General features: G+C 40.4%; 1 pseudogene; it reads right to left on the bottom strand.

The window, feature by feature from the left end:
• Window positions 1-59,752: 59,752 nt before the first annotated feature.
• LOC103302621 (ATP-dependent RNA helicase DDX54-like) lies at window positions 59,753-129,966 on the bottom strand (annotated as a pseudogene).
• Between the last annotated feature and the right edge of the window lie 14,213 nt (window positions 129,967-144,179).

Genomic DNA, 144,179 nt, shown 5'->3' with positions numbered 1-144,179 from the left:
GCCATTGAAAAATTAAGACAAAAGAACATTTTTAATTCAATACTCATATTAAAATGTCTTGGGAGCTTATATTTTTTAAATTTAATGATTCAGTAGAGATGAAGGAACTGTATATGATGCAAATTCAGCAACCTATATTAACTAAATCTCAATATGAAAGCTTCTCTATGATAATATTCTATTCAATGACCCTTAATATTTATCCTTTGGAAACTATGATTACACTTAATAACCCAACTTTCTCATTATCATCTATTTCGACCTCAAGAATAAGTTTGCAGGCTGCAGGGAAAAAGTTTTCCCACTAATTAGTTCTTGGTTGTATTCCAAGAGAAATGACAAAATTCACTTTATTTATGATGCCTCTTGATACTAGTTTAAGCCAAATGAAGAAACCATGTGTATTTTTAATTTAACATATTTTTCCCCATGAAAAAGAAACCAACATTTTACTCAAACATTTCTTACTTTTTAATACCATATAACAACAAAATACTTGGAACCCTGATATTTGTTAGCATAAGGAAATATGAAGTAGTAAAATAATTTGGAAATCACATAGTAATTTCAATAAATTAATTAGAGTATTACTTTCATCCTTGACTTATTTCAAATGATTGATTTATCACTAAAGTCTAATTGTATTTCCTCTGTCAGGTTGATATACACTACTAAGACTTGTGCAATTAAGGGATATTTTAGTGCTGAAGTTAAAGAGTCTACGAATGGGTCTGTATTATGAGTGGCAATCTTCTGCCATTTGTTTATCCTTCTAGAAGGAGAAAAAGAGGTACAATTAGTAATTCTATTTTAATTCCAACTTCTCCTCTGTTTAAAAATTCTTGGAGATGATTGAGCTTTTTAGAGTCACCCATTTTCAATAGTGACATTTTTATTCGACTATTGAAAAGACACATATTTTGTGATGCCAACACTAACTTCCCATGTGCCCTTCAACATCTCAAAACAATAAAGTATATCTTCATAATTTCTTGTTTATTGGCACTTTATCAAAAGGGAGATTTAGAACACCAGGGTTCATATTTCAGTTTTGCCACTATCTCATGTGTTTTGGTTTTGTCAATATTCTTTTCAAATCCCCTTGTTAGAATAAGATATTTAATATCTCTATACCCATTTCCTAATTTATAAAATGAATATAATACATGCACTACCTTAAATTTTCCACAAACACTTTGAAAAACACAAATTTAGCCATGTTATCTCAGCTTAAAATCCACCAATGGCTTCCTGCTGTCTACAGGATGAAGTCCATAATCTTTAGCTTGGTATACTAGGTCCTCCTTGATCTGACCATATTTATCTCTGCAGTTTTGACATCTGCAAAATGAGGTGCTTCAACTGGCTCACACCACTCCATGCTAATTAACATTTATTCTCAACTCCACATTCAATGATGTAAAATCAACTATGATGGGGGTATTTACATCACAGAAATCAGCAACCAGGGAGTGGGTTTTTAAACATTTGCCAGTACATACTAGTGTTAGGCACTTTAATCAGAGCAATTCTGATAACCCTCTAATAACATTCCACTCAACTCAAAAGAAAAGCCAAAATTGTTTTAATAGCTTGGAAAATTATATGCACTTTGGCCCTCATAACTACTCTAATTTCATCACCTTCTTCTTCCCCTGCTTTACATATGTTTTAACCACATTTGTCTGTTTATTATTCCTGAAATACACCAGGCTCACTCCCAACTACAGGACAACCACATAATTGCTGGCTAGTCTTTCTACCTCAGGAACAGATCTTCAAATGTACTCCTCATCCTTTAAGTCAACTCTCAAATGTAACCTTTTCAGAATGATCTTCCATGAACAGTGCTGCAGCTTTCTAATTTGCCTTTTTGTGCAAGTGAGAACAAATACCGTATTGGGTGAGCTCATCCCTGTAGGCACAGGCCTTGGGGAGATGGCAGGACCTTTGGAGGGAAGCAAAAGGTAGCCCTAACTCAAAGAAAATGCAACCTTACCCTGGCACTCAACTTGGCAAGCAAAATTTGAGCTATGTTTTAGCCCTTACTTGCCCCCTCAGCTGACCACCTTTATTTTTCTTTAATTCTCCTTTTTTTGTCTTTATTGATTAAGGTATTACATATGTGTCCTTATCCCTCCACTTGCCCCCCAACCCTGCTCATGCCCTCACCCCCCTGGTGTCTGTATCCATTGGTTAGGCTTATATGTATGCATACAAGTCCTTTGGTTGATCTCTCCCCCTTACCCCCACCCTCCCCTACCTTCCCTCTGAGGTTTGATGGTCTGATTGATGCTTCTCTGTCTCTGGATCTGTTTTTGTTCATCAGTTTCTGTTATTCATTATATTCCACAAATGAAAGAGATCATGTGATATTTATCTTTCTCTGACTGGCTTATTTTGCTTAGCATAATGCCCTCCAGTTCCATCCATGCTGCTGCAAATGATAAGAATTCCTTCTTTTTTATTGCAGCATAGTATTCCATTGTATAGATGTACCACAGTTTTCTAATCCACTCATCTGCTGACGGGCACTTAGACTGTTTCCAAATCTTAGCTATTGTAAATTGTGCTGCTATGAACATAGGGGTACATATGTCCTTTCTGATTGGTGTTTCTAGTTTCTTGGGATATATTCCTAGAAGGGGGATCACTGGGTCAAATGGGAGCTCCATGTTTAGTTTTTTGAGGAAACTCTATACTGTTCTCCACAGTGGCTGCACCAGTCTGCATTCCCACCAGCAGTGCACGAAGGTTCCTTTTTCTCTGCATCCTCACCAGCACTTGTCATTTGTTGATTTGTTGATGATAGCCATTCTGACAGGTGTGAGATGGGACCTCTTTGTCGCTTTGATTTGCATGTCTTGTATGATTAGTGACTTTGAGCATGTTTTCATATGTCTCTTGGCCTTCTGTATGTCCTCTTTCGAAAGGTGTCTATTTACGTCCTTTGCCCATTTTTTGATTGGATAGTTTATCTTCCTTTTGTAAAGTTGTATGAGTTCACTGTAAATTTTGGAGCTTAAACCTTTATCGGGTGATAACATTGGCAAATATGTTCTCCCATGCAGTGGGCTTTATTGTTGTTTTGTGGATTTTTTTTTTCTGTGCAGAAGCTTTTTATTTTGATGTAGACTAGGAGAAGTGGAGGGCTGACCACCTTTTTGTGGTGCCAAACTACACAACCATATAAGGGGCACTGCTTCTCACCAGTCTATATAAATAGCTACAGCCTGGAGAATCCTCTATCATACTACCTTCTTTGGTTCCTTTCTATCACCTATCATAATATATAATTACTGATTTAAATCAACTGAAGAAGCTCTGTATAATGTTTAGACTAGCATATTTTCCTTCATGAGAAAGAAACCAGCACTTCATTCCAATATTCCTTCCTTTTTAAGAGCATTTAATAACACACAGCATAATACTATTGCATTTAACTGTTAACAGAATAAAATATAGGAGTATTAAGATAAATGTGAAAGCCACATATTAATTTCATAGTGTCAGAATTTCATCTTTGATTTATTTCAAATGATTGGTTTATTACTAAAGTCTACCTCCATTTCCTCTGTCAGGCTACATTGTTTGTTTATTAGTTTATTTGTTTAATAGCTCTCTCCTCCATTCACAACAAAATGTGACCTTCAGGAAAGTAAAGACCCTGTCTTGTTTACCACTGTATCCACAGAGCTTAAAACAGTGCCCAGCAAATGTTTATCAAATATTGAAAGTTGAAACAACATATTTTTATATAATATTTGATTTGAATGAAGAATATTTTTCTGCCTGAAAGTATAAAAAATTTAGATTACTTCTATATCTCTTCTGATTCAGACATTCTAAAATTTGATATTAATATCACTCAGAAAAACATTTTTTTCCAATTTTTTATTAAGGTATTATATGTGTACATATCTTACCATTGCCCCCCCACCCCACTCCCATATATGCCCTTACCCCCCAGAGTTTTGCGTCCATTGGTTATGTTTATATGCATGCATACAAGTCCTTTGGTTGATCTCTTATCTTCCCCACCTCTCCCTAACCTTTCTGCTGTAATTTGACAGACTGTTTGATGCTTTACAGCCTCTGTATCTATCTTTTTGTTCAAGTTTATAATGTTCTTTATTAGCTATAAATGAGTGAGATCATGTGGTATTTTTCTTTAATTGACTGGCTTATTTCACTCAGCATAATATTCTCCAATTCCATCCAGGTTGCTGCAAATGATAAGAATTTCTTCTTTTTTATGGCAGCATAATATTCCATTGTGTAGATGTACCATAGTTTTCTGATCCAGTCATCTGCTGATGGGCACCTAGGCTGTTTCCAGATCTTAGCTATTGTAAATTGTGCTGATATGAACATAGGGGTGCATATATCCTTTCTGATTGGTGTTCCCAGTTTCTTAGGATATATTCCTAGGAGTGGGATTACTAGGTCAAATGGGATATTGTACATAAAAAATCCGAAAGACTCCGTCAAAAAACTAATAGACTTAATAAATGAATTCGGCAATGTAGCAGGATACAAAATTAACGCCAAGAAATCTATGGCCTTTCTATACACCAATAGTGAACTTACAGAAAGAGAGACTAAAAAGGCAATCCCATTTACCATCGCACCAAAAAAAAAATTAAGATACCTCGGAATAAACTTAACTAAGGAGGTAAAAGACCTATATGCGGAAAACTACAGGACACTGAAAAAAGAGATAGAGGAAGACGTAAACAGATGGAAGAACATACCATGTTCATGGATTGGTAGAATCAACATCATTAAAATTTCCATACTACCCAAAGCAATCTATAGATTCAATACACTCTCCATTAAAATACCAACGGTATATTTCACAGACCTTGAAAGAACTCTCCAAAAATTCATCTGGAATAAAAAAAGACCCTGAATAGCCACAGCAATCCTGAGAAAGAAGAATAAAGTAGGAGGGATCTCAATAACAGATTTCAAGCTGTATTACAAAGCCACTATTCTCAAAACAGCCTGGTACTGGCACAAGAACAGACATATAGATCAATGAAACAGAATAGAGAATCCAGATATTGACCCAAACCACTGTGCTCAATTAATATTTGACAAAGGAGGCATGAACATACAATGGAATAAAGACAGTCTCTTCAATAAATGGTGTTGGGGAAATTGGACAGATACATGCAAAAAATGAAGCTAGATCACCAACTTACGCCATACACAAAAAATAAACTCAAAATGGATACAGGACTTAAACATAAGACAGGAAACCATAAAAATACTAGAGGAATCCACAGGCAGCAAAATCTCAGACATATGCCAAAAGAACTTCTTCACCGATACTGCCCCTAGGGCAATGGAAGCTAAAGAGAAAATAAACAAATGGGACTACATCAAAATAAAAAGCTTTTTTACAGCAAAAGAAACTATCAACAAAACAACAAGAAAGCCCACTGCATGGGAGAACATATTTGCAAATGGTATCACTGATAAAGGTTTAATCTCCAACATCTACAGGCAGCTTATACAACTTAATAAAAGGAAGAAAAATGATCCAATAAAAAATGGGCAATGGACCTAAATAGAATCTTTTCAAAAGAAGACAGAAGGAAGGCCAAGAGACACATGAAAACATGCTCAATGTCACTAATTATCTGAGAGATGCAAATCAAAACAACAATGCGGTACCATCTCTCACCTGTCAGAATGGCTATCATCAACAAATCAACAAACGACAAGTGTTGGCGAGGATGCGGAGAAAAAGGAACCTTCCTGCACTGCTGGTGGGAATGCAGACTGGTGCATCCACTGTGGAGAACAGTATGGAGTTTCCTCAAAAAACTGAAAATGGAACTCCCATTTGACCCAGTAATCCCACTCTGAAAAACTTTTATCACATCATATAAGATAGAAAATTTGGAATAAGGAATTTTAATGTAACAAGTTTTCAAGATCCTGGAATTCTCTTCCTCTGTGTTCTGGGGGTGTAAGGTTAGACTTTTAACCCACAGTTTGCATACCTTGAAAAAATATGTTCCTTTTTTTACTAGTATGCTTCAGTTCCCTCTTCTGCCAAATGATGACCTTGGACTAAACCAATCTTAAAAACAGAAAGCTCTACTTTATTGTTGTTGTTTTGATTCCAGGGTCCATTTTTAATTTTTTTTATTTAAATTTTATTGGGGTGATGTTAGTAAACATGCAAAAATAATTTTCAAAAAAATCTTACCAAGAATCCCAGTATGTAACATAAATTGAGGAGTTTTTGCTCTGGTTAAGGTTAGGGCAAGCAGGCCCAACCTCATCAAGTCTACAGACCACAGTTTGAAAATTCCTATACTAGATGCTCCTGAGTCTCTTCCATTTCTAATATTATAAGACTTTATGATTTTGTTATACAACAGATAAATGTGGGCATAGATAGGCAATGATGAGTTGAGAAGTCATTCATTCAATGAATATTTGAGTGTTTTCTGTATCCTATGTACTGTGTCACATAAAAGGGTGGGCAAACAACATGAAAAAAAGCATGTCATTTATAAGATCCAATCAGATGGATTCCCTAAGCCATTCTCTCAAGACTTATTATATCCCCATCTGAGAGAGAGAGAGAGAGAGAGAGAGAGAGAGAGAGAGAGAGAGAGAGAGAATCTAAGCACGTGGAAGAAAAAATAGCATGACCTTTATGTGCCTTAGAACTTAGTGCCTCAGGACCATCATTTTTCCATTTCAGGAGTAATCTCTTCTGCTTAAATAAGTTATTTGCTCAAAATTTTCGACTGTGAAGTAAGTAATCTAAATAATACTCTGAAATCATCTATGGTAGATTCCCCTGTACTTTGGTCATTGGAGTAAAGCCAATTGCAAATAAACCAAAAAGCAATAGTAAATTAACCAAGAATTTTATTGGCTTGCAGATTTCATGCAATGTACTTTCTATGAATTATTCAGTCAGTAAAAACACTAGACTAAAAATTAAGTTCCCAAACACTCAGATTACCAATTTTGAGTATTATCTTGGTTCCAGACCAAATTTACCATTCTTATTTTCTGACGAACTAGGAAACCAGACTAAAGGTAGTTGTACAATAACAACAATTGTAGGGTTAGATATGTTGATGACATGAAATGGACAGCAGTAGTCAGATATATTCTAGAAATATTTTGAACTGAGGAAGATGTTTTATTTCCTATAGATCACAGACAGAAAAAATGGGTCATAGATGATTTCTGTGTATTTACTTACATGACTGGATAGATCAGGTATTACACACTGCTGAGAAAGGAAACAGGATAAGAAGATTGTTGAGATAGATGCAAATGATGAATGTAGGTTAAACATTTCCAATTTTAATTTTCCTATTGAACTTCAAAGTGTGGTACTGTATCTCAAAGTGAGGTCTAGAGACATTCTCAGGGACCTTTTATTTTTATTTATCTTTAACATATTTTTATTGATTTCAGAGAGAGGAAGGGAGAGAGAGATAGAAACATCAATGCTGACAGAGCATCATTGATTGAGTGCCTTCTGCATGCCCCACACTGGGGATGGAGCCTGCAACCCAGGCAAGTGCCCTTAACTGGAATTGAAATAGGACCCTTCACTCGCAGGCCAATACTCCATCCACTGAACAAAAGTAGCCAGGGCAGGGACCTTTTACTTTTATCAATTTTATTTTCACTGTGATGGTAAAAATGTATAGAAATAGATAATCATTTTTATGAATAGCAGAATGGAATTCAATAATAAATGATGTACATTCAAATCAAGTAAAGGTCAGTTGAAATCATAGCAGTCTATTACATATATAAAAAAAGGTTTGACTGTGATTTTTTTTTGTTTGACCATGATTTAAAAAGAGAAATGTGTTGCCGAAACCGGTTTGGCTCAGTGGATAGAGCGTCGGCCTGCGGACTCAAGGGTCCCAGGTTCGATTCCGGTCAAGGGCATGTACCTTGGTTGCGGGCACATCCCCAGTAGGGGGTGTGCAAGAGGCAGCTGATCGATGTTTCTCTCTCATCGATGTTTCTAACTCTCTATCCCTCTCTCTTCCTCTCTGTAAAAAATCAATAAAATATATTTAAAAAAAAAAAAGAGAAATGTGGTAGCAGAATTTAGTCATCTCAGAGCACAAAGTATAGGCATGCTGAATTCAAAAGAATCTTCCCTTCAGCAGTTAGTACCACATCCCTGATGAAGGAATTGATTTAGTTTTAACAAAACAATATTATCTGTCACACTATGCTGTCATTTTTACTTTTTATACTTAACTAGAAGTGTTGACATTTTATACTTAATTATAAGGAATAGTTGCAGACAAGGGATTTACATCTTTAAAGCATGCTTACAAGAATAATCCTACCTAATAAAAGAGTAATATGGAAATTGACCACACCTTCGCTACACCCAAGCCATGCCCACCAGCCAATCAGGGCAAGTATTCAAATTAACTCAACCAAGATGGCGGTTAATTTGCATACATACCTGGGTCCAGAGAACCTCTTTGGCACCCAGGTCACTCCCAGCTGGCCATCAGGCAGAGACTTTAGGCTTGGGAAGGGGTCGAGCCTACCATCAGAGGGGCGGGGGAGTCCCCTTCCCAAGTTTAAAGCCTGGGGTGAGGCTTTAGGCTTAGGAAGGGGCCAAGCCTATTATCGGAGGTGCAAGGGGTGGGGAGGGACCCCTTCCCAAACCTAAACCTGGGGAGGAGGCTTTAGGCTTAGGAAGGGGCCAAGCCTATTATTGGAGGTGCGGGAGGTGGGGAGGGACCCCGTCCCAAGCATAAACCCTGGGGTGGAGGCTTTAGGCTTGGGGAAGTGCTGGGGGGAACCCCTTCCCAAGCCTAAACCTGGGGCGGAGGCTTTAGGCTTGGGTAGGGGCTGAGCCTGTGATCAGAGGTTCTGGGGGAGGGAACCCCTTTCCAAGCCTAAAGCCTGGGGTGGAGGCTTTAGGCTTAAGAAGGGGCAGTGCCTGAGATTGGAGGTGGGGGAGACCCCTTCCCAAGCCTAAACCTGGGGAGGAGGCTTTTGGCTTTGGAAGGGGCTGAGCTTGGGATCAGAGGTAAGGGGGAAAAATCAATGGAAACATATCCTCAGGTGAAGATAAAAAGAAAAATAAAGAAATGTCATATTCTATGAAAGAAACATCTTAAAAATGCTTAAAGAAAGTTATCATTTTTTCATGGTGAAGGGTCTGGGGTCTGTGTTGATGAAAATACCTGGGCGGCAGCAGTGACTGGCAGTGGCTGCAGCAGAGGGGTGATGGGATGGGCACCTTCTCCTGATCAGCCCGGTTGCCTCAAGCAAAGGGAAGCCAGACTGCGGCTTAAGTCTGCTCCCAATGGGGAGTGGGCTTAAGCCATCCATAGGCCCCTGATAGCTCCCAGTATGTGACAGGGGGCAGGCTGGGCTGAGGGACCCCTCCCCAGTGCACTAATTTCGTGCACCAGGCCCCTAATATAAGAATAATTAAAGTCAGTGCTTGGGCATCTGCACAAATTTTCTTTCTTTTAAAAAGAATCTTTACACACACAGCTCCTAGGGTAATGGAGACTAAGGAGAAAATAAAATGTGACATCAAAATATAAAGCTTCTGGACAGCAAAAGAAACCATCAACAAAACAACAAGAAAGCCCACTGCATGGGAGAACATATTTTTTGATGATATTTCTGATAAGGGTTTAATATACAAAATTTACAGAGAACTTATACAACTTAACAAAAGGAAGATAAACAACCCAATCAAAAAATGGGCAAAGGACCTAGACACTTTTTGAAAAAGGACATTCAGAAAGCCCAGAGACATATGAAAACATGCTCAAAGTCACTAATCATCCGAGACATGCAAATCAAAACGACAATGAGATACCATTTCACACCTGTCAGAATGGCTATCATCAACAAATCAACAAATGACAAGTGCTGGCGAGGATGTGGATATGGAGAAAAAGGAACCCTCCTGCACTGTTGCTAGGAATGCAGACTGGTGCAGCCACTGTGGAAGACATTATAGAGTTTCTTCAAAAAGTTAAAAATGGAACTTCCATTTAACCCAGTAATCCCACTTCTAGGACTCTATCCTAAGAAACCAGAAACACCAACCAGAAAGGATATAGGCATCTCTATGTTCAGCAGCACAATTTACAATAACTAAGATTTGGAAACAGCCTAAGTGACCACTAGCAGATGAGTGGATTAAAAAAGTGTGGAACATCTACATAATGGAATACTATGCCGCTATAAAAAAGAAGGAACTTTTACCATTTGCTACAGCGTGGATGGAACTGGAGGGCATTATGCTAAGTGAAATAAGCCAGTAAGAGAAAGACAAATATGACATGATCTCACTCATATGTGGGATATAATGATAATTTGATGAACAAGAATAGATCTAGAGACAAATGGTAGGGGAGGGAGGGTTAGAGAGCAACCAAGTTACTTGTATGCATGTATATTAGCGTATCCAATGACACAGGCACTGAGGCAGTGGGGCTTGCCTGGGGTGGGAATGGCTGCGGGGTGTCAATTGGGGAAAAAGAAGACAAATGTAAAACTTTAGACAATAAAAAAGAATAGATCCAGAGACAAATGGTAGGGGATAGGGGTTCATGGAGAGCAACCAAAGGACTTGTATGTATGTATATTAACATAACCAATGGACACTGACACTGGGGCAAGCCCCAGGTGGAAATGGCTAGGGGTGTCAATTGGGGAAAAAGGAGACATATGTAAAACTTTAGAGAATAAAAAAATAAAAATATGAAATACATAATAAAAGATAATCAATACATTATTCAAGCTTTCAAAGCAAATGTGAGAACTACATACTATATACTTGGGAATCACTTACCTGTCTATGCTATTGAAGCTATCAAGGCAGGTAATAAGTAGAGAACAAGAAAGAACCCATTACAGAGCTTTAAGAGTCATTAATATTTAGAAGAGAAGCAGGAAGGAAAGTTGAGCCAGTAAAGGAGATGGAGAAGGAACAGCCAAAGAGGTAAAGAAAGAAACAAAAATATTTGGTGTAAAGAAAGCAAATATAAAGGGACATTTCAAGAAAGAGATAACAGTCCACAGAAGCAAATGCTGCTGAGAGGTCATGTTAAAAAGAAAAAAAAAAGACTCAGACTTGACCATTGGTTCTGGTTCAATTATTCATGTTCATAATTCATTCATATTTATGGCGCATAGCCTATAGTTGACTAGCTAAACAAAGTAAGACTTAATAGTACTCCCACTGCAAACTTGTATGTTGGATTTTCAATGGTCTTGTTCATTTTTTGACAAAACCCAGTTCTATCTGCCCAACATGGCACCAGCTTGATGCTGACTTTTACCAATCTAAGTTCTAATATGTGACTCTTCTGAAATTCAACTTGTTTTCCAAAACTTTTGCTATGACCTAGTTTTTAAAAAATTTTTAACATTTTACTTTTGTTCTTGTTCACACTACTACATATATCCCAATTACTCCTCCCCCTTTTCCAGCCTCCACCCATCCCCATCCACCCTGACAATCACCATACTTCTGTCTGTGTCTATGGGTTATGCCTAGATGTCTTTGCTAATGCCTTCACCTACAAGTACTTTCATCCAGTCCAACCCTCCCACCTCCCAAATGACAGCTGTCTCTGTTTCTAGTTTGTTCGCCAGATTAGTTTATTCATTAGATTACACATATAAGTGAGATCATATAGTATATGTCTTTCTCTGTCTGGCTTATATCTAGTAGTTGTTTGGTGGAGTCTTTAGGGTTTTCTATGTACAATATCATGTCATTCGTCTGCGAATAATGATAATTTAGTGTCCTTCTTTCCAATTTGGATGACTTTTATGTTTTCTTCTTGTCTGATCCCTGTGGATAGGACTTCTAATCTATGTTAAATAAGAGTAATGATAGCACACATCCTGTCTTGTTTCTGTTCTTAGGGGAAATGGTTTTAGTTTTTGCCCATTTAGTATGATGTTGACTGTAGATTTGTCACTTATGGTCTTTATTATATGGGTGGGTCTTTAATATATTATTAAGGGGGTATGAGTCCTCTATTCCCATTTTGCTGAAAGTTCTTATTTTAAAAAAAGGTATTGGATTTTATTAAAAGCTTTTTATTCATCTATTGATATGATCATGTGATTTTTGTTTTTCACTTTGTTTATGTGATGTACAATGTTTATTGATTTGCGAATATTGTACCAGCCTTGCATCCCTGGAATGAGTCCCACTTAGTCTTGGTGTCTTTTTAATATATTGCTGGATTTGATTTGCTAATATTTTGTTGAGGATTTCAGCATCTATGTTCATCAGGGATACTGGCCTGTATTTCTCTTTCATTGTAGTGTCTTAGCAGTATGTTTTGAGCAAGAATAAAGCATTGTAGCAAGAAGCAAACAAGTTAAGTCAATAATATTGCCCAAGAGAGTGAGCATTGACATAGTAGTCATGCTGTGGTTGCCTTGACCTACTTCGTTGCCTATGTGACTAGTCACAGAAACAACGTAGTATCAGGAGACTGATAAGTTTTGCAGTTTGTCACAGTCAGCAAGGACATGCTGGAATGCTGAGGGTGAACTGCCTTTCCCTAAAAGGATGTGATTTTATTTGATCCTCACAAACATAAGCAGGTAGACCAGATATTGTCCAACATCCCATTTACAAAGGAAATTGCTCCTGGAAAAGGAAAAAAAAAACTCGAAATCCTATATTTGCAAAGATATATGCACCCCTAGTTCATTTCAGCATTATTCACAGTGGCCAAGACATGGTAACAACCAAAGTGTCCTGTGATAGAGGACTGGATAATAAAGATATGGAATACTACTCAGCCATAAGAAAAGATGAAATAGCACCATTTGCAACAACATAGATGCATGGATGGACTATTCAGAATATTATGCTAAGTGAAATAAGTCAGTCAGAAAAAGCTAAAAACCATATGATTTCACTCATATCTGGGATATAAAACTGAAACTCATGAACACAAATAGCAGTGTGGTGGTTGCCAAAGGGATGGGGGTCCTAATATATGGTGACAGGAGACGATTTGACTTTGGGTGGTGGGCACACAGTGCAATATACAGATCTTGTAACATAGAAACACATACCTGAAACCTATATGATCATGTTGACCATATTAAACTTCAGGCACATGTCTCATGTAAAAAGACATAAAATTTCTTTGTTGATTAAGGTATTATATATGTGTCCTTAGCCCCCCATTGCCCCCCACCCCCCACTCATGCCCTCACCTCCCTGTTGTCTGTGTCTATTGGTTAGGCTTATATGCATGAATATAAGTCCTTTGGTTGATCTCTCCCGCTTACCCCCACCCTCCCCTAGCTTTCCTCTGAGGTTTGATGGTCTGATCGATGCTTCTCTGTCTCTGGATCTGTTTTTGTTCATCAGTTTATGTTGTATTTATTTATTTTTATTGAATTTATTGGGGTGACAATGTTTAATAAAATTATATAGGTTTCAGGTATGCAATTCTACACTGTCATCTGTATATAATATTGTGTGTTTAGCAACCCAAGTCAAGTCTCTTTCCATCAACATTTAAACCCATTTTACCCTCTTCTACCTCTCCCCAGACACCCTTCCCTCTGGCAATCACTGTAAGGTCATCTGTGTCCATCCAGACCCCAATCTGATCCCCTCTGAAAGCTGTCAGTCTGTTCTTCGTATCCATGAGTCTGACTTAATTTTGTTCCTTAGATTCCACATATAAGTGAAAATCACATGGTACTTGTCTTTCTCTGACTGGCTCATTTCACTTAGCATAATGCTTTCCAGGTACATCCATGCTGTTGCAAAAGGTAAGATTTCCTTCATTGTTATATCCCTGTAGTATTCTATTGTATATATGTACCACTGCTATTTTATGCACTCATCTACTGATGGGCACTTGGGGTGCTTCCTAATTAAATATGGAATGGCCATATGACCCAGTGATTTCCCTTCTGGGAATATATCGAAAGAAATCTGACACACTAATTTGTACTATCCTTTTTATGCTCTCTTTTCAGGTTTTGACATTAAAAATATAATAGGTTCATAAAAATTTGAAAAGTTTTTATTTTATCTCTATGTTCTGTAAAATTGTAAATAAAAATAGATTTTTTTCTATCCTTTGAATATTTAGTAAAATTCACCAGTGAATCTTCCTAAACCTGGTGTTCATTAAGTGGCAGCTCTTAGGAAACTTTTATAACTTTCTTCCATAGTTTTTCATTGTCTTTGGGTGTTTTTTGTGTTTTTTTTTCCAATTGATTTCAAGAAGGCAATATACAAGAAATACTTACTGGGTTGTTTATAATGAGAAATAGTCTCCATAAAATGTTCCAGCCTAGGAGTGTTGATACTTTCTTCTTTGAAGCTTTTCCAAAATATAGTCATTATGTCCCACTCCTAAAGATGCTTATTCAGTATGGCTAGATGGAAACCTAAGGTTTTTTTTTAGTTTTATCAAGGTTCTCAGGCAATTTTGGTGCACTTGTCAAAATTCCTAATTTTTCTTTTACATCTGGTATTTTGACTTTACATCTTTTGAGGTAGCTACTTCAAAAAGAATAGAGGACCTACTGCCAAAGAGAATTTTTCATAAGTTTTTGCTCATTGATACCTTTTATAATTTGTAAATAATATATAGACATATTTATCAAAGACTTGTACTAACTTGGAATCACATCATCTATTGTCTCCTGCCTCCACCATAGACACAAACACACGCACACATGCCCATTACACAGAAAAAAGGCATACATATAAACATTTGTGAACACATTTCCATACATACATACTAATATGTACATGCACTTGAACACATACAAAACACATATGTACACACATGTGCATGCATGCCCACATGAACACTCATACATTAACAAGATATTCACATGCACACACACAAACTTATACCAACTTTCTTCTAAACTGGTATAGTGAAAAGGACAAGGGGCTTGGTGAGACAAGTCCTGGCTGTGCCAATGATGGGTCATATGATTTTTTTGACCCTCAGTTTGTTCATATTAATACAAGCTCTGCCTTACTAGATGATAGTGAGAATTGAGATATAAACCCATTTTCCCTTCTCTAAAGATGACATATAGATGGCCAATAGACACATGAAAACATGCTCAACATCACTAATTATCAGAGAGATGCAAATTAAAACCACTATGAGATATCACTTCAAACCTGCCAGAATAACTATCAGCAATAAATCAACGAACAACAAGTGTTGGTGAAGATGTGGAGAAACAGGATCCTTTATGCACTGCTGGTGGAAATGTAGATTAGTGTAGCCAGTATGGAAAACAGTATGGAGGGTCCTGAAAAAAATTTAAAATGGAACTGCTTTATGACCCAGTGATTCCACTTCTGGGTATATATCTGAAGAAACACAAAACACTAATTCAAAAGAATATATGAACCCCTATATTCATTGTAGTATTATTTATAACAGTTAAGATAAGCAAGCAACCCAGGTGCCCATCAATAGATGAGTGTATTAAAAACTGGTACATATGAAATGGAATATTACTCGGCTATAAAAAAGAATGAAATCTTACCATTTTGGACAGCATGGATGGACCTAGAGTGTATTATGCTAAGTAAAATAAGCCAGTCAGAGAAAGACAAATATCATATGATTCACTTATATGTGGAATCTAAAGAATGAATAAACAAAACAGAAATTGAGTCATAGTTACAGAGAGCAGACTGATGGTTGCCAGAGGTGAGGGGAACTGGAGGACTACATGCAAAAGGTGAGGGGATTGAAAAATAAGAGATTGGTAGTTACAAAATAGTCATGGGGATGTACTAGTAAAGTTCAGCATAAGGAATATAGTCAATAATATTATAATAACTATGTATGGTGCAAGTGAGTACTGGAAATATGGGGGAACACATTGTGAAGTATATGATTATCTAACCACTATGCTGTACACCTGAAAGTAATACAAAATAATGTTGAATGTCAACTGTAATTAAAATATCTTAAAGTGTTTTAAAATTAAAAATAAATGTTTTTAAAGTTTAAACATAAATACCACTATCACTTGGAAAAAGTTTACTTACATTGCAAGTCTAATAATACTTAAAAATGTAGGTATGTCCTCATGTGTGCCAACCTGGTAAACATAAACCTACTAGTATATTCATATATTAAGTTATTGTATTATTTTGTAATAATTTTTCATGTAATGATTCAAGAAAAAATATTTTTATTTTTAAATCTTGAAAGTTTACATAAATAGGGAAAAGCAATAAATAAAACATGATTAAAGGAAAAAAGGATATGAAGCCATCTATGAGCATTCTGTAGCCTAAAAAACTTTCCTCAGTTGTGTATTCCTGTACAACAACGTCACTTTTCAACAGACTTGTTTTTCTTTACAAAACCATTCAGTGTGATTTGGACATCTGATAGTACCTTTCTTTCATAGATGGAAAATTCAAAACACAGATAGTTTTAACTTAACTTGTGAAGCAAGCATGGTGGACTTTGTTTTCTAACCCTGTTCTCTTACCTCTGGAAGCCTTGCTCCAAACATCGTCAGCGTTATGCCGCATCTTCTGGAGCTATCATGCTAATTCCATAAGGACATTGCACTTCAGTGACCATTTAAACCTAACCAGTTTTAGCTTTTTGAAAATTGGCTTAAGACAATAAGCGGGGATAGTTATTATAGATATGATGCAGAAGACTACAGAGCCCTCTGCTATACCTCTGTTTCTTCTGAAAGCCAAAAAATAAAAATAAATAAAGAAGTGAGTATGAAAAATACAGTGGTGGAGAATATAAAAGTATACTAACCATATGTTTGAATTTTAAGGTACACTAGTTTGAGAAGGCTCATAGTTACAAAGTAAGAAATTTATTGCTTGGTTCTCTTGCCCGGAATAGTGTTCATTACATTTTAAATGTCACTGAAGTGCATCTATATCCAAAGAAAGATACCTAATCAAACTGACAATGACTCAATGATCAGCAATGAGAAGAAATTATTCCATGATGTATCTGTCATACAAATTGATGAGGAACTTAACAAAGATAATATCTTATGTCTCATCAGACATCACAATAATTTCTCAAAGACAAAAATGTGCCTTTAAAGAAAACTACAAGTTCTTTGAGGTTATATGTATGAGAGTTTCTAAATATTATATATTTTGTGTTGTGATAATTAATTTTATGTGTCAACTTAACTAGGCACAGAGTGTCCAGATATTTAGTTACACTAATTCTGGGTGTTTCTCTGAGGCTATTTCTTCTGAGATTAACATTTGAATTGGTATACTGACAAGCAGATTGCCCTCCCCCATGTGAGTGGTACTCATCCAATATATTGAAGGCCAGAAAAGGACAAAAAGCTGAGTGAGAGAGAATTCTCTATCTCTTTCTTACTGTTTTGAGCTGGGACAGATCTTCTGCCATCAGAGTCAACCTCAGAGTGGAACTTACATCATTGATTCTCTTGGGTCTCTGATTCAGACTAGAATCATATCATTAGCTCTCCATGGTCTGGATTATAACTATTGGTTCTATTTCTCTGAAGAACACTAGCACATGAATCAATACAACCCTCTCATCACCATTCAAAAAGACACACAACATAAGAAATAGCCATATGCCGAAACCGGTTTGGCTCAGTGGATAGAGCATCGGCCTGCGGACTGAAAGGTCCCAGGTTCGATTCCGGTCAAGGGCATGTACCTGGGTTGCGGGCACATCCCCAATGGGGGGTGTGCAGGAGGCAGCTGATCATTGTTTCTCTCTCATTGATGATTCTAACTATCCCTCTCCCTTTCTCTCTGTACAAAATCAATAAAATATATTTAAAAAAAAAGAAATAGCCATAGATGTTCAAGGCAAAGAGTATCAAAATGAAGTTAAATTAAAAGCTGGGCAGTTTTAAGCAATTGTGCAAATAAATTTCACACTCATTGGAAGCCAATTCATTTATAAGAAAGAAAGAAAGAAAGAAAGAAAGAAAGAAAGAAAGAAAGAAAGAAAGAAAGAACAGAAAGAAAGTATGGTTCTGCTAAAAATAAGAACATATATTTTTACAGCACTTTAAAGTTTACACAGCACTTTTCTTTACATCATCTCATTTAATCCTCAGTACAACCCTGTAAAACAAGAAAAACAGATAGAAACTGGATTCAGATTTGTTGGTTAGTCCAAGACACCAAAGAGTCTTAAAAGTAATAAATAAAGCAAGAAAGTATATAGAATGTAAAGAAATAAAGCACATTCTCTAGAATGTTTATCTACCTTCAAATCTGATTCAAAAATATTTGGAACACTGATTTTTCAAACTTAGCCAAGCATTGGAATCACCTATGGAGTTCTAAAATTTACGGATGCCTGATTTCCAATCTTAGTAATTTTTACTTGGTTGGTTTGAGCCACAGGCTGGGCATCGGACATTTTTTTAAAATCAATTTAGGCAACTGTTTACAAACCACTGGACTAGAATGCCACACCAGGTCCTAGAAATAAGACCTTTATTATCTCTGTTATTGAATTAAAATACAGCCCAGCTGGCGTGGCTCAGTGGTTGAGCATTGACCTATGAACCAGGAGGTCATGGTTGGACTCCAAGTCAGGACATACGCTGGGGTTGCGGGCTCAATCCCCAGTGTGGGGGATGCAAGAGGCAGCTGATCAATGATTCTCTATCCGTTCCTCTATGAAATCTATATATACTGTATATTTATGTATATATATTTTCTTCAATATCTTTTGAGTCATTTAACAACCTTAGATATTGTACCACACTTATGTGTGTATACTAGAGGCCCGGTGCACGAAATTCGTGCACGGAGGGGGGTTGTCCCTCAGCCCAGCCTGTACCCTCTCCAATCTGGGACCCCTCAAGGAATGTCCAACTTCCCGTTTAGGCCCAATCCCTGGGATCGGGCCTAAACGGGCAGTCGGACATCCCTCTCACAATCCAGGAATGCTGGCTCCCAACTGCTTGCCTGCCTGCCTTCCTGATTGCCCCTAACCGCTTCTGCCTGCCAGCCTGATCACCCCCTAACCACTCTGCTGCCAGCCTGTTTGCCCCCAAATTCCCTCCTCTGCCGGCCTGGTCACCCCTAACTGCCCTCTCCTGCAGGGTTGATCACCTCCAACTGCCCTCCCTTGCAGGCTTGGTCCCTCTCAACTGCCCTCCCTTGCAGGCCGGGTGCCTCCCAACTGCCCTCTCCTGCTGGCCATCTTGTGGTGGCGATCCTGTGTCCACATGGGGGCAGGATCTTTGACCACATGGGGGCAGCTATATTGTGTGTTGCAGTGATGATCAATCTGCATATTACTCTTTTATTAGATAGGATAGAGGCCTGGTGCAGGGGTGGGGGCCGTATGGTTTGCCCTGAAGGGCATCCCAGATCAGGTGGGGGTTCCCTTGGGGTGTGGGGCAGCCTGAGCGAGGGGCCTGTGGTGGTTTGCAGGCCAGCCACACCCACTGGCAACCCAAGTGGAGGCACTGGTATCTGGAATTTATTTTCCTTCTACAATTGAAACTTTGTAGCCTGGAGCAGAGCCAAGCCTGGGGCTCCCTCCGAGGCCCGAAGCCATTTGTGTTGGGGTTATAATTGAAACTTTGTTGCCTTAAGCAGGTGGGCCGGGCCAGGGTGTGTGGAAAGCTTTGCTTTCCCTGTTGCCGGCAGCAACCCTGGCCTGCTCTCTCAAGCTCCATTCTGCCGCCATTTGTTTGAATTTGTTTACCTTCTATAATTGAAACTTTGTAGCTTGAGTGGAGGCTTAGGCCTGGCCAGGGCAAGCAGAAAGCTTGGCTTCCTCTGTTACCTAGGAAACCTTGCTCTCTGTGGCTGTAGCCATCTTGGTTTGGGTTAATTTGCATGCTCGCTCTGATTGGATGGTGGGCGTGGCTTGTGGGCATGGCTTGTGGGTGTGTCGGAGGTATGGTCAATTTGCATATTTGTCTATTATTATATAGGATAATATTCTATTGCATGGCTATTCCATAATTCACTTACCAAGCTTTCTATTAGCAAGTAATAAAATGTCATATTTCTTATACTAAAACGTCCTAACAAAATTCTCTGCATGTCACCCTAACCGGTTTGGCTCAGTGGATAGAGCATTTGCCTGCAGACTCAAGGGTCCCAGATTCGATTCTGGTCAAGGGCAGGTACCTTGGTTGCGGGCACATCCCCAGTAGGGGGTGTGCAGGAGGCAGTTGATTGATGTTTCTCTCTCATCGATATTTCTAACTCCCTCTCCCTTCCTCTCTGTAAAAAATCAATAAAATATATATTTAAAAAATTCTCTGCATGTCTATGTAAATATATTCATAAGAAAAATCCCTAGAAGTGGTGCTTCCAGGTCAAAAGATTGGTGATGTTTACATTTGGTAGGTATTACCAAAGTGCAGTCACAGAAGAAAGGTATACCAATTACAATGCCTTCAACAGTTTAAGAACAAATCTGTTTCTCCATATATTCATCAGCATGTTAGATATTTATTATTTTATCTTTGGTGATCTGATAAACAAAAAGTATAATGTAGCCCTAGCTGGTTTGGCTCAGTGGATAGAGTATCGGTCTGTGGACTGAAGAGTCCCAGGTTTGATTCCAGCCAAGGGCACATGCTGGGGTTGCGGGCTCAATCCCCCCAGTAGGGGATGTGCAGGAGGCAACCAGTCAATGATTCTCATCATTGATGTTTCCCTCTCTCTATCTCACTCCCTTCCTCTCTGAAATCAATAAAAATACATTTTTTTTAAAAAAAAGTATAATGTAGTTTTTTTTCTTTCATTTTGTCTTTCTATAAATATATGGGGATTTGAACAGTATATGATACCATATACTAGTATGTGATTGGTGGTTGAGAGAGACAAGACATGGCCTTTGTCTATCCTCCCTATGTGTCTTATCACTTTACTTTTATATCATCACCTGTAAAATATTTTCCTTACAGGATTATCAACTACTTAACAAAAGTACCATTTTAGGAGAATCTACTCAGATAAATACACTGAGTGGCCAGATTATTAGGATCTCTTAAATCATAATAATCTGGCCAATCAGTGTATATCCTATATAATAAAAGGCTAATATGCAAATTATCCCCTCGACCATGAGTTCAACCAGCAGGCAGGCCGGCCAACTGCCCATGTCCCCTCCCTCTGGCCTGGCTGGCCAGATCCCACCCATGCATGAATTCATGCACTGGGCCTCTAGTATATATATATATATACTAGAGGCCCGGTGCACAAAATTTGTGCACGGGGGAGGGTGTCCCTCAGCCCAGCCTGCACGCTCTCCAATCTGGGACCCCTCGAGGGATGTCTGACTGCCCTTTTAGTGAGATCAGGCCTAAATGGGCGGTCGGACATTCCTCTCACAATCCAGGACTGCTGGCTCCCAACTGCTTGCCTGCCTGCTTTCCTGATTGCTCCTAACCGCTTCTGCCTGCCAGCCTGATCACCCCCTAACCACTCCGCTGCCAGCCTGTTTGCCCCCAACTTCCCTCCTCTGCCGGCCTGGTCACTCCTAACTGCCCTCTCCTGGTGGCCATCTTGTGTCCACATGGGGGCAGGATCTTTGACCACATGGGGCAGCTATATTGTGTGTTGCAGAAATGATCAATCTGCATATTGCTCTTTTATTGGATAGGACTAGAGGCCTGATGCACGAAATTCGTGCACGGAGGGGGGTTGTCCCTCATCCCAGCCTGTACCCTCTCTAATCTGGGACCCCTCGAGGGATGTCCAACTGCCCGTTTAGGCCCGATCCAGGTGGGATCGGGCCTAAACGGGCAGTCGAACATCCCTCTCACAATCCAGGACTGCTGGCTCCCAACTGCTTGCCTGCCTGCCTTCCTGATTGCCCCTAACCGCTTCTGCCTGCCAGCCTGATCACCTCCTAAACCACTCTGCTGCCAGCCTGTTTGCCCCCAACTTCCCTCCTCTGCCAGCCTGGTCACCCCTAACTGCCCTCTCCTGCAGGGTTGATCACCTCCAACTGCCCTCCCTTGCAGGCTTGGTCCCTCTCAACTGCCCTCCCTTGCAGGCCGGGTGCCTCCCAACTGCCCTCTCCTGCTGGCCATCTTGTGTCCACATGCGGGCAGGATCTTTGACCACATGGGGGCAGCTATATTGTGTGTTGCAGTGATGATCAATCTGCATAGTACTCTTTTATTAGATAGGATAGAGGCCTGGTACAGGGGTGGGGGCCAGCTGGTTTGCCCTGAAGGGCGTTCCGGATCAGGTGGGGGTTCCCTTGGGGTGTGGGGCAGCCTGAGCAAGGGGCCTGTGGTGGTTTGCAGGCCGGTCACGCCCCCTGGCAACCCAAGTAGAGGCCCTGGTATCTGGAATTTATTTTCCTTCTACAATTGAAACTTTGTAGCCTGGAGTGGAGCCAAGCCTGGGGCTCCCTCCGAGGCCGGCCGGCAGCCATTTGTGTTGGGGTTATAATTGAAACTTTGTTGCCTTAAGCGGGTGGGCCCGGCCAAGGTGTGCGGAAAGCTTTCTTCCCCTGTTGCCAGTGGCAACCCTGGCCTGCTCTCTCAAGCTCCATTCTGACACCATTTCTGTTTGAGTTTGTTTACCTTCTATAATTGAAACTTTGTAGCTTGAGTGGAGGCTTAGGCCTGCAACGGCTGGTGGAAAGCTTGTTTCCCTCTGCTGCCTGGGAAACCTTGCTCTCTGTGGCTGTAGCCATCTTGGATGGGTTAATTTGCATACTCGCTCTGATTGGATGGTGGGTGTGGCTTGTAGGTGTGTTGGAGGTATGGTCAATTTGCATATTTGTCTATTATTAGGTAGGATACTAGAGGCCCGATGCACGAAATTTGTGCATGGGGGAGGGTGTCCCTCAGCCCAGCCTGCACCCTCTCCAATCTGGGACCCCTGGAGGAATGTCCGACTGCCCGTCACTGGTGGAATCGAGTCTAAACGGGCAGTCGGACATCCCTCTCACAATCCAGGACTGTTGGCTCCCAACTGCTCGCCTGTCTGCCTTCTTGATTGCCCCTAACCGCTTCTGCCTGCCAGCCTGATCGCCCCCTAACCAGTCCCCTGCCAGCCTGATTGATGTCTAACTCCTCCCCTGCCAGTCTGTTTGTCCCCAACATCCCTCCTCTGCTGGCCTGGTCACCCCTAACTGCCCTCCCCTGAAGGCTTGATTGCCCTCAACTGCCCTCCCCTGCTGGCCTGATTGCCCACAACTGCCCTCCCTTGCAGGCCTGGTCCCTCCCAACTGCCCTCCCCTGCGAGCCATCTTGTGTCCACATGGGGACAGGATCTTTGACCAAATGGGGGCAGCCATTTTGTGTGTTGGAGTGATGGTTAATCTGCATATTACTCTTTTATTAGATAGGATATATATACATACACACACACACACACACACACACACACACACACACACACATACACACTGAGTGGCCAGATTATTATGCGTTCGGAGATCATAATAATCTGGCCACTTAGTATAATTGCCCACATCCTCATCCCAGTAGTCTATAACCCCCACTATGAACAAACCCTATCTAGATAGGCCTTTTGGCAATGACCAGAACTGTATTTTAGAGAAATGACTCTAATATTGAGTAAGAGGTAAAGAAGAGATTAAAGGCAGATCAGACCAGTTAGGTGGCTAGGGCAGTCATTCAAGGGAAGACAATAAGGTTTAATTATATCAAAAGTAGGTATGGATTGGAGAGATGACATTTTGAGACTTCGTACAGACAGAAAATCATCAGGAGTCAATAACTAATATAATACGAGGGCACAGAAAGAGGGAAGCTTTAGAGATTATGCTAAGATTGTTGTTTTATTTTGATGTAGTCCCATTTGTTTATTTTCTCCTTAGTTTCAATTGTCCTAGGAGCTGTATTGGTAAAGATATTGCTACGACAAATGTCTGCTATTTTGCTGTCAATGGCTTCTTCTAAGATATTTATGGTTTCCCACCTTACATTTAAGTCCTTCATTCATTTTGAGTTTATTTTTGTGTATGGTGTAAGTTGGTGGTCTAGTTTCATTTTTTTTGCATGAATCTGTCCAATTTTCCCAACACCATTTATTGAAGAGACTGTCTTGACTCCATTGTATGTTCATGCCTCCTTTGTCAAATATTAATTGAGCATACTGGCTTGGGTCTATTTTTGGGTTCTCAGTTCTATTCCGTTGGTCTTTATGACTGTTCTTGTGCCAGTACCAGGCAGTTTTGAGAACAGTGGCTTTGTAATATAGCTTGATATCTGGTATTGTGATCCCTCAAACAGTTCTTCTTTCTCAAGATTGCTGCAGCTATTTGGGGTCTTTTTTTTTTCAATTTCTTTGCAGTGGTTCTCAACTTTTCTAATGCCTCAACCTTTAATACAGTTCCTCATGTTGTGGTGACCCCCAACCATAAAATTATTTTTGTTGCTAATTCATAACTGTAATTTTGCTACTGTTATGAATCATAATGTAAATATCTGTGTTTTCTGATGATCTTAGGCGACCGTGCTAGCGGTTCTCAACCTGTGGGTCACAACCTACAGGTTGAGAACCATTGCTGTAGAGCCTAAGACCATCGAAAAATACATATATTTACATTAAGATTCATTAACAGTAGCAAAATTACAGTTATGAAGTAGCAACAAAAATAATTTTATGGTTGGGGGTCACCACAACATGAGGAACTGTATTAAAGGGTCATGGCATTAGAAAGGTTGAGAACCACTGGATTAAGGTATTACATATGTGTCCTTATCCCCCATTATCCCCCCAGCCCCCCCACTCATGCCCTCACACCCCTGTTGTCTGTGAACATTGGATAGGCTTATATGCATGCATACAAGTCTTTTGTTGATCTCTCCGCCTTACCCCACCATCCCCTACCTTCCCTCTGGGGTTTGATGGTGTGATAAATGTTTCTCTGTCTCTGGATCTGTTTCTTTTTCCATCAGTTTATGTTGTTCATTTTATCCATAAATGAGTGAGATCATGTGATATTTATCTTTCTCTAACTGGCTTATTTCACTTAGCATAATGCTCTCCAGATCTATCCATGCTGTTGAAAATGGTAAGAATTCTTTCTTTAATAGCAGCATAGTATTCCATTGTGTATATGTACCACAGTTTTTAATCCACTCTTCTGCTGCTGAGCACTTAGGCGGTTTCCAAATCTTAGCTATGGTGAATTGTGCCGCTATGAACATAGGGGTGCCTATGTCCTTTCTGATTGGTGTTTCTAGTTTCTCGGGATATATTCCTAGAAGTGGGATCACTGGGTCAAATGGGAGTTCCATTTTTAGTTTTTTGAGGAAACTCTATGCTGTTATCCACAGTGGCTGCACCAGTTTGCATTCCCACCAGCAGTAAATAAGGGTTCCTTTATCTCCACATCCTCACAAGCACTTGTCTTTGTTGATTTGTTGATGATTGCCATTCTGACAGGTGTGAGATTGTACTACATTGTCATTTTGATTTGCATCTCTTGGATACTTAGTGACTTTGAGCATGTTTTCTTATGTCTCTTGGCCTTCCTTCTGTCTTCTTTCAAAAAGTGTCTATTTAGTTCCATTGCGCATTTTTTGATTGGGTTGTTAATCTCCCTTTTGTTAAGTTGTATGAGTTCCCTCTAAATGTTGGAGATTAAACTCTTATCAGAGATAGCATTGGCAAATATGTTCTCCCATGCAGTGGTCTTTCTTGTTGTTTTGTTGATGGTTTCTTTTGCTGTGCAAACATTTTTACTTTGATGTAGTCCCATTTCTTTATTTTTCTTTAGTTTCCATTGCCCTAGGAGTGGTATCAGTGAAGAAATTGCTTGGCATATATCTGTGATTTTGCTGCCTGTGGATTCCTCTAGTATTTTTATGGTTTCCTGTCTTATGTTTAAGTCCTTTATCCAGTGTGAGTGTATTTTTTGTATGGTGTAAGTTGGTTGTCCAGTTTCATTTTTTTGCATGTATCTGTCCAATTTTCCCAAAACCATTTATTGAAGAAACTGTCTTGACTCCATTGTATGTTCATTCCTCCTTTGTCAAATATTAATTGAGTATAGCAGTATGGGTCGATTACAGAATCTCTATTCTATTCCATTGATCTATATGTCTGTTCTTGTGCCACTAACAGGCAGTTTTGGGAACAGTGGCTTTATAATACAGCTTGATGTCTGGTATTGAGATCCCACCTACTTTGTTCTTCTTTCTCAGCATCGCTTCCACTATTAGGGTCTTTTTTTTATTCCAAATGAATTTTTGGAAAGTGTATTCTAGGTGTGTGAAATATGCTGTTGGTATTTTAATGGGGAATGTATTGAATCTATAGATTGCCTTTGGTAGTATGGACATTTTAATGATTTTTATTCTACCAATTCATGAACACGGTATGTTCTTCCATCTCTTTATGTCTTCCTCTATCTCTTTTTTCAGTGTCCTGTAGTTTTCCGCATATAGGTCTTTTACCTCCTTAGTTAAGTTTATTCCTAGGCATCCTAATTTTTTTGGTACAATGGTAAATAGGATTGCTTTTTAAGTCTCTCTTTCTGTAAATGCTCTATTCGTGTATAGAAATGCCATAGATTTCTTGGCATTAATTTTGTATCCTGCTACATTGCCGAATTCATTTATTAAATCTAATAATTTGTGATGGATTCTTTAGGGTTTTCTATGTACAGTATCATGTCATCTGTGAATAAGGACAGTTTTACTTATTCTTTTCTAATTTGGATGCCTTTTATTTCTTCTTCTAGTCTGATCTAAATGGCTAGTACCTCTAGTACTATGCTGGACAGGAGTGGTGAGAGTGGGCATCCCTGTATTGTTCCTGTTCTTAGGGGAAATGGTTTTAGTTTTTGCCCATTGAGTATGATGTTGGCTGTGGGTTCGTCATATATGGCTTTCATTATGTTGAGGTATGATCCTCCTATCCCCACCTTGCTGAGAGCAGTTATCAAGAAATGGTGTTAGATTTTGTCAAATGCTTTTTCTGCATCAATTGATATGACTGTGATTTTTATCTCTCAATTTGTTTATGTGATGTATCAGGCTTATTGACTTCCAGATATTGTACCATCCTTGCATCCATGGAATAAATCCCACTTGGTCATGGTATATGATCTTTCTGATGTACTGCTGGAGCCGATTTGCTGGAATTTTGTTGAGGATTTTGGCATCTATGTTCATGAGGGATATTGGCCTCTAATTCTCTTTCATTGTGTTGACTTTATCTGGTTTTGGTATTAGGGTGATGCTGGCTTCATTGAATGAGCTTGGAAGTGCTTCTTCCTCTTGGATATTTTGGATTAGTCTGAGGACGATAGATTTTACTTCTTCCTTAAATGTTTTGTAAAACTCCCCTGTGTAGCCAGCTGGCCCCAGGCTTTTGTTTACTGGAAACTTTTTGATGACTACTTCAATTTCTTCCATAGTTATCAGCCTATTGAGCTTTTTTAGATTCTTCCTGATTGAGTTTAAGAAGGTTGTATTTTTCTAGGAATATATCCATTTCCTTCAGGTTGTCTAGTTTGTTTGAATAGAGTTGTTCATAGCATTTTTTTTTAACAATCCTTTGTATTTTTGTGTGGTCTGTAGTTATTTCTCCTCTTTCATTTCTGATTTTGTTTATTTGGGTCCTTTCTCTTTGCTTACTGGTGAGCCTGGGTAGAGGTTTATCAATCTTGTTTATCCTTTCAAGAACCAGCTCCTGGTTTCATTGATATTTTGTTTTTTGTTTTGTTTTTTTTTTGGTCTCTATGTAATTTATTTCTGCTCTGATCTTTATTATCTCCTTCCTTATCCTCACTCTGGGCTTTTCTTGTTGCTCTCTTTCTAATTCTTTGAGTTGTAGAGTAAGATGATTTACTACCATTTTTTCTTATTTTTTGAGGTAGGCCTTTAGAGCTATAAACTTCCCTCTCAGGACTGTTTTCATTGTGTCACATAGATTTTGGATTGTCCTGTTTTTATTGTCATTAGTTTACAGAATGCTTTTAATTTCTTCTTTGATCTCTTTTGTAACCCAATAATTGTTTAATAGCATGCTATTCAGCTTCCAAGTGTTTGAATGTTTTGGATTGTTCTTATTGTAGTTTATTTCTAATATTATCCCATTGTGGTCTGAGAAGATGCTTGATATGATTTCAATCTTCTTGAATTTGGGGAGACTTTTCTTGTGACCCAATATGTGGTCTGTTTTTGAAAATGTCCCATGTGCACTTGAGAAGAACGTATAGTCCGTGGCTTTGGGATGAAATGTTTTGAAGATGTCAATTAGGTCCATCTGATCAAGTGAGTCATTTAGGACTGCTGTTTCTTTGCTGAGTTTTGTCTAGAGGATTTATCCAGTGATATCAGTGGTATATTAAAGTCCCCTGTTATGATTGTATTGTTGTCAATATCTCCCTTGATATTTTCCAGGAGTTTTTTTATTTATTTGGGTTCTCCTGCATTGGGTGCATAGGTGTTTAGCAAGTTTATATACTCTTGTTGAATTGCTCCCTTTAGTATTATGTAGTGGCCTTCCTTATCTCTTGTTAGGGCCTTCAATTTGGGGTCTATTTTGTCAGATATAATATTGCTACCCAACATTTTCTTCATTTCCATTTGCCTTAAAGATATTTTTCCATCCCTTCACTTTCAGTCTGTGTCAGTCCCTTGTTCCGAGGTGGGTCTCTTATAGACAGCATATATATGGGTCATGTTTTTTATCCATTCACTCACTCGATGTCTTTTGATTGGAGCATTTAATTGGTTTATGTTTAAAGTTATTATTGAAAGTTACTTGTTTGTAGCCATTTTTATTTTTTGTGCCTGTGTTCCTACTTAATTTTACACCAGTCCCTTTAGCATTTCTTGCATTGCTGGCTTGGTAGTTAAAAACTCCCTGAGCATTTTTTTGTCTGTGAAGCTCCTTACTTCCCCCTTCAATTTTGAATGATAGCCTTGCTGGATATAGCATTCTTGAATTCAGTCCCTTACATTGCATCACTTTGTAAATTTCCTTCCATTCTTTTCTGGCCTGATGTGTTTTTGTTTAGAAATAATTTGATAATCTAATGGTAGATTCCTTGTAGGTAACTTTCTATCTCTCATTTGCAGCCTTTAAGATTCTATCTTTGTCCTGAATATTTGTCATCCTAATTATGATGTGTCTTGGCATGGGTCTTTTCAGCTTCATGTTGTTTGGGACTCTGTGCTTGTGTTACTTTTTTCTTCCCTACATCAGGGAAGATTTCTGACATTATTTCTTCAAATAGGTTTTCTAACGCTTGTTCCTCTTCCTGTTGTTCTGGCACCCCTATTATTTGTATGTTGCTTCATTTCATGTTGTCCCATAGCTCCCTTAGGCTCTCCTCCTGTCTTTTAATTTTTTTCTCCAATTGCAGTTCAGTTTGGGTGTGTTTTGCTTCCCTGCCTTGTAATTTGCTAATTCAGTCCTCCATTTGTCCTAGTCTACTGCTGTACCTTTCCATGGTGTTTTTTTTTTATTTTTTGTTATATATTTTTTTATTGAGGTATTATATGTGTACATATCTTACCATTACACCCCACCCCACACCCATACATGCCCTCACCCCCCAGAGTTTTGTGTCCATTGTTTATGCTTATATGCATGCATACAAGTCCTTCGTTTGATTTCATAACTCCCCCACCTCTCCCTAACTTTCTCCCTGTAATTTGAAAGTCTGTTTGATGCTTTACTGTCTCTGTATCTATCTTTTTGTTCATCACTTTATAATGTTCTTTACTATCCATAAATGAGTGAGATCATGGGGTATTTTTCTTTCATTGACTGACTTATTTCACTTAGCATAATGTTATCCAATTCCATCCAGGATGCTGCAAATGATGAGAATTCCTTCTTTTTTATGGCAGCATAGTATTTCATTGTGTAGATGTACCACAGTTTTCTGATCCAGTCATCTGCTGATGGGCACCTAGGCTGTTTCCAATTCTTAGCTATTGTAAATTGTGCTGCTATGAACATAGTGGTGCATATATCCTTTCTGATTGGTGTTTCTAGTTTCTTCGGATAAATTCCCAGGAGTGGGATTACTGGGTCAAATGGGAGTTCCATTTTCAGTTTTTTGAGGAAACTCCATACTGTTCTCCACAGTGGCTGCACCAGTCTGCATTCCCACCAGCAGTGCACGAGTGTTCCTTTTTCTCAGCATCCTCGCCAACACTTGTCTTTTGTAGATTTGTTGATGATAGCCATTCTGACAGGTGTGAGATGGTACCTCATTGTTGTTTTGATTTGCATCTCTCGGATAATAAGTGACTTTGAACATGTTTTCATGTGTCTCTTGGCCTTCCTACTGTCTTCTTTTGAAAATATTCTGTTTAGGTCTGTTGCCCATTTTTTTTGGATCATTTATCTTCCTTTTATTAAGTTGCATAAGCTGCCTGTAGATGTTGGAGATTAAACCTTTATTAGTGATAGCATTTGCAAATATGTTCTCCCAAGCAGTGGGCTTTCTTGTTGTTTTGTTGATTGTTTCTTTTGCTGTAAAAAAGCTTTTTATTTTGATGTAGTCCCATTTGTTAATTTTCTCTTTAGCTTCCATTGCCCTAGGGGCAGTGTCAGTGAAGAAGTTCTTTTGACATATGTCTGAGATTTTGTTGCCTGTGGATTCCTCTAGTATTTTTATGGTTTCCTGTCTTATGTTTAAGTCCTGTATCCATTTTGAGTTTATTTTTGTGTATGGTGTAAGTTGGTGATCTAGTTTCATTTTTTTGCATGTATCTGACCAATTTTTCCAACACCATTTATTGAAGAGACTGTCTTGACTCCATTGTATGTTCATGCCTCCTTTGTCAAATATTAATTGAGCATAGTGCTTTGGGTCGATATCTGGATTCTCTATTCTGTTCCATTCATCAATATGTCTGTTCTTGTGCCAGTACCAGGCTGTTTTGAGAACAGTGGCTTTGTAATACAGCTTGAAATCTGGTATTGAGATCCCACCTACTTTATTCTTCTTTCTCAGGATTGCTGTGGCTAGTCGGGGTCTTTTTTTATTCCAGATGAATTTTTGGAGAGTTCTTTCTAGGTCTGTGAAATATGCTGTTGGTATTTTGATGGGGAGTGCATTGAATCTGTAGATTGCTTTGGGTAGTATGGACATTTTAATGATGTTGATTCTACCAATCCAGGAACATGGTATGTTCTTCCATCTGTTTACGTCTTCCTCTATCTCTTTTTTCAGTGTCCTGTAGTTTTCTGCGTATAGGTCTTTTACCTCCTTAGTTAAGTTTATTCCTAGGTATCTTAATTTTTTTGGTGCGATGGTAAATGGGATTGCTTTTTTAGTCTCTCTTTCTGTAAGTTCATTATTGGTGTATAGAAAAGCCATAGATTTCTTGCCGTTAATTTTGTATCCTGCTACTTTGCCGAATTCATTTATTAAGTCTATTAGTTTTTTTATGGATTCTTTTGGGTTTTTTATGTACATTATGTCATCTGCAAATAAGGACAGCTTCACTTCTTCTTTTCCAATTTGGATGCCTCTTATTTCTTCTTCTTGCCTAATTGCGATAGCTAATACTTCCAGTACTATGTCAAACAGGAGTGGTGAGAGTGGGCATCCCTGTCTTTTTCCTGTTCTTAGGGGAAATGTCTTTAGTTTTTGCCCATTGAGTATGATGTTTGCTGTGGGTTTATCATATATAGCTTTTATTATGTTGAGGTATGATCCTTCTATTCCCACCTTGTTGAGAGTTTTTATCAAGAAAGGGTGTTGGATTTTGTCAAATGCTTTTTCTGCATCTATTTATATGACTATGTGATTTTTATCTCTCAGTTTGTTTATGTGATGTATCACGTTTATTGATTTGCGGATATTGTACCATCCTTGCATTCCTGGGATAAATCCTACTTGGTCATGGTGTATGATCTTTCTGATGTACTGCTGGAGCCGATTTGCTAGAATTTTGTTGAGGATTTTGGCATCTATGTTCATGAGGGATATTGGCCTGTAATTCTCTTTCATTGAGTTGTCTTTATCTTGTTTTGGTATTAAGGTGATGCTGGCTTCATAGAAGGAGCCTGGAAGTGTTCCTTCCTCTTGAATTTTTAGGAATAGTCTGAGGAGGATAGGTTTTAGTTCTTCCTTGAAAGTTTGGTAAAATACTCCTGTGAAGCCGTCTGGCCCCGGGCTTTTGTTTGCCGGAAGCTTTTTGATGACTGCTTCAATTTCTTCCATAGTTACTGGCATGTTGAGCTGTTTAGATTCTTCTTGATTGAGTTTTGGAAGGTTGTATTTTTCTAGGAATATGTCGATTTCCTCTAGGTTGTCCAGTTTGTTGGAATAGAGTTGTTCATAGTATTTTGTAACAATCCTTTGTATTTCCTCAGGGTCTGTTGTTATTTCACCTCTTTCATTTCTGATTTTGTTTATTTGGGTCCTCTCTCTTTGCTTCTTGGTGAGCCTGGCTAGAGGTTCATCAGTCTTGTTTATCCTTTCAAAGAACCAGCTCTTGGTTTTGTTGATCTTTTGTATTGTTTCTTTCGTCTCTATGTCGTTTATCTCTGCTCTGATCTTTATTATTTCTTTCCTTCTGCTTACACTGGGCTTATCTTGTTGCTCTCTCTCTAACTCTTTGAGTTGTTGGGTTAGGTAATTTATTACCATTGTTTCTTGTTTTTTGAAGTAGGCTTGTAGAGCTATGAACTTCCCTCTCAGGACTACTTTCGCTGTGTCCCATAGAATTTGGATTGTTTTGTTTTCATTGTCATTTGTTGCCATGATGTTTTTTATTTCTTCCTTGATGTCTTTGGTAACCCAGTCATGGTTTAATAGCATGCTGTTTAGTCTCCAATTGTTTGATTTCTTTTGGGTTGTTTTTATTGTAGTTTATTTCCAGTTTTATGCCACTGTGAACTGAGAAGATACTTGATATGATTTCTATCTTCTTGAATTTGGAGAGACTTTACCTATGTCCTGATATATGGTCTATCCTTGAAAATGACCCATGTGCACTTGAGAAGAATGTATATTCTGTGGCTTTGGGGTGAAATATTCTGAAGATGTCGATCAATTCCTTCTGGTCTAGTGAGTCATTTAGGATTGATGTTTCTTTGCTGATTTTTTGTTTAGAGGATTTGTCCAATGGTGATAGTGGGGTATTGAAGTCTCCTACTATGATTGTATTGCTGTCAATCTCTCCTTTGATATCTTCCAGGAGTTTTTTAATGTATCTTGGTGCTCCTGTATTGGGTGCATATATGTTTACCAGAGTTATTTCTTCTTGTTGGATTTCTCCCTTTAGTATTATGAAGTGGCCTGCATTATCTCTTGTTATGTCCTTCACTTTGAGATCTAATTTGTCAGATATAAGTATTGCTACCCAGCTTTTTTTTCATTTCCATTCGCCTGGAAAACCTTTTTCCAGCCCTTTACTCTCAGTCTGTATGCGTCCTTTTTTTTTGAGGTGGGTTTCCTGTAGACAGCAGATATATGGGTTTTGTTTTCTTATCCAGTCTGTTACCCTGTGTCTTTTGATTGGGGCATTCAATCCATTTACATTTAAAGTTATTATTGATAGGTACTTATTTGACGCCATTTTTATTCTATACCCCTGTGTTCCTTCTTTGCTTCCTATTTCTTTCTTTCTTTCTTTCTTTCTTTCTTTCTTTCTTTCTTTCTTTCTTTCTTTTTTTTACAGCAGACCCTTTAGCATTTCTTTCATTGCTGGTTTGGTGGTGATAAACTCCCTTAGTCCTTTTTTGTCTGTGAAGCTCCTGATTTCACCTTCAATTTTGATTGATAGCCTTGCTGGGTACAGTATTCTTGGATTTAGACCCTTCCTTTGCATGACTTTGTAATTTCATTCCATTCCCTTCTAGCCTGATGAGTTTCTGTTGAGAAATCAGTTGCTAGTCTGATGGAGGTTCCTTTGTATGTAACTGTCTGTCTCTCTCTGGCCGCTTTTAAGATTACTTTGTCGTTGGTGTTTGCCAACTTAATTATAATGTGCCTTGGCGTCGGTCTTTTGGGGTTCATTTTGCTTGGAACTCTGTGAGCTTCTTGGATTAGTGTGGGTTTTTTCTTCCCTATATCAGGGAAGTTTTCTGTCATTATTTCTTCAAACAGGTTTTCTATTCCTTGCTCAGTTTCCTTTCCTTCTGGCACCCCTGTTATCCTGATGTTGTTTTGTTTTGTGTTGTCCCGAAGTTCCCTTAGGCTCTCCTCACGCTTTCTAATTTTTGTTTCTAGAAGCTGTTGTACTTGGGTATTTTTTTCCATCTTGTCTTCTAGCTCACTTATGCGGTCCTCTGCTTCTTCTAGTCTACTCTTGATGCTTTCTATTGAGTTCTTTACAGCAGCGATGTCATTTTTCATTTCTTCTTGGTTCTTCTTCATTTCTTCTTTGTTCTTACTCATATTGTCAAATTTGTCTTCCATTCTTTTCAGCCACTTTATGACCATTTCTCTGAATTATTTCTCTGATAGGTTGTTTGCCTCTAAATCCTTTACTTAGTTTTCTGGTGATGCCTGCTTTTCTTTCCTGTGGGGGCTATTTCTTTGTCTCCTCATGGTCTCTCTTCTCCGGATGTCTGGTTATATAGATCTCTCTCTCCGGCTTTGATTTAAAGGTACAAAATACAACACAACCAGGCACAACACACAAGGCACTGAACAGAATTGTATTCACGATATTAATAACCTCCAATAAAGGTAACCACCAGAGAAAGACAAATTAGGGAATAGGTGTGGAAGAGGGAGAGTAAAAAGAAAGAAAAACAACAAAAAATAAATAAAAAGAGTGTGACTCTGAACTTGGGAAAAGAGCAGAAAGAAAGAAAAAAAAGAAAAGAAAAAGAAAAGAAAAAAAAGTAAGAGAGACAAGAACGATACTAAGAGAGAAAAGGGGAACAAACTATATATATGGGGAGTAAACTCCACTAGAACAACCACTATTCCCAGCAAATTCCAGCAACACGAGCCTGGAGATTAATATAAACTGCAACACCAGCTAATATCAAGTGAGGCAAGGGAAAGCAAAAGTAAAAAACAAACAAAAACAAAGCAAACAAAAGAACCAACCAAACAAACAAAAAGAATAATCAAAACAATCTCATAAAAAAGCATAAAATTCAATCTAATCAACATTCAAGCAAACAACAACAAAAGGCCAGAGAGAAAAATAATTTTTTTAAGGTAGCGTAGAGAGAGGTTTGTATGGATTTGGAGCAGGGGGTTGGGAATTAGATATATAAGTAGGGTGAAATTTTAGCAGGGAGTAAACTGAAAAAGTAGGTTAAATCTAAAGCCAGAAAGGGTTAAGATAAACAGGAGACCAAAAGCGGAAAGGTTAGGAGGAGAGTGATGGCTTAATGTTAGCTTTGAGATAGGGTAAAACGATTGTAGGGGAAAGATGCAAATCGAATGTAGGACACTAATCCAAAAATAAAAGAAAGAGAAAATCAAATGACATTAAAAAAAAAGTAAAATAATAGTAATAATAATGCTGATTGAAAATAAAAATGTAATAATTAAAAAGGTGAAAATCGAGTGAGGAAAAAGAAAAAAAATTAGTTTCTTAAGTAAAAGATGCAAAAAATGAAAATAAAAAAATGAGAATAAAAAATTTAAAAAATTGAAAAAATAATTTAAAATTAAAAAATAAGAAGAGTAAAATGTGAAGTACCGGCTGTCATTCACTTCCTCTATTATTCTGTTTGGTACGCCTGTTTCCCAGTCTGGGCAGTATTTCAGTTCAGCTTCATTCCAGGGCTCCTCAGTGTTGGAAGCCAGTCCTGCTTTTTAAGCCGGCCGTGTCTTAATTTCTCGTATTTATTTTTGATTACACCAGAAGCAATTAGTGTTTCAGCCCCTGGGTGGCAGTGTTTCTGAATTTACTTCCGGGCCTCTCTAGCTTTTTTTTTTTTTTTTCCCCTCTATGGCACTCACTACTGGTTTGTGGAGGTGTGCACCTCAGAGCTGCCTCTGCGATGGTCACACCCAGCTCTGCTCCCCAGGTTCCGATAAAACAACTTCCCCCTGCAGTCTTTCAGGGCCTTTCCACCTGGGTTTTTCTATGTATTGGGCTTAGCAATCAGAGTCTGAAAGAGCCCAAGTGTGCGGATAGTGGGTCTGTGCGCCAGACTAAGGATCCTGCACTCCTTTGAAAATTCTTAGTCTGACCCTCCTCGTCAGATTAAAATGAGTTGCTTTCAAGAGGTCACTTCTGTTAGCAGCTCAGAAGAGCCCCCTCCACATTCACGGATCACGGAAGTTCCCACTGCCGCCGATTTTTCTAGGCACAGACCTCCCGGTTCCTGCCGGTTCCACGGCTGCCATGCTTCCCTCACCCAGCGCTTCCCTCACCCACCGCAGGGATTAGAAACCACTCCTTATTTCAGTAGAAATCTGACCTTTCCGAGGTGCAGTGAAGAGTTCCTTTGAATCCGAATGTTTGCGCTGATAGGGGACCGGTGGTCTGGTGCTCGCAGATGTTCAGTGTTTGCAGTTGTCGCGGAAAGTCAGGTTTCCAATAAAGTCCTCCTTTCCTTGCAAGATGGCGAGGCGCCCAGTGAGCCCGCAGCTCCGGGAGGGGACCCAGCCCCTGTGGGTGCTGCACGGTCAGGGGAACACTGCCCAGCACTCCCCCGCCTTCTCCTGGAGTTTAGCTGTCCCTTGGCTTGCCCACATACACTCCCTCTGCAAGCCTCTGCATCTCCTACTCTCCGCCCAGGACCAGACTCCAAACTCGACTCTATTCCGTCGCCATTTTTTTCCCGATCTCCATGGTGTTTTTTTATTGCAGCTATATCACTCCTCATTTCTTCTTGATTCTTACATAAGTTGTTAATTTTTTTCTTCCATCCAGTTTATGAACTGTATGACCCTTATTATGAATTATTTTTCTGACATATTGCATGCCTGTGTTTCACTTAGCTGCTTTTCTGGTGATTCCTCCTTTTCTTTCCTTTGGGGGTTTCTTTTTCTACCCATTTTTTATCTCACTGACTGATCTAAAGGTCTAGTTGTGAAGAGTCTGCTCCTGGGGTGGTAGTGGCTCCTCAGGCTGTGGTTGCTCCTCAGGCAGTCATGTTAGTGGCTGTTCCTCAGTTGGCAGTGGCTCCTCTAGTGGGTGCTGTTCACAGCAATGGTGTCTCTTCTGGCTGGTGGGGCAGGCTGCTCACACAGCTGCTGTTCCTCAGATGGGGGAGGGCTTATCATGAGGCTGCTGCTCCTCAGATGAGGGCATGAGGGTGAGCTGTGCACAGCTGCTACTCCTCTGATGGAGGTGGGTTGCTCGCATGTCTGCTGCTCCCTGGATGGGGGCTGGCTTCTTATTTTTTATGCCTGTGTTCCTTATTACTTTTCTATTTCTTCTTTTTACACCAGTCCCTTTAGCATTTCTTGCATTGCTGCTGTTCCTTGGATGGGGCAGGCTGCTCATGAGGCTGCTGGTCCTTCGACAGGGACAAGTTGCTTGCAGGGCTGTTGCTCCTCATACAGGGGCGGGCTGCTCGTGCAGCTGCTGCTCCTCAGATGGGGGCTGGCTGCTCACCTGGCTGCTGCTCGTGGGATTGGTGTAGGCTGTGTGTGGCTGCTGCTCCTCAGACCAGTGCAGACTGCGCAGAGCTGCCGCTCCTCAGATGTGAGCGGTCTTCTCATGTGGCTGCTGCTCCTCGGACCAGAACGGTCTGTTTGGGCAGCTGCTGTTCCTCGAATGGGGGCGGGCTGCTCGTGGAGCTGATGTTCCTCAGATGGGGGCAGGCTGCTCACACAGCTGCTGCTCCTCAGAAAGGGGTGGGCTGCTTGGGGCTGCCACTCCTCAGGTGTGGGTGGGCTGCTCGTGCATGGTTGCTGCTCCTCAGATGGGGGCAGGCTGCTTGCATGGTTGCTGCTCCTTGGACAGGGGAGTGGGCCACTCACACAGCTGCTGCTCCTTGGACAGGGGCAGACCATGTGAGGCTCCTGCTCTTCAGCCTTGGGCAGTCTGCTCACGGGGCTGCTGCTTTTTGGACAGGAGCAGGCTGCTCACGTGTCTGCTGCTCACATGGTTGCAGTGCCCTGAGCTAAAGCATTGGCCCAGTCAGGGAGGAGCGCACTTCGGAACTCACAGGAGCCTAAGCCCGGGGTGGCTGGAGACTAGGTGACCATGGGAATGCAGGTAAGGTAGCAGGTCCCTGGCAGGGTTTGATGTAGAGTCCCAGGTGTTATATGAGGGCACCTGGGTGGAGGTGAGGCTGGGCTCCCATTTACAGCAGCTCTCCCCTTCAAAAAGGTGAGTCCTCTGAGGAAGAGCTGGCTTCCCAGTTCTGTTTGCAATGGTAGCAGATGCTGCCTAGTGATGTCAGTGGTGTATTAAAGTGGTGCCCCTGAAGGTCCTGCGGGATCTAACTGTGCCTCACACACACACACACACACACACACACACACACACACACACACACACAGACACACAACAACACAACAACAACAACCACACACTCCTCTTTTGCTCACTCATGCTTTCTCCCTCACTGCCTCCTTCTTCCTGCCTCTGTAGTTGGTCTGGGGTGTTATTGACCCGTTTGTGGATGGAGTTTACTCTCCAGGTGTCTGATTATGTGGCTTGCTCTAAAGCCCCTTGGCCAGCCAGGATAAAATTCACCTTGACAAGATACGACACAAAGGGAACAAAACACGAATGTACCCACGACACCGATAACCCCAATATAAGTGACCACTTGAGAAAAAGAGAAATAGGGGATATAAAAGAGAGCACAAATTATATCAAAGAGAGAAAAGAAGAGAGAAAAGAAAAAGGAAGAAAAAGGAGAATATATATATATATATATATATATATATATATATATATGGAGAAAACACCACAGAACAAACAGATAAACCAAAAAAATACAAACACCAAGCACCAAGCAAAGAGGGTGGGGCAAGAATCTGTAGAGCCTGAGCTTATATACAGAAAATAAGATTAGGAATTGGATGAATATGGGGTGGATCTTAATTTAGTATAGAGGAAGTAGAATGGGGATGAGTGGATAAGAAGAAAGATAATGAGAAGAAAATAATAATAATAATAAATTTACCAAAAAAATTGATTTAAAAATGATATAAAAATAGCAAATAAAAATAAAATAGAATGATGGAAAATAATGTGAAAAGAAATAGAAAATAATGGAACAAACAAAAACAGGAAAATAAAGAAAAAAAAGAGATGCAAAATAATAATAACAAAATAAAAATGAAAAAGTGAAGTGTCGTTCCTTTGGCTGGCTTAAGATCCCAGTCTTCTATACTGTACTGTTTCTGTTTCCCGTTGCTGGGACTGAAGGCCTCTGTTTAAGCCAGTCACTGTGGACTCTCAGGGACTATTCAGATTTTTTTTTAATCCTTTGTACCATTCAGGGTGGAATCTGGGTATGGCTGTATTGGTTGCCTGGAGACTGGAGGGAGGGGCTATCTCTTCAGGAGAAAATGGCTGCCCAGGTCCCGGGCTCAGGTATGACTCAGCACCAGACTCGCTGCCACTTCTGGACCCTCTCCTCCCCCCAGCCTCTCCCCAAACTCCACAAGTCCGCACCTTTTCCTCCACCTCAGCCATGGGTGAGTGTCTGTATCTCGAAGGTCCTATGTACTAGGTTCAGTGGTGAGCCCTTCAGGCTGCACCCTCTGGGCTCAGTCTTTCATGACTGTGTATCCAGATCTAGAATCCCCTGCCACCAGCAGTCCTGCGGATCTCCTTTCCACAGTCAGACACTGTGCTGCCCCAGGGACATGGCTCAGTGCCATGTGGTTTCCCTTTGACCCTCTGGGCTCAGAGGTCTGGCAGACTCTCCTGCCCAGATCCTTGATTTCACCTTTCTCCAGGGGTCTTCTGCACTTCCCAGCTGCAAATTGTCTCACCAGCTGAGTTTCCTTCACCAATTCGGAGTGGGTGTTATTTGTTTCAGCTGCTCATTCTATCTTCTCTGGGACAAGACTCAGGACACGTCCATCTATTCCGCTGCCATCGGAATTTTTTTAAAATTCCAGATGAATTTTTGGAAAGTTTGTTCTACATCTTTGAAATATGCACTTGGTATTTTAATGGGAATTGCATTAAGCTTCTGCACAGCAAAAGAACCCATCAACAAAACAACAAGAAAGCCCACTACATGGGAGAACATATTCGCCAATGTTATCTGAGATAAGGGTTTAATCTCCAAAATATGTAGAGAACTCATACAACTTAAAAAAGGAAGATAAACAACCCAATCAAAAATGGGCAAAGGACATAAATAGTCACCTTTTAGAAAAGGACATACAGAAGGCCAAGAGACAAATGAAAACATGCTCAAAGTCACTAATCATCTGAGAGATGCAAATCAAAACAACAATGAGGTACCATCTCACACCTATCAGAATGGCTGTCATCACAAATCAACAAATGACAAGTACTGGCAAGGTTGTGGAGAAAACGGAACCCTCTTGTAATGCTGGTGGGAATGCAGACTGGTTCCGTCACTGTGGAACACAGTATGGCATTTCCTCAAAAAATTAAAATTGGAACTTCCATTTGATCCAGTGATCCCACTTCTAGGAATATATCCCAAGAAAACAGAAATACCGATCAGAAAGAATATATGCACACCTATTTCATAGAAGCACAATTTGCAATAGCTAAGATTTGGAAACAGCCTAAGTGTCCATCAGCAGATAAGTGGATTAGAAAACTGTGGTACATCTACACAATGGAATACTATGCTGCTATAAAAAAAAAGAAGGAGACAGATCAAAAAAAATGGCGACGGAATAGAGTCGGGTTTGGAGTCTGTTCCTGGGGCGGAGAGTCGGAGCAGCAGAGGCTCGCAGAGGGAGTGTATGTGGGCAAGCCAAGGGACAGCTAAACTCCAGGAGAAGGCGGGGGAGTGCTGGGCAGTGTTCCTCTGACCACGCAGCACCCACAGGGGCTGGGTCCCCTCTTGGAGCTGCGGGCTCGCCGGGCGCCTTGCCATCTTGCAAGGAAAGGAGGATTTTAGGGGAAACCTGACTTTCCTCGACAACTGCAAACACTGAACTGCTGCGAGCACCAGACCACCGGTCCCCTATCAGCGCAAACATTTGGATTCAAAGAAACTCTTCACTGCACCACGGAAAGGTCAGATTTTGTCTGAAATAAGCTGCGGTTTCTAATCCCCGCGGTGGGTGAGGGAAGCGCTGGGTGAGGGAAGTGCGGCAGCCGCAGGACCGGCAGGAGCCGGGAGGTCTGTGCCTAGAAAAATCAGCAGCAGTTGGAACTGCCCTGATCCGTGAATGAGGAGGGGGGTCTTCTGAGCTGCTAACAGAAGTTAGCAACTCATTTTAATCTGACGAGGAGGGTCAGACTAAGAATTTTCAAAGGAGTGCAGGCTCCTTAGTCTGGGGCACAGACCCACGGTCCGCACACCTGGGCTCTTTCCGACTCTGATTGCTAAGCCCAATACAGAGGCAAACCCAGGTGGAAACCCTGAAAGACTGCAGGGGGAAGGTGTTTTTTCGGAACCTGGGGCCAGAGCTGCGTGTGACCATCAGAGAGGCAGCTCTGAGGCGCACACCTCTACAAACCGGTAGTGAGTGCCATAGAAGGGGAAAAAAAAAAAAGAAAAAAGAGCTAGAGAGGCCCGGAAGTCAATTCAGAAACACTGTCACCCAGGGGCTGAAACGCTAATTGTCTCTGGTGTAATAAAAAATAAATACGAGAAATTAAGACACGGCTGGCTTAAAAAGCAGGACTGGCTTCCAACACTGAGGAGCCCTGGAATGAAGCTGAACTGATATACCGCCCAGACTGGGAAAAAGGCGTACCAAACAGAATAATAGAGGAAGTGAACGACAGCCGCTACTGCACATTTTAGTCTTCCTATTTTTTAATTTTCAATTCTTTTTTCAATTTTTTAAATTTTTTATTCTCATATTTTTTATTTTCATTTTTTGCATCTTATACTTAAGAAACTAATATTTTTTTCTTTTTCCTCACTTGATTTTCACCTTTTTAATTATTACATTTTTATTTTCAATCAGCAATATTATTACTATTATTTTACTTTTTTTTTTTTAATGTCATTTGATTTTCTCTTTCTTTTATTTTTGGATTAGTGTCCTACATTCGATTTGCATCTTTCCCTTACAATCGCTTTACCCTATCTCAAAGCTAACATTATGCCATCACTCTCCTCCTAACCTTTCCCCCTTGTTCCCCAGTTTATCTTAACCCTTTCTGGCTTTAGATTTTCCCTACTTTTTCAGTTTACTCCCTGCTAAAACTTCACCCTACTTATATATCTAATCCCAACCCCCTGCTCCAAATCCATACAAACCTCTCTCTACGCTACCTTTAAAAAATTATTTTTCTCTCGGGCCTTTTGTTGTTGTTTGCTTGAATGTTGATTAGATTGAATTTTTATGCTTTTTTAGGAGATTGTTTTGATTATTCTTTTTGTTGGTTTGGTTGGTTCTTTTGTTTGCTTTGTTTTTGTTTGTTTTTTACTTTTGTTTTCCCTTGCCTCACTTGATATTAGCTGCTGTTGCAGTTTGTATTAATCTCCAGGCTCGTGTTGCTGGAATTTGCTGGGAATAGTGGTTGTTCTAGTGGAGTTTACTCCCCATATATATAGTTTGTTCCCCTTTTCTCTCTTAGTATTTCTCTCATTCTTGTCTCTCTTACTTTTTTTTCTTTTCTTTTTCTTTTCTGTTATTTCTTTTCTTTCTTTCTGCTCTTTTCCCAAGTTCAGATTCACACTCTTTGTTGTTGTTGTTGTTTTTTTTCTTCGTTGTTGTTCTTTCTTTTTACTCTCCCTCTTCCACTCCTATTCCCTAATTTGTCTTTCTCTGGTGGTTACCTTTATTGGAGGTTATTAATATCGTGAATACAATTCTGTTCAGTGCCTTGTCTGTTGTGCCTGGTTGTGTTGTATTTTATACCTTTAAATCAACGCCAGAGAGAGAAATCTATATAACCAGACATCCTGAGAAGAGAGACCATGAGGAGACAAAGAAACAGCCCCCACAGGAAAGAGAAGCAGGCATCACCAGAAAAGGAAGTAAACGATTTAGAGGCAAACAACCTATCAGAGAAAGAATTCAGAGAAATGGTCATAAAGTGGCTGAAAAGGATGGAAGACAAATTCGACAATATGAGTAAGAACCAAGAAGAAATGAAGAAGAACCAAGAAGAAATGAAAAATGACATCGCTGCTGTAAAGAACTCAATAGAAAGCATCAAGAGTAGACTAGATGAAGCAGAGGACCGCATAAGTGAGCTAGAAGACAAGATGGAAAAAAATACCCAAGTACAACAGCTTCTAGAAACAAAAATTAGAAAGATTGAGGAGAGCGTAAGGGAACTTCAGGACAATACAAAACAAAACAACATCAGGATAATAGGGGTGCCAGAAGGAACGGAAACTGAGCAAGGAATAGAAAACCTGTTTGAAGAAATAATAACAGAAAACTTCCCTGATATAGGGAAGAAAAAACCCACACAAATCCAAGAAGCTCACAGAGTTCCAAGCAAAATGAACCCCAAAAGACCGACGCCAAGGCACATTATAGTTAAGTTGGCAAACACCAACGACAAAGTAAGAATCTTACAAGCGGCCAGAGAGAGAGAGACAGTTACATACAAAGGAACCCCCATCAGACTAGCAACTGATTTCTCAACAGAAACTCATCAGGCCAGAAGGGAATGGAATGAAATATACCAAGTCATGCAAAGGAAGGGTCTAAATCCAAGAATACTGTACCCAGCAAGGCTATCAATCAAAATTGAAGGTGAAATCAGGAGCTTCAGAGACAAAAAAGGACTAAGGGGTTTATCACCAACAAACCAGCAATGAAAGAAATGCTAAAGGGTCTGCTTTAAAAAAAAAAAAAAAAAAAAAAGAAAGAAATAGGAAGCAAAAAAGGTACACAGGGGTATAGAATAAAAATGGCGTCAAATAAGTTCCTATCAATAATAACTTTAAATGTAAATGGATTGAATGCCCCAATCAAAAGACACAGGGTAACAGACTGGATAAGTAAACAAAACCCAGATATCTGCTGTCTACAGGAAACCCACCTCAAAAAAAAGGATGCATACAGACTGAGAGTAAAGGGATGGAAAAAGGTTTTCCAGGCAAATGGAAATGAAAAAAAAGCTGGGGTTGCAATACTTATATCTGACAAATTAGATCTCAAAGTGAAGGACATAACAAGAGATAATGAAGGCCACTTCATAATACTAAAGGGAGAAATCCAACAAGAAGAAATAACTCTGGTAAACATATATGCACCCAATACAGGAGCACCAAGATACATTAAAAAACTCCTGGAAGATATCAAAGGAGAGAATGACAGTAATACAATCATAGTAGGAGACTTCAATACCCCACTATCACCATTGGACAAATCCTCTAAACAAAAAATCAGCAAAGAAACATCAATCCTAAATGACTCACTAGAACAGATGGAATTAATCGACATCTTCAGAACATTTCACCCCAAAGCCACAGAATATACATTCTTCTCAAGTGCACATGGGTCATTTTCAAAGATAGACCATATGTTAGGACATAGGCAAAGTCTCTCCAAATTCAAGAAGATAGAAATCATATCAAGTATCTTCTCAGATCACAGTGGCATAAAACTGGAAATCAACTACAATAAAAACAGACCAAAGAAATCAAACACTTGGAGACTAAACAGCATGTTATTAAACCATGACTGGGTTACCAAAGACATCAAGGAAGAAATAAAAAACATCATGGCAACAAACGACAATGAAAACACAACAATCCAAAATCTATGGGACACAATGAAAGCAGTCCTGAGAGGGAAGTTCATAGCTCTACAAGCCTACTTCAAAAAACAAGAAACAATGGTAATAAATTACCTAACCCAACAACTCAAAGAGTTAGAGAGAGAGCAACAAGTTAAGCCCAGTGTAAGCAGAAGGAAAGAAATAACAAAGATCAGAGCGGAGGATAAACGACATAGAGACCAAAGAAACAATACAAAAGATCAACAAAACCAAGAGCTGGTTCTTTGAAAGGATAAACAAGATTGATGGACCTCTAGCCAGGCTCACCAAGAAGCAAAGAGAGAGGACCCAAATAAACAAAATCAGAAATGAAAGAGGTGAAATAACAACAGACCCCGACGAAATACAAAGGATTGTTACAAAATACTACGAACAACTCTATTCCAACAAACTGGACAACCTAGAGGAAATCGACATATTCCTAGAAAAATACAACCTTCCAAAACTCAATCAGGAAGATTCTAAACAGCTCAACATGCCAGTAACTATGGAAGAAATTGAAGCAGTCATCAAAAAGCTTCCGGCAAACAAAAGCCCGGGGCCTGATGGCTTCACAGGAGAGTTTTATCAAACTTTCAAGGAAGAACTAAAACCTATCCTCCTCAGACTATTCCAAAAAATTCAAGAGGAAGGAACACTTCCAGGCTCCTTCTATGAAGCCAGCATCACCCTAATACCAAAACCAGATAAAGACAACTCAATGAAAGAGAATTACAGGCCAATATCCCTCATGAACATTGATGCCAAAATCCTCAACAAAATTCTAGCAAATCGGCTCCAGCAGTACATCAGAAAGATCATACACCATGACCAAGTAGGATTTATTCCAGGAATGCAAGGATGGTACAATATCCGCAAATCAATAAACGTGATACATCACATAAACAAATTGAGAGATAAAAATCACATAGTCATATCAATAGATGCAGAAAAAGCATTTGACAAAATCCAACACCCTTTCTTGATAAAAACTCTCAACAAGGTGGGAATAGAAGGCTCATACCTCAACATAATAAAAGCTATTCATGATAAACCCACAGCAAACATCATACTCAATGGGCAAAAACTAAAACCATTTCCCCTAAGAACAGGAACAAGACAGGGATGCCCACTCTCACCACTCCTGTTTGACATAGTACTGGAAGTATTAGCTATCGCAATTAGGCAAGAAGAAGAAATAAGAGGCATCCAAACTGGAAAAGAAGAAGTGAAGCTGTCCTTATTTGCAGATGACATGATATTGTACATAAAAAACCCAAAAGATTCCATCAAAAAACTAATAGACTTAATAAATGAATTCGGCAATGTAGCGGGGTACAAAATTAACGGCAAGAAATCTATGGCTTTTCTATACACCAATAATGAACTTACAGAAAGAGAGACTAAAAAAGCAATCCCATTTACCATCGCACCAAAAAAATTAAGATACCTAGGAATAAACTTAACTAAGGAGGTAAAAGACCTAAACGCAGAAAACTACAGGACACTGAAAAAAGAGATAGAGGAAGACGTAAACAGATGGAAGAACATACCATGTTCCTGGATTGGTAGAATCAACATCATTAAAATGTCCATACTACCCAAAGCAATCTACAGATTCAATGCACTCCCCATCAAAATACCAACAGCATATTTCACAGACCTAGAAAGAACTCTCCAAAAATTCATCTGGAATAAAAAAAGACCCTGACTAGCCTCAGCAATCCTCAGAAAGAAGAATAAAGTAGGTGGGATCTCAATACCAGATTTCAAGCTGTATTACAAAGCCACTGTTCTCAAAACAGCCTGGTACTGGCACAAGAACAGACATATTGATCAATGGAACAGAATAGAGAACCCAGATATCGACCCAAACCACTATGCTCAATTAATATTTGCCAAAGAGGCATGAACATACAATGGAGTCAAGACAGTCTCTTCAATAAATGGTGTTGGGAAAACTGGACAGATACATGCAAAAAAATGAAACTAGATCACCAACTTACACCATACACAAAAATAAACTCAAAATGGATACAGGACTTAAACATAAGACGGGAAACCATAAAAATACTAGAGGAATCTACAGGCAACAAAATCTCAGACATATGCCAAAAGAACTTCTTCACTGACACTGCCCCTAGGGCAATGGAAGCTAAAGAGAAAATTAACAAATGGGACTACATCAAAATAAAAAGCTTTTTTACAGCAAAAGAAACCGTCAACAAAACAACAAGAAAGCCCACTGCATGGGAGAACATATTTGCAAATGCTATTACTGATAAAGGTTTAATCTCCAACATCTACAGGCAGCTTATGCAACTTAATAAGAGGAAGATAAATGATCCAATAAAAAAATGGGCAACAGACCTAAACAGAATATTTTCAAAAGAAGACAGTAGGAAGGCCAAGAGACACATGAAAACATGTTCAAAGTCACTTATTATCAGAGAGATGCAAATCAAAACAACAATGAGGTACCATCTCACACCTGTCAGAATGGCTATCATCAACAAATCAACAAACAACAAGTGTTGGCGAGGATGCGGAGAAAAAGGAACCCTTGTGCACTGCTGGTGGGAATGCAGACTGGTGCAGCCACTGTGGAGAACAGTATGGAGTTTCCTCAAAAAACTGAAAATGGAACTCCCATTTGACCCAGTAATCCCACTCCTGGGAATATATCCGAAGAAACTAGAAACACCAATCAGAAAGGATATATGCACCACTATGTTCATAGCAGCACAATTTACAATAGCTAAGATTTGGAAACAGCCTAGGTGCCCATCAGCAGATGACTGGATCGGAAAACTGTGGTACATCTACACAATGGAATACTATGCTGCCATAAAAAAGAAGGAATTCTCATCATTTGCAGCAACCTGGATGGAATTGGAGAACATTATGCTAAGTGAAATAAGCCAGTCAATGAAAGAAAAATACCACATGATCTCACTCATTTAGGGATAGTAAAGAACATTATAAAGTGGTGAACAAAAAGATAGATACAGAGACAGTAAAGCATCAAACAGACTTTCAAAGTACAGGGGGAAAGTTTGGGAAAGGTGGCGGAGTTATGAAATCAAACGAAGGACTTGTATGCATGCATATAAGCATAAACAATGGACGCAAAACTCTGGGGGGGAGGGCATGTGTGGGTGTGGGGTGGGGGGGGTAATGGTAAGATATGTACACATATAATACCTCAATAAAAATATTTAAAAAAAATAAAAAATAAAATAGGACAGATTCCTTTCTGCATCTAAGACCTAAGAATCCTTGCCTTCCTGCTGAAGATGAACCTGCCATTCTTCATGCTGGTCAAACATAGCTCAGATTTATTTTGGCCAAAGAAAACTTTGTTAAGGCTTTGTTATGCTGATGGAACTGTAGGATTCCAGAACTGAAAGAGAACTCAGAAATGATGCTCTGAATCCTTCTCCTTCCCCCACGTGGCAAGTGAATGAAGTCTGCATTACAGAGAAGTACATAAGGAATTTATACAACCTGACTGATGTTGGTATAGCAGTCAGGGCCCAAACTAAAGAATGGTGTTCGAGGGTGAGTCAAACTCTACATCCTTTTAGGAGAGTCAAGAGGCAGAACTACAAAGTCAACCACCGAACCAATGGGGCCAAAAGAGGTGCTGAGGATGGAGTGAAGAGAGGGGAACCAAATGAGCTGGAAGAAAAGCAAGGAGGGTCCTGGGCCATTGCTCCAGCGAGTGGGCATGGATGTGCCTTGTAGTTGGCAGGTGCCTGGGGTGTAGGAGGGTCAGGCCAGCTTGGAAATTCAAGCAGACGATAAAGTCTAATCATTGTCTTTTGAAGAGACAACCACTGCACAGAGAAGCTAAGGGATAATGCTAACATTGACCCAGCTATTTGGTGGGTATATTTCAAAATAACTAGACTTCAGAGAAGTCTGATTAAATGTGGTGAAATTTAAAAAAAAAAAAAAAAAAAAAAGAAGGAATTCTTACCATTTGCAACAGCATGGATGGAACTAGAGATCATTATGCTAAGTGAAATAAGCCAGTCAGTGAAAGAAAAATACCACATGATCTCACTCATTTATGGATAATAAATTATATTATAACCTGGTGAACAAAAAGATAGATACAGAGGCAGAGAAGCATCGAACAGACTGTCAAATTACAGCGGGAAGCCTGGGGGGAGACAGAGGTAAGGGATCAACCAAAGGACTTGTATGCATGCATATGAGCATAACTAATGGACACAGACTGGTATGGTGGTGAGGGCATATGCTGGGGGTTGGGGGCAGCCGGGGAGAGGTAAATGGGATAAAAGGGAGACTTATGTAATACATTAAACAATAAAGAATTTAAATTTTAAAAAAAAGATTGTTGTCTTATACTGCTATGTCAATTATAAAGATATTAACCAATTCAATACACATAGAAAGTGGATGAGAATTGCTTTGTTTCATGAAGGAAAATTAATCTGCATTTGAACATTCTGATTTTAAGTAGCTTATAGAATATCCAAGTGGAGAAGTTCAAGAGCCATTTAAAAATTGGTGTATGCAATGCAAGAGAAAAAAGAAGTGGTCTCTACTTAGAAGCTTATATAGGAAAAGTTTGGTTTAAAGAAATTCAGCATAACTTCTATATTTAAACATATTGATGCAAAAGAAGATATAATAGAAGTGTTGAAGAAAAATAAAATGCCTGAGGGATTAGAATCAAATAGGTTTACACATTTTTATTAAAACACTTTTTTAAGTTTTCCATCTTGCAACTGTGTCTGTAAAACAAGGACAACAAAGGAAAGCATTACTTGATTAAGCACAATAAAAAATGCCTAACATAAAGATTCCCACATTTGCAAAGCAAGTATTGGTATCTATTTTCTCCCTCTCATGCTCCTCCTGCCAAAAGGAGAAGACAACAAGTTACATTTTTATAAAATCTTGGAGTGAGACATTTATAAATCAGAATACCAAAGTAGAAACCGTCAAAGGATTACCAGATTTGACTACCTGAAAATGCACAGGTCATGCGTGACAAAATAAAAACATTTTTAAAAATAGAAGGCAAATGATTAAATGGGTCAATATTTGCAAAATACGACATATATATTGTTAGTATCTTTAATATATAACAAATTTTTACAAATGAACAAGAGAAAAATGACAATTATGTCTCAACTCATACCATCTTCCTTTACTTCCTTGCCATCCAATGTTGCTGAGATTTTAATATGCCTCATACCTAAGGCACCCAAATAATGACAATATCTGCTCTGTCTACCTCACAAAGCTGTTAAAGGAATTAAATGAAAAATAAATGTCAAAATATTTCAAAAACTGTAAAGATTTATTCAAATGTTAGTGCTTCACCTTACTGTTTACGACGTTGTTAAAGGTACTTTACACTCAAGATCCTTCAGAGAGAAGCCATATATATACTTGGAGGATGGTAAACATCATCACCTTTTTAGTACCTGCCTGGTCTGTTATATCTTTAAGAAAAAAAAATGTAATTGCTCTCCCTGTGTCCCCGCCCCCCCCAATGATTGGCACACAGTTTTATGAAAGACTCTGTAGATACATTTTCTCAGACTTCACTGAAAGATTTCGGTATGCTCTGCCCCTCCATCAAGGAGATGAAAAAGCTGAAAAATCAAAAAGTAAAGTATTGAGGTCATGATAGCAGTTCTCACATTGCTAATTTATGTACAGTCTTTCAATTTATGAAACCTGAGTGGCAAATGGAAAAGCAGAAGACAACCAGCATAGCCTAAATCAGAGAAGATTGTGGAAACAGGGGAACAAATGTAAAACCATCTATCTCTCAGCTAGAATCTTGTGATCTTACTCAGGTGCACAAAACCTTAACAATATCCCCATTTTTAATAGATCTTTCTTGACTGTATTACTAAAGTCTTTCAGCCAAAATAAAGAATTTTCACCATTCTATTGAACTGTGTCTACCAAAGATAGAGAAGAAATTTGTTTCCAGAGGAATAAGAGGACATTACAAAGACAATAAATATAAAAAAATAACTCTCTTATAGCCTCCTGACAACAGTAAAAATAACTACCCTAAATCACAAGGAAAATTATTTTCAATTTACATGTATTTCTACCCCTCCATATAACACACAGGAATTAAGGTGACAGGTTCAATCACTGCCAAGTATCCCCACCAGTGACCTTGTTTTATGGATTCTATTGTCATGCCACACTAATGAAGAGACATACTAACCTGACCCTGTCCCCTTCAACCTCGCTTTCAGCCCATATGCCAAAAAAAGTAAGACTTCATATCCCTAAATCTTCTACTCACTCTATAATGAAGTATTCACCTTATAAAAATGTAAAGATGGCAACAATAAAGAGTAGTCTCTAGAAACAAATTTCAAATAAGCAGCTTTGCAGGTATGTGCATTCCTTTTCAGCATTGTTTCCTCATTCAAGGAGTTCTTCTCTCTTTACAACACCCCCAACTTCAAGGATCCCAATTTCCTCCTACTCTCCCCTTAAACTACAGTGTACATTTAAATCAATGAGGGAGAAACCAAGATGGTGGCATAGGTAAACACCTGAAATTGCTGCCTCGCACAACCACTTCAAAACTACAACTAAAAGACAAAATGGACATCATCCAGAACCACAGGAAGGCTGACTGAGTGGAAATTCTACAACTAGAAGGGAAGAGAAAAGCACACTGAGACTCAGGAGGTGTGGAAGTAAAGTGCAGAGGTATGGAGGCGCGCGCACTGAAAGGGCTGGCAACTGAGAATGTGGTTGTCTTTTTCAATTGGAAGGGAGACACAAGCTCCCAACTGCTCTGAACTCCAGTTCCGGGTGAGACTCTGGGGACCCAGACTCATACGGGGAGAAACTGGACTGTCTGGCATTGGGTGAAACTCTAGGGAGGCTTCCTCTCAGAGTTGCTTGCAGTGATTACTGAGGGAAACTGAGACCCTGGGGCCTCTTAATTTGGGGCTGAGGATCAGCCATAGCTGTTTGCTCCACCCTGTTAATTCCATGAGACCCCGCCCCACCCAAGCTGTGCACAGAGACTTTTGCATATGAATGGCCTGGCCCTTTGCAATCTAAAATTACCTAAAAAATTGCAGCTGGGTCAGAGAGACACAGAACATCCAAAAGAAGGGCCAAGGCCCCACAGAAGCTTGCATTGCTTCACAGCTGGGCCTCATCTGGGCACCTCCAAACCCCAAACAAAGAAGAGGAATCTGCAGATCTCTCCATAGCTTCTGCTGGGTGGCCTCAGGCAGAGGCTAAATTAGCACCTCCTTAGAGATCCAAGAGCCAGTGTACCCAGTGGTCAGAGTGGGATCATCCGGATTACAACTCCTCAGATCCATAAGGGACACACTCAGGGAGCAGACTCAGTGAGCACCAAAGCCCCACTGAAACAAGTCTTTCCCCATAAGGGTGTCTCCAGCACAGAAGTTCTCCCATCGTAGACACAGCTGATTCTCACAGCCAATTGGCTTGGAGGCCAATTCCTCCCAGTGATACCAACAACAATCAAGGCTTAACTACAATAAGACTGTGCACACAGCCCACAAAGGGGTTCATCAAGAGTGTCCACCTCAGGTAACTGGGGAGGCTGCGCCACTGGGCTCTATAGGACACCTAGCACACAAAGCCACTCCATTAACACAGGGAATCAGCCAAAATGTGGAGACAAAGAAACAGGTCACAAATGACAGAAATGGAGGAAAGCAAACTACTGGATATAGAGTTCAAAACCATGATTATAAGGTTTTTCAAGAATTTTCTAGAAACCACCAATAAATTTAGTGAGATCCTCGAGGATGTGAAAAAGGACTAACTAGAAATTAAGCATACACTGACTGAAATAAAGAATAATATACAGAGATCCAACAGCAGATTAGAGGATCACAAGAATCAAGTCAAAGATTTGAAATACGAAGAAGTAAAAAACACCCAACCAAAAAGCAAAAAGAAAAAAGAATCCAAAATTATGAAGATAGTGTAAAGAGCCTCTGGGACAACTTTATGCATACCAACATCCAATTATTGGGGTGCCAGAAGAGAGAGAGCAAGATATTGAAAACCTATTTGAAGAAATAATGACAGAAAACTTCCCCTACCTGGTGAAAGAAATAGACTTAACAAGTATAGAAAGAACAGAGAACCCCAAACAAAAGAAATCCAAAGAGGACCACACCAAGACACATCATAATTAAAGTGCCAAGAGCAAAAGACAAAGAGAGAATATTAAAAGCAGCAAGAGAAGAACAGTTAGTTACCTACAAGGGAGCACACATACGACTGTCAGCTGATTTCTCAACAGAAACTATACAGGCCAGACAGGAGTGGCAAGTAATATTCAAAGTGATGAACAGCAAGAACCTACAACCAAGATGACTTTACCCAGCAAAACTATCATTCAGAATTGAAGGTCAGATAAAGAGCTGCACAGATAAGAAAAAGTTAAAGGAGTTCATCACCGCCAAAACAGTATTATATGAAATGCTGAAAGGTATTCTTTAAGAAGAGGAGGAAGAAGAAAAAGGTAAAGATAAAAATTATGAACAACAAATACATATCTATCAACAAGTGAATCTAAAAATGAAGTGAATAAAAAATCTGATGAACAGAATAAACTGGTGAATATAATAGTATCAGGGGCATAGAAATGAAGTGAACTGACAATTCTTGGGGGGAATAGAGTGTGGGGGTGTGGGAAGAGACTGGACAAAAATTGTACACCTATGGATGAGGATAGTGGAGGGGGAGATAGTGCAGAGGGTGACGTGGGAACTGGGTGGAGGGGAGCTATGGGGGAAAAAAAGAGGAACCACTGTAATAATCTGAACAATAAAGATTTATTTAAAAAAATAAATGGGTGACTTCTCCCCTGACTCCTCTTGATAGAGAGTTGAAGACTTTGTCCTCCATAAAACAAAATTCCAGATAAGGATATTCAGAATGAGAACTTAAATGTCATCACCAGATTAAACTATTTTAGCATGATATTAATCTTTTTTGCAATGGATACCAAGAATATAATAATATCTTATCACCAGAATAATAATTTCACTAATAGCTTTTAATGGGATTATGCTAACTCTAAGTGCAATTCTAATATACGTTATTAAAAAAAAAACTGCCACTTTTATATGATCACTCCCTGGGAATAGAGCAAAATAATAGCCTCAGCTCACAACTCCTGAATTTATTTTAAGTACCCTTTTGTGACTTTCATGGATATGACTAACCAAAGAGCATTAGAATTGGAAAGTTCCTTAGAATCATTTAGTCCATTTCCCTCAATCTGCAGGTCAGAAACCAGTTAATTCATAATGAAATTAAAAATTAAAAGTGATGGTCTGTAAATAAAAAATTTGTTGTAATACTATAAAGCTAACAGAAGTGTGTGTAGGTCAGTTGCTGGTGTCAATAACAGACAAAAACATCAAGGCTTTCTGTTTCATAGGAACAAGTAGACATGGGTTACAGCAAATAAAATATTGAAAAGATAATAAGAGTTAAGAGCAAACTCTCCAAAAATTTACATGGAATAAAAAAAGACCCTAAATAGCCACAGCAATCCTGAGAAAGAAGAACAAAGTTGGAGGGATCACAATACCAGATATCAAGTTATATTACAAAGTCACAGTTCTCAAAACAGCTTGGTACTGGCCCAAGCACATACATATATGTAGACCAATGGAACAGAACAGAGTACCCAGAAATTGACCCAAGCCATTATGCTCAATTAATACTTGACAAAAGAGGCAAGAGCATAAAATGGAGTCAAGACAGTCTCTTCAATAAATGGTATTGGGAAAATTGGACAGATACATGCAAAAAAATGAAACTAGACCACCAAATTACACCATACACAAAAATAAAACTCAAAATGGATAAAACAATCCTATATAATAAAGAGGTAATATGAAAATTGACTCTCATGCCGTCGCACAAGATGGCTGCCCCCATGTGGTCAAATATGGCCACCACAAGATGGCTTGTAAGAGGTTAGTTTTGGGCGATCAAGCCTGCAGTGGAGGGCAGTTGTGGAGGAGGACCAGGCCTGCAGGGGAGGACAGTTGGGGGTGGGGGACCAAGCCTGCAGGGGAGGGCAATTGGAGGCAACCAGGCATGCAGGGGAGGGCAACTAGGGGTGACCAGGCCAGCAGGGGAGGGCAGTTAGCAGTGACCAGGCCATTAGTGGAGGGCAGTTGGGGACGACCGGGTCAGCAGGGGAGGGCAGTTGGGCGTTACTGGGCCAGCAGGGGAGGGCAGTTAGGGGCAATCAGGCCAGCAGGGGAGCAGTTAGGCATCGATCAGGCTGGCAGGGGAGTGGTTAGGGGGTGATCAGGCTAGCAGGCAGGCAAGCGGTTGGGAGCCAGCAGTCCTGGATTGTGAGAAGGATGTCCGCCTGACATTTTAGGCCCAACATCCCTGAAGGGGTCCCAGATTGGAGAGGGTGAAGGTTGGGCTGAGAGACACACACCCCCAGTGCACGAATTTCATGAACCGGGCCTCTAGTTAAATGTAAGATGGGAAACCATAAAAATCTTAGAATACATAGGCAGCAAAATATCATACATGCGTTGTAGCAATATGTTTACTGATACATCTACTAGGACAATGGAAACTGAGGAGAAATTAACCAAATGGAACTACATCAAAATAAAAAGCTTCTGCACAGCAAAAGAAACCATCAACAAAAACAAAATGAGAGCCCACTGCATGGTAGGACATATTTGCCAATGTTACATCTAATAAGGTTTTAATCTCCAAAATTTATAGGGAACTCATACAACTTAACAAAAGGAAGATAAACAATTCAATTAAAAAATGGGCACAGGACTTAAATAGACATTTCTCTAAAGTGGACATACAGAAGGCCAGGATACATATGAAAAAATGCTCAAAGTCACTAATCATTAAAGAGATGCAAATCAAAATGACAATGAGGTATCATCTTATACCTGTCAGAATGGCTATCATCAACAAACCAACAAATGACAAGTGCTCGTGTGGATGTGGAGAAAAAGGAACCCTTGTACACTGCTGGTCGGAATGCAGACTGGTGCAGCCACTATGGAAAACAGTATGGAGTTTCCTCAAAAAAATTAAAAATGGAATTCAATTGCACTCAGTAATCCCACTTCCAGGAATATATCTCAAGACATCAGAAACACCAATCATAAAGAATATATGCACCCCTATGTTCATAGCAGCACAATTTACAATAGCTAATATTTGGAAACAACCTAAGTACCCATCAGCTGATGAGTGGATTAAAAACCCATGGTACATCTATACAATTGAATACTATACTGCTGTAAAAACAAATAACTCTTACCATTTGCCAAAGCATGGATGGACCTGGAGAACATTATGCTGAGCAAAATTAGCAAGTCTGAGTAAGATAATATCACATAATTTCATTCATTTGTGGAATATAATGAATAACATAAGCTAATGAACAAAAATAGATCCAGAGACATAGAAGCATCAAACAGACCATCAAACCTCAGAGGGAGGCAGGGGAGCATGGGGGTGGGTAAGAGATCAACCAAAAGACTTGTATGCATGCATATAAGCAAAACCAATGGACACAGACAATAGGGGGGTGAAGGCCTGTGCTGGGGGGGCAGGGGCAGGCTGGGAGTGGTCATGGGGGAAAAGGGAACATATATAATACTTTCAACAATAAAGAATTTTTTAAAAGGGTTAAATTGCAATATAATGGACTGGGACTGGACAAGTGGTTTCTATCACTATAGCTATATCTCTATGTATCTATTCATTTCCTTATTTAATACTCACAAGAAGTATTTTACACTATGAGGAGACTAAGGCTTTGTTGTATTAAAAATCCTGCCTATGCATATAAGCATAACCAATGGACACAGACAACAGGGGTGTGAAGGCATGAGCGGGAGGGCGGGGGGGGATGGGGGATAAGGACACATATATAATACCTTAATCAATAATGAAAAAAAATCCTGCCTGATGACATAAAACTAATGATTTGCAAGACTACGATTTGGAGCCAGTGTTCTTTTCATCACAATATGCTGCCTGGCTCACTGTCAAGAGTTCATGCAAAGGCATTGCCTTTGTGCTACTTTAGTTTTTCCCTTTATCACTCTCCCTACTCTCACCCACAAAGACAACCACAATATTTTTACATATATATATATATATATATATATATATATATATATATATATATATATACTAGTGGCCTGGCACATGAATTCATGCACATTGAAAGGAAATTAATTGGAAGAAATATTTTAATATCACTATTCACCCTTTCTCTATAATAGAAGTGTCAACCAAATTCATGATTGACAATGACAGATCAAAGCACACCCAGACGATTGGCGCCAGTGAAAGATTTATATGTATCACACATGTGGTAGTCAACTTGGCCTTTTATATATATAGAATAAACTTGCTTAATTAGACCTACTTTCTGATTTAGCTAAACTTTTTCTAGCCCAGTGAATCACCCCAACTTCTCTTTCAGGTAATTGTCAGCAACACAGCAGTAAATAGGAACATGGAGCCAGATTATTATTTTAGATCACACAGGGAGAACAAAGGGTAAAATATTTAACTGCAGCAGTGTTTGACTATATTCTGCACAGTGAGAAAACCTGAAGTCATCTTTAAGGTCCACCATTTCTTACTTCTTTTCAGTAAGGTCAAGTTTCTAAGCTTTCTAAATCTTCGTTTTTCCAGCTAATGAAAAGAAAATAGGATTCCACTGAGTCTCCTATCTACCTACTCCAGGACTTCTGTGAGGATCAAATGAGATGAGGCACAGGAAAACACTTCACAGACATTTGGTTACAGTGTAAAGTGTTTCCACCTGACTATAAAGCAAGTTGTCATAGCAACCAGTTGGAAGGTGGGAAGGACACTTAGCATATTAGCCACATACAGTATATATAATAGGGCCCAGGTGCATGAAATTCGTGCATGGGGGTGGGGGGGGATTCCCTCAACCCAGCCTGCACCCTCTCCAATCAGGGACCTAAACCAGCAGTCGGACATCCCTCTTGCAATCTGGGATTGATGACTTCTAACCACTCACCTGCCTGCCTGCCTGATCACCCCCAACTGCCTCTGCCTGCCTGATCACCCCTAACTGCCCTCCCCTGTGGGCCTGAACTCGTCCCCAATGGCCCTCACTTGCCAGCCTGATGTTGTCCCTAACTGCCCTCCTCTGCCAGCCTGATCACTCCCCTAACTGCCTCTACCTGCCTTATCACCCCTAACTGCCCTTCCCTGCCAGCCTGATCTCACCCACAACTTCCCTCCCCTGCCAACCTGATCGCCCATAATTGCCTCTGCCTTGGCCTCTACCACCATGGCTTTGTCTGGAAGGAAATTGGATGTCTGGAAGATGGCCGGTTGACCCAGTCTAATTAGCATATTGCCCTTTTAGTAGTATAGATAGATTATATAGAATAGGATTGCTTAAATAGGGGGAGAAGCCTTTTTCAGCAGGAGGAGATGCTCTTGGCAGACAAAAACACATAATCCCTATATCTGGACTGATAGCTAGCCATATGCACTATACTACCAAACTGGTCATTAAAAAATTGAACCGCTTTTTTACACCTTACACAAAACAGCTGTTGCCCTTAAAACCCCTCCTCAGCCCCCACCTTAGGTTCTGTCTTCACAGTTCACCCAGATTAGGTTCTGATTAGTCGGTTTCTATGCCAGTCAGTGTCAAAAGCTCCACCTCCTAGGCAGCCATTGGCTCCTGGCACTTCACCCAGATTTGGTTCTGATTGGTTGGTTTCTATGCCAGTCAGCATCTCTGGGCCTATCTCTGGGCCTGATCAAAGAGGCAGGGCTGATCAGCAGCCCCTGAGGAGGCCCAGAGAGAAGCAGAGGCACAGCTGCTGGCAAAGCCAGGAGAGAAAGAGAGAGGCAAGGTCTGATCAACAGCTGCCATGGAGGCTGAGGATCAGACCCTGCCTCTCTCTCTGCAGGCCTCTCTCTGGGCCCAATCCGCAGCCCCCTTGGCAGTCAGTGCTGGGTTGCTACGCAGGCACTGGCTGCAGTCTGGTGTTCAGTGGAGCCTTGGTTGTTATGGACCCTGGCTCTTTATATATATATATAGATACTAGAGACCCGTGTACGAAAATTCTGCCAAATGCAGAGAGACCATTGCCGTTTTGCGACACAAGAAAAATGAAAATATTGTGTTTCTTGAGATTGGGGACTTACGTATAGGCATGGATACATTTACTTATGCATATTGGCAGAGACTTAAGTGAAGAAAAGATGGAAATCCAGGCTTCACAATGGTGTGACTATATGAACTTAGGCACATTCCTTAGCTTATTGTATGGGGTAAGAGCATGAATCCTGAGCTAGATTGCATGAGTCCACGTGTCAGTGTCACCAATTAAGAGCTCTATGACTCTGAGGAAGCTGCTTAAATCCTAGATTCCTCAGTTTCCTCATAAAGTTAAATGATGATTGAGTTAATATTTCTAAATACTTAGAACTGTACTAGTGCATTGAAAATGCTCTGTAAGTGACTGGAGAGTAAAAAAAGAATCCTCTCTATATTCAGAGCTTCTAACCTTACACTATACTATATACCTCCCATGATTTTTCAGAGGAGATAAATAAATGCATTAAGTATAGGTGTGCCTTGGAGATATAGCAGGTTCAGTTCCAGACCATGGCAATAAAGCAAATAACACAATAAAGCAAGGCACACAACTTTTTTGTTTGTTTCCCAGTTAATATAAAAGTTATGTTTACACTATTAGGTGTATAATAGCATTATGTCTAAAAAATGCATGTTTCTTAATTTTAAAAATACTTTATTTCTAAAAATGCTAACCATCATCTGACCCATCAATAAGTCATAATGTTTTATATTTGTTTGTTTCTTTGTCGCTGGAGGATCTTGCCTCGATGTTGATGGTTGGTGAAAATGGAGTAGTTGCGGCAAATTGTTAAAATAATGCAACAATGAAGTTTGCCACATAGATTGATTATTCTTTCACAAACTATTTCTCTGTAGCATTCCCCCAGTAGAACTTCTTTCAAAGTTGGAGTCAATCCTCTCAAACCCTGCTGCTTTACTGACTAAGTATATGTAACAGCCTAAATCCTTTGTTGTCATTTCAACAATCTTCACAGCATCTTCACCAGGAGTAGAGTCCATCTCAAGAAACCACTTTCTTTGGGCATCCATATGAAGCAACTGCTCATCTGTTAAACTTTTATCGTGAGATTGCAGCAATTCAGTCTCCACTTCTAATTTTAGTTCTCTAGCTCCAGCCACCACATTTGCAGTTACTTCTATCACTGAAGTCTTGGCCCCTCAAAGTCATCCATGAGGGTTGGAATCAACTTTAAACTTTTGTTAATGTTGGTATTTTGACCTCTTCCAATGAATCACAAATATTCTTAATGGAATCTAGAATGGTGAATCATTTCCAGAAGGTTTTCAATTTACTTTGCCCAGATTTATCAGAGGAATTCCTGTCTATGACAGCTATAACTTTAAAGTTGAGATTACTTCTTGATCCATGAGCTGCAGAAGGATGTTCTGTTAGCAGGCATAAAAACAACATTAACCTCATTGTACATCTCCTTAAGAGCTCTTGGGCGACCAGGTACATTGTAAATGTACTTTAATATTTTGAAAAAAAAATTTTTTTTCTAAGCAGTAGGTCTCAACAGTGAGCTTAAAATATTCAGTAAATGATGTTATAAATAGATGTGCTATCATTCCATTTCTAGAGCACAGACAGGGTAGATTTAGCATAATTCTTAAGGGGCCCAATTTTTTTTGGAATGGTAAATAAGCATTGGCTTCAACTTAAAGTCTCCAGTTGCATTAGCCCCTTATATGAAAGTCAACTTGTCCTTTAAAGCCAGGCAATGACTTTTCTTCTCTAGCTATGACAGTCCTATATGGCATCTTCTTCCAATATAAGGCTGTTTCATCTACAATGAAAATATTTTGTTTAATGTAGTTTACCTTAATTACCTTAGCTATACCTTCTGGATAACTTGCTGCAGCTTCTATGTCAGCACTTGCTCACATACCCAGCTGGCCAACCTCCCACGTCTCTTCTGGCCCTGATCTTACACTGGTGGGGTCCCTCGGCCTGGCCTGTGCCCTCTCACAATCCAGTACCCCTCAGTGGATGTTAGAGAGCCGGTTTCGGCCCGATCCCACAGGCCAGACTGAGGGACCCCACTGGTGCATGAATTTGTGCACCAGGCCTCTAGTAACAGAGTAAAAAGAAATAGAGTAAAATCTGTCTCTACTTGAACATTAGATGTATAGCTTCCACAGGGAAGGAATTAAGTTCAGTATTCATGGGGTATAGTGAGAGTTAATTCTTCACCAAGGATGTAGGAAGTAATCAATCATGTACTTGAAAAAAGTAGACACTAAAAGACTAATAGAACCACAGATTCTTATGAAACAGGAAGTACAGCCCTTTGCTTAGTATTAGTAAAGGGGCCAATTGAGATCTAGAGGCAGGGGCTGGGTGGAGATAGGCAAATGGGGGGAAATGGAGACATCTATAATAGTGTCAACAATAAAAATAAAGTTAAAAAAAATAACACCTTGTCCAAGGTCACAAGAATCAGTTGAGGTGCTGGGACAAAGACTCAATCCAGGATTATTTCAAACACATCATACACAAATTCAAACTCCCATTTATTAGAAGTTCACACACCATATTTTTTCAAGTTATTCAAAGGAGATAAATTGGAGGAGATTGTTCATTTTGAAATAAAAAGACTTTGCATTAAAAAAAAAAACCCTCACAGCAGGGTTCCTTTAAATAGCAGCTCTCTTCCTGCATTTGAAATTAGACCTTACTCTTAGTGAAAATGAGAGGTCTCTGTAGTAGCACACAGTCCTAGTTCCCCAATCACTAAATAAAGACTATGATGAAGTTTGAAATTAATTTCATTTGCATAAATAATCATAGTCATGACTTCACAAGCATATAAATCAGAGACATTCTGGAGATGAGCATATGTTATTTTTATAGATACAGAAAAATTGCAGTCAGAGGAGCCTTGGGGAAGGACACATTTGGGTTTGACTTGGAGAGTGAATCTTTTCCTGGTTTGTTATGAATAGCCCTTTCTTGTTTGTCACTCACACAGCCATGTGTCACTCCCTCTGGGAAAACTGAAACTACTATCTTTCTCCATGATTAGACTGATTTCCTCAAGGGCAAGGACAAAGTTCTTCATGTCTTCATCTTTATGTCCCTACTGTTCAGCATGTCACACAGAAAATAAGGTATTCAATGACAGTTGGTTGAAAAAAATTGAGGTAATCAACTAATATTTCTTCAAATCAAGCAATAGATAGATAGATAGATAGATAGACCTCCACACAAGTTTTTGTGGATAGAAACTATGTAAAAATAAATTATATAGTTAATCAGATAATGACAAATCTGTGAAAAAAAGAAGGGCAGGGTTATAGAGAGTGCTGGGGAGGTGGAAGGGAGTTTGAATATTTAAACAGGGAGATCAGGAAAGCCCTTACTGTGAAAGTGGTATTTGGGCAAAGATTTGAAGGAAATAGACTAAACTCTGCTGTTGAATGGGAGAAAAGCACTCCAAGTAGAGGCAAGGATCAGTGCAAAGATCTCATTATGAGACTATTCCTGTTTGAGGAACAGCAAGAAGCCTGTGTAGCTGAAGGAGAGTGAGTAGAATGAAATGCGGTGTGACTTAAAGTCAGAATAGTAACTGTGGTACAATATCCTGAAGGATCTGGTAGGCCATTGTAAGGGAAGCCAGTGGAAGGTTCAAAGCAGGAAACTGACATGATCTGACTTATTTACCCTTTATTTAAAATAAGAACATCAATCTTATTGGAAAAGAGCTACTTTAATAATGATTACATTTTAACTTGATTATATCTGTAAAGACTATATATATATATATATATATATATATATATATATATATATATTTATGCCTAAGGGACCTGCCAACCGTTCAACTGGCCAACCGGTAGCTATGCAGACGCTCAACACAGAAACTGCAGAGCTGTGGTGACTTGGCAGCTGTGGTTCTCATGTGACACACCCAGAACCAGAGAGGAGGGAGCCCAATTCCGGAGTGTGTCACCTGAGAACCACCCTCTCGCAATCCGGGACCCCTCGAGGGATGTTGAAGGGCTGGTTTTGGCCCATTCCCTATAGGCCAGGACAAGGGACCCCACTGGTGCACAAATCCAAGCACCCGGCCTCTAGCCTTCAAATAAGGTCACATCCTGAGGTATTATGGGTTAAGACTTTAATGTAAGAATTTGTGTGTATGGGCAACTACTACTGGTTTTATTAAATAACTAGCATTCCCGTTGCAGGAAAAATCCTGCAATAGGGTTTCCTGCTGCACTCTATCCCGCCCCGCCTGCTCTCCTCCCTTGTCCCCTGCCCCGCCTTCTCCGCCAGCCCCCCTGCTTTTCTCCCTTCTCCGCCAGCCGTCCCACTCTCCTTCCTTCTCCCCCGGCCCCGCCTCCGCTCCTCCCTTCTACCCCACCCCGCCTTCTCTGCCAGCCTGCCCGCTCTCCTCCCTTCTCCCCCGGCCCCGCCTCCACTCCTCCCTTCTCCCCCACCCAGCCTTCTCCCCCAGCCCGCCCACTCTCCTCTCTCCTCCCTTCTCCCCCAGCCCCACCTGTGCTCCTCCCTTCTCCTCCACCCCACCTTCTCCGCCAGCCTGCCTGCTCTCCTTCCTTCTCCCACAGCCCTACCTCCGCTCCTCCCTTCTCCTCTCCCCCGTCTTGTTTGCTTCTCTGAAGCTTTGTTCCCTTCTGCAGCTCTTGGCTTCTTTCTACGCTGTCTTGATATGCAAATTAGCCACCATCTTTGTTGGGGTAATTTGCATATTCGCCCTGATTGGTTGGTGGGCGTGGCTCGGCTGGTGGGCGTGGCGAATGTGCGGTCAATTTGCATATTTGTCTATTATTAGGTAGGATTTTAATTTACCATTCATATGCCTCTGACCACAATATGCCAAAGAGAACAAGGGATGATGCAGGGAGACCTGTCAAGAGGCTATTTCAATAATTTAAGTGGAAGTGGATGGTGATTTGTATCAGGCAGGTAGCATAGGATATAGTGGGAAGTGGTCAGATTTGCATGCATTTTGAATATGGAACAGACAGCATTTGCTAAAAGATTAGATGTTGGATATGAGACAGAGAGAAGAGTTAACAATTACACCAGAAATTTGGGCCTAAGAAATTGAAAGGATGAAGTGTCCATTTACTGAAATGAGGAAGGCTAGGGAGAAGCAGGTATTTGTTGCAGAGATCAGAGTATGGTATGGGTGTATTAAATCTTAGATGTCTATTAGATATCCAAGAGGATTCATAAAATAGGTTGCTGGAATTAATGGCAGGGACCTAGAGTGGAGACATTATTCAGAAATCTATCAGCATATTAATGGTAAGTTAAAATTATTTTATGAAACCAATAGTAGTTTTCCCCACACACTAAAATTCTTACATTAAAGTCTTAAACCACGATACCTCAGAATGTGACATTATTTGGAGACAGGGTCTTCACAGATGTAATCAAGTTAAAATGAGGTCATTAGGATGGCTCTATTCCAATAATATTGATTTTCATATTTAAAATACAAAAAAATTGAAGATACACACAGGGAGAATTCTATGTCAACATGAAGATAGCCATCTACAAGACAAGGAGAGGCAAAGAACAGATCCTTCCCTCACAGAACTCAGAAGGAAGCAACAATGCCAGAACTTTCATTTTGGACTTCTAACCTCCAGAACTGTAAGACAATAAATTTCTGTTATTTAAGTCATACAGTCTGTGTTATTTTGTTACAATAGCTCTAACAAATGAACACATCAACATACTGAGTGAATGTGGATGGAGAAAAAAATTTCCAAAAATTGAACTGCAACCTAAGACACTACAACTTTTATAGTTAGTGAAAATGAAAAGTAATCAGCAAAAGAAATTGACGAGGAGCCGCCAGTGAGATAAGAGGAAGACTAGAGAATTATTGAAAGTGAAGTCAATAACCTGTTAAAACAAGAAGGAAGTGATGAGTTTCATCTACTCCAACTTATAGGTCAAATAAGATTAGGGCTAATAATTGACCATCAGATTTAGCAATGTGGATTTTATTGCTGATCTTGAAACAGCAATTTCAGCAAAATAGTGGGGGTGAAAGCTTGATTGATGTGGGTTCTAGAGAAAAAGAAGACAGGAATTGGAAGCAACTCTTTTGAAGAGGTTTACTGAAAGGGAGCAGAGATATCAGGTACTGTGGGAAGGATGTCTGGAGAGAGGAGTCTATTTTTAAGATTGGAGAAATTACAGTAAATTGGTATTAAAATGATCCATTTGGGTTAAAAAGGGCAATATAGCCATAGCCAGTTTTCCCCAGTGGATACCCAGTTATAGCCCAAGAATGGAAGGGTCCCAGGTTTGATTCCAGTCAAGGGCAGGTACTTTGGTTGCAGGTTCTATCCCTCACCCTGGTCTGGGCATATGCAGGAAGCAAACAATGGATGTGTTTCTCTCACATCAAAGTTTCTCTCTCTCTCTCTCCCTTCTTCCTTTCCTCCCTCCCTCCCCCTCTCTTCTACTCCTTCTAAAAGTCAATGGAAAATTATCCTCGGGTGAGGATTAACACCAAAAAAAGGCAATGTAATGGGTGGGGGAAATTGCTCAAACAATGTCTTTGAGGGGGATTTTCAATCTAGTGTAAATGGAAGTAGATGGAAAGACAAGAGAGAAGGATGAGTATAGTATAGTGTAATATGGTATGGTATGACATATTACAGAATTTGTATGAGGATTTAATTACATTAATAGTGAAAGCTCTTAACTCTAACACCAACACAATGTGATTATTCAATGAATGTTATTAGATCTATATATATATAAAAGCCTAAGTGACCAGATGACCAGACATCCAGCCAGTAGTTATGACACACACTGACCACCAGGGGGCAGACACTCAATGCAGGAGCTACCCCCTTGTGGTCAGTGCACTCCCACAACAGGGATAGCTGCTCAGCTGACAGACAGGTGCCAGACACTGGGCTCACGGTTGGCAAACATAGCTGTGGCAGCAGTGCTAGCCTCTCCCGCAGACACTCCCCTTGCGCACCGGATCTGGGGTGGTGGGAAGTGCAGTGGGGCTGGGATGAGTAGGAGCGGAGCCCAGCTGGGGCTCGGGCTCCTCCCCAGCCACCTGCCACTTTGCACACTACTTCGTGCTGTGTGGGATCGATGCAGACAGTGGGCTGGAGTTCTACGAGTTGGCGGGTAAGGCCTGAATATGGCAGTGGGGAGGTCCACTGATCCCCACAGGCCAGGCCGAGGGACCCCACCGGTGCATGAATTCATGCACTGGGCCTCTAGTATTATATAAATTCTGTTGAACTAATCCTCTCCTCTCCTTTTATTTCATTATCAGTTGTGAGTTACCTACATATAAGTGTACTAGAGGCCTGTTACAGGAAGATTCCTGCAAGAATAGGGCTTCCTGTGGCCGTCTCCACCACCCCGCCTGCTTCCCTCCCTTCTCCGCCGCCCCACCCTCTTCCCTCCCTTCTGCAGCACTTGGCTTCCTTCTACTCTGTCTTCAGTCTTCACTATGTGCTTGGATATGCAAATTAACCACCATCTTGGTTGGGTTAATTTGCATACTTGATCCTGGTTGGCTGGTGGGCATGGCTTGTGGGTGTAGTGGAGGTACGGTCAATTTGCATGTTTCTCTTTTATTAGATAGGATATGATGTGATGGGTGTAGCTGAGATCATCTTAAGAATGGATGGAGAAGGAGACTGCTGAATATTTCAGTGTTTACAAATCAGAAAAAGAGCCTGAAAGAGGTCTTGGAAAATGAACAACCTGAATGGTAGAAGAGAAACTGCAAAGAAACCAAAAGGAGAAGTATTCTTTAGACTGGATGAAAATAAAAGAGAACAGAAGTAATAAATACGTAAGTCTCTACAATGTCAGTAAACTACAGAGAATCCTGGTGCAGAGGAAGGTGGAGGTTCACTGACAAACCAAAAAGGTCATGTGCTCTCATCCTAAATAGGCAGAGAGTAAATGAGGAAAAAGTAGTCTGGGTTACTGCACAACCACCAAGCCCCATTGTAGTCAACATCAAGGGAAGGAAATCTGAGAATTCCATAAAACTTAAAAAAAAATTTTATTGTTGAAAGTATTATATATGTCCCCTTATATCCCCCATTGACCTCTTCCAGCCCACCCCTACCCTCCACCCCAGGCCTTCACCACCCTGCTGTCTGTGTCCATGGGTTATGCATATATGCATACAAGTTCTTTGGTTGATCTCTTCCAATCCACTGACCCTCCCTCCCCCACCTTCCCTCTGAGGTTCTAAAGTCTGTTTCATGCTTCTATGTCTCTGGGTCTATTTTTGTTCATCAGTTTATATTGTTCATTAGATTCCACATATGAGTGAGATCATGTGATAATTGGATTTTCAAATAATTAACAATGCTTTCCTTTCTGTAATATCATAAATCTATAGTTTGACACTTCAATCAGATTAATCTAATGCACCAGTTCATAAAACACATCTTAATTTGAGTACAATATGTCCCAGAATTTTGGCTAGCAGCTTTAATGTTCTATTCTATAAATGGGTGTTACGCCACGTGCTGAGAAAAGTTTCCAGATAAGCAAACACATCAATTCCAGAAACCTTGATAAACTCCTTATTGGCCTTAAAATTGTGATGCCCATCCAGATATACCTACCTAACTATTGGGGATCCTAGGTCCCGGGGAAAAATCTGCCCTATTATTTTGCACTTATAGCAGCTCTGATGACTTATATGATTTTATTTTATGTATTAAAATCATAATCACACCTTTCTAAATGTAAAAAATGCATTCTATCTTTCCAACTACAATAAAGTACAATGAACCCAATTGGCTGGAAGGAGGCTTATTATTATCTCTGGCAAGTCCCTTTGCCAAAGTTTCCTCAATTTTAAATTAGAAATTATAGCAGCACTTCCCACATAGGTTTGTTTTGAAGATGAAACCAGATAATGTACATAAGGCACTTCACACAGTGCCTGGCACATAGGAAATGCTCAGTCAAAGTGAGCTTTTGTGATCATTATTGTTATCGGTAGCATTATTAACACAGTGAAGGTGTTTATGAGAAAGAGCAATGCATTTTTGTGAAGGGAGCTCAATTTCCCTTTCATAAACCTACCCCTTCCTGTATTGCAGGTTCTAAACACTGACCACAAAAGCCACAGATTTGGTATCTGTTCTTCTCAAAATATCTTCAAACTTCCCTTTCATTTGTCTTTTTCCCTAATAAACCATTCACCACTAATTACTTATAATCATTTTCTGCTGCAGTTTTATATTTGTCTAGTACACTCACAGCTCTCTTGCCTAGCAAAGATAGAAATCTGTTATATCATTATGATACTCTAGTCTCCTGCTCACAGTGTCCTTGCCTTCCATTCACTTCCTCCAAAACATATTTTAGGCAGGACAGGATTTTCTTTCCTCCTCACTCCTTCCTTTCTATCCTGCACACACTTGTAAGGAAAGTGGCGTTTAGGTTAGATACAACAGACAGGAACTTCGTTAGCATATAAACCAAACTAGTTAAACCATGAGATATAATTATATTATAAAAGATGGTCAAATATTTGTCTTACAGAGAGTACACTCTGAAAAAATTGTTTATTAATTAAAATATTTATTTAACATATTCTATGTTCAAATTTCTGAGGATTTGGCTGTGAACAAAAGCAGATTAAGTCCTTCCCTTTCATAAGCAGGTCTTATAATTAGGGATACAGACAACAACTATGTATGTATCATAAAACAGTGATTAATATTAAGGAAATTAAACTAAATAAGAGAATAGAAAGTGTTTAGTGCATTGCTCGAGATAGTATGGTCAGGATAGGCTGTTTAAGAATGTTAATTTGATAACGGAATGTTCTCAGAGGACTTCAAGGATTTGGTGCTTTCCCCTTGTGGATAAAGTCAAGCCTCAGGAAAAAGGGGTGGGTGATAAAAAGACAAAACAACCATGGGGAAGGAGTAGTAAATTCCCAAATCTTTATTTAAGATTGCCTCTGCATTGAAAATGAAAGGGGAATGTTTGCACCATGCTGGACATTATAAAAAACTTGCTCAATTAATAGTAAGATTTCAGTGGTATCATATTGGACTTCCAAACATATATATCATCAGGTGCATTAGTTTTAAAGGTGGTTTGAAGGAACAGTGTGGACAATGGAAATGAGACTGTTCTATACCATCTAATCCCAGGATGCAGTGGAACAGGCCCCAGGTTATTGAGTGTACAAGGGAATGGCAGATCAGAGTTCCAGGTGGTTATTGTCAGACAGCTACCTAAAAAAGACACAAGATGTATGAAAGTGAAAGAGCAATACCAAACCTTCCAATTGCTTCTGTAGGCCAGGGAATGCTGCCCTCTGAAGATAAGTAACAGCTAGGAAGGCAGCCACAAACATTTGAGTTGTAGCACTATTCTATTATGCTTACTAATAAAGTCCATTATCATCCTAGAGGTGTTTAAGTACTTTACAGTTTAAAAATTTTTAGTTGTTTAAAGCAACTTCTAAACACATCATTTCACTTGAGCTTCTATAAGAGAAATAACTCAGGCATTATTACCCAATTTGATATATGAGAAAACTGAGGTTCTAAGTGACTAGTTCAAAGTCCTCCATGTAAATTGGGAATTGGAAGCCAGAACTTGATGCTTCCTTAAGCAAGCATTTACTGAGCTTCAACCTTCAGTCCAGCATTGCTTAGAGCACCAACGAGATACTGAAATCATCAAGAATTATATTTATATACATAATTTCTAGAAAATCACTGATAGTATAAATATGTAAACTATCACTGAAAATCATTCATTGGAATAAAAGTTAATAGAAACCCATGAGGGGGAACCCTCTACCCAAGCATCACAAATTACAAATAACCCCAATTTAAAAAATGAATCATAGACCTAAATGTGAAATACAAAACTATAAAACAGTTAGAGGCAGAATAGGAGAAAATCTTCAGGACCTATGGCTACATGAAGAATTATCAGATATGACATCAAAAGCATGATACCAAAAATAAAAAATGGAAAAATTTAACTTCACTAAAATTAAAAATACTTCTGTTCTGCAAAGAAGACTATTAAAAGGACTAAAATACAAGGTTAAAGGTCGTGAAAAATATCTACAAACCACACACCTGGATATAATACCTTTCTAGAATATATAAAGATCTCTTAAAACTCAACAGAAAAGAATCCATTTAGAAAATGAACATAAGACCAATTAAAAATGTGCAAAGTTCCTAAATAGACACTTCTCCAAAGAGGACATACAGATAGCCAAAAGACATATGAAAAAATGCTCAACATCACTAATAATTAGAGAGATGAAAATCAAAACGACAATTAGGTATCACCTCACACCCATTAGAATGGTTACTATCAACAACTGACAAGTGCTGGCGAGGATGTGGAGAAAAGGGAACCCTTGTACACTGCTGGTGGTAATGCAGACTGGTGCAGCCATTATGGAAAACAGTATGGAGTTTCCTCAAAAAGTTAAATATGGCTTTGACTGGTTTGTCTCAGTGGATAGAGAGTCAGCCAGCGGACTGAAAGGTCCTAGGTTTGATTCCGATCAAGGGCATGTACCTTGGTTGTGGGCACATCCCCAGTAGGAGGTGTGCAGGAGGCAGATGATCAATGTTTCTCTCTCATCAATGTTTCTAACTCTCTATCCCTCTCCCTTCCTCTCTGTAAAAAATCAATAAAATATTTTTTATAAAGTTAAATATGGAGTTGCTATTTGACTCAGTGTTCCCACTTCTAGAAATATATACTAAGAAACCTGAAACACCAATCAGAATGAATATATGCAGCCCTATGTTCATAGCATCCCAATTGACAATAGCTAAGATCTGAAAACAGTCCAAGTGGCCATCAGTAGATGAGTGGATAAAAAATCTGTGGTACATCTACACCATGGAATACTATGCAGCTGTAAAAAAGAAGGATCTCTTACCCTTTGAGACAGAAAGGAAGCACCTGGAGAATATTAAGCTAAGCAAAATAAGCCAGTCAGAGAAATACAAGTATCACATTATCTCACTCATATGTGGAATCTAATAAGCAAAATAAACTGATGAATAAAATAGATCCAGAGACATTGAAGCATGCAATGGACTGTTGAATTTCAGAAGGGGGTGGGGGGAAAGAGATTAACTAAAGAACTTGTATGCATATATGCATAACCCCTGATTTTGTGGTGAAGGCCTTGGGAGGGGGCAGGAGAGGGGTGGAGGAGGTCATGGAAGAAAAAGAGTGATATCTGTAATATTTTCAACAATAAAGATAATTTTTAAAAAAAGACAGGAACCAATACTTCACTGAAGAGAATATAGAGATAGCAAGTAAGCACATGAAAAGATGTTCAACATCAGAGAAATGCATATTTAAACCACCATGAGATGTCACTACATAGTTTCAGAATGGTTAAAATAAAATATAGTGACAGCACCAAATACCAGCAAGGATGTAAAGATACCAGATCACTCACCCATTGCTGGTGAGAATATAAAATGCTACAGCCACTAAGGAAAACATTTTAGCAGTCTCCTACAAAACTAATGATATATTTTCCATATGACCCAGCTATTTCAGGCCTGGAAAATTGCCACAGAGAACTGACAACTCAGGCCCACATAAAAATGTATACACAAATATTTTTAACAGCAGAAAAGTGGAATCAAAGCCCAGATGTCCTTCAACAGGTGAATGGTTAAACAAAATATGGTACACCCATACCATTAAATACTACTGAGCTACAAAATGTAACAGAATACTAATGCACACAAAATTTGGATGTACCTGAAAGATATTAGACTGAATGCAAAAGCCAATTTCAAAGGTCACATACTGTATGATTTCCTTTTACATGGCATTCTCAAAATGACAAAAGTATAGAGATGAAGAAGACATTAGTGGTTGCCAAGCAGTGGAGGGATATGGTGTAAATATAAAGGGTCAACATAAGGGAAATCTTTGTGATGATAGAACACTATATATCTTGATTGTCATGGCAGTTTCATGAATCTATACATGTGATAAAATTGCATAAAACTACATACATACATTCAAATGGATGCATGTAAAACTGGTTAAATCTGAATACGCTTTTTGAACAGTATTGATGTCAATTTTTTGGTTTTGATATTATACTATCATTATACAAGGTATTAACATTGGGAAAAGTTGAGTGAAAGATATTTACTGAGAATCCATAACCATGTCAAAATTATTTTTCAGTAAATGAATGGGACCTTTGCATACTTCTGAACAGAATTCCTTCAAAGATGAATCACTGTGGAGGAAAAAACAACAACAGAATACAACAGTATGGCACAGTGGGAAGAAGAATGGGACCAAGAATGAGAATATTTTGAGCCAATATTTAACCTCTGTGATCTCTATAGTTTTGTCTCCTCTGCAGTTCAGCTTCCATTTATAGACCTTGCTCCCCTGATCATATATGTGCCTAACTAACATAAGCCAGATTAATCACAATTCTGTATCTACCTGAGTGCAGATTTTGATCCAAGAAATTACATGTAACCCACGCCATGTCACCCAGAATCTTTCTGTGGGATTTCCAGAGTTGGTACTGAGCAGGATGTGGATACAGTTTCTCTTCTCCACTGTATTTCAACAAAGCAAAGATAGGTTCCCCATACCTGTCAGTAACCATATCTCTAGTTAATTGGAAGAACCTGAGAGAAAAATGCTAACATGCAGATCAAAGCAGGAACTGAGGAAGGAGCAAGGATGTAAAGACACCAGATGTAAAGACTACCAAAGATCAAGAGTCCAATTGCTACATGAACTCCTGGATCTACTAGATGCTGAGGCCAGCTCTTCCTACCCATTCCACCTACATGAACCAAAAAAAAAAAAAAAAATTCCTTTTTGGTAATTTTGAGATTATGCTAGACTTGCATCTAAAAGTATTCTGGGGAAAAACCAAGATGGCGGCATAGGTTAAACACCTAACCTACAGCCTGGCACAACAATTTCAAAAATACAACTAAAAGTCAAAACGGACATCATCCAGAACCACAGGAAAGCTGGCTGACTGAAATGCCCACAACTAGAAGGAAAGAGAAAACCACAAGGAAAATCAGAGGAGCCGTAAAAGCCTGAGGTATGGAGACACGGGCGGAGACACGAGCATGTGCGCATGCGGAGAGGACAGAGCCAGAGAGGACGGGGCGGCTGACTGCCTGGCCGGTGTTCTCTAGCGGGAAGGAGATAAAAGCTCCAGATTGCGCTGAACCCCAGCTCCGACTGCACTGAACCCCAGTTCCAGGCGAGACCCTGGGAAGCCATGCTCATACTGGGGGAATCTGGGCTGTAAGGCGGAAATGCAGAGAAGCGGCGAAAGGCAGAGCACCGGAGGCAAGAATGGGAATGCGCGCAGAGGATGGTCTGTTGACTGTGCCGCTGAATTGCCCTGGTGGGAAGGAGACAAAAGCGCCAGACTGCGCTGAGCCCCAGTTTCGACTACACTGAAACCCAGTTCTGGGCAAGAATCTGGGAATCCAGATTCATTGGGGGAGAGATTAGACTGATTGGCAGCGGGCGAAACTCCAGGGCGCCTTTCTCTCAGAGCTGTTTGCAGGGAGTACAGAGGGACACTGAGACCCAGGAACCTCATAGGGTGGGGCTGACGGGAAGCCAAGGCTGTAGGCTCCACCTTGAAACTCCGCCTCATCCAAGCTGAGCACAGAGGCTTTTACAATTTTGCAAGTCTAGTTGAATAAGGCTGTCTCCTGGCATAGACACAGCTGATCCTCACAGCCAATTGGACTGGAGGTCAAATCCTCCCAGTGTACCAACAGCAATCAAGGCTTAACAGCACCAAGACTTTGCACTCAGCCCACAAAGGGGGGTACCAAGAGCGACCACCTAGGGAGATTGGGGAAGCTGAGCTACCGGCACCTGTAGGTCACTGACCACACAAAGCCACTCCATCAACATAGGGAGGCAGCCAAAAGGTGGAGACACCGAAGCAGATCACGAATAGAAGGGATGAAGGAAGTAAACTAATGGACGACACAGTGTTCAGAACCGCATTTATTTATTTATTTATTTATTTATTTATTATTTTAAATATATTTTATTGATTTTCTTCAGAGAGGAAGGGAGAGGAATAGAGAGTTAGAAACATCAATGGGAGAGAAACATCAATCAGCCGCCTCCTGCACACCCACTACTGGGGATGTGCCCGCAACCAAGGTACATGCCCTTGACCGGAATTGAACCCGGGACCCTTCAGTCTGCAGGCTGACGCTCCATCCACTGAGCCAAACTGGCCTCGGCCAGAACCACATTTATAAGGTTACTTAAGAATCTTCTGGAGGACCAAGATGGCTGCATAGGGCAGACGCCTGATTGTTGCCTACCACAACAATTTTGAAACTACAACTGGAAAACAGAGCAGACACCATCCAGAACCACCAGAGGGCTGGCTGAGCGGATGCTCTACAACTAGAATAAAAGAGAGGGGGATAAAGGATGATGCTGATGCCGATGAGCCAAAGATCACACTTTAAGAACTATGGCTCTGGCAACACAATGGCGGCCTGGAACGTGCTAGGCGCGGTTCCCCCGGCAGTCTCTGGCTGAGGGGATGGCTCTGCTCGCTGCCGAGGATGGACAGACGAGCCCCTGGGGGTCATGGGGTGGGAGACTCCGCGCTTGCTGACCTCCGAGTCATTCGAGAATCTCTACGCCCCAGAAGCGGCCAGGTGCGCACGCCCGGCAACCGGCCGCCGCTCCAGAACCGAGTGCCGCCACAGCAACCTCGGACCAGCCCGCCGCTGCGCACCAGAGCTTTGCCAAGCCCACTGCCCAGCGAGTTCCGTGACAGCCGCCCCGGAGCTTTGAGAAAATGGCCGAAGGAATTGCTGAGAGGGAATTGACTGACAAGAATTGGGACCAAGAAGATGAAGCCCCGCTAGGTCCCGGGTCCGGGTGAGGCCGCACGCCCCTGGGTCAGGGTGAGGCCACGTGCCCCTGGATCCGGGTGAGGCCGCATGCCCCTGGGTCCAGGTGAGGCTGGGTCCCGGGTCCAGGCAAGGCTGCGTGCTCCTGGGTCTGTGTGAGGCCACGTGCCCCTGGGTCCAGGAGAGGCCACGTGCCCCTGGTCCAGGTGAGGCTGTGCACCCCTGGGTCCAGGTGAGGCCACGCGCTCCTGGGTCCGGGTGAGGCTGGGTCCCGGGTCCAGGTGAGGCCGCTTCCTTGGGTCCAGGAGAGGCCACACGCCCCCGGGTCAGGGCGAGGCCGTGCACCCCTGGGTCCGGGTGAGGCTGGATCCTGGGTCCGGGCGAGGTCACGCGCCCCTGGGTCCGGGTGAGGCCACATGCCCCGGGGCCCGGGTGATGCTGGGTCCCGGGTCCGGGTGAGGCCGCGCACCCCTGAGTCCAGGTGAAGCCGCACCCCTGGGTCCGGGCGAGACCAAACCAGAGGGAGTCGGACCTGCATTACCACCATTTGTCTACTATCCAGAGCTGAAAGGTCAGTGCTGACATGTACACATAAGGAACTGGTGGACATTGAAATTGGGTCTCAAAAGAACTATTGGTCCAGAAAGAAACTCACTGCAGACTGATTCATTTGCCTGTCAGCATAACTATTATTGCTCGTCTCACATTCGGTTCTTATAAGTATATTTCTAGTAACACATGATCTCACTCATCTAGGGGAAATGATGAACAACATAGACTGATGAACAAGAACAGACCCAGAAACAAGGAAGCATCAATCGGACTGGGCCTCAGAGGGAGGGGAAGGGAGGATGGGAGTAGAGGGGAGAGATCAACCAAAGGACTTGTGTGCATGCATACGAGCCTAACCAATGGTTAAGGACATCAGGGGGGTGGGGGAAGCCATGGGGAGGGGTGGGGGATGGAAATGGGGGAATGAGGACAAATATGTGACACCTTAATCAATAAAGAAATTTTAAAAAATAAAAAATAAAAGTATTCTGAACAGTGCAATCTTATAGAATCTCAATTTTCACATCTATAAAATGAAAATAAGAATATCTGATATACTAGCCTCACAATTTTACAGTAATAATAAAAAGAGACACCATACATGAATGTTGTTTATAGCACTATATAAATGTGAGGGACTGATATTTACTATTATAGACGGAAGAAAATCTAAAAAATTCAGCTCTTTCCTGGGGATTTAAAAAAATATTTTTATTGATTTAAGAGAGGAAGGAAGAGGGGGAGAGAGTTAGAAACATCAATGATGAGAGAGTATCATTGATTGGATACCTTCTGCACACCCCCTACTGGGGATCCAGCCCGAAACCAAGGCATGTGCCTGACCAGGAATCGAACCATGACCTCCTGGTTCATAGGTCGACGCTCAACCACTGAGTCACATGGGCCAAGCTGGGGATAATTGTATTCCAGTCATTTCCAAGGCAACATTGAAAGTAAAAAACAAACACAAAATGACACCATAAAAAAGAAACAGATTATGATTAATGTTCAATGATTCATTTATGACTCAGAAAAAACAACCAAAACTAGCATTCAAATATAGTATATATTTTAAAAATATTCTCTAAAATATAAAAATCTAAGAAAAGTTTAGATGTGTTTGTGAGAAGAAGCTCCTGTGTCAGAATTTTTAAAATCAAGCTACACTTCCATTTTGAAACATCCTGTTTTTATTACTGTATGAAGCCATGTTTATACATTTCACATTATGGCTAGATTGATTCTCTAATTCGTAAGTGGAGTAAAATCTCAAGTTGCTTGTTTCTTTCTTTTCACCTTAAAGGTATCAAATTTCAATTGAGTTCAAGATGGCTCCATTTTCCTAAATTAAAAAAGTCCAACCAGAGTCCTATATTTATATCAATTAAATTTGATTTAAAGCTAGACATCTATTTTAAATTGTTAAGCCCATGAGTCACCAAGTGGGTAAATCTACCCTCAACACTAGATCTACCTGGATTGCAGGAGCTACATGTAGTACAGACAAGAAGAGTATTAATCCTAAAGGCAAATCTAGCTTGTGCAAGAAGGATATGTGTACTGAGTAAATGTGGGAAATCAAGAGCACCAAAGCCTGGAAAGAAAGAGAGAAATGGCTATTAGCTACCCTTCTAGCCACTCAAATGTCTGGAAACATAAAATTCTTAGCACCCACCATGATGCTAATTAATACTTCAAAGTGTGAGGGGGAAAGGAACCAATGAAAAGGGTGGGTTTTCATTTTGATTTTTAGAATGAGTGCTCTTGTTAGATTTACTCTTAGCAAGTGGTTTATTTCCCTTCTGGCAACTGCCACTGTGTAACAAGTAAAGTACTATTTACCAAGCTACACTTCTGATATTTTCTGAAATGGAAAAGAATGGGCAAACTTTTACTTTACCACCAAACATTCATCCTGAGCCAAGCCAATTCCCCTTTACACACTGCAGAGCCAAAGCAGTGGTCCTAATGCTGACCACCATTTATAGCATTTTCATTCTCTTACAGTAAAGAATGGTGGTTGAAGGACACAGACTTACACTGAAGTGTAAACTACCTTGTTTCTAACCCCAATTCCCTGATCTACTAGCTATGTAAATATCAACATGTAATTTCCACAACTACTTCCTTGCTTCAGGGTGCCAGATATTCCAATTGATCATCCTTCCAATTCAGAGTTGTCATTTGCCTACTTGATTCTGTGGGTTTTTGGTCTCTAGGGCAACCTAAAGAAAAGATATAATCTTCCCTATTACATAGTGCTTTTTATTTTATTTTGGTCTTGAGAGGCATGCTGTTACTCTACCCTCTGGAATAATAGAGAGGGTACCAGTTCACAGGAACCATTGAAAAAAAGGTAGTCACAAATAACACAGTAGTAACATACATCTGGCACCAGACATTTGAGGGCATTATGGTTACAGAACAGAATTAAAATGATTAAAAATATTAAAATGTTAAAAATGTTGACAACCTATCTAATAAAAGAGTAATATGCAAATTGGCCATCACTCCAACACACAAGATGGCTTCCCCCATGTGGTCAAAGATGGCCACCCCCATGTGGACACAAGATGGCTGCCACAAGATGGCCAGCAGGGGAAGACAGTTAGGGGGGACCCAGGCCTGAGGGGAGGGCAGTTGGGGGGGACCAAGCTGTCAGGGAGGGCAGTTAGGGGTGACCAGGCTGTCAGAGGAGGGCAGTTAGGGTCAATCAGGCCAGCGGGGGAGCAGTTAGGCATTGATCAGGCTGAGGGGAGCGGTTATGGGGTGATCAGGCTGTTAGGCAGAAGCGGTTAGGGGTGATCAGGCAGGCAGGCAGGCGAGTGGTTGGGAGCCAGCAGTCCTGGATTGTGAGAAGGATGTCCCAGATTGGAGAGGGTGCAGGTGGGGCTGAGGCACACACACACCCCGTGCACAAATTTCGTGCATCGGGCCTCTAGTATATATATAAAAAGCCAGTGTCTATGATGACCAAGATGAACAAACAACTGGTCACCATGAGGTGCATTGAGCACCTCTTGGTCCCTCCCCCATGTCCCACAGGCTCCATTCAAAGCAAGGCAGGTGGCGGGTGGGTGGGGCTGAGAGCAGTGGTGGGCTACTGCGTGCTATTTCACGTGCTGGCCTCTAGTGTCAAAATAAAACCACTGGGGCCATCTTAGAGGTAGGCTACTTTTAAAAATCAGAATTCCAACCCCAAATTATTTTTCATATTTTTATTATCTTTAGAAGTACAGGATCTAATATCTCTTGGAAAGCAATATTTACTCGATGTTTAGCTATTTCTTCAGTAATATTGTTTATTTTTTCTCTGTTAAGTCAACTAAAATTCAATTTAATATCTATTATTAAAAACATCCAGTGAAGTATGATCCCAATTTGTAAAACTGTATTGAACTTTATAAATGCATATATCAATATATGTAATTAAATTTATTAATATGTGTGTCAAAATGAACCAGACTATTTTGTCAGCAAAGTAATGCCAAGGACACCTGTAGGAAATGCTCAAGGAAAAATCTTCACCAAGGAGACATTTCAAACTCAAATGTTCCAGTCACTGAGGCTTTCAAAGCAAGCCCTTGTCACTGCCTTTTTTTGATGGATTAAGATCCTTATATATATTTATTTTCCCTCTTTGAAAGAAATAAAGATGAAATCATTGTTAACCATTTCCAAAAAATAGTCAAAGTAATAATCCAACATTATAGAGAAGAAAGAGCACTGGACTATGAATGGGAAATATTTGCATTGTAGTTATGTGTCTACTACTAAATTGCTGTGTGATCTTGGAAAAGTCTAGATCCCTTTCTACAAAATGAGGGTCTTATATCAAGCCATCCACAGAATTAGATGATCCAGGAAACCAAAATTAAAAGATGGCACCATGATCAAGAGAGTTTGGAAAATGTCAAATACAATTATGGAGTTTCTCAGTGAGCATTATTATATTTAAGAATTGAACTACTCCTGAAGTAAGAAAAGAAAGAAAGAAAGAAAGGAAGAAAGAAAGAAAGAAAGAAAGAAAGAAAGAAAGAAAGAAAGAAAGAAAGAGGGAGGGAGGGAGGGAGGGAGGGAGGGAAGGAAGGAAGGAAGGAAGGAAGGAAGGAAGGAAGGAAGGAAGGAAGGAAGGAAGGAAGGAAGGAAAAAAGTTTAAAATTATTTGAAGTTTCTCAGGAAATAAAGCTTTTTATGTCATAGATACTGTTTTTATATCACTATTCCTGATGAAGTAAACATAATGACTTTATAGATGAGAACATATTTACTATTAATAATATCACTTTTAGCAAATAAAATAAATTATTATATTAGTTTGTGTTTCCATTTGAGAAAAGATGTAATTTGCATTTGAGTCCTAACCACAAACATGAACATGCCTTAACCATACTTCAAATATGTGACTAGAGAATAGAACACTGATGTTTACAAATTTCAAAGTGATCATATTCTGGAAAACAGGACTGACACTTTCACATGAAGTCATGATAAGAAATCAAATCATGCTTTATGCAATTGCTTTATTTTTCATTCCTCCACTAAATCCTTCCACTGTTCATAAAGTCATTTCCCAAAGCAATTATATTTTAATTGTTTAATTTTCAACTGACTGTATTTAAAAAGTGATGATATTTTTCATCTTTTGCCTCATGAATTAGGTTATTTTTTTATTTTACAAATAAAGGTGAAACAATTATAGAAAATACCCATAGACTTAGTAAGAATAACATCAAATAATTACACAATGTAATCACAAAAGGAGCCTTATCTATACTAATAAAAGGGTAATATGCAAATTGGTTATGACAACCTCACAGTAACAACTGAATAGCAGGCTGTGTGGGGCAACAAGGCCGGGGGGGGTTAGTGAGGGACGACCAAATGACTGACCAGCAGGCTGCATGGGACAACCAGGCCAGCAGAGGGGAGCAGTGAGGGGTAACCAAGCTGGCAGAGGGGAACAGTGAGGGGCAACCAGGCCAGCAGGGGTGGGGCAGTTGGGGGCAACCAGGCCAGTGGGGGGGGGAGTTGGGGGCGACCTGGCCAGCAGGGGGGATAGTGAGGAGTGACCAGTCTGGCAGAGGGGGACAGTGTGGGGCAGCTAGGCCAGCAGGGGGGCAGTTGGTGACCAGGCTGGTGGGGCAGCAGTTGGTGGCAAACAGGCTAGCAGGCAGTTAGGGGCAACCAGGCTGGCAGGGGGGTAGTGAGGGGTGACCAGGCCAGCAGGGGGGCACTTGTGGGTGACCAGGCCAGTGGGGGGGGTAGTTGAGGGTGACCAGGCCAGCAGAGGGACAGTTGGGGGCAACCAGGCTGGTGGGGAGCACTAAGGGGTGACCAGGCTGGCAAGGGGGCAGTTAGGAGCAACCAGGCCAGCAGAGGGGGGCAGTTTGGGGTGACCAGGCCAGCAGTGGGGGCAGTTAGGGGCAATCAGGCTGGCAGGAAGAGGTGGTTAGGGGTGATCAGGCTGGCAGTGGGGGGCAGTTAGGGGCGATCAGACAGGCAGGCAGGTGAGCAGTTAGGAGCCAGCGGTCCCGGATTGTGAAAGGGGTAGCCGACTGCTGGTTTCAGCCAATCCCAGGGATCAGGCCAAAACCAATAGTCATACATCCCTGAGGGGTCCCAGATTGGCGACGGTCCAGGCTGGGCTGAGGGGACCACCTCCCTGTGCATGAATTTCATGCACCGGGCCTCTAGTTATATTATAAGCAAAGAAAAATCTGCTTTATTTCAATAGGTAAGGGACACTTTTGGTTTAACCTTCAATAACTAAAGAGAAACAAGTAATAACAATAACAATTATTTACTGAATACTTACTGTATGTTAGGCACTGACCTGAGTGTTTTACATGATTAATTTAATTCTTACAACTACCCATAACTTAGTTATTATTATTAGTTATATACAAGTACAAAGGGAATATAAAACAATATTCAGAGAAGCAAAGTGACTTACCCAAGGTCAGACAGCTAGCAAGTGGTAGAACCAGAAGAAAAACAAATATCCTTCTCTTAACTTCTATGCCATACTATATACACTGAGTGGCCAGATTATTATGACCATCTGACGTTTGTAGGCAAATTAGCTGTACACTGCATCGTATGGGATATGGAAGCTGAAGGCCTGTTCGAACACCTTTGCTGTCTGCAGTTACCAAGATAAAACATCTCCAATTCACACAGGAACACAAGGATTGGACAGTCGAGCATTGGGAAAAAGTCATGTGGTCCGATGAATCACGTTTCCAGTTGAATCATGCAGATGGCAGAGTGAGAATTTTATGGAAGCAGCATGAAAGCATGCACCCCACATGCATGAGTACAACCCTTCAAGCTGGTGGGGGCAGTGTTATGGTTTGGAGCATGTTTTCCTGGCATGATTTGGGCCCTTTAATTTGTGTGGAACAATGTCTGAATAGCACAACATACCTAAGTATCGTTGCATATCAAGTTCATCCTATCATGGTGATGGCGTATCCCAATGGAGATGGCTTCTTCCAACAAGACAATGAGCCATGCCACAGTGCTCGTATTGTGCAGGAGTGGTTTCAAGAACATGAGGGAGACTTTACCTTGCTTAGGTGGCCCCCACACTCACCAGATCTCAATCCAATTGAGCATTTGTGGAACGAAGTTAAAAGAGCCATTAGGCAGCTGGTTCCACAACCATCAAATCTCACAGAACTGGACAGTGCTATTCATCAGGCATGGTGTCAGATTCCTTGCATCACCTTTCAACATCTCGTGTAGTCAATGCCAAGAAGAATTGCTGCAATATTGAAGGCAAAAGGTGGCCCAACGAAGTACTGATGGGGTGGTCATAATAATCTGGCCACTCAGTGTATAATCAATCTGTTTTTTAGAACATAACTATAATGTTTAAAAATGAAAAGAGATATTACATAATATAATTTAACTAGAGGCCCAGTGGATGAAAATACATGCACTGGAGGGGGTCCCTCAGCCTGGCCTTCCCTCTATCACAGTCTGGGAGCCCTCAAGGGTGGGAGACAACCAGGCATTCATGGGAAGGCGACGCCCCCATCACATCTCTGCTGCTGCCACTGCCAGCAGCGCAAGCCTCAGCTGGCCCTGGTTACCTGAGACTCAAGCCTCTGCTGCCACTTGCCTGCACCTCAGGCCCGCCCTGGGCATCTGGGCAGCCAACATTCGAGGTTTTCCTGCTTCTCAGGCGTTGGCTGGGCAGCCGACATCCAAGGCTTGCTTGTGCCTCGGGCCAGCCTTAGGTGGCTGGGCAGCTGACATCTGAGGCTTACCTGTACCTCGGGGCGGCCCTGGGTGGCTGAGGGTCTGAAGGGACTGGGGGACTCTGGAGGCAGGCAGGCAGAGCAGCCGGACCCGCCTGGGGGCAGGCCTGGCTGTGCAGTGCGCCTGCCGCACTGGTGGGGCTGAGGAGACTGGGTGTCGCCATCTTGTGGCTGTGGGAGCTGCCATCTTTGAGGGTGTGACAGTCAATTAGCATATTCCCTCCTTATTGGCTGTGGGCGCCATCATCTTTGTGAGGTTGTGATGGTCAATTAGCATATTCCCTCTTTATTAGATAGGATAGCACCTTGGTTAAAAAAAGCTGAAAATCCAAAATGGCCTTCATCAACAGCATACTATGTATAATGATGCATTCTGACCCTAGATGAGTTCATAGCCATCTTAAACTAAAATGTAAAAGGGCCCTTGGTAGCCATCTGGTCCCACATCCCATATGATATTCTCAACAGTCTTCTGAAAAGCCACACAGACTTAATTTGCTTGCTCCTAAAGGCATAAAATTCATTACTAACAAGGCAGGACATTTTACTTTTAGACATTTTTAGATGTATTAAAATATAAAGTCTCATTTTGAACCAAAATTGCCATTTGTTTAACTTTTACCAATTAATATTGCCAATTGACATAACCCAGTATTTGGTCCTTCTGCATGACCATGCTTCCAGTGTAATCCCCCCTCCCCATCTGTTAGTCACCTCTACTCCAGTTTGGTATTTTCTGGTTTCAGCCTTTCCTAGTTGAAGGCAGAAGCTTCCCCATCCAGCTTACCCTCCTTTGGAGGCATCCTAATTTGGCACTATTCCCTTTAAATTTGAATACAATATCCCTTACATGTTTGAATCAATACATTAGTAACCTATTTATTCTGTGATCTGGACATTATACTGCTGGTATTACAAAAATTGCATCTCTTTTTAAAAGTCACATCAAACTGTTGGCTTATAAAAAACATACAATTTATTTAACATAAACCATTTCCAAGACAGATCTCTATTATCTTGTGATAACATTCTTAAAATTAAATTTGGAATTAAATATTTTTAAAGTTTCTTCTAGATAATTTCAGCCCAGCATTCTCATTTAGGTCATATTAGAGGAGTTTGACTCTTTCCCTACTTTTGAACTCATATCTCATGCTAAACCAAACACAAAAAAACACTGCTTAAATCTGACATTTGCCTTCTCAGAGAAAAATATGAATAAATGAGTCTTTTGTACGGGAAATATGTTAAGACTTCATTAAACTATCTGTACAACTCATGTGTGTTTTTTCTTTTTCCCCCTCAGCAAATATAAGAATTCTAAAACCACATTCTCTATAGAAATACACTTTTAATCCACTATGATATCTTAGTCTGGAGTACACCCATTTAATCACCAACAAGATATAGAAAGTTCAAACTTCTCTGATTCACTAATAGTAAAAAAAGCAGTGTAAACAGTGTATAACAAACCAGTTTGAAAGTACTTAAAACAAGCTCATACTTGTGTCTTACCTGGTCATAATTTTTCTTTCTTTTTTTTTTTTTTTCAGCTTCTGACTTTAAATCCCATGTTCAACTCTATGGAAGAGATATACACCCTAATACCTGCGTACCATACTGAGGACTCAGTGGAATCACACTGTGTTAGGGATTGCATTATGTGTTGGGAAAGCAAGCCTGAAAGCAAATACACACTGCCTGTATCCAAGAAGCTCATAATCTACTGGGAAACAAGAATAACTTTTCCAGCATAAAGGGGGATGAAGAGAAAAGATCTTCAAAGGCATGCATATAGGAGAGTGTTTATGCTTGGAGACTAGTATGGCTATGGACTATGGTATAAAAAGAGCAAAAGTAGATAAAACAGGAAAGAGAGAATGATTGGGTAAAAAGGCTTTAGGTCCAGCCTATGGAGTATTAATTTGATCCTTTTTAAGCAATGAGGTAGAGGAAAGGACATAAAGGTTTTTAAATCAGAAGGTAATATGATCAGACCAATGTTTTGGAAAGATTCTCTGGTGGTCATGTGAGGAAAGGTAAAGTGTCATGGGGAAAGATTGATGGCATAGAAGGTCAGGGAGGAGACTATAATAATAATGTAAGTGATACATAATAAGGGAAATGGCAGTGAGAAAGGAGAGCAGGAATCTTTGAATGTTTGGGCCGAGGGAGAGGGCAATAATATTTCAAGTGTGGGTAACTGAGTTGATGTAGTAAGAATGGTAGGTTTAGAGATAAATATAGTGGGAATGATTGATGTGAATATGGATGTGTTGAATTTGAAATGCCTATGACACACCACGGTAGAAATATCCAGTAAAAAGTGTAAAGCATTGCTTGGGACTTCAAGAAAAGAATCATATTTGAAAATTAAAATAGCTGAAACTTTTGATGACAGATGCAGAATCCAAAACAACTTGCTGCCCAGACTGGGGTATACTTGAGTACTAATGGGGCTCTCTGTGAAGCAGACTCTGAACTAGAAATTAGCATGCAGGAGGTTTATTAGGGAGGGCTCTTAGAGTCAACACCTGTGAAAGAAAGGAAAAGACAGCATGGAGAAGCAGAGGGAGAGACTGGTTTATGATGCAGTTCCAATGAAGAATCAGCTTTTATCAGACCAGATATTACCCTGAAAAATTATACTAAAATGTGGAGGGAGAACCTGAGTTGATCAGTAAGAGATGGAGGCTGCCCCCAAAGTAACTGCGACATTGGTGCCAAGGGAGTTTTCTTTAGCTGAGGCAAGGTCCAAAGATTGTTGACAGCTAAGGATTACTGAGAACAGCATTTTCAGAGCAGAAAAAATAAGTTCTTCATTTCTGGAGAAGGATATGGCAATGTATCACAGTATCCACCATATGCACCAAAGTTATCAAGATTTAATATAAAGTTCTGCACTTGATCACACAAATACAACTGCGCCATATAGGAGAGTTGTGGCTTAAACTTGTGGAAAAAAAAACTATGGCCCTTTAGCTGACTGTAAGATCCATATGAATACTGGTGTGCCTCTGCTTTAAAAAAAAAGAAAAGAAAAACAATGAAAGTAATTTTTAATCGCTTCAATAAAGGATCAGTAATTACAACTCAAAAAGTGAGCATCCTGGTAAATTCTGTTACTGATAAAAGCAAACCTGATTTTATGAAGTTTCAGTTTCAGTTTTGAGTACCTCAAGTGGATTATTGACAAATGGGCATATGTCTAGAGCAAAATAATCAGGAGAGGACACAATGGAAACTTGAGAATCTGCCATAAAGAAATTAATTGGAAACTTATCTAGAAAATTCTATGTTAAAAAAAAAAAGAGTTTTAGTAAATGGGTATGCAGATATGGGAAAAATGGTGGTGGAGTAAGTGGAAGCTACACTGACAAACTCCCAGAACTAAACTGGAATTACAACTAAAATACAGAAAAATCATCCTGAATAATCAACTAAAAACTAGCTGGGGAGAACACTGATAACCAAAGATCCAGTTTGCTAATATTTTGTTGAGGATTTTCGTATCTATGATCATCAGGGATATTGGCTTATACTTTTCTTTCTTTGCAGTATCTTTATCTCATTTAGGAATTAGGATAATATTGCCCTCATAAAATGATCTGAGGAGTTTTCAATCCTATTAATTTTTTTGGAATAGTGTGAGGACAGGTTTTAGTTCTTCTGTGAATGTTTGGTAGAATTCACTGGAAAAAGAAAAATAAGAATAAGAAAAAAGGAGAAAATTAATAAGAAAACAGGATAAAAAAGAATAAGTTAAGAGAAAGGGAAAATAAATAAATAAATGGAAAGAATAATGAAAAAATATAAAAATAAAAAGTGGGTATTAGCCTCAGTAGAGTTTAGTGCCTGCTGTGATCTTCATTTGGATAAGTTGTTTGTGAAGTTTGTTGCATCATGATTCTATATTTACTGATTCTAGTATCTTCAGGTGTTGGTTCTAGAACTTTTGGGAGGGATTCTGGTGTAGGCCAATGTCAGATGTTGCCTGCACCTGTCCCTGGGTAACTTGTTTTAAGCAACATGGGAATTTTACACCCTGGCCAATGCTGCTGACCCCTCAGCTGGGCTTAAGATTTGTAGCATGGGGTGAGAGTGATTCCAGAGGATGAGCTAATTACCTTTCCCCAGGCTAATGCCACTCGGAGGGGATTGCTCTGCCCACAAAAGATGGTGACTGTGGTATTGGAGGATGACTCAGTACAGGGATCCTAGTGTCTATCACCCGAGCCTTCTCCCCAATGCCTCAAACCACAGACTCTCTTTAGGCAACTCTAGTCCACACCACACTCCCTTCACTCAAGTCCAGGGTGAATGGCTGTGAATGAAATTTTGTATGTAGGCCCTTTAAGCGGGTGCCTTTGTCTCTATCTCTCCTTGGCGGACAGAAACCCCGGTGCTTTTCACAGCTAGATATTATGTAAGTGCCTTTCTCTGGCTCTTATCCTCTGAGCTTGGGAGCCTGACCTGGGTTTTAGGCCCTATGCTTCCCAGGGGTAACTGTCACAGCCCAGGTATGTATCCCTCTGGAATCTCAGATGCTGACCATGGTAGCAGCACCAGCCCTTTATGTGTTTCCACCCTTCCTCCCAGTGGTGATATGAGTTCTTCTCTAAATCCTTGCTTATAAGTCTTCTCTACAGCTAGGCTTTAGTTTGTTATTCAGGATGGTTGTCTTTTAATTTTGTTGTATTTCAAATTTGGTGCTGGGAGCAGGTGACTGTATAATCTGCCTATTCTGCCACCACCTTGAAAGGAGCTATGACATCATTTTTGGATTTCCCCTACTCTGCATTAATGGATCAGTATGGTTTGTGGAATTGTGCCCATATATTTACCCACTTGTATACCAACCATATATCAATTTCAAGATATAGAACTTTGTAACTTCATTTGGTCTTTATCGATCCCTTTATGACCTCTTTTTTAATCTACCTGAATTATTCTACTGCTTGATTCCCTGTCTGATGTTACCAACATCCTATATAATAAAAGCCTAGGTGGCGCCATGCTCCATTGTCAAAAGATGGCCACCACAAGATGGCTGGCAGGGGAGGGCAGTTGTGGGCAATCAGGCCATCAGGGGAAGGCAGTCAGGGGCCATCAGGCCAGCAGGGGAGGGCAGACGGAGGCCATCAGGCCAGCAGGGGAGGGCAGTTAGGGACAACCGGGCTGGCAGGGGAGGGCAGTTGGGGGCAATTGGGCCAGCAGGGGAGGGCAGATGGGGGTGATCTGGCTGGCAGGGGAGGTGACCAGGCTGACAGGGGAGCAGTTAGAGGGCAATCAGGCTGGCAGGCAGGCAAGCAGTTAGGATCCAGCAGTCCCAGATTGTGAGAGGGCTGTCTGACTGTCAGTTTAGGCCCACCGGGATTGGGCCTAAACTGGCAGTCGGACCTCCCCCGAGGGGTCCCAGATTGGAGAGGGTGCAGGCCGGGCTGAGGTACACACACCCCCATGCACAAATTTCGTGCACAGAGCCTATAGTTATTTTATAACAATGAAAGAAGTCAATATACAAACATCTTCACTGATATTCAGCATCAAATCCTCAATTTTCTATGTTCCTTACATTTTCCTCATTAATTCATTTCTGCATAAAGACCCACTTTTTATATATTGTCCTCTCCTCTAAGCCTTTAAATATACTTTATTCCAATGCAGCTGCAAAAAGATGACTGCCAGCAAAATTGTACTTTCCTTTTAAAAACATTAAGTAGCTTTTATAAGAGGAGAAGATGACATATTTCAGTCCAGCCAATGGATTTACTGCAGAAATTGTTTTAAAAAGTCACTGTAGAATTTTAAGACTATATGTATGGCTTGCTCATTGGTTTTAGGGCACACTCTGCAGGCTTCAGCAAGGTGATTCTATAAAAATCTACACACATTAATGACTCCAAGTTTCATGAAATCGTTAACTGCATTCAGTGAGAAAATATATGGTGTTACTTTTTACAATTGTTGGAAATCACAGCAGAGGAAACTCCTGGAAATTGGAAGGGGAAGTATATACAAGGTAGCAACAGTCATTCTTTTTTGTTTCACTTCTTGTTAACCTTGAGTACTGCCCCCATAGGACTCTAAGGTAACACCACTTGTGGGAAATTTCACTGAAGTTAATTTGAAACTGTACAAAAATAATGCAAGCAATTCCCACTTAATTCCGACACACTTCAGACTGCTCCAAAGTTGTGCATACACTTGGATACCTAATTTATACTTATCATTTTAAGAACCAAGAAAAGCATATACAGAGGTTAGGAGAATGGTGTTTCAATACTGAAATTTTCATAAACTAGAGAAGGAAAAGTCAGTTTTCCTTTTTCAGGAACAATTTCCTTCTTTGTAAATGGGACATAGATCCATATTTGGCCTTATCTTCTTGTGTTTGTGAGAGTCGAATGAAATAGCATCCTATTTGGGAAAGGCAGTTCACTACCCATCCTCAGCATTCCAGCATGTCCTTGCTGACTGTGCCAAACTATGGCATATCAGTCTCTTGATACTAAGTTGTTTCTGTGGTTAGTAACATAGGCAACAAAGTAAGTCAAGGCAACCACAGCATGACTACTATGTCAATTCTCACTCTTTTGGGAAATGTTATTGGCTTGGCTTGTTTGCTTCTTGCTATAATGCTTGCTTCTTCCTCAAACATGGTGCTGAGACCTTGATCCTTGTTTCTTCAGCAATGGTGCAAAAACACATGGTGATTTTTAATCTTTTTCATCTTATGGCACACTGAAACTAATTACTAAACTTCTGAGGCAAAAAAGAAGAAAAAAAAAAACTAGATCTGGCCAAAAAATACATATAAATTTGATTCATTCACACTAGATGGTTATTGTTTTGTTGACTGTTGTCATTTTTTAACTTGACAAACTAAGGGAAAATAGGTCAGTGCTCTGGAGTATACAGTCAAGTATTGCATCTTTTAAAAATTCTTGTGGGACACCAGCTGAAAATCACTGGCCTAGCATCTATCTGGGCTGATCACATTGTCCAATGTGACTTGAAAGCAGGGAAACTGTACAACTATGCTGATGTTTACCTTGTTTGTTGTGCCATGAAAAACAAACTGTTTTGATTTAATTCATTAAACCCCATTATGTACTTCCAACACTTCTGGGGTTGTAACAGGCTTAGTACTTACCATCCTCTATGAAGTTGGGATTCTTCTCTTAAAGTTCTAGACCCTCAGGTCTTCTTTTAGTTTCAGTTATCATCTCTATGCTAATTATCCAAAATTTATGACTTTAAAAATAAAAACAATATAAAAAAGAAAAAATATGTCTTCAGTTCTTCTCTTTTATGTCTCTAGACCTTATATCCATCTGTCTATTGAATGGTTACTATGAATGTCTTACATGTCTTCAAGTCCACCTATCCACACTTGAGCTTATTATTTCCTTCAACCTCCACTCAGATCTGTTCTCTCCCTTTTGCCTTTTGTGATTAATGGAACCACTAACTGCCTAATGTTCTCAATTTGAAAACATGCATCATTTTCAATCACTCCTTTCCTCTTATCAATCCCCCAAATTACACACATTCAATTCATCAACATATTCCTTAATTTCTATCCACTTACTATGTGTTCATTCTATTCCTTCTTATCCATCCCCATTGTCACTGCTCTAATTTCAAAACCTTCTGCATACATACACCTTCTTTCTTTTCCCAAAACATGAAAATAATTATGCCTATTTTGGGAATTTATGTTTGATTATCCTTCTATACTTGTTCAAACTATATAACATTATCACCAGCACCATCTACTTATCTCACCAGCACCATATTTTGCCATCAGCCTAATACAAACACATTGTACTCCAGTATTTTAAAAAATAATAAATGATTTCTAAAATAGACAAGCTATGTTACTCTTCCTTGGCATTTATAATGCACCACACAGATCCCTTTTCCAGGAAAACCTTCTTGCCTCAGCTGCTGGGAATTTAATCAGTGGACAGCTCTTACCAGGTAGCTTCAGTTGCAGAGCTACCTTGTTTAAGGTCACACCCCTTCCCAGAGGCAACTGAATCTAATGACCAATGTAGGAGTATAAAGACATAGACATTTTGACACAAGGAGAGCCAACTCACAACCATGTGAGGCCATCTCACTTACTGAGATTCTTGTGGTAACCTCCTAAACCTGTATTACAACTAAACTTCTCCATCTGATCAGTTTTGCTTCTTCTCTTCCCTTCCTTAAGTATTAAACCAAAGGGAATTCCTTTATAAATAGTATGCAAACTAAATTCTAATTCAAAGTCCTCTTCCAAGGAAATAAAAACTATGACACCTATTTCTTCTTTGGTTCAGCCTGATCCACTACTTATCCTCGTGGTTAATACCCAATAATCCTTTAAAAATCAAATCACTTAAGTCCTGTGTGCCTTTCTTCCAGACCAGTGGTCGGCAAACTGGCTCTCGAGCCACATTCAGCTCTTTGGCCCCTTGAGTTTTTAGCAAAGGCCAGCTTAGGAGTACCCTAATTAAGTTAATAACAATGTACCTACCTATATAGTTTAAGTTTTAAAAAATTGGCTCTCAAAAGAAATTTCAATCCTTGTACTGTTGATATTTTGCTCTGTTGACTAATGAGTTTGCCAACCACTGTCGCAGACTAATCAGTTGCTAACATTTTCTAGTTTTTCTCTAATGGTATGATAAATATACTTTATGCTATTGTTAATACTGAAAAATATCAAATCAAAGTACTTTTCAAGTGACACATATTTTTTTTACTTGTGGGAAAAGTACAATGACAGAGAACCAAAAATAAGGCAATAAAAAATTTTCAGAAGTTTAAAATCTTCCTAATGAACAAAATGGATTGATCAACAAAATAAGACCTGAAGCATAGAGGCATGAAACAGACTGTGACATACGTAGATGCATGTGGGGGGGTGAGAAGAGATAAACCAAAGAACCCATATACTCGTATGCATAGCCCATGGACACGAGCAATAGGGTAGTGAAGACCTGGGGGTGAGTAGATAGATGCTGTGACACCTTTCTTGAATTTTCACCTCAACTGCCACTCCACCAATAAAGTTCATAATTACATAATCCTTTATTTGTGTTACTATTACATTTTGTAGAAAATTCTATCAATGCACTCACTCATCACAGAGTATCGTGTTATTCATTGACTTGCTTGTATCTCTTCATTAGATCTTGTACTCCTTAATGTGAGGATCTATATCTTGTCTGCCTTTATATCTCCACCACCTAGCACAGCTACTGGCACATGAATGGGGCATAATAAATACTCATAGGATTGCAATATTTCAGTGAAGGATTGGGAAATAACATTTCAGGTAAATTGGATGTGAATTTTACATGGATATCATATAGAAATTTACCAAGTAATAAAAGTAAGTCACAAGAACATAAAAATGCTAGAGGAAAACATAGGCAGTAAAATTTCAGACATTTCTCATAACAATATTTTTGGAAGTATATCTCATTGGGCAAGGGAAACAAATCCTACCTAATAATAGACAAATATGCAAATTGACCGCATCTTTGCTACACCCAAGCCACGCCCACCAACCAATCAGGACGAGTATGCAAATTACCCCAACAAAGATGGTGGCTAATTTGCATATCAAGACAGCGTAGAAAGAAGCCAAGAGCTGCAGAAGGGAGCAGAGCTGCGGAGAAGCAAGCAAGCAAGCGGGGGGGTGGGGGGGAGAAGGGAGAAGCAGAGGCGGGGCCGGGGGAGAAGGGAGAAAAGCAGGCGGGCTGGCAGAGAAGGCGGGCCGGTGGACAAGGGAGGAGCGGAGGCGGGGCTGGGGGAGAAGGGAAAAGCAGGCGGGCTGGCGGAGAAGGCGGGCCGGGGGACAAAGGAAGAGCGGAGGCGGGGCCGGGGGAGAAGAGAAAAGCAGGAAACTCTATTGCGGGATTTTTCCTGCAACAGGAACGCTAGTAAAAAATAAACAAATGAGACTACATCAAACTAAAATGCTTTTGCACAGCAAAAGAAACCATCAACAAAATGAAAAGGAAAACACTGAATGAGAGAACACATTTGCCAATGATACATATGTTAAGGGGTTAATTTCCAAAATATATAAATAACATACAAATCAACAGCAAGAAGACAAATCACCGAATTTAAAAATGAGCAAAGGACCTGAATAGACACTTCTCCAAAGAGGACATAAAGATAACCAATAGAATATGACATAATGATAAAAATCACTAATCATCAGAGCATTTCAAGTTGAAACCATAATGAGATATCACCTCATGCCTGTCAGGGTGGCTATCATCAATAAATCAACAAGTGCTGGTGAGGATGTGGGTAAAAGGGAACCCTAGTATACTGCTGGTGGGAATGCAGACTGGTGCAGCCACTGTGGAAAACAGTATGGACTTACCTCAAAATATTAAAAATGTAACTGCCTTTTGACCCAGCAATCCCACTTTGAGAATATATCTGAAGAAACCAGAAACACTAATTTGAAAGAATATATGCACCCCTATATTCATTGCAGCATTATTTGTAATAGCCATGATCTGGAAACAGATCAAGTTTCCATCAGTGGATGAATGGATAAAAAATATGTGGTACATTTACACAATAAATACTACTCTGCTTAAAATGAATAAAGGAAATATTACCCTTTGCAATAGCATGGATGAACCTGGAGATTACTGTGCTAAGTAGAATAAGACAGCCAGAGAAAGATAAGTATCATATGATCTCACTTACTAGTATACGTGGAATCTAATGAACAAAATAATATGAGGAACAAAATAAAAACAGAGACATGGATAAATGGAACAGAATGAAAGCTGTCAGAGGGGAGGGGGTTGTGGGGCTAGATAAAAGAAGGGGCTAAATATATATATATATATATATATATATATATATATATATATATCCTATATAATAAAGAGGTAATATGCAAATTGACCATCACTCCAACACACAAGATGGTCGCCCCCATGTAGTCAAATATGGCCGCCCCCATGTGGACACAAGATGGCCACCACAAGAAGGCCAGCAGGGGAGGGCAGTTGTGGGCGATCAGGTCTGCAGGGGAGGACAGTTCGGGGGGACCCAGGCCTGCAAGGGAGGACAGTTGTGGGGAACCAGGCCTGCAGGGGAGGACAGTTGGGGGCAATCAGGCTGGCAGGAGAGGGCAGTTGGGGGTGACCAGGCCAGCAGGGGAGGACAGTTGGGGGCAACCAGGCAAGCAGGGGAGGGCAGTTTGGGGTGACCAGGCCAGCAGGGGAGGATAATTAGGGGCAATTAGGCTAGCAGGGGAGCAGTTAGGCGTTGATCAGGCTGGCAGGGGAGTGGTTAAGGGGTGATCAGGCTGGCAGGCAAAAGCGGTTAGGGGCAAGCAGGCAGGCAGGCAGGCAGGCGAGCAGTTGGGAGCCAGCAGTTGGACATCCCTCAAGGGGTCCAGATTGGACAAGGTGCAGGCTGGACTGAGGGACACACACACACACACACACACACACACACACACACACACACCCATGCAGGATTTTCATGCACCGGACCTCTAGTATATATATGACTACATCAAACTATTATATGGCACATCGACACAGACAACAATGTGGTAATAACCAGAGTAAAGGGGGATAGGGTTTAGGTGGGCAAAGCATGGGAAATGGGGATGGAAGGTGACTTTGTTATGGGTGGTAAGTCCATAATGCAGTGTGCAGATGATGTTTAGTGAGTAGTCCACTTGGAACCTGCATGGTTTTGCAAACCAATGTCACCCCAATTAATTCAATTTAAAAATGTAAAAAAAAAAAAGAAATTCACCCATTCATTAGAAGTATATGATGTGTTCATATATCAGTTAACATTAATTCATTCAACAAATATTTTTTCAGTACCTACTATTTGCCAATCACCACATTTTTACAGGTACACAGAGATGGCCAAAACAGATTTTACAATTGAGCAAAGAAGACATATAGTAAGTTATTGGAAGAGTTATGAGTGTTCAAAGGAGGAGTTGGAAACATTATAGGATACTATAGCAGGATGGTCTAATCTAGCCTAAAGGGATTAAATTAAGGCTTAACAGAGGAAGTAATTTTTAAGTGAAACCTTAATAGCAATAGTTAGCTAGTGGAGGAAGGAGGGCAAGAGCAATCAAAGAAGATGAAATAGCATGTGTCAGGACCCTGATGTGGCTAAGAGTATGAAATGTTCAAAGACAGGAAAAAGACTGTAAAGAACTGCCAAGAACTGTCACTAGAGAGATAACTTAGATCCAGACTATTAAAAAATATTAACTAATGGTAACATGTTAGAATTATGTGGTATAAATCTGCATCTACTGAAAAATAATTTTGCCAAATGTCAACATGATTGTGTGGTGATAAATGATATATTAGCAGAAAGAGACCAGAGGCAGAAAGAGATTAAAATGTTTATTAATTTATTTACATTTTTAAAAATATATTTAGCTGATAAATCATGACTGTCTTAACTAAGGCAGTGGAAGAGAGAATAAAGAGAAAGTTTTACATAGTAGAGATATTTATGAAGAGGTATTGGAGGGCTTCGTGACTTGTTAAATATAGGAGGTAGAGAAGAGGAACAAATTGAAAAATGCCTTACACTGTCTTGCAGAATATCTGAGGAGGAGAAATTAAGAGTTCTTCTCTACAAGACAAGAACTAAAATACTAGAAAAAAGAAAATTGGATTTATATGGCTATGTCCAATCAGGTGTTTATTGATGATAAACATGATTTTCATTTTATATAGAAGTCAAAATACCACAGAAGTAGGACCTTATATTTCCTCTCACCAAGCTTAGGTTATTTATTCATGCAGCTAATACATATTTATTTAAGCCTTGCCTTCCATGTGCCAGGCAGTGGGCTAGGCAACAAGGATGAAAAAGACAGATTAATTCCCTATAATCAAATAATTTAATTTTACCAAATGAATAATCTGATCAATTTATATTCCAGTGGTGCCCTGTTCTATGTATTTTCTTTAATTTTGTTAAATTTCCATCAGTGCAGACTGTAAATATTTGTCATTTTGTTAAATTGTAAAACTACTAGAAGATATATAAATAAATAAATATATATTAGAGACCAGGTGAACAAAATTCATGCATGGGGGAGGAGGGGTGGTGACCCTGCACCCTCTCCAATCTGGGACCTTCCTCTCACAATCCAGGACTGCTGGCTCCCAACTGCTCACCTGCCTGCCTGCCTGATTGTCCCTAACCACTTCTGCCTGCCAGCCTGATCATCCCCTAACCACTCCCCTGCCAGCCTGATCGAGGCCTAACTGCTCCCCTGCTGGCCCGATTGCCCCCAACTGCCCTCCCCTGCCGGCCTGGTCACCCTTAACTGCCCTCCCCTGCTGACCTGGTCGCCTTTAACTGTCCTCCCCTGCAGGACTGGTCACCCCCAACTGTCCTCCCATGCTGGCCCGGTCACCCCTAACTGCCCTCCCTTGCCAGCCTGGTCACCCCTAACTGTCCTCCCCTTCTTTTTTATGGCTGCATAGTATTCCATTGCGTAAATGTAGCACAGCTTTTTTATCCATTCATCTACTGATGGGCACTGTGAAACTGTTTTTATTTTTTTGCATTCAGTCAAATACAATAATGGCAGCAATACAATGGCAACGAATAAAATGTCTGGGAGCAGGGGTTTACCTAACAATATGCACACAGAAATACACACATTTTAACTGAAAAAATATCAACATATATGGTAAAAACACACACAAAGCATGTTTACTAAAACACAAACAATGAAAAAGGATGCATGGTGAAACTTAGTTTTCTTCTTGCCCCCCCCCCCCCCGCAATCCAACTCTCCCAGTTATACTTCCCAGAGATAACTGATAAATTTCTCCTGCACCTTCCAGCAATTTTCTACACAAATCAAGGCTAAACTGAAGCATACATTACACACATTTTTCACCTTGAATTTTTCCCTTAAAATGTATCTCAGATATAATAATTCCAAATCAGAAGTCCCTATTCTCTTTTTAGTGGCTGCATGCCATTATATGGATCTACTGTCTTTGACAACTGCCCTATAAATTGACATTTAGGTTGCTTCTAGCCTCTTGCTTTTATAGACAACTAGAGGCTCGGTGCACAAAATTCGTGCACAGAGGGGGGTTGTCCCTCAGCCCAGCCTGTACCCTCTCCAATCTGGGACCCCTCGAGGGATGTCAGACATCCCTCTCACAATCCAGGACAGCTGGCTCCCAACTGCTTGCCTGACTACCTTGCCTGATTGTCCCTAACCGCTTCTGCCTGCCAGCCTGATCACCCCCTAACAACTCCGCTGCCAGCCTGTTTGCCCCCAACTTCCCTCCTCTGCCGGCCTGGTCACCCCTAACTGCCCTCTCCTGCAGGGTTGATCACCTCCAACTGCCCTCCCTTGCAGGCATGGTCCTTATCAAGTGCCCTCCCTTGCAGGCCGGGTGCCTCCCAACTGCCCTCTCCTGCTGGCTATCTTGTGTCCACATGGGGGCAGGATTTTTGACCACATGGGGGCAGCTATATTGTGTGTTGCAGTGATGATCAATCTGCATATTACTCTTTTATTAGATAGGATAGAGGCCTGGTACAGGGGTGGGGGCCAGCTTGTTTGCCCTGAAGGGTGTCCCTGATCAGGGTGGGGTTCCCTTGGGGCATGGGACGGCCTAAGCAAGGGGCCTGTGGTGGTTTGTAGGCCAGCCACGCCCCCTGGCAACTCAAGCGGAGGCCCTGGTATCTGGAATTTATTTTCCTTCTACAATTGAAATTTTGTAGCCTGGAGTGGAGCCAAGCCTGGGGCTCCCTCTGCGGTGGCAGCCATTTCTGTTGGGGTTATAATTGAAACTTTGTAGCCTTAAGCCAAGGCCTGGGCCCGGCCAGGGTGTGCAGAAAGCTTTGCTTCCCCTGTTGCCGGGGGCAACGCTGGCCTGCTCTCTCAAGCTCCATTCTGCCGCCATTTCTGTTTGAATTTGTTTACCTTCTATAATTGAAACTTTGTAGCTTGAGTGGAGGCTTAGGCCTGGCAAGGGCAGGCGGAAAGCTTGGCTTCCTCTGTTACCTAGGTAACCTTGCTCTCTGTTGCTGTAGCCATCTTGGTTGGGTTAATTTGCATACTTGCTCTGATTGGATGGTGGGCGTGGCTTGTGGGCATGGCTTGTGGGTGTGTCGGAGGTATGGTCAATTTGCATATTTGTCTATTATTAGGTAGAATGCTACAGTGCTAAGAACGTGGCAAGCATGGGATGAGAGACAGTAGGAAGAATTTACCTTGAAAGGCAGGATTTTAACACTGACACAGTTAAGAATTACCTGCACATGATGATAATAAAAAGCAGATGAATAATATTTTGTCATTTTTTTTACTGTTCTTAAGTTCACTACCAACAAGGTATTCCCTTATTGTCTCTACTTCCTTAGTAAGCAACTGTTTTAGGAGTAACCTTGCACATACTGCTTTGTGCATATAGGCAAGTTTATATGCACTACAATTTTGATAGATGTTAACAAATTGACTCCCAAAGTGGTTATAACAATATACATATTCATCTGGAAGAAATAAGAATACTGGTTTTCCTACACTTCCAACAACAATGTATAACGTGATTTGTTGTACCTTTCTATTCATATAGGTAGAAACATTCTCCTGTTATAATTTACATTTATTTAATATGCATAAGGCTTAGTATAATTTCACATGTTTATAAACTAGTCTCCCTGTGAATTGCTTTTTCATGTGTTTTGTGGCTAATTCTAGTCTTTATTTCTAGTTCAATCTTGTTAAAGATTTGTGCATTTTAATGATCTTTTCAAAGAACTGACTTTTTTTTTCATCTTATTGCTTTATTGTTTTTCTATTCTTTATTCCTAATCTTTATTATTTCATCTCTTCTGATTGCTGGGTGAACAGTTTGTTCTCTTTCTAGTTTATAACAGTTGAGCATTAAGTCATTGATTGGCGATCTTTCTTTTTTAAAATAAGGGCATTTACAAATGTAAATTTCCCTCTAAGCATTGTTTTAGCTTCACACCATAAGTTTTAGGATATGCTTCCTGTTTCATTCATCTCAAGGTACTTGCTATTTTTCTTTGTGATTTCTTCTTTGAAACATTGGCTATTTAGAAGTATGTTATTTAATTTTCACATATCTGTGAATTTCCCAGATTTCTTCTTTTTAATTTCTACCTTTATTATCCTGTTATTGGAAAACATATGTTAAACATTTCCATATTTAAATATATTAAAGTTTGTTTAGCTGCCTAATGTATAACCTATCCTAGAGAACATTTCATATGCACTTGAGAAGAATGTGTATTCTGCACTTGTTGGGTGAAGTGCTCTAGAGATATCTGTTATGTCTAGTTTGTTTACACAGGGATGTTCATATCTTCTACTTCCTTATTCAACTTTAGTTGTTTTATCCATTATTGAAAGTGAAGTATGGAAGTCTCCAATTATTATTAAATTGCCTATTTCTTCCTTGAATTCTGTCAGTTTGTAGCACATTTTGGTCTAGAAATTTTATTCTGATAATTATTGCATAATTATCCATATGAAATTTAGAATCAGTTTATCCAGTTTAAGGAAAAAATCTTGTTTCCATTTAAGATTATAATCATTTGCACATAAGTATATAGGGAATTTGCATCTTTAATATATTGTGCTTTCCTATCCAAGCTAATTATAGTCTTTTCAGTTATTCTTACCTCTATCAATACCCTCAATAGATTTTTACTGCTTTAATATTTTCTTCCTATTGAAATATGCATTTCTCCTTGTTTGACCCTATATATGTTAACCTTTAAAGTAAATAAATATATTTTTCTTTTTTAAAATATATCTTATTGATTTTTTATGGAGAGGAAGGGAGAGGGATAGAGAGTTAGAAACATCAATGAGAGAGAAACATCAATCAGCTGCCTCCGGCACACCCACTACTGGGGATGTGCCCCCAACCAAGGTACATGCCCTTGACTGGAATTGAACCTGGGACCCTTGAGTCCGCATGCCGACGCTCTATCCACTGAGCCAAACTGGTTAGGACAATAAACATATTTTTCAATTGTTCTTTCTTATGCATCCCTGTGTATATAAAGAGAAGCTGCTGTTTTGTTTCTAAAATGTTGTAACCACTCTCTTGCTAAAATCTTTGTCTAACAATTTCTTAGTCGATTCCCTTATTGCTTACAAACACACTGCCATAATGTCTTAAAATCTTAATAATTTTGACATTTGTTTTACACTTATTATAACTCTTACCTAATAATACTTACAGGCGCTTTAAAAAATTGTACAATATCTGGAGTTCCAAAATAGTGGTAGATTAAGTGGAAGCTATACTGACACTCTCCCAGGACCAAACTGGCATTCCAACTAAAATACAGAAGAACCACCCTGAATAATCAATTGAAGACTAGCTGGAGAGAATGCTGATAATCAAGGACTGAAAGTAAAGACTGCAGAGAGACTAGTAGGAAGTGCTCTTGCCTCCTTTGTCCAATATTAATTGAGCATAATAGCTTGGGTTGATTTCTGGGTTCTCCATTCTGTTCTATTAATATATATGCCTGTTCTTGTGCCAGTACCAGGGCTGTTTTGATTACAGTGGCTTTGTAGTATAACTTGATATCTTGTATTATAATTCCTCCATCTTTGTTCTCCTTTCTCAAGATTGCTGCAGCTATTCGAGGTCTTTTTTTGGTTCCATATAATTTTTGGAGTATTTGTTCTAGGTCTTTGAAATATGACATTGGTATTTCAATTGGAATTTCATTGAATCTATAGATTGCTTTGGGTAGTGTGGACATTTTAATGATGTTAATTCTACTAATCCATGGACACAGTATATTCTTCCACTTGTGTATATCTTCTTCTATATTTTTTTCAATGTCCTATAGTTCTTTGAGTACAGGTCTTTTAACTCCTTGGTTAAGTTTATTCCTAAGTATCTTAATTTTTTGTTGCAATAGTGTATAAAAATGCCATCGATTTCTGGGTACCTAAGATCTGTAAACAGCCCAAGTGCCCATCAGTAGATGAGTGGATAAAAAAGCTGTGGTACATTTACACCATAAAATACTGTGCAGCAGTAAAAAGGGATCTCTTACCCTTTGAGACAGCATGGAGGGCCCTGGATAGTATTGTGCTAAGTGAAATAATCCAGTCAGAGAAAGTCAAGTATCACATGACCTCACTCATATGTGGAATCAAATGAACAAGATAAATCCAGAGACATAGAAGTATGGAACAGACTGTCAAATCTCAGAGGGAAGGCAGGATAAGTGGGAAGAGATCAACCAAAGAACTTGTATTCATATATGCATAACCCATGGATACAAACAATAGGGTGGTGAAGACCTGGGGCGGGGGGGGGGAGGGTGGGCAGAGACAGGTTAAAAAGGGTCAATAGGGGGGAGAGGGGACATATGCAATACTTCGAATAATAATTTTTAAAGGATTAAAAAAGAGTTTTCTCTTCAAAGACTTGTGTCACTAATACAATGGAATAAAATCACATGTACTTGTGTTATCCCATAAGTAAAACAAAACAAAAAAACAGCTGAAAAACAATTCTGTCACATCAGGAGAAACTTTCTAAATATGGAAGTAAACCACCAGTGGAATGGTTAACCTTACTAAGTAGAAAGGATTTCCTGTCACTGAAACTTCTAGAAGAGGTTGAGTAGCCAGCAGTAGGGAAAGAAATGAGGAGACAAATAGCAAGGAGCAAACCAGAATTCCATTAGAGTTTATGCTAGATTTCTTCATGACCCACTGCAGGCCTCAGATATGTTGATCTTTCTTATCTGATGAGTGATTTTTTACAAAGTAATAAATGAGATATTAGTCCTCAGAACTTGGTAAATTAAAACTATCTCCTCCTTCTGTTTACACCTCTTTCTCAAGTATATATTCTCAGTGACATGAGAATGATTTGTTCAGACCAAATTATTCATTTAGTAGGAGGAAATTAAGTGTATTTAATCAAATCTATGTAAATGTCACACTGAATAAAATTTGCATATCTTCCGAAATAGCCCATGTTACAACACTTTAAGCATTAGAACAGATTTGTTGAACAAATATAATAAACAGGAATGTATAAGTAGTAAAGAAAATAGACTAATAAACTCAGAAGCACTAGCAATAGGGAAGGTTGGTTATGCAAAAAATCTCCAGCTTTTCAGTGTGCATATGAAAAGAATGTGAACCTCAGAGGGAAGGTAGAGGAGGGTGGGGGTATGGGGGAGAAATCAACCAAAGGACTTGTGTGCATGCATATAAGCCTAACCAATGGACACAAACAACAGTGGGGGGGGGGTGAGGGCATGAGTGGGGGGGGCAATGGAGGGATAAGAACACATATGTAATACCTTAATCAATAAAGAATTTTTTTAAAATTATGAACAACAAAGTGACCAAAAAAAAAAAAAAAAAAGAATGAGAGGAGCTCAACATTGCAATCAGAGTTGCTCACTCTAGAGTCCAATTCTCAAAATCTTAGCTGCTAAATACCACAGACACTAGCCACTTGTTAGTATTTAAATTACAATAAAAATTAGTCTCTCTGTCACACTAGCAGCATTTCAAGCACTCAATAGTCACATGCAACCAATAGCTACCATACTGCACAGCACAGACATAGAACATTTACACAACTGCAGAAATTTTCATTGGATAGCACTGCCTCAAACCTTTCCTCTGGAGTTAACATAATTACACAAATACTACAAATAAGGTCTTAATTCTCATTTACTTTTCTCTCTGTTTTTGCTTAATTCTCAGAGTTCAGAAATGACTTCTATATACCAACTTCTCTGATAAAGTGTCCTCCTCCTTCAGATGTCGTCTTAGGCTCATCCCTAACTATCCTTATGGACTTGAAAAAAGAACAGGTTCAGTATGTAGCAGATGGCTCAACCAAACATGAAATCATGGATTTCTAGCCATTATGCATTATTTAAATACAATTTATTTGCATATTTATTGTCAATAAAATAAATAGTACTGGAAAGGTCAAGAATATTTTTTGCCAGTAGCAGATTTCCTCCTTCCCAAGTTGCCCACCCTTGCTATGAGTCTCTAAAGGAAAAGTAGCTTTATTAAGAAGAGAATAAAAATGAAAGTCAAAATATTGCATGCTTTTCTCATACAGCATCTAGAAGCCAAAGGCATTTTGGTATTTTGCTAAAATATAAATATACATAGAAAATATATTACAACCTATGGGTCTTATGAGGAGAACAGTTTAAGAATAAAAAATAGCCCTAGTCAGTTTGGCTCATTTAGTTGGGCATGGTGCCAGGTACCTAAAGGTTGCCAGTTCGATTCCAAGTCAGGGCACATAGAGCTGATGGATGTCTTGCTCTCACATTGATGTTTCTCTATCTCTCTCCCTGTCCCTTCCTCTTTCTCTAAAAAATAAATGAAATCTTTTTTTGAAAAAAAATAAAATACACATGGGTCAAGGGGAAAAATCACTGAGGAGAGATTTATGTATATTCACACTTTAATGTCAACATTTCCATATTCCAGACCCAGGGGGAAAAAAAAACACCACTAATTTGGTGGTGAATGGTAATAACTAGGAACAAAGAGACAAAGGTTCCATTTTGTCTGTCTGTAAGATAATAGGATAACTCTTCAGTGTCAGACCTGCAGATAGTAGGGAAATTGGAACAAGAGGATATTCCCTACAACTGAAAGTTAATTTAAAGGATCTAAATCCAATAGAAAACCAAAGGTCTAAAATGATTGAACCTGATAATAAAAATTTCCTGAAGGTCAATGAGTATAGCAAGCTCAAGACTGGTATGCTTAAGGAGCTTTGGTTGACAGAGGTTACCCCAAATAAGCCAGGCCATGTAGTCCTTTCCTGATAATATGTAGTGAGTTCTGAAAGACTCAGGTTTGATGGTATTAACACAGCTGACAAAGTGAGGAAAGGCCGATAACAGGCAGAAATGAGTGAGATACAAAGAAACCAGGGGCTGCCTCTTCTATCTGATGGGTTGCATCAAACTCTATCATAATACTGTCATGCAGGCATTAGCCAACTTTTCAGTCAGGTGGAGGGGTAGGGACAAAAGCAGGGGATTCATGAAGCAGTTTATGCAAAGACACCCCACAGTGCAGGGGCAGTATTAACTAGAGACCTGTTTACACACTGCAGTATATCAGCCAAAAGGCCAGAGTGGGGAAGGCAGGATCCATTTCTGAGGAAAGGGAGTGCCAAAAACCAGATCACTCCCTAATAGTACCAAGCCATGAAGGGCAGGATGTATGATTCAGGGCTTTGCCTGGCCAAAATTTCATTGGTTGCATTGGGTACATAGAGAGGTAGGAGAGAGGACATGTATCCACTGTTGTTTGGATCCCCAACCCCATTTTGGGAAACTACCTTTATTCCCCACAGTTTGTGAACAGAGAAGATGGGTAGGTGAAGGCTATTGAGAATTATAAATTAATTTATTGTCCTAAGAATTGTGGTGGATCTAAAAGTACTGGGAAATCTAGGGAGAAAGGAGAGATGGGAGAGGAGAGAGAGAAAGAGAGAGAGAGAGAGAGAGAGAGAGAGAGAGAGAGAGAGAATTAGTTGGTGATGGTGATGATAAATACAAGGAAACAAGGAGGCCAGGTTGACACTCCACAACTGTAATAAAGTATCCTGATAAACCACCCTCTTTTTTCACTCTTTCTGCTTTCTATCTCCTCTCCACCAGTACTCAGAACTTTTTTACCAATAATATTCCCAATAGGTATTTCCTGGGCAAAACATGGTGCAAACACAGCAAAAGGAACCAAAGTAGATTTCCAATTACCCTGCCTGAGCCCCATTTTCCTCATGGATCAAGAAAAAAAAAAGAAATCCTAGGTTAAATTGTTTCCAAGAAAATATTTGAATAAAAAGATACGCAGCTGTGACACACTGCAATTTCAACTTGTGATAGTGTAGTGTTCTTTAGACATCCCCAGGAAGGTGTCATTCTCAAAAGCAAACTCAAAACATCCAGGAAATAGGAAGGCACCATATTCAACTTGACAAGTACTTTTTTTTCTAAATTTCATGACACTCCCACCCAATTGTAATTGCTATTATGCTTGGAATAAAAAGCAGTAAAAATTGAAGAGGCTCAGCTAGAACTTGTTAAGATCACAGCTGAGCTTAGGAAAACATTAATGGAACCATACCGGCTGCAGTGGAGCTTCCATGCTGAGACCCAGACTCTTCATGCTATCCAGACATGTAACCCACAGAAAACTAGTCAACTGATGCAGCCCACTGGAAACTCATGCTGCTCAGTCTGGCCCACAGTATCTCCACCTGCAATCCTATCTAATAAAAGAGTAATATGCAAATTGACCATTATTCCAACACACAAGATGGCCACCCCCATGTGGTCAAAGATGGCCACCCCCATGTGAATACAAGATGGCCACCACAAGAGGGCTGGTAGGGGAGGGCAGTTGGGTGCGATCAGGCCTGCAGCGGGGGGGGGGGCAGTTGGGGGTGACCAGGCCTGCAGGGGAGGGCAGTTAGGGGCAATCAAGCCAGCAGGGGAGCAGTTAGGCATCGATCAGGCTGGCAGGGGAGTGGATAGGGGGTGATCAGGCTGGCAGGCAGAAGCAGTTAGGGGCAATCAGGCAGGCAGGCAGGCGAGCGGTTGGGAGCCAGCAGTCCTGGATTGTGAGAGGGATGTCCCAAATTGGAGAGGGTGCAGGCTGGGCTGAGGGACACACACCCCTGTGCATGAATTTCGTGCACTGGGCCTCTAGTCTTTTCATAAAATTGATATCCTTTTCCCCCACACTGCCAACAATTAATTCAGAAGCTCTAGCTGTGAGGTCCAGACAACAGCATTTTTAAAAAAAGAAAGGTAAAAGAAAAACATACAATGCATTATACAGATAATGCATTATAGAATTGTACACTTGAAGCATATAATTTTATTAACATTTTTTAATTTTTTAAAGAAAAAATGTTCCTGAATGGGTTCATATGCAGTTAGGGTTCAGAATCATTAACAAAGACACTATTTAGTTTGCATTTATTTTTATTTTTTAAAAAAATTATTGTTTAAGGTATTACAAATAGAAGTACATATGTCTCTTTTTTTCCCCCACTGGCTTACCTCTGGCCTCCCCTACCCCCCAGCACTTGCCCTCGTCCTCCGCCCCCAGTGTCTTGCATCTGTTGGTTATATGCATGCATAGAAGGACTTCTGTTGATCTCTTACCCCCTAACCTTCCCCTACCTTCCCACTGCAGTTTGACAGTCTGTTCAATGCTTCTTTGCCTCTGTCTATTTTTGCACAACAGTTTGTAATATTTTTTATTATCCATAAATGAGTGAGATAATGTGGTGTTTATCTTTCACTGACTGGCTTATTTCAGTGAGCATAATGCTCTCCAGATCCATCCAGGTTGTTGCAAATGGTAAGAATTCATTCTTTTTTACAGCAGCTTAGTATTCCGTTGTGTAGATGTACCAGAGTTTTCTAATCCATTCGTCTGCTGATGGGCATTTAGGCTGCTTCCAAATCTTAGCTATTGTAAATTGTGCTGCTGTGAACATAGGGGTGCATATATCCTTTCTGATGGGTATTTCTCTTTTCTTGGGATATATTCCTAGAAGTGGTATTACTGGGTCAAATGGGAGTTCCAATTTTTACTTTTTTGAGGAAACTCCATACTGTTCTCCACAGTGGCTGCACCAGTCTGCATTCCGACCAGCTGTGCATGAGGGTTCCTTTTTCTCTGCATCGTCTCCACAACTTGTCATTTGTTGGTTTGTTGATGATAGCCATTTTGAAAGGTGTGAGATGGTACCTCATGTTGTTTTGATTTGCATCTTTTGGATGATTAATGACTTTAAGCATGATTTCATATGTCTCTTGGCTTTCTGAAAATCCTCTTTTGAAAAGTGTCTGTTTAGGTCCATTGCCCATTTTTTTTATTAGATTGTTTATCTTTCTTTTGTTAAGTTGTATGAGTTCCTTGTAAATGTTGAAGATTAAAACCTTATCAGAGATAACATTGGCAAACATGTTCTTCCATGCAGTGGGCTTTCTTGTTGTTTTGCTGATGGGTTTTTTGTTTGTTTGTTTTTGTTTGTTTATTTGTTTGTTTGTTTTGCTGTGCAGAAGTTTTTTATTTTTAATGTAGTCCCATTTGTTTATTTTCTCCTTAGTTTCCATTGCTCAAGGAACGGTATTGGTAAAGATATTGCTACGATAAATGTCTGCTATTTTGTTGCCTATGGCTTCTTCTAAGATTTTTATGGTTTCCCATCTTATGTTTAAGTCCTTTATCCATTTTGAGTTTATTTTTATACATGGTGTAAGTTGGTGGTCTAGTTTCATTTTTTTTTTTTGCAAGTATCTTTCCAGTTTTCCCAACACCATTTATTGACAAGACTGTCTTGTCTCCATTGTATGCTCTTGCTTCCTTTGTCAAATATTGAGTGTCAATTTCTGGGTTCTCTGTTCTGTTCCACTAGTCTATATGTCTGTTCTTGTGCCAGTACCAGGCAGTTTTGAGAACAGTGGCTTTGTAGTATAGCTTGATATCTGGTATTGTGATCCCTCCAACATTGTTCTTCTTTCTCAAGATTGCTGCAGCGCCGGAACCGGTTTGGCTCAGTGGATAGAGCATCGGCCTGCAGACTGAAAGGTCCCAGGTTCGATTCCGGTCAAGGGCACGTACCTTGGTTGCGGGCAAGTACCTTGGTTGCAGGCACATCCCCAGTAGGGGGTGTGCAGGAGGCAGCTGATTGATGTTTCTCTCTCATTGATGTTTCTAACTCTCTATCTCTCTCCCTCCCTCTCTGTAAAAAATCAATAAAATATATTTAAAAAAAAAAGATTGCTGCAGCTATTCGGGGTCTTTTTTTTTATTCCAGATCAATTTTTGGAGAATTTGTTCTAGGCCTTTGAAGTATGTCATTGATATTATAATGGGGATTGTGTTGAATTTAGAGATTGCTTTGGGTAGTATGGACATTTTAATTATGTTGATTCTACCAATCCATGAACATGGTATATTCTTCCATTTGTTCATGTCTTCCTCTGCCTCTTTTTCAGCATCCTGAAATTTTCTGAGAACAGGTCCTCTGTCTCCTTGGTAAAGTTTATTCCTAGGTATCTTAAATTTTTTGTTGCAATGGTAAATGGGATGGCTTTTTTAATTTCTCTTTCTGTGAGTTCATTATTGGTGTACAGAAAAGCCATAGACTTCTGGGTGTTAATTTTGTATCCTGCTACATTGCCAAATTAATTAAGTATAGTAGTTTTTTGATGGAGTCCTTGGGGTTTTCTATATACAATATCATGTCATCTGAGAAAAGGACAGTTTTTCTTCTTCTTTTCCAATTTGGATGCCTTTTATTTCTTCTTCTTGTTGATCTCAATAGCTAGTACTTCCAGTACTATGTTGAAGAGGAGTGGTGAGAGTGGTCATCCCTGTCTTGTTCCTGTTCTTAGGGGAAATTATTTTAGTTTTAGCCCATTGGGTATGATGTTGGCTGTGGGTTCGTTGTATATGGCTTTTATTATGTTGACATATAATCCTTCTATTCCCACCTTGCTGAGAGTTTTTATTAAGAAAGGGTGTTGGATTTTGTCAAATGCTCTTTCTGCATCAATATATATGATTATATGGTTTTTATCTCTCAGTTTGTTTATGTGGTGTATAACATTTATTGTTTTGTGGATATTGTACCATCCTTGAATCCCCAGGATAAGTCCCTCTTGGTCATGGTGTATGGTCTTTCTAATGTATTGCTTAATTAGATTTGCTAGAATTTTGTTGAGGATTTCGATGTCTATGTTCATGAGGGATATTGGCCTGTAATTCCCTTTCTCTATATTGTCTTTATCTGGTTTTGGTATTAGGGTAATGCTGGCTTTGTAGAAAGAGCTTGGAAGTGCTCCTTCCTCTTGAATTTTTTTGGAATAGTCTGAGGAAGATATGTTTCATTTCTTCTTTGAAAGTTAGATAAAACTTCCCTTTGAAGCTGTCTGGTCCAGGGCTTTTGTTTGTTGGAAATTTTTTGATTACTGCTTCAATTTCCTCCATAGTTATCGGCTTACTCAGATTTTTGGATTCCTCCTGGTTGAGTTTGGAAGGTCATATTTTTTTAGGAGTATGTCCATTTCTTCTAGGTTGATGGAGTAGAGTTGCTCATAGTATTTTTTTATGATTCCACATATTTCTATGGGGGTTGTTGTTATTTCGCCTCTTTCATTTCTGATTTTGTTTATTTGGGTCCTCTCTCTTTCCTTCTTAGTGAGCCTGGCTAGAGATTCATCAATCTTGTTTATCCTTTCAAAGAACCAGCTCTTGGTTTCATTGATCTTATGTATTTTTATTTATTTATTTATTTTTTTGGTCTCTGTGTCATTTATTTCCACTCTGATCTTTATTATTTCCTTCCTTCTGCTCACACTGGGCCTTTCTTGTTGCTCTTTCTAATTCAAGTTGCAGAGTTAGATGGCTTATTACCAATTTTTCTTGTTTATTGAGGTAGGCTTGTAGAACTATGAATTTCCCTCTGAGGACTGCTTTCACTGTGTACCAAAGATTTTGGATTGTTATGTTTTCATTGTTCTTTGTTTCCAGGATGTGTTTTATTTCTTCTTTGATTTTTTGTAACCCACGCATTGTTTAGTAGTGTGCTATTCAGTCTTCAAGTGTTTGAATTTTTGTGATTGTTTTTACTGTAGTTGATTTCTAATTTTATGCCATTGTGATCTGATAAGATGCTTGATATGATTTCAATCCTCTTGAATTTGGAAAGAGTTTGCCTGTGACCCAATATGTGGTCTATCTTTGAAAATGTTCCATGTGCACTTGAGGAGAATGTATATTCTGTAGTTTTGGGGTGGAATGTTCTAAAGATGTCACTTAAGTCCATCTGATCTAGTGCGTCATTTAAGATTGATGTTTCTTTGCTAATTTTTTTGTCTAGAGCATTTATCCAGTGATGTTAATGGGGTATTAAATTCTACTATGATTGTGTTGCTGTCAATCTCTCCCCTGATATCTTCCAAAAATTTTTTTTTTTAATGTATTTCGGTGCTCCTGCATTGGGTGCATAATAGTTTACCAGAGTTATATCCTCTTGTTGTATCAATCCCTTTAGAATTATGAAATGGCCTTTCTTGTCTCTTGTTATGGTCTTCACTTTGAGGTCTATTTTGTCAGATATAAGTATTGCTACCCAAGGGTTTTTGGTTGTGTTTTTTTTTTTTTTCATTTCCAATTGCCTGATAGTTTTCCATCCCTTCAATTTCAGTCTGTGTGAGTCCCTTGTTCTGAGGTGGGTCTCCTGTAGAGAGCATATATATGGGTCATGTTTTCTTATATATTCACTCACTAGATGTCTTTTGATTGGAGCATTTCATCCATTTATGTTTAATGTTATTATTGATAGGTACTTGTTTGTAGCTATTTCTGTACTTTATGCCTGTGTTCCTTCTTCCCTTTCTATTTCTTCTTTTTACAGCATTCCCTTTAGCATTTTTTGCATTGCTGTCTTGGTAGTGATAAACTTCCTTAGCATTTTTTTTGTCTGCAAAGCTTCTGATTTCCCCTTCAATTCTGATTGATAGTCTTGCTTGATAGAGTATTCTGGGATTCAGTCTTTTGCTTTGAATCACTTTGTATACCTCATTCCATTCCCTTCTAGCTTGATGTGTTTCTGTTGAGAAATCATTTGATAATCTGATGGGGGATCCTTTGTAGGTAACTCTCTGTCTCTCTCTTATAGCCTTTAAGATTCTCTCTTTGTCATGAACATTTGCCATTGTAATTATGACATGTCTTGGTGTGGGTCTTTTGGGATTCATCTTGCTTGGGACTCTCTGTACTCGTGTAACTTTTTTCTTCCCCATATCTGGGAAGTTTTCTCTCATTATTTCTTTGAATAGATTTTCTAATCCTTGCTGCTCTTCTTGGTCCTTATGGCAGCCCTATTATACGTATGTTACTTCGTTTCATGTTGTTCCAAAAATTCCCTTAGGCTCTCCTCCTGCTTTTTAATTTTTTTCTCCAGTTGCTGTTCAGATTGAGCTTGTTTCTCTACCTTATCCTGTAACTCACTAATTCGGTCCTCTGCTTCTTCTAGTCTACTGTTGAAACCTTCCATGCTGTTTTTGATTGTAGCTATATCACTTTTTATTTCTTCCTGATTCTTACATAGGTTGTTGATTTTCTCATCCATCAGGTGTATGAACTGTACAACCATTACTCTGAATTCTTTTTTGTCATGTTGTATGCTTCCATTTCACTAATTTCCTTTTTCTTGGTGACTCCTCATTTTCTTTCCTCTGGGGATTGTGTGGTCTCCCCATTCTGACTATCATCAGAAGGTTCAAACGTCAAGTTGCATGGGCCTAGGCCATTTGCAGTGAAAGCTTTGCACCACCCAAGTGTCACTGAAGAGCTCCAACACCAAGACGTGTGGCTGCCATAGGTTGGTCGGAGCCACACTCGGCTAGGATCAGAATCACTGGAGCTCCTTGTGGCCTTAGATTCACTTTTTTGCATGTATCTGTCCAATTTTCCCATCAACTTTATTGAAGAGATTGTCTTTACTCCATTGTATGCTCTTGTCTCCTTTGTCAAATATTAATTGAGCATAATGGCTTGGGTTGCCCCCTTTTTTTATAAATCAAAAATTGAAAAAGAATAAAGTCAATCTAACTTCAGCCTGTGTTTACAACAAAACCTCTTTCTGTGTTGTTAAAAGCATATCTCCTTTTTTAAAAGGAATCTTGTTCTTCTTAAAAGAGCCAAATATATTTCCAAATATTGTGACGTTTATTAAAATCAGTAGGTGCAAAAAAGCAAAAAGAATGTTTATTCTTAAAAAACAAAGCTTGCCCTTCAAGCTGAGCAAATCAAAATCCTTTGATTTAATCTAAAATTTATATTCTAAGTGTGGTTATGTAGTTTTAGAGAAATAAAAATAGAAAATATTCAATGCTTTTATTTTTTATTTTTATTTAAAGATTTTTAAATATATTTTTTGAGAGAGAAGAATGGAGAGGGAGAGAAACATCCATGTGAGAGAGAATATCATTCTGCTGCCTCTTGCATGCTCTCTACTGGGGATCAAGCCCTCAACCCTGGAATGTGCCCTGATTGGGAATTGAACCAGCAACCTTTCATTGCACAAGATGATTCCCAACCAACTGAGCCATACCAGCCAGGGATCAATGCTTTTGAATACCACAGTTCTCTCATTTTATTTGCTTATTATTAACTAGTGACCCGGTGCACGAATTCATGCACATTGAAAGGAAATTAATTAGAAGGTGGCTGGTCGGGCATGACTGGGCAAAATGGGCCAGACAAGCCCTGGAGCCAACCTCCTGCAGTCCCTCCCTGGCATCTGTGGAGTGAGAGGGGGCCCTCCAGCAGGTGGGGTCCCTTGGTCTGGCCTGCATGGATTGTGCCAAAATCGGCTCTTCGACATCCCCCAAGGGTTCCTGGAGTGCGAGTGGGCACTCTGCAAAGTTGCTGTCATACAGGTTGTGGAACACAAATGCAAGTGTGTAGTAAAACATTCAGGGTCGACAGTGCCCTAGCAACAACATAACCCAAAGCCAAATGTGGAATCGCATGGCCCTGCGAGGAGTCAGTCTCCCTCCTCTCTGGTTTCAGGGTGAGTCACCAGAGAACCACTGCTGTCAAGTCACTGCAGCTCGGCAGCTCCTACATTGAGCATCTGCTCCATGGTGGTCAGTACACGTAATAGCGACCAGTCAGATGGTTGGACACTTAGCATATTAGCCTTTTATGTATATAGATATAGTTTGAATGGACTCTTGCTTTGACATGCATGTTTATTTTTTTTAATTGTGGATAATCTGTTACTATAGCAATAATTTCTCACTCTAAAGCTACTTAATTTTAAAGAAACATGAGACTTTAAATATCAAGGTGGTCCATATTTAGAATGAATGCTGTGCTTGACTATACCAATAATTGTTGGACGTGATAGAGAGAAATGGAGTTTTAGTGTTTGTTTTTGCTTTTTATTTTCTTCCAGTGTTTTCTTCTCACCTGTCAGGCATTGTCAGCTTGGGGGAAACTATTTTCATGATATGTCAGCATAGATGCCTATGCTGCTGGCAACACATTAAAGTGATTAGCTGTGTGCGAGTCACATTTGTTTGCACACTGGGGATCTATGGAAGAACACAGAGATTCCCATGTTCCACATTCTAATGCAAATATGTACCAGGAAATAGATCAGTAAGTATGGCAAAATATGCCCCTGGGTAAATCACTTCCCCTCTGGTTTGTTAGGCTCTGAATCCAGCATCTGATAAAGGACTATCTTTCACTACCAATACCATTGTACTGTTTGGATATGGCTTTTGGGGAGTAATCACTATTATTAGAAGCAGTTAATGCAGGTGGTGCTTAGGTTCAGAGCCAGCTTAGGTGCTTTTTCTTGTATGACCTGCCTATGACTTGGTCTTCATTTACTAGAATCCAGTTACCTGTACTGAAACATAAATGTATATATTAGAGTCTCAGTGCACAAAATGCATGCACCTGTGGGGCCCCTCCCCTCAGCCCCCCAATATTCATGTATTTATGTATAGGTGTGTATGTATGCATATTTTTTTGTTAATCCTCACCTGAAGACATTTTTCATTGATTTTTAGAGTAGAAGGGAAGGTGAGAGACAGAGAGAGAAACATGGATGTGAGAAAGACACATGAATTGGTTGCCTCCTGCAAATGCCCTGACTGGATTGGGCTGAAACAGCACCACCGACAGGGCCTACTGCTGGCGGCCCACTGGGGCTCAGGCATTGACCATACGGTGATTTTCTGTTTCTGCATCCACTTCTGATAGAGGTCCCACTTGTAGGAGCTGCTGATGTAGCCACCACTTTCTGTCTTGATCTTCTTCTTGTCCTACTATCCTGACTGTTCCACAAACTGCTTCTTCTTACAGTCCCATCCCACTTGAGCTGTTGCCAGCCCCTGGTCAGGATCTGGGCCTCATCCCCCATCAAGTCCAGGACAGCGCCAGCCACCTGCTGCTCAAAGGTGCCCCTGTCCCCTCCAATGCTCAGGCCCCATTCACTGTTGAAGTCCTTGGGCTGATAGAGGACATAGAAATCCTGGACCAGTGGCTGGGCCAACTCCTTCCGCCTCTTGGCTCCCTGCTCACGTCCTGGCTGTTGCTGTTTCCAGTCCATGGCCTCTGTGAAGACATCCTCCAGCTCTCTCCCACCTCCTCCTTCTCCTCCTCCTCTTTCTCAGGCTGCTCCACTTGCCCTGCTGGGAAGCTTGGGGCTGGACCAGCCAGGCCCTCCTGCTGCTCCTGCTGGCCCTACTGGAAGCTGTCAATGGCCTTGCAGTCCTTCTGCCACTTGGCCCACATCACCTGGCTGCTCAGGTCCCAGCTGGAGGCGTTGATCTCAAAGATGGTCGCCTGTGAGCGGTACTGCTTGATGCTGTCCGCCAGCCTCAGCTGTTGCAGCTCCTCCTCCCTGAAGCTTGAGCTGAAGAGGGAGTGCAGGCCCAGCCCAAGTAGGTCCAGCTCCTTATCCCACTTGTTGGACTCTGGCAAGGGTGCTGGCCACCAGCACGCATACTGCTGCTGGGCATTGTCAGCTACGGTGCCCAGGCCTGGCAGCTCCAATGATGCCTCCAGGGTGTTCTGCAGGCCAGAGTCCTCGTTATCCACCATGCTCTGTGGCACCCGGCCCAGCACACTGTCCATGCTGACCGCAACTGAGGGCTCCTTTTGGTGGCCGGCGAGTTGAGGGCATTGCCCAGGAACAGGTGCAGGTCTAGCAGGTAGGGGACCTCATCTGGGGCTACCAAGTAGTAGACTGTGACACTTCAGCCAGCCTGGGCTACATGACCCACGCACTACAGGAAGAGCTTGCGCTTGCTGGGAAGCTGAAGTTGATGACATTGTCCAGCAGTGGGATGTGGAGGTTCCGGGCCCCCTGGTCAGTCACGATGAGGGTGGAACACTTGCCATGGGTGAACTTGGCCAGGTCAATCTTGTGGGCCATCTGTTACAGTGCACTGTAGATGTGGGCGCAGCTCACCCACTGGAGCAGCCTCACCCCAGGGAGACCAAGTGGCCCAGGGGGAGGCAGATGCTGAGCCCAGGGTGGGGGCAATTGGGGGTGGGGCCGGCTGGGTGGGGGAGCTGGTGGCAGTTGGGGGGGACGATTGGGGTTGGATAGGGCCAGTTGGCTGCTGAAGTGTGTGTCATAGTGACCAGTAGTTCTGCCGTTCAGTTGATTTGCATATTAACCTTTTATTATATAGGATTTACTGGTATATGCTAAAATGAGAATCAGAACAGAAATACAAGTTAAGTTAAGTTAATAATCCTAATATATAAAATCCCAGGGTCCATAATGACTGAAGGCTTGACCGAACACTGGAAGTCAGTCCTGCAGTCAGTGCTTGGTTGCTGTGGCGACCCAGCACTGACTGCCAAGGGGGCTGCAGATCAGGCCTGGAGCAAGGCCCAGAGAGAGAGGCAGGGTCTGATCTGTAGCATCCATGGCAGCTGTTATTCAGCCCTTGCCTCTCTCTTTCTCTCTGGGCTTTGCCAGCAGCCGCACCTCTCTTTCTCTCCAGGCCTCTGCAAGCTCTGCTGATCAGCTCCACCTCTCTGATCAGACCCGGAGATAGGCCCAGAGATGCTGACTGGCATAGAAACCAACCAATCAAAACCAAATCTGGTTGTACTGCGAGGAGCCAATGGCTTCCTAGGAGGCATAGCTTTTGATGCTCACTGCCATAGAAACCGACCAATCAGAACCAAATCTGGGTGAACTGTGAGGAGCCAATGGCTGCCTAAGAGGTTGAGCTTTTGATGCTGACTGTCATAGAAACTGACCAATCAGAACCTAATTTGGGTGAACTGCAAAGGCAGAACCTAAGGTGGGGGCTGAGGAGGGGTTTTAAAGGCAACAACTGGTGTAAGGTGTAAGAAAGCAGTTCAATTTTTTAATGACCAGTTTGGCAGTATAATGCATATGGCTGGCTATCAGTCCAGATATAGGGATTATGTATTTTTGTCTGCCAAGAGCATCTCCTCCGGCTGAAAAAGCCCCCCCCCCCATTTAAGCACTACTATCCTATATCATCTATCTATACTAATAAAAGAGTAATATGATAATTATCCGGGTTGACGACATCTTCCAGTTGTCCGAGTTCCTTCTGGACAAAGCCATGGTGGTGGGGTCCAAGGCAGAGGCAGTTAGGGGCGATCAGGCTGACAGGAGAGGGCAGTTGGTGGTGAGATCGGGCTGGCAGGGAGGGAAGTTGGGGGTGAGATCAGGCCTGCAGGGGAGGGCAGTTAGGGGCGATCAGTCAGGCAGCGGTAGTTAGGGGTGATCAGGCAGGCAGGCAGAGGCAGTTAGGGGTGATTAGGCAGGCAGACAGAGAGGTTCATGGTGATCAGGCAGGCAGGCAGAGGAGTTAGGGGTGATCAGGCAGACAGGCAGGTAAGTGGTAAGGAGCCAGCAGTTCCAGATTATGAGAGGGATGTCTGACTGCCGGTTTAGGCCCGATCCCACAGGGGTCCCCGATTGGACATGGTGCAGGCTGGGCTGAGGGACCCCCCCCCCCCCATGCAAGAGTTTCATGCCCTGGGCCACTAGTAGAATCATAAATCTGGATTACTTTCTTCCTGTTTACTTGACAGATCCTGAGAAATGCTCCTAACATTAGCTATGGGGACATGAGGATCTGATCATCTCCTATGACCCACCTACCTTTCCCCCTCATACTATCTCTGCTCTAGCTGCACTGAAAATATTTAAGTCTTAAAACAGTCATACTCTCTCTTGCTTTAGGGCCTTTAAACACAATGACCCTTTGCCTGAAATCTAGCCCACTCATTCCTTCTGTGCTGATATTTTTACTCAGCCAATTCCTATTTATTACTTAGAACTCAGTTCAAGGTAATTTCCTCTGAGAAAGTTTCCCTAAACCCATATTAGGTGAGAATCCTTGTTATATTTCCTCATGGCACCCTGTGTTCTCCATGACATAAAACTCATGGTTACTGAAATTGTTCAATGTCTATCTAATTTGCTAGACTATGAATTCATTGTTGTCAGGAATCTATTGTTGACTGTGTTGTTTTCAGTGCCTAACTCTTAAAAGAGTGGGCTCTGAAATGTTTCTTGGATTAAGGAATGAATTACAGACAGCTTTGCTGGTAGAAAATTAAGGCTGCTTTGTTGGGTTGAAAAGCCTGCTTTAAGATAAGCCACCTCTGGAACCTGCAGAATCCATTTAAAATGTGTCACTGAGTCTTTTTTTCCATTTTGAGTTTTATTTCTGTGTATGGTTTAAGTTAGTGGTCAAGTTTCATTTTTTTGCATGTATCAGTTCACTTTTCCCAACACCATTTATTGAAGAGACGGTCTTGACTCCATTGCATGCTCTTGCTTCCTTTGTCAAATATTAATTGAGCATAATGGTTTGGGTTGATTTCTGGGTTCTCTGTTTTGTTCCATTAGTTTATATGTCTGTTCTTGCACCAGTATCATGCTGTTTTGAGAACAGTGGCTTTGTAACATAACTTGATGTCTATTACTGTGATCCCTCCAACTTTCTTCTTTTTCTCAGGATTGCTGCGACTATTTGGGGTCTTTTTTAATTCCATATAAATTTTTTGAGGTTTGTGAAATATGCCATTGGTATTTTAATGGGATTTCATTGAATCTATAGATTGCTTTGGGTAGTATGGACATTTTAATGAAGTTTATTCTACCAATCCATGAACATGGTACATTCTTCCACTTGTTTACATCTTATTCTATTTCTTTTTTCACCGTCCTGTAGCTTTCCGAGTACAAGTACTTTACCTCCTTAGTTAAGTTTATTCCTAGGTATCTTAATTTTTTTTGGTGCAATGGTGAATGGGCTTGTTTGTTTTCATTTCTCTTTCTGTGAGTTCATTATTGGTATATAAAAATGCCATAGATTTCTGGGTGTTAATTTTGTATCCTGCTACTTTGCTGAATTCATTTATTAAATCAAGTAGTTTTTTGATGGAGTCTTTAGGATTTTCTATGTACAATATCATGTCATCAGTGAATAATAACAGTTTTGCTTCTTCTTTTCCAATTCGGATGCCTTTTATTTCTTCTTCTTGTCTGGTCTCTATGGGTAGCACTTCCAGTACTATGCTTAACAGGAGTGGTGAAAGTGGGCATCCCTGTCTTCTTCCGTTCTTAGGGGAAATGGATAAAAAACTTAAATGTAAGACTGGAAACCATAAAATTCTTAAAAGAATCCATAGGCAGCAATATATCAGATATAATTTGTAGCAATATGCTTACCAACACATCTCCTAGGACAAAATAAGGAGAAAATAAACAAATGGGACTATCTTAAAAAAAGAACTTATGAACTGCAAAAGAAACCATCAACAAAATAACAAGGAAGCCCACTGCATAGGAGAACATATTTACCAATGTGACATCTGATAAGGGTTTAATCTCCAAAATTTATAGGGATCTCATACAATTTAACAAAAAGAAGATAAACAATACAATCAAAAAAATGGGCAAAGGACCTAAATAGACACTTCTCAAAGGCAGACATACAAAAGGCCGACAGGTATATGAAAAAAATATTCAAAATCACTAATCATCGAAGAAATGCAAATCAAAACAACAATGAGGTACCACCTCACACAAGTCAGAATAGCTATCATGAACAAATCAACAAATGACAAGTGCTGGTGAGGATGTGGAGAAAAGGGAACCCCATACACTGCAGACTGGTGCAGAAACTGTAGAAAACAGTAGTGAAGTTTCCTAACAAAATTAAAAATTGAACTGCCATATGACTCAGTAATCCCACTCCTAGGAATAGATCCCAATAAATCAGAAACACCAACCAGAAAGAACATATACACCTCTATGTTCATAGCAGTACAATTTACAATAGCTAAGATTTGGAAATAGCGTAAGTGCCCATCTGCAGATGAGTGGATTAAAAAACTGTAGTACAGGCTATCATCAACAAATCAACAAATGACAAGTACTGACGAGGATGCGGAGAAAAAGGAACCTTCGTGCGCTGCTGGTGGGAATGCAGACTGGTGCAGCCACTGTGGAGAACAGTATGGAGTTTCCTCAAAAAACTAAAAATTGAACTCCCATTTGACCCAGTGATCCCACTTCTAGGAATATATCCCAAGAAATTAGAAACACCAATTAGAAAGGATATATGCACCCTATGTTCATAGTAGCACAATTCACCAAAGCTAAGATTTGGCAACAGCCTAAGTGCCCATCAGTAGATGAATGGATTAAAAAACTATGGTACAGAGTCTCAAGGAGATTCTTGATGGCGGCTGGCAGGATGGAGGTGAGGGAGAGCAAGTGAGTGAGTGAGGGGATGAAAGGAGAGTACATGGATGTGTGTGGTGAGTGTGTGAGTGAGTGAGTGACAGTTAAATCCCCGCAAGAGCAGCAGGGGCTGGCAGACCAGGCTCTCTTGGACTGAGAGAGACTACCACTGCTGCGGGCACTCCCTGGACTGCAGGACTCAGGCACGAAGCCCACACCATCTTGAAAGGGAGAATGGCCTTTTCTAGGAACTCATCAGCACCACCACCCAGACAGGCCTTGGAACTGCCCATGGCCCAGCAGCCACTCCAGCCAAAATGCTGCTGCCCCACCCACAGACCTGTGGACCCTGGGACCTCCACCTCTAAAGGTGCACTACTCTAGCAGCAATAAGTGCAACTTCCCCCTCCCCAGAGGCAGAACTCTGGACACCACATTCATGCATTTCCAGCACACAGGCATCCAGGGCACACCACTCCCTAGGCAGCACCTGGGAGCCACTGGGAGCCCCTGCTGGGCGTGATTTTTTACAGACAAGGGTGCGCTGCCCTGCAGTAGAAATTCTGAACTCCCTCTTCCTGAATAACTGCCCACAAACACCCCAGCTGTGCAACTTCAGTGCCAGGGCCCTCAGAATGCGTCAGAGCTCTGTGCTGACAAAGGGACTGCCACAGTCACGCATTTGCAACGGGCAGGCACCCTGAGCCCATCTATCCACAGGGCACTCTGGGGAGCTGCTGTGAGCCCCTGCTGTGTGTGATTCTGCACAGACAAGGGCGCGCTGCCCCACAGTAGAAATTCTGAATTCTCTCTTCCTGAATAACTGTCCACAGTCACCCCATCTGCTCAAATTCAGTGCCAGGGCCCCTCAGAGTGCGTGAGAGCCCTGTGCTGGCAAACGCACCACCACAGTCACGCATTTGCAAGGGGCAGGCACCCTGAGCCTATCTATCCACAGGGTGCTCATGGGAGCCTCTGTGAGCTCTTGCTGGGTGTGATCTTGGACAAACAGGGACACATTCCCCCCTAGCAGTAGAAATTCTGAATTCACTCATCCTGGATACCTACCCTCAGATGCCTCAATTACGCGGCTTCAGTGCCAGGGCCCTTCAGAGTGCTTCAGTGTGCCTCGCTGGCAAACGCACCACGGGTTCCCCTGTGAGCTGCCACTGGGAGCATGTGCCTATCCACCACAGGTGCAGCAGCAAAAGCTGAGTCTGCCCACCCCACAACTACAGAACTCTGGACACCACAGTCACGCCTTTCCAGAGCACAGGCCCCCTGAGCCCCATCACCCCAACCGACGGTTTCTGGGTGCCACTGTGAGTCCCTGCTGGGCACACAGGATTTCATTCAAAGGTGCAAGACAGAAAAAATTGGGACACCCCCCTCCACAGCTGCTGCCTTCTAGACACCGCAATTGCACCTTTCCAGCTCACAGGTCTACATCAAGAGAACCCAAATAGCTCAAATAGGGAGCTACACTAGATTACCAAGCCCAGGAGACCTGAGATAACACAACAGTAGCACCATCCCCAAAAGAACCTGGGTAGCAAAGCAAGAGGATCTACAATTAAAACGTTACAGCAGTTCATCTAATGATAAAATTGCGCACCATGTAATGAACCTAAAACAGTAATATTATAGTTCAAAAATTTTAAAATGTAAAAGCCATCAAGACTACATTATAAAATTTTCAAAAGCCTCCTAATATTTAAATCAAAAAAGAGGGGGATAGTAGAAGAATATCATGTAAGGAAAAATATCCTGTAAGTAAATTACATCTAGAAAATTAATACTTTAGAAAATTAATTGTAAGGCTAAAAGCAAGACACCCATGAAAAACACACAAGGTGTCAAAACAAGCCAGAGGAAAATCATTTGGGCAAAAAATGAAATAGGATCCCAGGTCAAATTTATAGAAAATATTACTTTATTAACTTTTGGTCGAGAATATGTTTGTAAATTTTCAGAAAACAACTCCGAGACCATGTGGATTCCAGCAACATAGAGGAATCGACAGGACTACTCCAGCCATGAAGACAGAAGAGAAGCAGTCCAGAGATGGAAGATGCTGATGTCGCCTTGCCATACTAGCAGTTAGCAGCTGTGTGTCACTGCAGGTTGCCCAGGACCAAACCAGAGAGAGTCGGACCTGCATTACCACCATTTGTCCACCATACAGAACTGAAATGTAATTGCTGACATATACACATAAGGAACTGTCTGACATTGAAATTGGGTCTCAAAAGAACTGTTCGCCCAGAAAGAAACTCACTACAGACAGATTCATTTGCCTGTCAGCATAACCATTATTGCTTGTCTCATTTTCGGTTCTTATAAGTGTATTTCTAATAGCACATGATCTCACTCATCTAGGGGAAATAATGAACAACATAGACTGATGAACAAGAACAGACCCAGAAATAAGGAGGCATGGATCAGACTATCGGGCCTAAGAGGGAGGATAGGGAAGGGTGGGGGTAAAGGGGAGAGATCAACCCAAGGACTTGTGTGCATGCATATGAGCCTAACCAGTGGTTAAGGTCAACAGGGGGTTGGGGGCATGTGTGGGGAGAGGTGTGGGATGGGAATGGGGGGATAAGGACAAATATGTGATACCTTAATCAATAAAGAAATTAAATTAAAAAAAAAAAACTGGAAACAACACACACAAAAAAAAGAAAAAAATGTTACAGCAAAATATGGGAAGACAAAAAAGCAATCCCCAACAGAAAGAAAAAGAGGAATCACCAGAAAGGGAGTTAAATGAAATTGAGGCTAGCAACATATCAGAGAAAGAATTCGGAGTAATGGTTATAATGATGCTCAAATGGCTGAATGACAAATACACACAACTCAATGAGAATTATAAGGAGCTGAATGAGAATGTCACCAACATGAAAAGGAACCAAGAGGAAATGAAGAACAATATAGTTGCAATAAAGAACACAATGGAAGGCTTAAACAGTAGACTAGAAGAGTCTGAGGACCGCAGCAGTGAATTAGAAGACAAGGTAGGAAAAAACACACAAACAGAGCAGTAACTGGAAAGAAGACTTAAAAAGCAAGAGGAGAGCCTAAGGGATCTTTGGGACAACACAAAACGAAACAATATTCACATAATAAGGGTACAAGAAGGAGAGGAAGAGAAGCAAGGAATAGAAAACCTGTTTGAAGAAATAATGATAGAAAACTTCCCTGATATTGGCAAGGAAAAAACCATGCAAGTCCAAGAAGCACATAGAGTCCCAAACAAGAGGAACCCCAAAAGACCGACACCATGACACATTATAATTAAATTGGCAAACACCAACGACAAAGTAAGAATCTTAAAGGCTGCCAGAGAGAGACAGAAATTTACCTACAAGAGGTCTCCTATTAGAATATCAAGGGATTTCTCAACAGAAACACTCCAGGCGAGAAGGGAATGGAATGAAATATACAAAGTGATGCAAAGCAAGGGATTGAACCCAAGAATACTGTACCCAGCAAGGCTATCATTCAAAATTGAAGGTGGAATCAGAAGCTTCACAGACAAAAAGGGCTAAGAGAGTAAAAAGAATAAACATAAAGGCAAGAAGAAACACAAACATTAAGGATAAATATGAAAACAAACAAGTACTTATCAATAATAACATTAAACGTAAATGAATTAAATGCACCAATAAAAGACATAGGGTAGCTGAATGGTTAAGAAAACATGACCCATATATTTGCTGTCTGCAAGAGACCCAACTCAGAGCAAAGGATTCACACAGACTAAGAGTGAAAGGATGGAAAAAAATTTTTCAGACAAATGGAAATGAGGAAAAAGCTGGGGTTGCAATACTTATATCTGATAAAATAGACCTCAAAGTAAAGGCCTTAACAAGAGATAAGAAAGGCCACTACATAATACTAAAGGGAGCAATTCAACAAGAAGATATAACTCTGGTAAACATATATGCACCCAATACAGGAGCACCCAAATAGATAAAACAACTTCTGGAAGATATCAAGGGAGAGATGGATAGCAATACAGACATAGTAGGGGACTTTAATACCCCACTGACACCACTGGATAAATCATCTAAACAAAAAATAAGCAAAGAAACAGCAATCCTAAATGACTCACTAGATCAGATGGACTGAATTGACATCTTTAGAACATTTCACCCCAAAGCTACAGAATATACATTCTTCTTCAGTGCACACGGAACATTTTCAAAGATAGGCCACATATTAGGACACAGGAAAAGTCTCTTCAAATTCAAGAAGATAGAAATCATAACAAGCATCTTCTCAGACCACAATGGCATAAAACTAGAAATCAACTACAATAAAAACAATGAAAAAAATCAAACACTTGGAGGCTAAATAGCATGCTATTAAACAATGTTTGGTTTACCAAAGAGATCAAAGAAAAAATTAAAAGCATCCTGGAAACAAATGACAATGAAAACACAACAATCCAAAATCTATGAGACACAATGAAAGCAGTCCTGAGAGGGAAGTTCATAGCTCTACAGGCCTACCTCAAAAAACAAGAAAAAATGGTAACGAATTATCTAACCTTGCAACTTAAAGAACTAGAAGGAGAGCAACAAGAAATGCCCACAGTAACCAGAAGGAAGGAGATAATAAATATCAGAGCAGAAATAAATGACATAGAGACCAAAAAAAAACAATACATAAGCTCAATGAAACCAAGAGCTGGTTCTTTGAAAGGATAAACAAGATTGGTGAACCTCTAGCTAGACTCACCAACAAACAAAGAGAGAAGGCCCAAATAAACAAAATCAGAAATGAAAGAGGTGATGTAACAACTGACCCCACAGATATACAAAGGATTGTAAAAAAATACTATGAACAACTCTACTCCAACAAACTAGACAACCTCGGCGAAATGGACACATTTCTAGAAAAATATGAGCTTCCAAAACTCAACCAGGAAGATTAAAAAAAACTGAATAGGTTGATAACTACTAATGAAATTGAAACAGTAATCCAAAAGATTCCAGAAAACAAAAGCCCAGGACCAGGTGGCTTCACAGGAGAGTTTTACTGAACATTCAAAGAACTAAAACAAACCCTTCTCAGACGATTCCAAAACATTCAAGAGGAAGGCACACTTCCAAACTCTTTCTATGAAGCCAGCATTACCCTAATCCCAAAACCAGATAAAGACACTACAAAGAAAGAGAATTACAGGCCAATATCCGTGATGAACATAGATGCTAAAATCTGCAACAAAATTCCAGCAAACCAGATCCAGCATTATATTAGAAAGATCATACACCATGACCAGGTGGGATTTATTCCAGGAAAGCAAGGCTGGTACAGTATCTGCAAATCAATAAATGTGATATATCACATAAACAAAGTGAGAGACAAAAATCACATAATCATATCAATTGATGCAGAAAAGGCATTTGACAAAATCCAACACCCTTTTCTTTTTTTAATTTTATTTTATTGTTTAAAGTATTACATATAGTAGTACACATATCTGCTTTTCCCCCCATTGACCTTCCCCTGCCTCCCCTACCCCCTGTCACATGCCCTCATCCCACCCCCACCCCCAGTGTCTGGTGTCCAATACCCTTTTCTGATAAAAATGCTCAGCAAAGAGGGAATAGAAGGATCATACCTCAACATAATAAAAGCTTTATATGACAAACCTGCAGCCAACATCATACTCGATGGGCAAAAACTAAAACCATTTCCACTAAAAACAGGAACAAGACAGGGATGCCCACTTTCATCACTCCTATTCAACATAGTACTGGACAATCAGACAAGAAGAAGAAATAAAGGACATCCAAATTGGAAAGGAAGAAGTAAACTTGTCATTATTTGCAGATGACACGATACTGTACATAGAAAATCCTAAAGACTCCATCAAAACATTATTAGACTTAATAAATGAATTTGGCAATGTAGCAGGATACAAAATTAATGCCACAAAATCTGTGTCATTTCTTTACACCAACAGTGAAGTTACAGAAAGAGAGACTAAGGAAACAATCTCATTTACCATTGCACCAAAAAAATTAAGATACCTAAGAATAAACTTAACTAAGGAGGTAAAAGACCTCTACACAGAAAACTACAGGACATTGAAAAAAGAGATAGAGGAAGACATAAATAGATGAAAGAGCATACGGTGTTCATGGATTGGTAGAATCAACATCATTAAAATGTCCATACTACCCAAAGCAATCTATAGATTCAATGCACTCCCCATTAAAATACCAATGGCATATTTCACAGACTTAGAATGAACTCTCCAAAAATTCATCTGGAATAAAAAAAGACCTCGAATAGCTGCAGTAATCCTGAGAAAGAAGAGCAACGTAGGATGGATCTCAATACCAGATATCAAGTTATATTACAGGCCACTGTTCTCAAAACTGCCTGGTACTGGCATAAGAACAGACATATAGACCAAAGGAATAAAATAGAGAACCCAGAAATCGACCCAAAACACTATGCTTAATTAATATTTGACAAAGGAGGCAAGAGTATACAATGGAGTCTAGACAGTTTCTTCAATAAATGGTGTGGGAAAATTGGACAGATACATGCGAAAACATGAAACTAGACCACCAACTTACACCATACAAAAATAAACTCAAAATGGATAAAGGACTTAAATGTAAGATGGGAAACCACAAAAATACTAGAGGAACACACAGGCAGCAAAATCTCAGACATATGCCGTAGCAATATCTTCACTGATACAGCTCCTATGGCAATAGAAACTAAAGAGAAAATAAACAAATGGGACTACATCAAAATAAAAACCTCTGCACAGCAAAAGAAACCATCAACAAAATGCATACAACTTAACAAAAGGAAGATATACAACCCAATCACCAAATTGGCAACAGACCTAAATAGATACTTTTCGAAAGAGGACATAAGGAAGGCCAAAAGACATATGAAAACATGCTCAAGTCACTAATCATCCGAGAGATGCAAATCAAAATGACAATGCGGTACCATCTCACACCTGTCAAAATGGCTACCATCAACAAATCAACAAATGCCAAGTGCTGGCGAGGATCTGGAGAAAAAGGAACCCTCATACACTGCTGGTAGAAATGCAGACTGGTGCAGCCACTGTGGAGAACAGTATGGAGTTTCCTCAAAAAACTAAAAATGGAACTCCCATTTGACCCAGTGATCCCACTTCTAGGAATATATCCCAAGAAACTAGAAACACCAATAGGTAAGGATATATGCACCCCTATGTCATAGTGGCACAATTTACCATAGCTAAGATTTGGAAACAACCTAAGTTCCCATCAGCAGATGAGTGGATTAAAAATTGTGGTACATCTACACAATGGAATACTACACTGCGGTAAAAAAAGAAGGAATTCTTACCATTTGCAACAGCATGGATGGACCTGGTGAGCATTATGCTAAGTGAAATAAGCCAGTCAGTGAAAGAAAAATACCACATGATCTCACTCATTTATGGATAATAAGGAATATTATAACCTGATGAACAAAAAGATAGATACAGAGGCAGAGAAGCATCGAACAGACTGTCAAATTACAGCGAGAAGGCTGGGCGGGGGACGTTAGGGATCAACCAAAGGACTTTTATGCATGCATATAAGCATAACCAATGGATGTAAGACACTGGGGAGTGAGGGTATACATGGGAGTGGTGGAGGGGCAATGGGGAGATATGGACACATGTAATACCTCAATCAATAAAAAAAATGGAAAAAAAACCTGTGGTACATCTACACAATGGAATGCTACTCTGTGGTAAAAAAGGAGTTCTTACCATTTGCAACAGCATGGATGGAACTGGAGAGCATTATGCTAAGTGAAATAAGCCAGTCAGAGAAAGATAAATATCACATGATCACACCAACTTACACCATACATAAGAATAAATTCAAAATGGAAAAAAACCATAAACATTCTAGAAGAAAGCGTAGACAGCAAAATCACAGACAACTCTCATAGCAATTTGTTTACAGATACATCTCCTAAGGCAAAGGAAACTAAGAAGAAAATAAACAAATGGGACTACATCAAAATAAAAAGCTCTGCAAAGCAAAAGAAACCATCAACAAAATGAAAATGGAGCCCACTGCATGGAAGAACATATTTGCCAATGTGACATCTGATAAGGGGTTAATATCCAGAATATATAAAAACTCATACAACTTAACAAAAGGAAGACAAACAATCCAATTAAAAAATGGACAAAGGACCTAAATATATATTTCTCCAAAGTGACATAAAGATGGCCAAGAGATATATGAAAACATGCTCAAAGTCACTAATCATCAGAGAAATGCAATTCAAAACAACAATGAGGTACTATCGCACACCTGTCAGAATGGCTATCATCAACAAATCAACCAACAAGTGCTGGTGAGGATGTGGAGAAAGGGAATCTTTTTGCACTGCTGGTGAAATGCAGACTGGTGCAGCCACTGTTTAAAACAGTATGGCATTTCCTCAAAAAATTACAAATGGAACTGCCTTTTGACCCAGTGATCCCACTTCTAAGAATATATCCTAAGAAACCTGAAACACCAATCAGAGAGAATATATGCACCCCTATGTTCATAGCAATGCAATTTACAATAGCTAAGATTTGAAAACAGCCCAAGTGTCCATCAGCAGATGAGTGGATAGAAAAGTTGTGGTACATTTACATAGAGTAATAGTACTCTGCTATAAAAAAGAAAGAACTCTTACCATTTGCAACAGCATGGATAGACCTACAGGGTATTATGCTAAGTGAAATAAGCCAGTTAGAGAACGGTAAGTATCACATGATCTCACTCATATGTGGAATTTATTGAACAAAATAAACTGATGAACAAAATAGATCCAGAAACATAGAAGCATGGAACAGACTGAGGAATCTCAGAGGAAAGGTGGGGGAGGGTGGGTGGTGGATGGGACAAGGTTAACTGGGGAACTTACTAGTATATGCATACTAGTGATCTGGTGCATGGATTCATGCACATTGAAAGGAAATTAATTAGAAGGTGGCCTGCAGGGCAGGACTGAGCAAGATGGGCCAGACACGGCCTGGAGCCAACCTCCTGCAGTCCCTCCCCAGCATCTGTGGAGTGCAGGGGGGTCCCTGCAGCAGGTGGGATCCTTTGGCCTGGCCTGTGGGGATCAGGCAAAATTGGCTCTTTGACATCCCCCGAGGGGTCCCGGAGAGTGAGAGGGCACTCTGTAAACTGCAAAGTTGCTGTTGTACAGGGTGTGGAACGCAAACACAAGTGTGCAGTAAACCAGATTCAGGGCCGACAGTGCCCCAGCAATAACATAACCCAAAGCCAAAGGTGGAATCACAGGGCCCCGCAAGGAATCAGTCTCCTTCTTCTCAGGTTTCGGGGTGAGTCACCTGAGAACCTCTGCTGCCATGTCACTGCAGCTCAGCAGCTCCTGCGTTGTGTCTGCCCCTGGTGGTCAGTGCATGTCATATCGACTGGTTGGATGGTCGGACACTTAGCATATTAGCCTTTTTTAAAATATAGCTATGCGTAGCTCATGAAAAAATTGGACATCTGTAATGCTTTCAACAATAAAAATAATTTTTTTAAAAAAGGGAGCAAGCATTTTGAGACATCTTACCCAGTTAACTCTAATAGCCAGCCTAAATCAAACGGGTCGCCACCAATGGCACAGGACTCATAGATACCGGGGTTCACATCCCTGTTCCACCACCCAGTAATTTGTGACCTTGAGCTAGTCGCTTCAGTTTTATTAACCTCACATTCTTCATCTGTCAATTAGGACTTGTAATGGCTGCATGCCTTATTCCACCTGGGATTTGGAGGAGGATTAAATGAGGAAGGAGATGTGAACATACTTTGGGAACTCTCCAAATGTGAGCCATTATAAGTGCATTGCTCTCCTCTCTTACAAAGAAAGGTTTTTTGTTATGTATACATGTCTAAATGTCTGCACTCTTAACGTGTGGTTATAGATGTTGGTTTTTCTTAGGTGAAGTGCTTCTGGAGCTAATTCTAGTTTATAATCAGGTGTAAGAGACAAAAAAGAGGGACTCTCATCAGCATAAAGTCTGACTGGATGGGAAAGTGCTGAGTGCAGTTGCCAGTAATTTATGACTAACTATTCTCCCATTTTACAGATGAGAAAAATGAAGCTCAAATAAGTATTGTTTCAAATCCAAGGACACGCTATTAATAAGGTGCAAGATTCAACCTAAATCCAGGTCTTATGATTTTTTAATCTGCTCTTCTTTCCACTAAAGTAACCAGAGGAAATCTGGATAGCACTTGATTGCTGAAAGGATGAAAAAGTTAGCCTTCCAGTCTGGGTATAAAATATTTTCTTCAGTTTAACTTTGAAAGACAAACTGTGAAAATGAAATACATTTCTATCTCAAGGACCATTTGAAGTTATATATCTCAACTAGGGAAATATAATCAAGTCAGAACTAAGCATGAGGAAGAAGGGACCATTTTAAGGAATGACCATCCCTGAAAAACAAAAAGATGAATGTTAACAAGGGAATTGTGGTTCAGTTTTTGGCTTTAAGAGACATTTTATCAAGATTTTTAACCATATAAAAACAACTAACATACAATCACATAGCTGATCTGAAGCAGGAAAAACAACCTACCATTGCAGATTAGGTGACGATATCCAATCTCAATAGCAAAGGGTAGATTTAGGATGGGAGCCCCTTCTCAGTCTTAATAAGATAAACTGGAATTTGTCTTGGATATAAGCTAAATTCTGAATATGACTCAGAATCACTACACAATGGGCATGTATTATTCAATATTGAACAGAAAAGTGGTCAGAATAGAAGTGATTGTTTTACCAGAACTGAGTATTGACGACTGAGTATTGACGAATTTCTCAGAGGTCTTTGTGCACAAGTAGCTAGGCTTACCTGTAAACAGTTATGAGGGGGAAAACCAGTCTCAGGGGGAAATGGCCTGAGCGCCATCTAGTGTAAATGCTGTTAGAGTAAATGTTCTTGAAATGAGAAGAACTCACAAGTGCCATCTAGTGACAAAGGGGAAAAAGTACTCCCAGGATTAGGGCACCTGAAGTCTTGTGAACTAAAGCTAATCTGGTGACAAATACCACAGGATTTCATTTATATGTGGAATCTAAAGAACAATATAAATGAACAAATAAAACAGAAACAGACTCTCAGATACAGAGAACAAACTGATGGTTGTCAGAAAGAAGAGGGTGTTGAGGTTCTGGGTGAAAAAAGGTGAAGGGATTGAGAAATATAGATTGGTAGTTATAAAATAGTCATGGGGAGGTAAAGTACAGCATAGGGAATATAGTTAATAATATTGTAATAACTGTGTACAGTATCAGGTGGGTACTAGAAATATCAGGGGGAACAGTTTGTAAAGTATATCATTATCTAACCACTATGCTGTAAACCTGAAACTAATACAAAATAATATTGAATGTAAACTGTAATTGAAAAAAAATAAATAAAAATAAAGCTAACCTGCTGATAAAATCAGTTCATTACAGTCTCCTATATATAGGATTTAAGTTGCCTTCCCAATTGTGAGTATATTATAATGTACCCCCTTTGAGTTGAGCTATGAGAAACCTTAGCCTTCTCTGACTCTCTATATTTCCCCTTTAAATTGAGCTATGAAAAAAATTTGCCTTCTCTGACTCTCCATCCAACCTCCATTCCTTAAAATATGACCTTGTCCATTGAGCTCCAAAACACTTTGCCCATGTCTCCCACACCCTACTCTCAACATAAACAGCAGATTAGATAAGATTAGATTTTTAAAAATATATAGGCCATATCATGTCATTCCTCTGCTCAAAACCATCCCATACTTCCTCATTTCACTCAAAGCACAAGTTTCCTCATCTGAGAAATGGGGATGATAATAAAACCTTTTTTAGAAGGTTGTGGCAAGAACTGCCTGATAAAATGCTTATTCCCAAAAGAGGCCAGGCATATGGTAAAAATTCCATAAATATTGCTGTATTACTATTATTAAGATGGAGAAATGAAGGCTGATGATGGCTTGGTCAGTTGGTGCTAAAAGACTAAATAAAAATTGTACTGCTTTTTTAGTCATAGCCAAAGCAGTTCAAGCCTATGCCCCACACCTTTACCAAATGAATACATAATTGGCCTAAACAGCGAAATCAGAGATGACAGGAAGGAATAGCAGCAAATGGTAGAGTCAAGGTGCTCACAGTTCTCACCAAGCAGGAATGATGGGAGGGATACACATAATGATTAAATACAGAATTTCAAAAGACACCAGAATAAGAGAGAGAGATGTGGTTTAGCAACAGCATGTGCAAAGATGACAAGGGATTTCATTGTCTACAAGTTCAGTAGAAATGAGAAATGCTGTGTGATGGCTAGAAGGGCAAATCTGAGTTCAACTGCATTAATAAAAGTGTTCATTCATATTAAGAGATGGTCCAGCCCCACCTCCTGTACGCAACTGAAGCAGTGGGCTCATCTCTGGGTAGCACCCTTTAAGGGACACATGCCTAGAGAGCAGACACTCAGATGGTGAAGGGATGAAACATATGAGAAGCCATTTAAAGGCCTTAGGATGTTTAACCTGAAAGTGTACAGACATGAGAGCATTGTCTTCAAATCCCTGAAAGGCTGTCATGTGGGAGAAGGAACAAACTTATTCTGTTCCTTGTTCTGGATGGTGTCATTCAGCAAATACGGAGGACTTAAAAAAGTCTCAGGGAGACAGATTTAGCCTTGAACAAGGAAATCTTCTCCGATTTGAAATTGTTCCCCTATGTTAAGCGCTGCTTTGTGATGTAGTCAATGCCTTTATCACCAGACTTTCTAGTAGAGACAGGTATGGAGAATATTGCAGATGCTATTCAAGACTTCTGGAGAAGTTCAGCTAATTGCAAAGCTTCCAGTCCTGAGAATCTATGAGACAGCTGACAAAGGATAAAATAATCTTGAACTAGAGATGACATAGATATAGCTAGAATGCAATAGATACAGAAAAGTTAAGGAAAGACAGATACAGCAAGAAAATGAGAGAAGTTTGAGGTGCAAGGGGTTTGTTGCTAATCAGACTAGGAGACAAGACATCAATGTCAGCCCTGTCTGAGTCTTCAAGCCACCTCCTTACTAGTAAGGCTCAGGGCCCAGAACCTTTCCAAGGGTGAAACTCTGGGTGGCCAGGTAGACACCCTGAGGCAGAATTTTCTATTCCACACTCACTCTATTACTAAGTTGGCAAATTTATAAGCTAAAATTCTGTTTCGGTTTATATTCTTCAGTTTTGGTTAGTTGCTCAGCCTGGAATCCTAGCCTATTGGCAATGCCATAGTTCAGTGGTCAGCAAACTCATTAGTCAACAGAGCCAAATATCAACAGTACAATGATTGAAATTTCTTTTGAGAGCCGCAAACCGACTTCTCCTCATGGGCCACAAAGAGCCACACTCAAGGGGCCAAAGAGCTGCATGTGGCTCGCAAGCCACAGTTTGCCGACCACTGCCATAGTTTATACCCAACCTTGGGGCCTTGACCCTTATTATCAGCCAACAGATAAGCTACACAGAAGATGAAAGTAAGGGTAGCTAAGGAAGGGTCAAAGCTAGATTTCCATTGCAAATATTTGTTTATACATTGCTTGTCTTCATAATGCAATAAAGTAGACAGGGCATCTATTATACATTGTAAGGGAAGGATGTGATTCTTATCTATGTCCACTCAAAGTAGAGATTTATCTTCTTGGGATGAGTCAGTGTATTCATTTAGAAATGTGCCATATTTTTCATTTTGGTGAAATAGAATTTACCAGAATTGCTGCATAACTGGACTATATATGAACTGCTATCTGTGAACTTTCAAATATAATACATCCAATTATCAATAGTAAAATCAAATTTTGATGAACCATGTTACAAGAAAGACTGACTTATCTTATTTTAATAGCTTTTTAGAGTAGTGTTTTAACTAAAAATTGATCAGAAAGTACAGGATTCCTATATACTCCCTCTCCCCACTGCAGCTCAGTTTCTTCTATTATTGTTTTCATTAGGTTCACCCTTTATGTTGTATGTTATATGAACTTTGCCAATTGCATCATTTCATGTGTTCACCATTACAGTATCATTTGGTTTGTTTCATCTTCTCATTGTAAGTCAACATTCATGTTCATTTCTAAATTTGTGATCTTATTAAGAAAGAGATCCAAAAAATTGTATAATCTTCAAGCCCCACAAAACCTAGATCTGGCCCTGAGACCCAGCTCAAGACAGCCTAGGGGCCTTGAGCTCCAGAGTCATCTGCAGGTCCTTGACTAGAAAGTAGAGGACAAGCTAGATTTCATGGTTAGCCCACATAGTTATGAAGTTACCAAGAGACAGACCAGAGGGTGACACCATTGTCAGAGGCCAGGTTCTTGGGCCAAGCAGGTCAACTTCTGGAAGTCCAAGTGATGTCCCATTGCTCCCCACCAAGGGTTATCCAAACTGAACAAACAGTCAAAAAATCAGTTTCTTTGTTTTCTTTTAACCCAATAGCTCAAGCCAAACAGTCAGGCATCCTGACGGAAACCCTCTTTTCTTTTTCAACCTTATCAATCAGCAAGTTCTGTCAATTCTGAACCATAAATATCTCTTGAATCTATGCAGTTTTCCCTGTTCTCCATTGTCACCATGCCAGTCAAGTTCTATCTTCTTGCACAACTTCAGTGTCCTCTTGACATGTCCACTAGCATCTCACCTTCTAATCTTTATCAATATAGCAGCAAGTGTGAGAACAGCCTGATCATGTCACTCCTGTGCTTACAACTCCTAAGTGGCCCCCACTATTAATAATAACTAAGTTCAAGCTTAACATGACATAAGGGCCCCTTGTAACATGGTAATCTAGCACCAATTGACCTCTCTATCTTAATTTAACTCTCACCTTTCCCCTTCAGTAAGAACTAGGTCTTAGTAACTCCATCCAGTCAAGTTCTCTCTTCTCTCAGCCTCCATATCTACTGTTTCCTGCTGCTTAGAATGCTCCCCCCACCCCCACCCACCCTGCCCCAACCCACAAGCTAACTCCCACTCAACCTTCAGGAGTAAACACAAATGTTACATCCTCCAGAAAACCTCTCTAGATGTATTACAACTGGGTTAGGTGCCTCCTCCTGTGAGTTCCTACAGCATTTGATTGGCTCCTATTGTAACACATAATATGTGCTATAATTACCAAGTTTTTATAGTAAGTCAAACAGTATAGAGATATACAAGAAAAAAATAAGCTTGCTAGTACCCTCAGCTCTATAGAGATTTAAATTGTTGCTGTTAATAGTTCCATTATACCATAGTAAAATCTACTGTAATTTATTGAACCATTCCTCTATGGATAGACATTCAGGGTGCTTATGCAGATATTTTGCTTCTATAAACATCTTTGTACATGCAAAGACTTTTATTTTTTGCAATTATATTCCCAGAAAATCAAAGGGTATGCATTTTTAAATAGGTATTGCCAGATTAATTTTCTAAAAAAGAAGCAATTCACCCTATCACCAGCAATGTATGAGAGTACCTATGCCCCATAGCCTTTTCAGAATTGATGTTACTCTTTTTATTTTTTATCTGATGGAGGAAATGACATTTCATTGTTTTATTAATTTGCATTTCCCTTATTATTTGAGAATTTTTTATATATTTATTGGCAATATATTATTTTCTGTAAATTAAAAAATAAATGTCATGGGCCTATTTTTCCATTAGATCCTTCTTTTAAATCCTCACTCAAGGATATTTTCCCATTGATTTTTAGAAAGAGTGGAAGAGAAGGAGGGAAAGACAGAGAGAAATATCAATGTGCGAGAAACACATAGATTGATCGCCTCCTGCATGAGCACTGACTAGGGCCCAGTCAGGGAAGGAGCCCTTGACTGGAATCAAACCCGGGATCCTTTGGTCCGCAAGCCAACGCTCTAGTCACTGAGCTAAACCAGCTAGGGCTCTACTAGATTCTTTATCTCTATTTTAGTAATCTGTAGAAATTCTTCAATCATTGGGATTATTAATGATTTAGCATGTATCACACACATATTTTTCCTAATCTATTAAGGTTTATATGCTTTTATTTACATTTATTATGATGCATTTTACAATGCATTTAGTTTCAAATATGTATGCAATCAAATACATTCATATTTTTTCTTCATGGTTTCTGAGATTTTCAGTATTGCTTAAGAAGGTCTCTCCCACACTCCTATGCTTACAAATATTCTCCAATTACTTTTAATTCACTCCACTAATATTTTATATCTTTGATGTATTGTGACATTAAATCTGTAGGAATTTATTTGCCTGTAAATTCCTTGAGGCCAGGGATTGTGCCTGGCTTACTCATTTATTTGCAGAGCTTAGACTAGGGTATGGAATATAGTAGATTCTCAGGAACATTTGTTGTGCTGAGTAACTGAATAAATAAAGTCATATGTGTTTTCTTTGAATGCATCAACTTATTTTATCCCCAGTACCTAATCTATATATTTAAAAGCCTAAGTGACCATTACAACCAGTTGACCAGTTGCTATGACAATGCACTGACCACCAGGGGGCAGACACTCAACGCAGAAGCTGCCCCTGGTGGTCAGTGCACTCCAACAGCCAACCTCCCATGGCCAGCCAACCTCCTGTGGTCACTCCCCCCTGGCCCACCCTGATCACCAGCCAGGCAAAGGGACCCCAACCATGCATGAATTTGTGCATTGGGCCTCTAGTATACACTGGGTGGCCAGATTATTATGATCTCTGAATGCATAATAATCTGGCCACTCAGTGTATATCCTATATAATAAAAGGCTAATATGCAAATTGTCCCTTCAAACAGGAGTTCGACCAGCAGGCAGGCCGGACAACCCCCAATGTCCCCTCCCCCTGGCCAGGCTGGCTGGACCCCACCCACGCACAAATTCATGCACCAGGCCTCTAATATATATATATATATATATATATACACACACACACACACACACAGTATAATAAGCACTATGCAAGGGGCTAGTGACACAGTTCTTCCCTTTGAGCAAGTTACATATTAATGAAGGAGGAAAACATGTGATACTAACATTTTGATATATTAAGAGTTGATTTTTATATTTCTTGCCACTCCATTACCAAAAACATTAGCTATGCCAGTAGATATGCAGCACTCACTGTCTCAGGGAAGAGATCACAAGGAAGAGAGACAATAGAATCACATTTTGGCCTCTGAATTTCAATGTAACATTTTTTAAATTTTATTTTTCAATTACAGTTTACATTCAATATTACTATATGTGATATAAACTTGGATCTGGAAAGATGGCCTTTTCAGAAGATGGAAAGGTCATCAGTTCAAACACACCTAGCTGTATAACTTTGCACAGGTATTCAACCTCCCTAATCCTGTTTCCTCATCTGAAAAATGGGGATGATGATAAAACCTTTTTTATAAAGTTGTGGCAAGAATTGCCTGATAAAATGCCTATTCCCAGAAGAGGACAGGCATATAGTAAAAGTTCCATAAGTATTGCTTTGTTATTTTTATTAAGATGGAGAAATGCAGACTGATGATGGCTTGGTCAGATGGTGCTAAAGGACTAAATAAAAATTGTACCCCTAAAGAAGGTAGCCAAAGCAGCTCAAACCTATGCCCCACAGCTTTACCAAATGAATACATAATTGGCCTAAACAGCGAAATCAGGGGTGGCTTGAAGGAATAGCAGAAGATAGTATGCAGAAAACCAGTCTCAATTTCTACCACCTTTATAGTCTATATAAAATCTTCTTAATGGGGGGAGGGGAGAGAGGGAGAAAATAATAGCTCAAGGAGATGTTCAGTAATGACCAGGGACATAATTGCATTGTTTCCACTTAACCCTATTAAACAAGGGGACATTATGGCATGATTTCCAAATATGAGTTTCAAGATATGTTAAGACTCAGTCATCACTTTGCAATGAGACACCCCAATCCCAGATCATCCATCAGGAAAGGGTTTGTGTGAGCTCCGTACACAGCTAAGCAGCAAGTTCAGGCTCTCTCTCTCTGTCTTTGACCTATTTCTCCAGGTCTCATCTAACCATCAACTCCTTTTTATCTCTGATCAGTGTGGGTGAGGACAACCAAAGCACGAAACTAAGTGCTTTAGACACATGTGAATGAGGGTATAGGGGGAAATAAATGGTGATTGAAGGAGACTTGACTTGGGGTGGTGCACACACAATACAATATACAGATGATGTATTGTAGAATTGTGCACTTGAAACCTATATAATTTTATTAGCCAATGTCACCCTAATAAGGTCAATAACTATATATTTGAAATATCCAAATAACTCTTAGAATTCAGAAAACCATGACCAGCATTAGGGGTACTTGATATAAGGGAATGATTAGAAATCATTTATTATACTGCATTTTGGTAAATGAGCAAAAATATTTGGTATTGTATATATTACACATGAATACTCCAATGGGTGACTCACACTTTGTTCTTCAGAAAGTTAATAAAACTCAGTTATTGAATGGTTAGGCTGTCACTTTATTTCAAATCAATGCAACACATTTTGAGCAATTATTATGTCAGACACTGCTAAGATACAATCGGCTGTAGCACTTTAAACATGGATAAAATAAGTAGTAAGTCAATAACACTTATAACTCAATTCAGAATGGGAAAATACTGAAATAGACTCACCATATAATATATGCATATATTATCTAATTTAATCTTCCTGACAACCTTTGAGGCACACATATCATTATCCCTACTGTTATGGATGGGAATAGAGAGGCTCAGGGAGCCTGGCTAACTCACCAAAAAGCACATAGCTGGTAAATGGCAAAGCCAGGATTTAAAATCAGTTAGTTTTCACGATTCCAAAATTCTTATTCCATCCACTATGTTTAGGCACCTTATGTACTTAGGCTGGAGGTAGAGTGTAGGAGGAGCAGTATCAAGAAATACAACCCAATAGGTGGGTCAGAACTAGACTGTAGATATTTGGAATGCTATAGTAAAGAGTTTTCACTTTATGCCATGAACAATAAGCACACACTAATGTTCTTTAAGCAGAGCAGTGATAACATTTAATTTTCATTTTATAAAGATCACTCCTCAGTGTGGATAATGGGCTGTAGGAATAGCAAGAATATAAATATGGAGACATATTAAAAGGCTGTTGTAGTAGTCACAGGAGCAACAACAGGGGTCTAGACCAGTACAATGGATATGGGAAGGAAAAATCAAAAAAAGCTCATGATATCCTGAATGCAAAATCAACCTGATCTTGATTCAGAAGACAACTAAGCATTAAAGAGGTTTCTTATCTTAGCACTAAGGAAGCTGGGAGAATGGGGTGTATATTAAGAGACAGTGAAACAGAAGAATATAAATTTAGGATCCAGAGGAAGGTGATAAGAGGACTTATGAATGTTTCTATGGATTTTTCCATGGAATATATTTATTATATCCTAAATTTTCATGATGTTAAATAAGCAAGATGTTTACTCAGTTAAACTTCTGCTCAGTTTAGTGGAAACATATCAGCAGTGATGGTTATTTGGAATATGCAGAGTAGCACAATGGGTCTAAAAGAGAATCCTGAGAAAATGGCTATTATTCTAGTCAATGTCCTCTGACATTTAGGAATCTAAATGGGAACTGGTTCAGAGCTCAGTAAACTAATAGATTCAGCCCATGGCAACTTTCCAGAAAAGTTTCAGAAGATACTTTAACAGTAACACTTAGTAATTTCCTTTCACAGTAGCTGAAGTATTATCTTATATAGAAAAGCGGGAGACCAGATGATAACATTATCTCTAAACCTTGCCAGTTTCTGAACAGTATTGGAAAGGGAAAAGCTTTTGAATACTGGGTCTTTAAAACACTGTTCTCATCACCCTTCCACACTTCTACCTCCTCAGAAAGCCTATTAAAGGCCATCTCCACATTTAAATGAAAAACATTCCTAAACACTGCATGCTGAGTTTATCAGAAAACAAAATTCTGAATGTTGGTTTGTTTTATCACAATATCAATTTGGGAAGAGACTTTTATATGTGGGAAAAGATTCCAGCAAATTGTAATTAGGTAACTTCAAAATAGTGAAGTGATAGAGTATGAATCCATTTATTCATTCACTAGAGACCCGGTGCACGAAATTCGTGCACGGGGTGGGGGGGGGGTGTGTCACTCAGCCCAGCCTGCACCCTCTCCAATATGGGACCCCTCGAGGGATGTCCAACTGCCTGTTTAGGCCCGATCCCATGGGCCTCCCCTGCTGGCCTGATTTCCCACAACTGCCCTCCCCTGCCAGCCATCTTGTGGCAGCCATATTGTGTCCACATAGGGGCAGCCATTTTGACAACATAGGGGTGGTCATCTTGTGTGTTGGAGTGATGGTCAATTTGCATATTACCTCTTTATTATATAGGATAATTTCATCTGAAAAAGCAGTATACCCTAGTGATCACAGGCTTTGGAACCAGACAGACATAGGTTTGACTCTCATCTACTTCCTAGTTTTATAGCATCAGACAAGATACTTAATTGTACCTCCATTTTCTCATCTGTTAAAATGGGAGTGAGACAACATGTATGATTAAATGAGATAATGGAAGTAAACTGTTTAATGCAGTACCTGGCACAGAGTAGACAGCCAATGAGTAGTGGGCTTAACTCTCATTCGATAAATATTTACAAAGTGCCTGCCACATGCAAGACAATGCACAGCATGGCATGGATTAGAGAAACAGAGCTCCCTGTTCTCCAAAAGCCTATATCTGGAAACTTGAATCAGAAAGTCCCATGAGCCTTTTTCATTAAGATAGGCATCTTACCTAATAATAGACAAAAATGTAAATTGACCATACCTCTGCTATGCCCACAGTCAATCAGAGTGAGTATGCAAATTAGAAGGCCAAAGATGGTGGCCAACCAGCTGCTCCAGGCGCAGAGTGGCCAGGCGGGGCAGGACACCTGCTATGAGAGGGAGGGTGGGGGGCGAAGGGATCTACAGGAGCGGAGTGCCACAGCGAAGACAAGACTGCAGACTCTGGCCTGAGCCTGCAGCGAAGACAAAGATGGTGGACTACAGCCGGAGTCTGCAGCAAAGACAAAGATGGCAGATTCCGGCTGGAGTCTGCAGAAAAGATGAAGAAGGCAGACTCTGGCCAGAGTGAAGGCCTGGGTCCCGGGTACTGGAGGAAAACCGGTGCTGGAAGCCAAGGGAAGGAAGGCCTATTGCATGAATCTCTTTGTGCAACGGGCCTCTAGTATTTCAATAAGGCAGACATATTTATGCCAATGCTGCTTTCTTTCTACACCACCACTGCTTAGCACATTATTCCTTCTCTAGGACTGGAAGTTTTTTGTTTTGTTTTGTTTTGTTTTGTTTTTATACTCTAACCACTACAGCATGATGAAAGGCATAATAGATTTTAAAAGAAAAAATATTGGTGGCTTAGTCATCTTATTCTACTCAAGAAATAGCATGATACATTTCTATGCTTTCAAATACAAGACTCAAGTCATTAATCTTGAGTGCATTTTGAGAAACATTCTTCTATGAGCAATTACTACAGCACTTGTAGAATTACTATAATGCTTAATTTGTTAAAACAACTGTGCATGTCTCCAAATGAGTAAAAGAGATACAAGCAATCTCAAAAGTGAGATTAGATTCAAGAAAATTTTTGAAACATGAGTTTATAATTTTTTATCTTCCAGTCTCCAAAACAAACATTCTAAGGGAAGCACTTCTTACACTTTATTTATTTATGAAATAAAGAGATATCTAGAGGAGTGAGAACTCTTTATTTTCAGGCACAAAAATCTAATTGAAAAATAAAAACAAACAAACAAACAACAACAAAACTAATTTCCTTAAAGCAAATGTTGTCAAATAACTTTGTTTTAATCTTTAAACTTTTCAGAATAAAATCAGTTTATTGATGGAAATACCATAATGATTTCATACTTTTAAAATCTAATTTCTATATGGTATTTCTACAAAACATTTAGAGAAAAAAACAATAATTGAAAACTGAAAAAACATTCTACTATAATTTGATGTTGTATTCTTACAGATGAGAGGGTTTGGTGGTGTTAGTGTTCAGGTTTTAGTTTTGTATGTGGTGGAAATCTGTGTTTTCTAATCAAGCTATGCTATTGTCAGATAGATGTTTACAGATCTCTCTCCCATATTACCCATCATTAAAATAAATTATTTCACTCCTAAGACTACCTTGGAACATATAATCCTATCTAATAAAAGAGTAATATGCAAATTGACCATCACTCCAAGACACAAGATGGCTGCCCCATGTGGTCAAAGATAGCTGCCCCCATGTGGACACAAGATGGCCACTATAAGATGGCCAGCAGGGGAGGGCAATTGTGGGCAATCTGGCCAGCAGGGGAGGGCAGCTAGGGATGACCGGGCTGGCAGAGGAGGGCAGTTGGGGGACCAGGCCTGCAGGGGAGGGAAGTTAGGGGTGACCAGGCCTGCAGGGGAGGGCAATTGGGGGGAGACCCAGTCTTACAGGGGCAGGCAGTTGGGGGGGAACAGGCCAGCAGGGGAGGAAAGTTTTGGAGGACGTAGCCCTGCAGAAGAGGGCAGTTGGGAGGGACCAGGCCTGCAGGGGAGGGCAGTTGGGGGGACCAGGCCTGCAGGGGAGGGCAGTTAGGGGTGACCAGGCTGACAGAGGAGGGCAGTTGGGAGGGACCAGGCCTACAGGGGAGGGCAGTTAGTGGGGACAAGGTCAGTAAGGGAGGGAAGTTAGGGGTGACCAGGCCTGCATGGGAGGGCAGTTGGGGGCACCAGGCCTGCAGGGGAGGGCAGTTGGGAGCAATCAGACCAGCAGGGGAGAGCAGTTGTGAGGATCCAGGCCTGCAAGGAAGGGCAGTTGGGGGTGATCAGTCCTCCAAGGGAGGGCAGTTAGGGGTGACTGGGCCAGTAAAGGAGGGCAGTTGGGGTGACCAGGCTGGCAAGGGAGGGCAGTTAGGGGTTACCGGGCCAGCAGGTGAGGGCACTTGGGCGCGACCAGGCCTGCAGGGGAGGGCAGTTAGGGGCAATCTGGCCAGCAGCAGAGCAGTTATGTGTCTATCAGGCTGGCAGGGGAGTAGTTAGGGGGTGATCAGGCTGGCAGGCAGAAGCGGTTAGGGGCAATCAGGCAGGCAGGCAAGTGAGCAGTTGGGAGCCAGCAGTCCTGGATTGTGAGAGAGATGTCCGACTACCCGTTTATGGCAGTTGGACATTCCTCAAGGGGTCCCAGATTGGAGAGGGTGCAGGCTGGGCTGAGGGACACCTCCCCCCATGCACGAATTTTGTGCACCGGGCCTCTAGTTTTAAATATAATCTTTAATTAATAGATTTCTAGTTTCATGGTAACACAAGCACCCATCGAGGAGAAGGTCCAAATTGATATGACAGAATCAGTAGAAAAAGAGAGCAGACTCACAGAGACAGAAATTGAATCTTCACAACAAACTACAATAACTAGCAGAAATGTTCAGTCTCCAGAATACCTCCTAAACTTCTAAGAGCTTGACAAAAACAATACTGAACCTGAAACTTTCCAATCCAATGGGTTAACCAACAGGCTTATTTCTTGCTTTAAACCACTTTTTTTTTTCTGTATTTTATAATGCATTTTTAAACCACGCTCCAAATAGTCCATGTCAGCACTCATTACTAGAATTATACATTCAGCAGTGAGACTGACCACAGATTAAATGCTTTGTGCTGTTTGTAGAACAATATTTTCTCTTATACTTTCAAATGCTATCCTATCTAATAAAGAGGATATATGCTAATTGACCCCCACACCATCGCAAAGATGGCGGCACCCACAGCTAATAAGGAGGGAATATGTTAATTGACTGCTACGCCCTCTAAGATGGCAGCACTCACAGCCACAAGATGGCAGCACCTAGTCCCCTCAGCCCCACCGGGGCAGCAGGCACATGGCAAGGCCGGGCCTGCCTGCGGGCCTGGCCACGCCATGCGCCTGCCTTCAGAGTACCCCAGTCCCCTCAGCCCTCCAGCTGCCCAGGGCTGGCTTGAGGCGCAGGCAAGCCTCAGATGTCCACTGCCCAGCCACCCAGGTTTGGCCTGAGGCACAGGCAAGCCTCGGATGGTGGCTGCCCAGCTGCCCAGGGCTGCCCAAGGCTCAGGTAACCAGGGCTGTCCGAGGCTTGCGCCGCCAGCTGTGGCAGCAGCAGAGGTGTGATGGGGCATCGCCTTCCCCTGATCACCGGGTTGCCTCCCACCCCTGAGGGCTCCCGGACTGTGAGAGGGGGCAGGCTGGGCTGAGGGACCCCCCCTCCAGTGCATGAATTTTCATGCACCAGGCCTCTAGTAAAATAGTAATCCCTAGTGACATATAAAGTGATAACAACTATGTTCTTTTTCCAGCATGTATTTCTGAAGAGACTGCTTTTAATTAGCTCCACAAATTCAAATGTACAGGCAGGCCCCCTTTATGGCAATACTCAAAAAGTTATATTTTTCTAATGATCCTTAGTATTTTCTTTTACCCCTGTGCCACACACAAAGAAAGGTAATGCATGCTCTGAACTAACGTGTCTCCCACAAAATAAAATATTGAAATTCAGGTGATGCATTCATAACTACCAGATCTCTCTTTCTCTGAGACAGCTACTCTGCTCATTGCTTCTTTTTTATAATTTTATTTTTATTTATGACATTATTACAGATGTCTCCCATTTTCTCTCTTTTGCCTCCATTCACCCAGATCCCATGTCCCCCTCACTCTGTCTATCACTACATTGTTGTCTGTGTCCATGTGCTATGCATATATGTCCCTTGGTCATTCTCTTAACCTTCTTTTATCCTATGTACCCCACCCACCTCCCCACTGACATCTGTGAATCTGTACCATGTATCCATGTCTCTGGTTCTGTTTTGTTTATCAATTTATTTTGTTTATTAGATTTCACAGATAAGTGAGATCATATGGTATTTGTCTTTCTTTGACTGGCTTATTTCACTTAGCATTATAATATTCATGTTTTTGCAAGAGGTAAGAGTTCCTTCCTTTTTACAGCAGTGTAGTATTCCATTCTGTAAATGTACCACAACTTTTTATCCACTTATCTACCAATGGGCACTTGGGCTGTTTCCAGATCTTGGCTATTGTAAATAGT

The sequence above is a fragment of the Eptesicus fuscus genome, chromosome 1, assembly GCF_027574615.1.
Source record: "Eptesicus fuscus isolate TK198812 chromosome 1, DD_ASM_mEF_20220401, whole genome shotgun sequence".
NCBI lineage: Eukaryota > Metazoa > Chordata > Mammalia > Chiroptera > Vespertilionidae > Eptesicus > Eptesicus fuscus.
Note: the sequence above shows the minus strand (reverse complement) of the source record. Positions and strands in the feature narration are given on the sequence as shown.